Genomic DNA, 144,179 nt, shown 5'->3' with positions numbered 1-144,179 from the left:
ACTGGCACCAACAACCTGTTTCAAATACTTCAGCAGTACTTGATTTCCTCCTTTCTTTCAGTAAAAATACTAAACCTAAAGTTTCTAATAACATTAGTTTCATCTAGACATCTTTTTTTTCTTCATTACAATTTATCTACTTAAAACCACTTAAAATTAACCAAGCAAAAGCTTTTGGCAGTAGAATAATACCAACTCCTTCTATGCCAAGTGTTATTAAACTTATGGGTTATTTTATTTGGTTTTAAAAGCTTGGTTAGGTGGCAAGTTCATTTAACAGCATTTCAAATCAAAGCACTCTATTTTAGTTAGAATTAAGTACGCTCAAGACAACATACTTAACATTATAGAGGGAAAAAGCCCAGATACAGCAATTAAATGACATTTCTTCATTAAATCAAAATAATTCCATTCCGTTCTCTGTCAAAAGGAAAGATTTTCCCCATTTACATTAGGGTACTTTCATTTGGTATAGTTAAAGAAACAGGGCTCTTATCTTGCTGTTGCTACCTGAAGCAACATAATATTTGATGTCGTCTGGCTGTAAAGAGGCTGCGTAATTTTGTACAAGGTTCTTTTTTGAAAGGAAAGATATTTTTGGTAATGTTGCAAAATATCAAAAGATACATGCCCATTCTAATTTAATGATACGATTCTGTATTGTCACTGGCCAGGTGGAACAGCAATGCAAACTATTTCAGTGTTCTGCTTGAATTGCCTTATTTTGCCATTTCTTTTCTGAAGCACTTATCCTCAGCACAGTTAGGGTCTGAAAACACTGATGGTTACAGTGATTATAAACTTCCACTTGTTAAAACATCTGCTGTGTCTGAATCCACAGTATGGAATCCGGGAAGCTTTTCTTTGATTAAAAACTTTTGGCAAAGAGACCCATGTAGACCATTCTTGAGGTTCTCCAGCCGACACCATGGTCCCTCTCCCAGCACCAGACAAAACATGTATTTGTGGGCTGGCTGAACACAGATATCCCCCACTACACAGGCAGAGTATTCTTGTTTTGGATGGGGCAAAACAAACATAAACCAGAAAAATTTGGTATAGTTAAAGAATCTAAAAAATAATCTAGAAATTACCCATTCATTATTACCGCTTAATTAAATGGCCATGCACCCTGTGGGTCTATTTTCCTGCTCTCTATATGGTTTAGAAAGTTCCAAGAATTTCTGTAGCCAACTTCAAAACTCTAATGGGGGCAACAGTCTGTCAACATTGTGCAACACAAAGATTTTGGGACCTCAAAGGGTTCAGGATTCCAAAGCTGTTGAACAAAGCAGGTGCTCAAGCAGTAGGATGATATTTCAAGCCTGCTTACTGCCTTCTCCTACCACATCAGCTGTACTGAATAATCAGGCAATTCTCTGCTAATGGGACTTGTTTTCTGGCAAGTCTAATTGTGTGTGCAGGTAGCAGAAATCAGTAGCCTCCTGGCAGGAAGCGAGCTGGATGTGGGAATTTGTAGGAAGGTTTGATAACAACTATTCTAACTATCCCATTAATCAAGTAAATGAAGAAAAATCACTGTAGATTACCAAACTCCACACACTTTGGTGCAGAGAACAATCATAGAATAAATAAAATACACTTTTATATTTTATTTAAAATTCTTTCTGACTAGGGCATTGCCATTCTACCTGACATTAAAATGCACTTTGCAAAACTTTTCCATGGAGGTCACATTTTAATTAAAGCAATGCATTTGATACCCATAAAGGAAACCATATAATTGTGTTTTATTAGCTGACATGCAACATTAAATTCCACAGAAGAATCAGTTCTGTATAGAGACAGGGCATAATGACAAAATATCAAAGGTCTGACACATCTCATCATGCATATAACAATGTGGTCCTTATGCTGCACTGCAGCGATTTATTAATTAATGTACAGAAATGTTACATCTGCTACAATAATCTTTATTATCGTCCAGTTTCTGCTGGATGTCCTACATGAGATTGCAGAATCAACTACTCCCATATAATAATCATCATCATCATCATCATCATCGTTGTCGTCATCATCATAACTGATATTATATTGACGAAAAAATCTACACTTTTCAAGTCTTTTTTATTTCCTTTTACAGAGGAACAGAAATCTCACAAGAGATGACAATTGTGGCAAGCAATAAAATAAAAAGGCTTTTTCTCAACGTATTCACTTCAATTTTGCTGCTAAAATAAAAATTTCCAATTGAGAACTCTTGAGCACCCAGGCATAAAGATGTCACTTATTTAGTAGTATTCAGAAGAAACTTTATTTTCAGTTTTGAAAACACAGGCTTTTAAATATGAACACTGGATTTCAGTAGAAAGCTGATTTTTTCCTGACACTGTCTTGGGTTTTTGCCTGTGTAGGCTTTTTTTCTTTGAATTATCTCAATCTTTTTTATTTTATTTATTTTGAAGCAATTATCTGTTCATCTTCAAGACCACTGTCCTCCATGTGTGTCTCTGGGAAAAGCCATCTACTCTCATCAAACTCCACAGGAACTTTACCACAGTTCCATATCACTTAGAACTCTTCTTTTTGTTTTCTTCTCCCTTTTTTGTCTTGCATTATTTCCTTTTCTCTCCCCATGGTTTTTTTTTACTCTGTAGGTCAGTCTTCTCAACAGCTTGCCATTGTTCAGCAGATGCTATATTGGTGCACTTTATTTTTGACATTGTTGATTCTCTAGGTTTTGTTTCCCCCTGCAGTTGTGGGTAATTGTGAATCCGTAACAGAGGCTCTCTCTGATCCACTTGCTGAGGTGAGGGCTATACCACCCTAGTACAGCCCAGGGTTCACTTTTCAGAAAGAGAACAGAAAATACAGTTCACTCAAGAGAAAAGAAGTGGGGGATTTGTTTAAATTCCTCCTTCCTCAATTAGACTTATCTGCTAGGATCCAAAGTAAGCATTTGCATTTAGAAGCCCTACAGTCCAAGGCTTTACTTTAACAAAATAAAAGCTGCTTCTGCCATTTGTTTCAACACTAGAAAGAGTTTTACTCCTCAAAAAATGCAGGAGTATTAACCTGTGCCGTCCTGCAAGGGCAGCCTGCAGTCAATTTCCATTCATGGGTTAACACAGGTTCTGTCACTTACTGGGGAATGCACATTTCCAGCTTGCCATAGAAATGAGGCAGAGGTGAAAAGAAAATAGTGGAGAAAAAATAATGCCATAACAGAAAACAATGATGCATGACCTGAGGAGATAAAAAAATAGAGAATAAAATTGAAAAAACCTTTCAAAGTAGCTGCAATTAACTAAAGTTAATTGCTGCATGTGAACACCAGACATCAGCCTTGTGTTAATAATATTGGCTTTTAGTCACCATCAGTAAGGCCATTTTAGATTATTATTTTCATCAAATGGATAAATGGTGCAGATTAACGCTTTACATTTGTTTTATTGTATCAATATTCTATGAATATTAATATTAAAATAACATCTGCAATAACCTATTATAAAGCACCTAATCCTCTTCTTGAACACTGATAAACCTGGAGCATTATATGAATTCAAGGTGTTTCAGAGTGAGGAAAAAACCTTCATTTGTTCTCAGTTTCACCAGTCCACATGTCTCTCAGGAAAAAAAATTATTTAAATAATTTGGGTTAGCCCTGCATTTAAAAACTGTATGCCTAACATCTGGGTTTTTTACACCACTCTCAAGACCTACCCTATCAAGATGCCCTTGTACAACCCAATGACAATCCTCTCGTATGTGGTGGTTCTGCCAGTACGGAAGTGTTTTGAGTTAAAGGAGTAAGAAAGCAATTTGTATTTATAAGAAAGGCTTCGATTATGAACATAGGAAAAACAGTAACTTAAATGTCATGGATCAACACTCAATGAATATGTATACTGGAGTTAAAAACAGATTCAATGATGGCTTTTGAAGCTGTTCCTCTAGAGACTACTGCTAAGGTTGACACTCATCTTGTTTCTGACAGATGAGGCATATGAGAACCCTCTTGTGTTACTAGAAATCATTTTGATGGTGGCAGCTAAGACAGCTAACTTGGTGGAGAGTGCTCTGGTTGAACACTTTGGTTCCAGAAAAGAGAAAGAAAATGGAAACTGAACCCTAGGGTGATGACACTCTTGCACATTGAACAAATATACAATATGAAACAAACTGCTCAAATCACTTTTCAAGAAAGAAGGACTTATTTGGAAATGTTCTTCCACAATCTCAAGTTTTTAGGTATCCTTGAAGAAAAAAGAACGTTCACCAAAGCATTTTAGAAGCACCTTCAATAAAAAAACAGGCAACCAATAGTTAAATAATTGCAGACCACCCTGGAACATATTGAACTTCAGGAAAAAGTTTTCCTGATTGGCATATAAAAGATGTGAGAAAATGCTATATTTCAGGAATTCAAGCTTAAAATACTATCCTGTAAGGAAAAACACTTCAGCTCACAAAAAAACCCCAAACCTCTTACATGTTATCAATTACTATTTATTAACCTAATCATAGGTAAATATACCAACCATGTCTCTTTGTTGCAGCATATTATGTCTTAATATTGTGGCTGGTTTCTGGTAACTCCTGCTTCTGAAATCATGTGAATAACTAAAATCTCCATTTTATCGTCTAGCCTTCCTAGTTACAAAGAAAACCTGGAAAATCCCTAAGTGCTTATATTGCTAGGGAACAATTAGAAATTAATGCATTTATTATTTTTAAGCCCTCACTTTTAATACATCCTTAAAATGGTTGGGAGCCTCATCAATAAATTCTGAATATCTGTCTGAGTTAACCCCAGGGCTTCGATGTATCTTCACTTAGCAATAGACAGCAATGATTTAAAATGTTATCACTCCTCTCTGCCATATGTTTTATTCCAGCAGGACAGTAGGCAGTAGAAAAGATATATGATCACTCCTTTAGCAAAGTCAGACACCTCAGAGGACATCTCAGGCCGCCAGACTTTGCAGAGAAATGATTGACAAATGCTCGAATGGCCATAGACCATACTGCAGGCACAATAACTGCCATCAGAGGGACAGGAACAAGAGACTGCAGGGTACAAGTGTCAGAAGGCACCTCTTCCCTTTGCTGTGTTGATGTGGTCCAAAGCCCAAAGAGAAGCATGAAAGCATGCACAGAAATAAAAGCAGGGTACCAGAATTTGCATGAGGTTTCTTTATCCTGGTGCTGACCTGCTCATCATTAGCTTGCTTAAGTGTACAGAAAACAATACTCAGAAGGCAGATAATTTCTGAGAACAAGTGGTTATATATGCTCCTCCAGCTAATGAGATTCTTGTTTAATGCTATGTACTGTACCATCATAACATGGTGGTAAAGAAGTGTGCATCTCTGAATGCTGGTAAAGGAAACTGGAAATTTTAGCATCTGAACCTGTGCTGAGCAATTTCACTGCTCTAAGGTGCACTTCAGTGGTGGACAACAGAGCTGCTTCTGCTACCGGAAAGGCATCTTTCTCTTGTCTCAAAAAATCATTGACTGCATGATTTGAAAAAGTCTATTAAAAAACATTTAATACCTCCTTAGGTATTTATATTGTCCTTTTCAGTCAGCTTGGTAAGACTGATATCCCAGTGCAGCAGGATAAGAGACATTTTGCTTTAATAAGCGCTCTGTAGGAGCTGAAAATAAGTGACTGAAAGGTGTGAAGAGCTCATCAATACAGACAGATGGACATCCATGATAGGATCAAACAGTCGCATGCAGGGAGCAGGAGAAACTCTTTGCCAACATCTGTGTGTCTTCAGCATCACTGCTGTAAGCTGTCAGTGGCTGACTGCTTTGAAGTGTTTCCCATTAATGTAATTAATGGTAGTGATAGTTCATAAGGTTGGACACCTAACTATCACCATCTAAAAGTCAGACATCTGGCCTAAAGTCGGCATTTCTGCTGTTTAAATTCAATAAAATTACATGTGAAAGCAGGTCAATCCATTTCGCTCAGACTCTTTCTTTAGGGATGTCATGAATTGCCACCAGGAGGGATCTCTTTCTCCATAGCCTCTAAGGAAAGTCTTGGTAAGTGGGCTAGACATTACACTTTCTTTCTCATTCTTCTAGTATTATTTAATTCATGATTATGGATTGGTTTATTTGCTTGGTTGTAAATGCTCAAGCTTGCTGACTTGCTTTGGGTTTGTGGTTTTTTGGGTTTGGGTTTTTTTTTTTTGAAAGGAATATGTTTACAGTGGCCTTCGATTTGGTAATTCATGGTTAAATTTTGCTGAAATTGAATACAAAGATGTTCCTTCAGTAATGGGAAACACTTTCTCTAATAGATAGCAACGAAATGTAACTGAAGAGGCTTCAGAAAATACAGGGACTGAAAAATGGCTGTAACTAGTTGAACTTCATTGCTGTGTGAACACAATTTTTATCTATGTATTATTATTTTGATTTTATATCAAGGCTAAACAAAACTTACTAAGGGAATGAGGAAACAGGTGAAAGGAATGCTTGACTATAACAATCAGCTTAACAATGAGATGAAAAGTAGTACAAAAATTAGGGTTAGAAAGTCCAAAAATAAGAATTGAAAACTCTCATATTCTATCATACAGAATAGTTCTGCAACACTCGATGTTTCAAGAAGCATAACTCAGCCACGAGAAACCTGCCCAAGTCTGACACAGGTTTAAAATGCAGAGGCATTATTTCACAGCATGACTTGAAATCTGGTAAACTGCAGAAGCAGTCTGTCATATTCCTTCTTGTCATAGATGTTTTTGCTGGGACTTCATAAGGATGATGAATGCTTGACGAGTAATGAAGGGGAAGATTTACTTTGCAGCTACTCCAATTCAGACTTGACTTAGTACGTTCTCCAAACCAGTGCGTTTTCAGTAGGTTGCAAGTATAAACTGTACAAGAAACACCCACAACTCTCTCCTTACCTTCTCTTTAGCCCTCACAAATGCTTCTTTTCACCCTAGCAAACCCAGATAAATTGCTACAACTTATGTGCGTGTTTAGCAAAGCTGGCAAAAATGTCAGCAGCTGGATAAGTACAGAAGTACCAGTGAATATCTTTGTCTGTGCCCTCTTTATGATAAGAAGGAGGCTGCGAGAAGAGAGCCCTGCAGTCCCTAAGCAGAGAACAGCCCTCTGGCCAGGACAGTTGGCCAGCAGAGCAACCATCACAGTGACTATGGCTCTGCTTGCCCACATCTCATGGTGTCTTGGTTTCAGCTGGGATAGAGGTTTGGGTTTTCTTTTCCTAGTAGCTGGTATAGTGTTGTGCTTTGGATTTAGTATGAGAATAATGTTGGTAACACACTGATGCTTTTAGTTGTTGCGAGGTAGTGTTATACTAAGTCAAGGACTTTTCAGCTTCACATGCTCTGCCAGAGACAGGGCTGCAGGGGCACAAGAAGTTGGGAGGGGATGCGGCATGGACAGGTGACCCAAACTGACCAAAGAGATATTGCATACCATATGACATCATGCTGCTGCTGCTCAGGAATTGGCTGAACATTGGTCAGCGAGTGGTGATCAATTGTATAGTATATCACTTGTTTCCTATATTCTAATTATTTTATCATTATTATTATCATTATTATTATTATTATTATTATTATTTTACCATTTTCTTCCTTTTCCATCCCATTAAACTGTGTTTATTTCAACCCATGATTTTTCTCATGTTTACTCTTCTGATTCTCTTCCCCATCCTGCTGCAAAGGCGAGGAGCAAGGAGCTGTGTGGGGCTTAGCTGCTGGCTGGGGTTAGACCACAACATGTGGGTTCTCCATCCTACAAACCTTAGCCCAGACAGGCTGTGGCTTGGCTTCTCTTCATGCTGAAACAGCTCCCAGTTGTGGATAATGATACTTAGTTGAAAACTGGGCACATGGTTGGAATTTGGTGCAAGAGAACAAATTCTCCCAGTTGGATTTTCACTGGACAGATAACCTTTGTGGAAAAATAACTTCCTGAAATACAAATATATCCATTACATCTCCGTGTTCCCTAAATAGGGTAATCAAAATGTGTAGAAATCAGCTATGACCCTTCATATGGTTTGTGACCTCTCCAACAGTGGTCTCTGTGATATGTGCTTGGAAATCAATAGTTGCTGTCAGCTATAAAATTAAACATGTTGTGTTTTTCAGAAGTTAAAAATCATTCATTTTACTAAGTCTAGTTTTGCCCTTTTTGTTTTATAGTTATGATTCCATCTTGAAAGATACTAGCTTTGAAAAGTTCAGTTAGTATGTTTTCAACCAGAAAACCTGCTGATTTGTGACTTGCCAATGAAATAATGTGTGATACTCCTTCTCAACATAAAACTTTAACATGCCTTTTTTATCAATACAGTCTGTCTTCTACCTAATGGAACCCATATGAGAGAGGTCTCCCCATTTAAACATGAAAAAACTGAGGGGTTTCTGTGACTTTGCCTCTTTAAGTGGTCCCTATAGTCTTGCTGTGAAATTAGAAACTATAGACCTAGTAAGAAGTTCAATTTTAAGTCCAACTTCCTCTACTTGCAAAGAAATTCAAATAACATTAATTTATGCTTTCCTAAATCAAATGGCTACAGAAGTTATGCTGTTATCTAGGGTGTCCCAGTGCTGACATCTGGAAGATAGCGAAGCTGAGGACTCCTGGTGGTGCTCTTACAAGGTAGTAGCTCACCAAACTTTTGCAGATTTTTTGCAAGTTTGCATTTGACCTAGCACTAACTGGAATGTGCTTTTTTCCCACTGAATAAGTTTTCTTCATGACACCTCAAAGCAATTTACAAAGGCGACCAGGATCAATATCTCTATTTTTACAGATAGAGAAAATTAAGGCATAAGCTACCTGGGCTGTGTAACTGAGCAGCCCGAGGCTGACCCAAGCTTCCTGAGCATTCAAGATCTGGTTAGCTAAACCTGAAGAACAGAGTTAGCAATGTTACAAATTACCACCCCTTGCCTGGAAATCCACACCTCTCACCTGGTGCACTGTCTCTGTCCATACTCTGCCCACAGACCGCTGCCATACCTGATAAAACACCTTGACCAGCTGGCACTGAGGATGGCTGGGGCTGGGAGAATCATAAAGTCCAGGTGAGAAGGCAGAAGCTTGATTAAAATCAGTAACTCCATGACCTGAGACTCCTCGGTCTTCCTGTGTCCCAGATGCCCCATGGTTTCAGCATGCACCCAGCGTACCACCTACCCCCAGCCCTGCCCTGGTACAGATAGCACAGTGCACCTCCAGCTCCCTGGCATATTTTTCTATTAACACTGCAAGTTCTGGTGCATGTTTTAGGTTCTAGGCAACCCCCTGAGTAAGGACACATCCCCTCCCTTTCCTAGCCAGGCTTTTCTGGCAAGGTTCATCTCCAGCCGCATAAATGCAGGTATCTACAGTTAAGCTGGGTGCCTTAGCTCCCAATATAGCCAGCAAAGACAAGACAGTCAGTGGAGACTAGGCTACAGGACACCTTTTCAGATGGATTTGACTGCTTCAACTTAGCCTTCTGGTGCCATCTGAGATGCCCTCGGGTATCTGCCTTGCCTCCAGCAGCCACTACAGCTGACCTGAGGTCCCCTGTAGATCCTGTGACATATTTGACAGTCCAATGGAGATGTCTAGGCTCCTGAAAGGTATTGTAAATGACATCTGAATCATGCCCTCATGTTTTCTTTGGAGAGAACTGAATCATCCCCTAGGCTCTGCTAACTGTTGACTAACTCAATCAACTAATGTGGGAGTCCCAGCACCCTGCTCATATGCAAATGACACATGAAACACAGCTTTCTTCTACCTTGTCTGACTCTCACTGCTCTGTTATCTTTACTGAGCCAGGTACTTGGGTTTTGTTTAATTTATTCTTCCAAAGGTTAATCGGACCTGTTAGAAGTTATTAGAAGCTGTGCTGATAGCTTGCTAGAACTTCACTTACAAAGTCTCCAAGTTTTCTTCTCAGATAAAGGCTTTCTCTGATGGTTTCTTGGTTCAAGAGTTCTACATCTTCTGCTGAGCTATAGAAGTCTGCTTTCCAAACCTAATGCTTTTATGTCCCACCTTTTCTTTTCCAAATGAAAAAAAAAATAATAATAAAAATCTCTGTAGTGTCTATAGGAAGTTGGGTTTTTCCTGTTTCTCATTCAGTAAGTTTATGTGGCTTCTTTCCATTCCCTGTTCCCAGGTCAGGATGTTACACCTAAACCAGTGTCTAAGTCTTCTAAACATGGAAGGACAAGTGGCATGGGACCCATATCACCATTTTTGCCTATCCTGACATGAAGGCTTAACTCCATGTCAGATTAGTAAACACAGGAGCTGGGGCTGTTTCACTGCAGTTGGACAGCCAGGTCTGGTGCAGACCCAGGAGTTGCTGACGTTGGCCATCTCTCCCACCTCTAGGCTGAGCAGTTTTCTCCTGACAAACTGCAAAGGTTCATCAAGTTTTTTGTTTGGTTTTCAACTAAGTCATTTACTTTCCTTAATTTGGAAGCAATGTTTTCTTCCCTGATTGTCCTTACTGTCTGTTAGCAGTAGAAGACCTGGAAACAGATGAGCCTGTTATTGGCATAGGTGCTATGTCCCAGGCTCGCTAAGAATGTGTATACCTAAGCATATCTGTGAATCCAGGATTCATGATCAGTTCTTGATCTGATTCTGAATCCTGAGATTACATCAGGCTCATAGCTTTCATTACCGGGAAAAAAAAAAAAAAAAAGGCAAATACACAAAAAGAAAAAGTAGCTTAGCCAAGTCAGGTTCAAGGGAAAGAGTTTGGACACATAATCCTGGTGTAATCAATGCAGGAATCCAAGTGAGGGCAGAGGCCGTAGAACTTCCAGCTAGAGAGAGCACCAAAAGAAGAGGAGGAAGCATCATCCTGCCTCTCCTCCTGCATCCAGCTCCTGCATATGGGTAGCATTTCTGGAAACGAGAATTGACCCTGATACTTGGGAAAGCATCCTCTCTGCTCAACCTTTTCAGCTCTGCAGTGAAAGCCCCAGATGCAGATAGCCAGCAACACTAAGGCAGGGGGAAGTGCCTAAGAAAGAGGGGGCAAAATTCTTATAGTAGCAACAGCAGCAGCAGAGGAAGGGAAACCCGTAGCTGAATGAGGATGTCTTGTCTGAGGCTGGTGAAGCTCCTTGTGCTCAGTAATCCAAGGGACCCTTTGAGTGACAGGGAGCTGCCCTTCCCTTGGCTGTTGTTGTCTGCTCTAAATTTAGGGAAGTAGAAAGGCACTGAACTGTGGGCAGGCATCCCAGTCATTTCTAAAGACCCAAATCCACCAGCATGGTCCAGGCAGGAGGTATGAAAGAGATGTCCTGCCAGCATCAGGTATTCACACTTGGCAGAAGGGATGTTCAAGGCCAAACACCATCCTTGGGGGTCCCCAAGCACTCTCCCAGCAGGAAAGTCTATATGTGAAAAGAAAATGACCAGAGTTTGGGTTCACTTCTAAAAGGCACTGCAAAGCTGCTTCTGTTGCTTTGTAGGGAGAGAGGAGCTCTACTATATTTTTCACGAGGGAAACAGGCACATTTATCTCTGGAAGTTTTATCCCACATCTGGGTTCTTCACCTGGTATGCAAAAGCTGATCTAAGCACAGAGCTGAGGCATTTGTTTATTGCATGTCTTTGCAGAGATGGGTGCTAGGTGGTAAATCCACAAAGCAATTACCCCTCTTAACACAAGGTAAAACATTTTATATACTTTGAACAATCATTTACAATTACGATTAGTCACACAATTCTAATTGGTTCTTAGAAGCTTCATCTCCACCTAAAGGTACAGTGTTTTCTTTTCACCAAGCACATTCTGTGAGGAGAAGGCTTTGTTAGTAGGGGGCTTTCTTTGCTCGGGGGTGGATCTTTTAGTATGGTAATTACGATGGTTCATACATAGTTCAAGTAATTTTCTGTTTGGTCTCATTAACCATTTGGTTCTCCTCGAGCTTAGCTTGACATACTTATGGTGTCTATTCCTTCTCCCAAGGCCATGTCTTGTTAACTATTTGTAAGGGTTAATTAACATCCTTTGTTTTTCAAATTCTTTTGAGCTCTTGTTTTTCATTATGGATATCAACATATTTCTTTAAAGTAATTATATCAGAAAGCAGTTATATCAGAAGTGGCAACTCTGCTGCCCAGAGCCCCTAGGGCCACTTGGCTTGCTTCTGAGATGAATTACAGGGTCTGGGGAGGAACAAAGAGATTTTGTACTTAGAAGAAGATTTTAGTTAGCTAAGAAGCTAGCAGCGCTTGCCCTCCAGCATAAGCAAATCTTCCCTTTCCCTTCTGAGCACCAGATGTGATGTCCCCTCCTACCAATTCTCCTGTTTCCAGGGGAAAGACAGAGCACATTAAAACCACCTCTGTCACTGTAACAGGAAAGGGGTTGTATGTAGGGTTTTGGACAGAGGGAGACCTGAAGGGTCAGAGGGGATCATGGCAAGTGCTATTGTGACTATGCCCCTGCTCTGCTTCTTCCTGCCTTCTCATAGAGGAGGGAGTGATTTTGAGAAATCCCTCTGGACATGACTTGCAACCCATCAGCCTTAAGCTCACAAATGAGTATGTAGAGAGCTTCCGCTACTTCATGTATTTTTTACATGACTAGGATGGGTTTCTGGGAGCAATGTGACTTCAGTTAGAAGCCTTTGCAGCATCAAGAGATTTTCCTTTAAAATGATTGGACATACTCCTTGTGATTCTTGGACCTGTAACCTGCAGCATAATTTTTGTTCTTCCTTCACCAAAGGGATCAGTAAGATATGACTCTGGCCAGAGGTGGGAATGCAGAGTTTAACAGTAGGCTGACTTCCTGTGACATACCCTGTGTCAGCCCTGTCATTGTTCATAATTATTGCTCAACACAATTTACAAGAGAAATGAAAGTAATCTACTTTTCCTCTAAAACTATTATCATTTTGCTATGGCTGCCCTCAAGAAATGTTTCGGCAGAAACTTCCATATATAATACATGTGTTCAATTTATTATTAATGCACTTCAATCTGAATCGCAAATTCAACATGATGTCTGAATTTTTTCATACTCGTTCTATTCTGTGTCAGCTCTTATAACATGTTCATCACCACAGCATCTGAGCAACAGACCCACAGTGCATTAAGCAACAGACTTAAAAATCAGTCACACACTGTTTAGTTTCTCAGCTTTGCCCCAGAGGTAGAAGTCTGGACCATGTGGAAGATTCAGGTTTTTTAGGGTTTTTATTTAGTTTGGTCTGATGCATGTTTTCTTTTAACATATTTGTATTTGAGCCAGTCAAATCAATGGATCTTACCATCAGAGGGTGTGATGACCAGGTTACTGATGGTCCTTAGTTCCTGCAAAATTAGTTCCATGTTCTGGGCTCAGCCATCAAGAAAGGTCCATGCCCAAAACAGACAAGCTTCACTTCTGCAATGAAGTGCTAGTCGTCACTTGACAGGTATAAGCTTTGGTCTCGATCCTAGCATGTCAGGATGTTTTGTAGATATTCTGGGCCCAGGTTCAAAATAAAGATTAAAGTCTAGCAATCAGCTACAAGTCCTATGACCTAATCTCATCTGTATGCCGAGCTGTGGCAGTGGTACCCTGTGCCTGGCTGCGGTGCAAGACTGATGGAGCAGAGAGTCAACTGTGTGCTGTTCACTTGTTAGCATTTAGCCTTAGGTTACCCAGCAGCCAGGAGATACTGGGGCAAATCCACAGGTGAGGGATCCTGCAGTGATGACTGTGTCCTAAATCTGATCACTCCATATACGGCCCAGGAGAGATGCAGGGCTTTGTCAGCGCCTTGCATGCATCCCTCTTTCAAACAGCGGAGCACCATCTCACAGGGACACAACAACTGCTGAACTGAACCAGGCTAATAGCAGTCCTCAAGTGTCTGAGTGTCTGTCATCTGATCCGCCATCATCAGACAGTTTTGGCTGGAAAGTTAAGCTTTCTTACAGGCAAAACTGTTTCTAAAGCTCCTTGACACCCTTCCCAGCAAGAAACATTTGTTCCCAGGGAGAGGAGTTTTGATAGCCCTGTTACCACCTGGTGAGGATAAGGACTGTGCCACTGGGCAAGACCATTAAGCTCAGACCCACATGCTGATCACTGGGATTTCAACAAGCCTCTTTGGAAACCTGAGAAACAGGGGAAAATGAAGCCAGAAGCAACTAAAATGCCACAAACTGTCATTTCCCTTTGCAGAAATCTAAGGTGCTACAAGAAAGTATGGATTTTAGAAGTGGTTATCTCTTTCCAGCAGCACAAGATATTTTGCTGTCAATGTAAATATTCCATTTATGACTGTCATCTTGTTACCCAGTTCCTGTATGTTGTTCAGAAGGCACCCCTCAGAATATTTCCTCAGGCAGTCAGTAAAATACTAAAAATCCCACAAGTCAAGATATGATTTGCTACAAAAGCACAACACTATGTGCTATACACCAGCTGGAAGAAGTCCATAAGTACATCAAAGCATCCCTTTTGAAGTTCTTTGAGAACATGAATGGCAAGCTAGTAATGCAATGATACTACTGAACAACTTCGCATCCAACCATGGCAAATGTGAGATTGCTTTACTTGAAAGGAACAATCTAGCCAAATTATCTTTCAAACTGCTGAAAAGAAAAAAATATCTTTCATGTGAGTAAGCATTTCAGAAGAATGCAGCTCAGCCAAATAATCATCATTCTGACATTCATAAAACTCACTTTAATAAAGACGTCAGCACATATTAAAATATTAATGCAGTCATAAGAACTAGGGAACTGGCTGAGCCTAACGTCTCCTAGAAAGTCAGAAGCAAACCTAGGAAGACAATTCAAGTACTCTGGCTTGCAGACTTCCTGTACATCAGGCCACATCTCCCCTTCTAGCAGCCTGTGTTGCCATCTCCACGGTACATCCCCAGGTGTCCCAGGGCATGCTGCAAGCCCCAGAAACCAGAGAGGATCCAATGGCAGTTCGCACTATAAGGAGCCTGATCCTGCTTTGAGGCGCGTGTATCGCTGCCTGCGTAGGTGAGCTCACTGAAGGGCAGCCAGGTTGTATCTGCCCGCAGGACGGACACCTCCCAGGACCACGTCCCTGACTGCTTAACCTGAGCCAAGATCTCACCTGAGGCAAGGCATCAAGAAAAGATAGGAAGTCAAGCTGAGAAGGGAGGAAACAAGGAGAAAATGCCACCAGTAAGATGATGATATATTTACCGCAGTGGATTGAGAAGGCGTATGCAGGAAAGCTCGTCTTGGTCAACACATATTTGATAAATGCTAGAAAAAGAGTAAATTTTAGGAGACTGTATTCCACAAACAGGGTTTAATTCAGAAGTGTACTCTGTACAAGGTGGAGAAAGCACAGCAGCAGCATTTTAGCTGTTGTAAATATGAAGTTTATAAGGAAAGAGATGGATCAGTGATCACAGCAGCAAGCCTGAGACTGTATGAGTTTCCCTTATGCCTGTCTGCGAGTTCACAGGCTTTCCACACCTGTGAATCCCCTGTGCCAGCCAGCCAGCCATTCCCCAAAATAGGTCAGCCTTCTGATCACTTCTTTTCTTAGAACTGAATTTCGGTTCATGAAAGCCAGCTGTCACTCAGGTGTTCCTATTAAATTTGTAGTTCAGAGTGGTGTGAGTGTTTTAAAAATTTACCGATGCTCCATTTATGTGAAATAGCTCTATGGTATTCTTAAGAATTATACTGTGGTTTATAAATATTTGATTAATGTCGTTGCTAAAATATTACCTTATCAGCTTTTCGCTATGCTACACCCTTATCAAGGGCTTAAGATCAAAGTATATGGAGGTTGCAAGGCCCTGCTTTAGAGAGTGTAATCTGGGGACAAGGAAGCTGAGGGAAGGCTGAGGGGATGGGGGCTCAAGGACATGGGTGACCCACTTCCATGTGCACAGAAACATGTTATTGCCCTCGAGATCTGACAAACACACCTCCATCCCCAAATCTGAGCACATGGAGCCATTATTGCAAAACTGGGGAAGGGCTTCAACCTCCCAACAGCTGATCCACCCAAGACAGGGAAAGCAGCTGGCATGCCCGAGGCAGCTGTGCAGGCAGCTGTGAGGGTTCACTGCTGGCGCTGGAAAATCAGAGCCCTTTGGAGGTAGGCACCACTAAGCAGTGTCTTGGAGGCTCTGGGTGTTGGATGTAAGTGCTGATGGTGGAGGGGGCAAGTCAGGTGAGTACCCAAGTCCTTTTGTGTGCTGAGCTAAAGGCAAGACCAGAAAGGGGCATGGAATAACACCCCAGAGCAGTGGGGGTTATAATCCACGGATTAAGGTATGAGATTTCCCTAAGGAAACATGTTGTTGGACAAAACAGTACCTATAATTATGTTAATGAATAACCTAAAGATGTGCAGTCTCCAAAGCCATTAAACATTTAATGCTGCTATTTCCAGGTTAATTTATGCTTGGGTGTTTTTTGTTTTGGTTTTTTTTTTCTGCTGTCTGATTATTGGTAAGCAGAAGAGACAGTCACCCTTGAAAGAGAGATTCAGTTTGAAGCTGCCAGAACTCTCCTGAACTGTTTGAGCATTTCCAGCAGATTTTTGCAAATGATCAGAAGGTGCTGAGTCACCTTATTGAAGAATTAGAAAAGGAAGCAATCTTCAAGCAATAATTCACAGAAATACCTTACAAGATCTTTATATGCTCAAAGGGCATTATTTTGTACTCTAGGTTTTGATCATAACAGTGATTCACTAAGACACTTAAAGATGTGTTTTAAGCATCTAAAGTCAATGGGTCTTGCATAAGGGATGCATTCAAGTATACCTAATTACTCTGCTGGAAAGGAATAATTTCTCAGAATGAAGATTTTAGATACTAGCCCTGACATTCATCTGGGTGGTCTGCAATCATGACCAAGTGTTTCTGGCAGAAACAGGCACTGTGCAAAGGACATACACATTCAATCTCAGAAACAGTTTGCCTCAAGTCAGAGTTAGTTACATGATGGGCATGCCAAAATTTTAAGATTAGGGATGAAGCAGACAGCTTCCAGATGCTTTTGGTGTGAGTAACCGATGAAAAACATAGTGTCACGAGTGCCGTAGACAAAGACAAAATCCTTAGCAGAAAAAGGTAGAGGCTAAAATTGCCCTAAAAGATTAAAATCTCTGATGCCTTCACTAGAGTGGGTATTGCTCAGGTAAGGGAGGATGCCAAAGACTCTAAATAGAGAACTGAGTCTTTTGGGGGTGATTTTGCCCGGACCCCCAGCCTAAGAGCAATTTCTAGGCAGAGGCTTTCAGTGGACTTAAGATGAAAATCCAAGCAAGAGCTCAAGAAGCTGAAGGAGTCCTGAAGTTTTATGACAGCAGAAGACAATGATGATGGCACAAGAAATGATAGTAAGAGGCTTCAAAAATTCTATTGGGTGCTGGAGGAAGTGCAACTGTGTTATGCTAGTCCCCTGAATAAGCTAATGAGCCCATGCTGTCTGATTATATCAGATCTTGTGACTACCAGGCAAACCCTTTAACACTGGTATATGCTTTGTAAACGTACTCCATGGAGAACTGAGCCACTTTCATAACACTGTGAGTAAAATTGGAGATCGGCATCCTCCCGAGTACATAAATACACAAAGGCCTTCGCTGATCATATTAAAAATGTTGAGGCACTTTCTAGGAGACCAGTATTACCAGGGAATGACCAAAGCATTGCTGCTTCCAAAGGGTAGGAGCAACTCCTGCGCCTCCAGACAGGTGTGAGTAGGAAGCCCAAGAGGGGCTCAGTGGTCACAGACACCCACCCATATTTCAAGAGCAGCAAAACAAGGACCAGTACAAGACTCTGTCAGTGCTGTCCAATGAAAAGTGTGCAGAGCTCAGACAAAAAGTGAATGCAGCTAAGGACAAGGCATGGCAGAAGGAAATTAAAGCAATTACCACCTCCATTAAATGCTACCTTGGGCATGGTCCCAGCCCCTTGCATCAGTGAGAGACAGAGCTCTCAGTAGTGGAATTTTTTGTTGGTTTTTTTTTTCTAGAAACAGAATGATACATAATTCCTAAATGTTTACAGAAAAATACATTTAAAAGACTGTGTGAGGGTCACTCAAGGATTGAAAAATTTCAGAGGGGAACCAGAGACATTTTAGATTGACCTCAGATGAACTGTGGCATTATGGTTTGTCACATGTGCCGATATACAAGACAAGTCAAGTGAAATAGCCCATGTTGGTGGTACAGAAAATGGGAAAATTTTCTGCCTGCAGCAAAGTAAGCCTGGGTTTGTTTTAACCTGGTGTAAAAACCCCCAAACTTTCCTGTTTAGCTGTATTTTTTAAATATATATTTAAATATATATTTTTTAAAACTAGCAGAATCTCCTTTCTAGATCTGAATGTATGCTGTCAACTATTTTACATAAATCATGATTTATTTTTTAATGCATTTATTAGAGTCATTAGAGGTGGGGTTTTTATTTGCTTTAAACAAACACTTCTGTTATTTACTGGTGCCTCATTTAATTTGAGTGAAGCCCACCTTTGTGCAGACTATTTCAATTATCACAGTAAGAACAAGCAAGTTTTAGTATAGTGAATATTTAATGCACTGGCCTTTGAAGCAAAATGCAATGTTGTGAATGCACATGACTGTGAAAAACAATTAATTCACACATAGTAATGTTATTCCAGAAATGCTAGTCCACCGAGGGATGTAATAGAATGAATCACAGATAACTACAGGCAGGTGAAACGTGGAACACTCGTAGACCCCCTGGACTCCACACTCACAATAAGCGACAGGTAGATCTGTTCTCTTATGTTAGACAGTATTCCCAAATGCTATCAATATGAAGATTTTTTGGAGCAGGAGCAACCCTGAAATAAGAGAGGAATAAGAATTTGGTCCAGAATAATATGCCTAGGTTTTCATCCATAGACTTTAAATACATTAAAAAATCTATATCTATAATTTTGTCCCCAGATCCATTCCAGGAAATCATTTTTGATATCTGTTTATATTCTCAAAAGTGGAAGGAAAGGTAAACTTCCAAGCTGAATTTTTAGTCCCGAATTATTAGCTTTTAATTTACTCCTTTAATGTTTTTCACTTTCAGAATTGGATAAGCAACCTAGATTTTCTTTCATAGCTACATTTCTACAACATTAATCTCTGCAAGGGCAGACTTTTTGAGACTCAGCATGTTATTTTTCTCTGGTGTCTTTGCTGGTTTTTTTCTTGCTCTGCACAAAAGTTATGTTCATACTTCAAAGGTACCTACCTGCTCTTGGCACACCACGTGTTAACTGGTGGTTTCTGTTGTCTGCACATGACAGCATTTTCCTTCCCCTGCAATTCTATTTTTCTTAATCTTCAACTCCAGTCTTCTATTATGAGTAATAGGTAATTTACTTTGTCTTGTATTAGTGCTCTTCATGTCTTTGCAGTTTCAAAAGAAAATTTCACTGGGCCACTCTGGTTTGAATACATGAAAGCAGCTGCTTTCCTCAAACACTCCTAATTGACACAAATACCAAATGTCTCCTATGTTCTATTCACATCATAGCCCATCCTTTTTTTAGGGAAGACATTTCTTCCTGCCATGTGGGATTAGGAGCACACTTTCAAACTAAGTAACTGAACTTTGCTGATGAAAGCAGTATGAGCACTATGAGAGCACGTAGTGTTTGCCTGCTGCACAGTGGCAGGAGGGTTGAAAGGCGAGGGTGGCACTCGGCACCAAATGAAACAGAAACATGCTTGAGGCCAACCTTCAAGCTGGTGTGCACTTTCATGCAGATTTTCTGCAAAAGTCACATTTCTAAACTTACCTTGCTGCTGGTGAGGAATACATGAAACGTGGGCAGAAGCTCACAGGCTGACTATAAAGCAATATGCAGCAATTGCAGCCCCTCAGTCTGACTGATTCTATCAAAGTCATTTACATCCTTCTCCTGGTGCCCAGGAGAGTTATGTTTGTATAAGGTCTCCATAATGAGAGGCAGAGAGACACATAAAACCACATAAACTGAAGAAGTGTTATTGTGCTTGTACTTCTCTTCATTTCTTAGTTGTTTCTTATGCAATTCAACTTTGCTCTGACCATGAGTATGGTGGCACCAATCTGGATCTTCTCACATCTGCAGTTAGAAGCCAAAGAGGGAGCCAGCCATGGGCATCCCACATTAAAGGCGTGGATGCTGTCTGGGTAGACCTTGATCTGATGTATGTTATACTAGCCCTCAACTGGCCATGAACCACCAGCTTTTCTTTCATCAAGTTGTAAATTAACTTTTGATGTAGCAAATATGCATGATATATTTTTAATAAAGTTCTGAGAACAGGCTGCACTGAGGTTTGAGCAAGGTCAACAGAAAGGCAAATCTTTCTCATCTTTTTCATAGGTGAAGGGCTAGCATCTTTCTTTTTTGGTTTTTGGGTTCCCCTCCCCCCCCCCCCCCCCCCCCCCGCCCCAAGTACATTTGCAGTTTTGTTGATACTGCTTCATAATGACCTGACTGGGGAGCAGCACCATGTATGGCTCATTTGGGCTCTTTGTTCTGTCCTGCCAAGTGCCACACTCTCCTGTCAACCCTCCTGCCACTATACGGTGGGCAAACACCATGTGCTTTCATAGTGCTCACTGAACTGCTTTCATTAGCAAAGTTCAGTTCCTTAGTTTGAAAGTGTGCTCCTAATCCTACACGGCAAGAAGAAATGTCTTCCCTAAAAAAAGGATGGGCTATGATGTGAATAGAACATAGGAGACATTTGGTATTCGTGTCAATTAGAAGTGTTTGAACAGTGTTTATACCAGTTAGGGCTGTTTGAATATTTTAATGGCTACTGGGGCGGGGGGGGGGGGGGGGGGTGTGTGTGTTCAAAAATATTTGTGCATGTCACACATTTGCAGCAGAAGAGCTCACCTTTGCAGCAGTCATTGCCTGCTCGGTTTCAGCCCGTGCAGAGCCGGAGTGACAAGCAGGAGCATGTAACCTCTGCATGGTTACAGCAGGACCGATGCATGGGGGGCTGTGCTGTTCCTCTTCAGAACACAGGTACACATGTTCCAACTGATGAGTCAAGGCTACCATGTTGGAAACAGCTTATCCAGAAGCTAAAACAGATTTAGCAAATGTTTAGTGATTAATGTCAGCTGAATGCAGTCTCAATGGAAAGGGTTAATACATATGGCATCTGAAAATGACTTTGTTGAAATGGAAGTTTGATGAAGATCTTTTATGCAATGTACTGCTTTCAGTTTGCCATCATTACTTGTTAAAAACAGTTCATGTTAATATCACCTTATAATGGCTTTCACTAAGTGTTTGATACACGAGGGAGGAAACCAAAAAGGTTAAGAACCCTTAACTCTGAACACCACCCACACAACACGGTTGCTACCATAGCCTCTTTCATTATTGCCCAGTAATACACCATGTTCTCGTTTCCTTACATACTAGCAGTTAAACAGCCGTGTTGGGAACATCTGTATCTCTCCAGCATACAGCAGTCTCTGTACTCCACAAAAGACAGACATATATTTTGACAGTGTCAAATATTAAAAGAGAGTAAAACATAATTCTTTTTCCAGTGTTTATTTAGACAGGGAAAATATTAACTCTGTGTGATCAAGATGACAAAAATACAATGTCAGGCATTTGGGATGGTTACTGAAATGGCTTAGTTTTGTTATTATTGTGGTTTGATTCTTTATAAACATTAGATAGGAATCTATACCTATAGGAATCTATAAATAGGAAAGACTCAGGAGGCAAAAACCAAGGAAGTGCACTAATGGACATCCATTAGATCACATGAAATTTGCTTCCTTAACATATTTTTTCTGAGATTTCCTTGTCAACATAATTTTTGGACATTCACTGTATTAAACAGTGTTCCAAAACTATACAGTACTGCTTTGCAAGTATAGCTTTTCATCACCCTTGCTCCTTTTTCTCCAGAAAAAAATAAAGTGCTGGTAAATTCATTTGTAATCCAGGTTCACAGAGGAGGTCTTCCAAAGGCAGAAGAATAAATTTGTCCAAATTAAAGCTGGTGGCAGGTTGTGAAGTGCCCATATGCCAAGGGAATGGAGTCTGTGTGGACCTGCCCAAGGGCCAACACATTGAGAGAGCATGTCCTGAACTGCAAACACCTTTCCCCAGGGAGGGGGGATGTCTCCTCCCATGGCTTCTCTGGCCTAGGGCACCAAGCAGTCTAATCCAGTGGTGCCAGCTGCCAGGCAGAGTTGTGGCTTCCCTGTACTTGCCAGGCAGCTGTGTATGACGCAATGGAAAACTGGCACAACAAGCTAGCCAAGACAGTTCTAAAAATCTAGTGCTAAGCTCTGAAATGCACAGTCCATTGGCATACGTATTGCTCACTGCATTCACAGTCACAAGCACTACTTGCTGCATTGTTTGGTGAGAAGGATAAAATTCCCTTTTTGCAGGGGAGAGTTCTGTTTTATTGCATGCTAGCGCAGCATGACGGAAGAATTTGAGATCTCTGGAGCTCCCAAGCCCTGACAGTGCCTCAACGCTCATGGTCCCTCTGCAGCCTTCTCATCTGCAGCTTGGAGTGTGGCAACATTGGCGAGGTTATCAGCCACCCTCCCAAGTGACTGTGACCAAAGAGACCAACAGCTTCCCACACCAGTCGTGTTTGTCGTACATACATATGAGGGTGGGCTTCTCAAACTACGTCTTTCCCTCTTTTACCCCCAGTGTCAGTGCCAGGCAGAGCACCATTTACCTGAGTCCCAGCTTCCCCCTGCAGAATACCTTATACACAAAGCACCTTCCAGAAGTGGATAAGTAGTGTTTTCCCCATTTGTTTTGGTTTGGTTTTTTTTTTTCTTTTCTGTTTTTTTTTTTGTTTGTTTGTTTGGGTTTTTTTAAGAAGAAAACAGAAGCCCAGTCACCCAGCATTTAAGCTAAGACAATGCAATAATTTAATGATCAAGGTTGGACTAAGAGAGCTCATTCCCATGTCTGGAGCAGATACATTCAATCTTTCAGATCCAGAAGCATTTAGAGGCCTATAGCCCATTGAAGTCAGTGAACCCCGGGGTCCTAAATACTAGCCTCTTGGCTTTTACCCATTGGTCCCTGTTGTTTCTTTTTCCCTGGCTAAAGAACAGAATAGCCTGATATTTTTACCCAAGTGAGCTTGTGTGGCCCAGCAATGGGGCAGAAGCTTGTAGGACCAGAGCACCCATGCTCAAGACCACGTTATAGCCAGGAACCACCTTTCTCTGGGGAGCCAGGACTTCTGAGGCAGAGGAAACATGAAGTCAAACACTGGCAGGAGGGAGAGCTCCTGGGATCCTCTCTTGCACGTTTGACAATAACTCTGTTGTCCATAAATCCCATTACTGGAGATCCACAGTGCCAATGAAAGGACAGAATTTCTCCCTTATTTATTTTTTGTTTGAATCCTTTAAGGGGGTAGGTGGACACTTTTATTATTTTAGTATTGTAACCCATTTGAAGTTATGCAGGATTAATTCAGAAACACTGGTGGCCTTGTAATCCTGATGAGGTTAAAGACCACATGCAGCTGTGAAACTGTGAGCCAGCATTTGCATTTCAACGTCAGCTGCTATGCTTTTGATGTCTCCTTGAAAATGCCTCAAGTTGGTCTTGAAAGAGAAAATAGTGTTGCAAAAAAAAGGAAAAAAAGGAATTGCCTATGTAAAAGCTAAATTAAATATTTAAGCCTGAGTAATTTGAGGCAAAAACATCTAAGCAAACAAACAAGCCCTGTTATCACCTTAAACACAATCAAAAGCAGGTTGTGGGAGAATATTTAAAAGTGGAAAAACTCATGGTTTGAGATAACAACAGTTTAATAAGTAAAATAAAAATTAACAAAGTAGCAAAACAAACTCCCAAAAACAAAGTGGTGAAAAAAAATATCACCAAAATTTCTCACTACCGGCTGACCGATGCCTAGCCAGTCCCCAGGCAAGAGCAGTCCTGGCAAATTCTGCCAGCCCCCTGCAAACTTTTGCTGCTTAGTATGATGTCATATGGCAGTCTGGGACATCCCTTTGGTCAGCTGGGGTCAGCTGTCCCAGCTGTGTGCCCTCACAACTTCTTGTGTACCCCCAGCCTGCTCGCTGGTGGGGCAGCCTGAGGAAGCAGAAAAGGCACTGACCCTCCATAAGCATCATTCAGCAATAGCTAAAACACGGGGGTCTTATTCACAGGGTTGGAAGGGACCTCTGGAGATCATCTAGTCTGACCCCCTGCTACAGCAGGGTCATCTACATCAGGCTGCACAATCGTGTCCAGGCAGGGTTTGAATGTCTCCAGAGAAAGAGAGATCAACACTGTTTTTTTCACAGATGCAAAAAATAGCCCATATGAGCTGCTGTGAAGAAAATTAACTCTATCCCAGTCAAAAGCAGTACAATCCCCTGCGCAAAATGCATAACTGCATTGTAAGGGGTCTAGAGTCCACACCTAGGCTATTTAACAAACCTTGCCTTATGTTTGACCACATTATTTTGAGCTGCTTGTGGTGACAAATGTACTGGGTGACACCTTCATGGTAACACTGCGCTACATGCAGAAGCAGGGAAGGAAGAAAGAACCTCATTAGAACCAGAAGTGCACTGTGGTTTCTCATTTTCCAGCTGTTGGGGACAGACGGGGGGCAAGATGAGACAGGAAGGAGAGGAGCTGGTGGCTGCAGTGATGCCTGGGAGAGGAGGGTCTCCCCATAACCAGGGCAGCCAAGGAGCAAATGTTGCTCTGTGTCCCCACCCTGGGGCATGCTCTGTGCTTTCCCTTGGTCTGTAGGAGCCCAACCAAACCCTAAAAGAGAAAACAAGGGTACTGGGGAGGAGGGAAGTACAGCTTTGTGGCAAAGGGCCCAATGCCTCTGGCTGTGAGCAGGAGGGGACATGCAGTGGGCAATGACGCTACACCCTCCTGGGCCACCCCATACCTGTGCCCAGGTCCTGGCAGCAGCTCTCCACCCGACCTAGCTCCTTGTGCAGCACAGCTTGCTCACCTCCTGCCCACACCCAGAGCGCCGGTGGATGGGGACCACCAGGATTTGGTCACTGAGACTGATTTGGGATGTACTGTCTCTAGCCCTCACAGCCTAGTCCACATCCAACAGATTGCTTGGATCTTGATGCAGGCAGGCCAGCTTGTAGACACAGGGACCATTCATTGCATATCTGTTCCCCTCTCAGGCCCACCTACCCAATGGGAAAGAACACGAACTTCTTCTCCATCTCTGGAAAAAAAACCTTACCGCTGAATTCCCAAAGGTGTACTCCTGGCAGAAGAACCCCTGCCTCCTACTGCCTTGTGCCATGCGGTACAGTTTACAGTTTATACCAAGCGCATGATATTGTAAAACACCAAGATGTGGCATTATTCAAACATTTTTGTGATGATGTGACTAGTCTGTGAAACCGTGGAGGCAAAGGGGAAGAGGAAGAGGGCTGCAACGTGTTCCGCGCTCGCCACACAGCTCTGCTGCGCTGCCAGCAGCTCCGCAAATGAAGACCACTGCACAGGGGAAAACACCCTTGTTAAATCCTCAGGACAAGAGGACACAGACACACGCTGCAGCAGCATTGTCGCTGTCACAAAACACTGCTTCTTGGGCAGACAGCACATTTTAGCTGACTGGCCAAAACTTCTGCCAGGAGTTGCAGTTTAGTGTTACGGTTTGAATGCCATTACACCTACCCCACGCACCAACGTGATGGGTCCCAAACAAAGCAGACAGCTGCAGGGGTGCAATCAGATCCAGGACTCGAAGGGCTGTTGGCAATGCAGGTAACACCAGAGCTCTGCCCTGCAGAGGATGTCCATGCTGCCCAGTGGTTGGGACAGGCTTTTTAGGACAACAGGGAATTAAATCCCACTGCCAGTCATAGTCAGACCCTGGCACCGCTCAGCTCTGCATGTGAAACCTTTATGGGGAGTCAGACAGCTGCAGTCCCAGGCTCTTCCCTTAGCCTACACATGGTACCAAGAGCCCCACTGAGGCAAAGCCAGCCCCAAAAATCACCCCGAGGACCTCCTGTGAACTACAGACTATTAATCTGGAGCATCTCTGCTGCTAATCTTATGTCTGCCTGCCCTGCCAGTTGTTACAAAACATCTCACCTGAAAATTTGTGGAAGCACATGACACAGTCTGTCTAGTATTTTTAAATAGACGCAGGCAATGCAGGAATGACTGAATCAAAAACTTACCAGCTACTGCCTACAGATTCACAGATAAGTGAAACAGGCTTCCCAGTAATAAGGACAGTAGAAATCTAGAAATGATGCCCTACTTGAAGGGTACTGAGGACTATGAATAAAACTTAATGAACAGCTTTCGTCTAGGACTATAATATAAAAGCATTTCTTAAGGTAAAGTCTTAAAGTTACCTTTGAGGGATGTTTATTCCCTGACATTAATTTAGCTAATGCACTTATTTTCATTGTATTTATCTTTGGGTCTGAAAGAAATTCAGTATTACAGTAAGCCTTAAAAAAGGACGGAAAGAACCATGTCAGTATTTGTCATTATTTTTGATAAATTATGATATATTCAGCACTCCAATCATTCTGCTCAGTACTATTATATTGATTGGTAAATCAATAGTTCAGTGAATATGTGGTTGGAAAATCTAATTTCTGACTTTGGTTTCTAAGCAATCGTCTCTATGTTTTTTGGCATGTCCTTCTGCAGTGTCCCTGGCACTGGCCATATTCTAGTTGCAAACTTCTCTTCACTGACAGCTGTGGTTCCCAAATTTAATGTTCCCAACCGTGGTGGCCATACAAAAGGATCTGCCGAGAATTGCAAATCCATTCCAAGGTGGGCTGGACCAGACTGCATAAGGCGACATCTCCAACAAGTTTTAGTCATCTTCACAAGGAGACTCAGTCCTGTACTCCTCTACCCTTGTGATTAAGGTCCAAATTCACTTACCTTTTTCCTTTCCAGGAGCTCTCATTCAGGCTACAGCTGCGCTGTAATAAGCAGACAGGCAAAAGAGGCACGTGGTTAAGTCCTGAATGCAGGATGAGCAAAGTTAAAGCTAGGAAAGCTGCAGGAGGCAGAAAGCAGTGAAGGCATGTGCAAAGAAAACAAGGGAATAATCTACATAGTGGGTTCAGGAGACTGCAGAAGGGAAAAAACACAAACAAGTACCATGGACTCTGCTTAAAGCTGCTCAAATAGCCAGATGCTCTTCTAAGAAGTGTTTTGAAGTACACCTGGAGCTCACATGATAGGATGGTTTCAGCCAGAGACGTATTTCTTGCAACAGAAGAAAAGAGAAGAAAGCTTGGGAGTCGGCGTGGGGACATGTCAGTCCCATGCACGCCTGAGCATAAGCCACCTCCTGGACAGGCTCTGGTTGCACACTCCCTTCCTCTTCTGAGAAGAATGCAAGTGCTGAAGAAGAAACTATTTCTGCAGCAGTGGAGGGGAAATGTTCATGAAGTGGCCTTGGCACCGCACGTCTGCAAGAGTGGGCAAAGCACTGGAAGGGGCAGGCACTGGACGGAGCAGGAGCACATTGCCTCTGCACTGAGCCTCTGCACAGATCCCTGGGCACTCGCAGAGATCAATTTGACACATACTGAAAGAGGTACCTGAGGTATGGATAAAATCACTTTCTGGACATGCTTGATCCATCTTCTTTAGCTCTGGAGAAGCCAGGCAGCTTGTCTGGAGTAGGCACCAGGCATGCACAGGACAGAGGTATTGCCACACACCCTGTGGGTGAGTTAGGTGCAGAGGTGACAGTTGCCCTCTCCTCCTCACCCCTGCCCCAGCGGTGGGGAGACTGGACCTTCCAGCTGGAGTGTGAAGCCCTGGGCACTCGCACAGGGTGTTCCGCTGCTGCAGCTGCAGCTGGTGGAGGATGGAGAAAAGGGGAACGGGGCACAAATAAAAGCTGCAGCTGCATATCCTAGTGGCTGCTTGTACTCAAACCAGAATCGGTGACCACATTAAATCACACCATGATAAATAACATTTTGATTTATTATTATTGTTTATTATTATTGTTGTTGTTGTTATCATCACCATTATCATTTCAGCTGAAATATGCTTGAATACTAGGATGCTAGTGATAAATGTCTTGGAAATGTCCATGACATAAACCTGTTGCTTCCCAAGACTTTGGCTTAAGTAAACCAACAGCTTTCCCATTCATTTCAGTGAGGCCATTTCACACTCAGGACTTGTTCAGATAATGCCCTGAACTGAGGAAACTCTTCAATAACTACAGATGGACCTATTAAGTTTGTGCATAAGTTCTTCTCTGAGCTCAGTTCTAGTACCATGAATCATTAAGTACTATAATTGCTCCATTATTCACAGATTCAAAGCAAACTTGCCAAGGGTTAGGTAGAGGTTATGAACAGTATATGTAGTAAATAAATAAATTTTGTTGTGATTTCCAACCAAAACTAAAAGAAGGAGTTTCAGAACTGGAAAAGTTACAGTCAATGTCAAGACACTGACATAGGGAACGCTGCGTATTTTGACTTCTGTGTGGTCGCAGCTACATACAGCAGATTCCCTGATATTTCAAGAAAACCATGTCCTGCAGCACTCCCTCTACCCCCCTTTCCAGTGTTCCAGTTGAGAAGAAACCTGATTTTTCATGCTGGTAAAATGCAAAAAGTACTACTAAACAATGGCATCATTTTAAGACTTTCAGAGTGACAAACACTGCACTGTACCAAAAATATTCATAGGCATAAAGATAATAAGATTTTCATAAAACCTTGGTGCTGCATTTAATCACAAAGCAAGGAAATCCCTGTACAAAACTGAAAATCCATTCTATATTTAGCATCAGCCTAATAGGATAACGTGGCTACGGTTTACTATTCTTCAGATTGAGGGAGTTTTGCATTGTTTCACTGCAAAGCCCAAGCTTCTTAAATAAGTGTGATCTTGCTGCTTCTGCAAATAAGCTGTCTTAAGGTCAAGGGAAACAACTTCCACTTTATTCTTTTGGTAGTTCATTATCTTATACAGGTCTAATGCTGCTCTCAGGACACTGACACAAAATCATCTGCTTTCCGTGTTTTAAAGAAAGGGTGCCTGTACTATTCTGCAAGACAAAGATGGATTACAGCCATCTATTGCAGCCTCAGTATTTCCCAAGCAGTATCTTTTTCTTTGTATTACAGTTCATGTTGGCAGTCCTACACGAGTCACAACCATTCTTTAGAGAAAACATTTTACTTAAAATAGTACTAGCATCTTATCTCCAAATCCCATTTGGGGAGAAAACTGGGAGCTCCATATAACAGTAAAATGCAGCAATGCTCTAACCTGCAGCATATAAAATGAACACATTCTGAAAGTTTCAGTATGGCCTAACTGTGGCCCTGGTTTTAAACTGATCTCCAACCTTCCACCTGCAAATAATACAGGAGATGTTAAATAAAATGCATAACATTTTGGTGCCAAATTTTCAAAAAGTGTCCACCTCCAATGTCTTTTTTTTAAAATATGCTAGAATATCGCCATCTGTGAATATGAAGCTGTGAAAGTATGAATCTGAAATCTGTCAGCTGTGCATCAACATGCTTATGAGAAAAAAATGCAAGCAACAGAAGGCTGAGTTTTGGGGAGGAGGTTGCAGAGGGTGGGGGAAGCACGCATATTTTGCCAAAAGGGAATGCAAAGTTGCACGTGGACCATGGCTTGGGGTGCTCCCACAGGCTGTGCTACAGAGCAGGGAGCTCTGTGCTGCTCACACCTGGCTGGAGCGCGCCCCGGCGCTCCCACAGAGCCGGCGTGTAACTGGTCCCATCTCTGGGGACAGGAATCAAGACACCTCTGCAATTTCAACATGTCCCAGGGTTATTCAGTAAAGTAGGAAGAAAATGCTGGTAATGGCACGCTGGCTAGGTACCCAAGACCCAACGCTAACATCTCAGGATTTGCTCATGCGCCGACTCTCAACTTCAAAACCCACCATTTTTTAAATAACTTGTCTCTTTAGAAATTAAATAAAGAACAAGTATTTCCAAGGGGAAAATAATGTATTATAAAAATATTAATATTTCTGATAACTTTAGCCTTACAGAAACCTTTGCTTTTTTTGTAATTTCTTCTCACTTAGTATTCAAAGGTTCTATTATGGAATCGTTCAAACCACTGCTTGTAATACAGCATATTAATATATTAATTTTCTCTTTCTAGTAGGAGTTTTCCATTCCAATTTCCTTTATCTGACTTCTGCATGATTTATTCTGATGATAAAATGCCCTCCTCTTTCATATAGTTAATTCATTCATGATTTTTAAAATTCATATCTTCACATTAAATATGCTTGCAAGTTTGTTCATGCCAGATTAGTCCCTTCCCCCTCTAGTTTTCAGTAACCCATCTGAACAGAGGCTTCTTTAATTTTTTTTTCTCTTTTAACAGTTTTAATTTAATCTAGACCTTTTTGTATGAGAACTTTTAGGAACAGTAATTGGTTCACAGATTAAAAAGGCCCCTGACACAGAGCATTATATTCATTATCATTAGCTGCATACATCTTAGCAATTCTGGCACCAGTTTACAGCACACACCTACAACATTTGTAATAGTGTCTCAAAATCTGCTGGAACAGCAACATTTTTTCAGTGCTGAATGGGGCCCCATAAAGAAAATAACTGCGTTCTAAGTCTGAAGGTCTTATAATCTGCTCATCTCCACAGTACATCACAGCTTTTGATCTCTGCACCAACCTTGCTGTTGCACTAGTTTACCTTTCAGAAAGATGCGCATTTTTGGCATTTTGACTTTACAGCTTTGAAAGGCAAAGAAGGAACAGCGTTTGGTAAATTGTCTTAATGGATGCATTGCTTCTAAATTCATTGCTTGTTTATCTAGTTTTGAATTCTAACCCTCAAGTCTTATTTATACAAGGATTAAATAGGTTTTTTTGACTTTTAAAGCAGGCCCAGAAATGCCCACAACTGCCCCTTGGTGAGTAATTGATCCCCAGGATACCCACACTCACACAGCATCTTCCTGCTTCATCCAAACCTCCTTCCTCCAGGTGCAGTTTTCTTCTGCAGGGCTGAAGGCTTCTGGGGGGAGGTCAGAGAGATCTGTTTGGCGTAAGCACATCACACTGTGAGAACCCCCTTTACAAAAGATCATTGTACCCACTCATTTTTAAGGGATGGCCAAAAGAGGAAGTGAATGTACATGTGCTGCCCATCCTTTACACAGTATCTGAGACATAACAACTGCATTACCCTGAAGAGTGAAATCTAGGTTCGAAGGCTTCCTCAGTCTAGGAAAGTTAAACCTTGGTGGCCTGCCTCCCGTGAAAATGCACTTGCAGCCCTTCTTGGGCCAGAAGCAGAGGAAGAACAGGAGGGAGCTAGCCTTTGAGGCTGGTGGTTAAACCAACTCTTCCTCTTAGAACAGTCAGATTTGGGTTGTAGTCTCAAGACACTTGAATAGTTAATGGGCTCACCTGGAGCATAAGCTCCAGGTGTGTTTTAAAAGACAGCATTTAAACACGGGTTTGGTTCTCTACGGGAAAAATAAGTAGCTGCAATCAGGATATTCTGGACTCAAGGTCCTGTGTCGGTGGAGGTCCATCCAGGTTTACACTCCTTACCATCCAAAGACAGCAGGTGTCAGACATCATCTGTCCATCAGTGGTTTCTACAGTCTTGCCCAAAATGACACACCACCTTTTCTGCATCACATCTGGGGCTCTTCATTGTCCCCATGCAGCACTGAGGAAAGCCAGATACCTCTCTCTGGGTGCTTAGGGGCAGACATCAGACCTGTGTGACTGGAGCCAGCTGTGAGCCTTGTCCTGGCTAACCACTACCCCTCTTCTTCATGTGGGTACTCCTCACAGGTCACAGTAAAAGCAACTTTTAACCTTTGGGCAAACTGAGCACATAGAGCTTTTGTGGTATATCACTATAACACATATTCCAAAACTTGAACACTTCTTGATCATGTTTGCTGGAATCTTTCTTACAGTCCAGTACCTTTTCCAAAATACTGTGGTAACAGTCTCTCAGATCAGGTGTACAGCTGTACTAGCTCCCTCACCCCTCTAAGACACTCTGCTCATGTATACAGGGATTTCACTGGTTGCCCCAAATACAGTACTGGACTAGGAGTTTTAAGCAACCATTTGCCACCTCTTTTTAGGTTGCCTTCACACCAGGATACAATAAACCTGCCTTGAGTCTGACAGTATCTAGCCCAGCTACAACTTCCACAGGAGCCATGGGGTCATTAACAAGCAGAAAGATTTTAAATTGTTTTAGAAGCCAGATCATGCTAGCTTTTGAATAAGCTCCTTATGTACCCCAGGAAACTGGTTTGAGAATTGGCATGGCCAGTGGCAGGCAGGGGACTGATACAGCTAAAGAAAGCGCATGAGCCACTTCAGAAGATATGTTCCAAGTTCCTCCCCAGGTCTTTTGCCTTTTATTCTCCAATTCAGGTTATTACATTTCCACTGGTTTCCACCAGGGTTGTGCATGCACCTTGACATGTTCACAGAAGTTCCACAATACAGAGTTTCACAACTGGGACAGGTCCCTACAATCGGGACACCAGGGTGACAAAACAGATTCTGGAGAATTTCCCACTGAATAGGATGGAGAGAACATAATTACCACATCGTAGCACTACAATGCCTCATAAACATAGAATAGACTAGATCCATTTACCACAAAAATCACAGAAAGTAACTCATCAAAGAATATATCTTTTATGTAAAATATACATTTGTAGGATATAATTTTAATACATCTTTTATACTTACTGATATTGGGTTTGCAACACTTTGAGTTACAAAAAACAAACAAACAAACAAACCCAAAATAATCTTGCTGCCAGAATTTTTTTTCCCATAATACTTATAGTTTGAGGTAACAATGAAAGAAGACTGTGTGCTGTGAACAAAGTCAGTGATGTTTGCCTGCAGTCACATTTCTGTTATCAAAGTGAAAAGTAAACTTAAGACTTGGCATGTACACTAGAATTCATACAAATATAGGTCATGGCAAACTGAGAAAGCAAGGACGTATGCAAACCTACTCTGTTCATATTTGTGTTTGCAAAATATACCATTATTATGACAGAAGTCAAGACAGATGTAGTTTACACCACTATCATTATTAAGTGTGTGTCTGTTTATGATCCACAGCACAGCTTACTGCAGGAACCAGGAATACACACAGGGGTGAGGGTCTTTGCATGGAGCCTTAGCAGTGATGACTTGAATTCAGCTTTCCTTGCTATAGATAAAAACTGATATTCCATGCACACGTTTTATTTACAGCTGACTCATCAACAATGACTAGTCACCCCTTCCTCTGGCAGCAGTGATCATAAGCATTCTTTAATCTTCTTTAGCAAGCTCTACTTCGCATGTAAAGTCTCAGTGACCTCCTCAAGGCGTGAGTTGTTTATCAGGGCCCATTCAGCAGCAGCAGTCTTTTTCCAGTACAGTCCTTGGTATGGCTAAATTCCATTGTCCCTTTTTCAGCAGTCAAAAATCCATGATAAATTCTGTACAACACTGTAGTTAATATAACAGCAGCACCAGATATTATATTAATCCTTTTGCTAAAAGCTGTTTGCAATTATCTCTCTATTGACAACGTTTTACCAAAACTAAATTAATGTACATCTCTAAATATCAGAAATGTATACTTTGATAAATACATTATTGTACAAGAATTCTGACATGCAGATCATGCTGTTGGGCTAGGCTATATACAGAAGAACATGTTACATGGTCAACAATAAGTTGTATTTCTTTTCCTAACAAAAAATAAAACATGACAATTGGGTATTATTCAACAATCTCAAGGATCTCTTAAGATTTCAGTTGTTATGTTCTTCCCCATGTAGTTCTAAAACTCTATGGTTTAGGGAAATTTTTCCTCACCAGCCCAGAACATCAAATCTGCCATTGCATTTGTCCTGTCGCATAAACAGAGGTTAATATTGAATGAAAAAGCCACTAGAGGAAATACAGTTTCAGAACTGTAATGAAAGTTGGTTGCTAAGAAGATTGATGCAATAGGCAACAGGTCAGGACTGTAAAGCCACTACGAAAACCCACTTGAAAAATCTTCAGAGTGCTCACATGAGTTAGTCTAGATGATACTAACTTGCACTTGAAAAATATATGTACTTGTATCTATACACATAAGTATAGTCCATATGAAAAAAAGAGAAAAGGAGAAAAATATCCTTAGTTAAGCTTAAAAGAGGGGGCATTTTAACAGTATCTCTGTGCTTTATGGAGACAGATGGAGAATACAGTAGACAGGTTGCAAAACAGACAGACAAACAACATATAGGACAAAGCACCTCAAAAAACATTGAAGAAATTTTTGAAGCTCATGAGCCAGAGGTATAAGGCTGGTCAAAAACCCGACTTGAGAACTACTACCCTCTTACAGTGGTAAAAAAAGCCCCCAATAATCTTCTCAATTTTACTTGGTACTCAGCCTTTGAAAATGTGGAAGAACCCTGGAGTAGAGAAATTACTACAGTACCAAGCAGCACTTGCTAGCTTAAAATTGCAAGTCTGGATGGCGTTTACCTTTCTTGCATGTTTTGTGCCTTCCCCAAGCCATTAAGAAAGAGATCTGGCTTCTGCTTGCGTGTAACCAGTAATGACAACCTCTTTGCAGTTATCTGTGTGCAAACAACCGGAGACATTCAGAACTCTGATACAGCAATCCAGTACCAAAGTAAGTTAATCACAAAATAAAACCATTTATAAACAAGTAGATCATTAAAAATAAAGGAAAAGGTTAAACAAAGGAAAACAATCCCACATGCAGACCAGTTTATCAGTGCTTTCATTTCAGCAGGATGGTACAATGTGAAAACACACATCCAGAGCCCTCTGTGGTCTCCGTGATCAGCAACACTGCTTGTCAGGTGATGGAGACAGGATGGTCCATGCAAATGAGCAGACCCTTCAGAGCAGACATCTTCAGAATGGATTAGAGTCACAAGAAATGGAGGTTCAATGGAGTGACTGACAATTAGTTGGAAGCACTTTATTTTAAGTAAATCTCCCTGAAAATATGCTTATTTATTGAATATACTGGCCAACGGCATCCACTGTCCTTTTATTGCCACAGGAAAGTAGGACAATATAGTAGATAAAAGGAGAAGCACTACCTTAGGTAATCTTTAAAAGCTACCCAAGTGGCATTTCTTACTACTGACAGTTATATCATGCAAGAGTTATACCATATTTGTGGAGCCTATGGTTAATGCTACATTTATTTCCAGTATGTGGTAAACAATATTTGAATTAATACTATGTAGCCGATTGATGCCATCTGGTTTACAAGATGGAAGGGATGGGAGACCGAGAGCGCCTTAGAGGACAAGGTGAGCTGTAGGGTGATGTTACTGGAGACAGTCGCAGAGCATTGCCTGTCAAGCCAGCTATGTTGTTTAAGCTTCGAGATTTTTCATAGCCTTGTATGAGAAAATGCACAGACATCAGTTGAATTCAGCCAAAAAATAGACAAAGACAAACAGTACAATGTAATGTAATCCAGGGAGCTATCTGGGACTCAGAGGGAATCTGCCTGCAAAAGAACTCAATGCTGAGACATATTACTACCAAAAGATACTAATAAATAAAATTATTTAGAAATTAATGCAGCTATTCTTTCCCAGAAAATTAAATAGACCATCACAGAAGAGGTCTGACCTGCTCTTCCAGATCCCATCCTGTAGCCCATGCTGCTCTGCTGGCTTCAGCAGAGTTGCACAGATTGCAAGATAAAGGATCCCAACAAGCTTACTGGGTGAGCTACCTGGTTAAGCATAATCAAAATCTCATTAAGACAGACTATAAATACTTTTAGAATTATATAATCTCTGCTAAACCCAATTCCTAATAAAGAATGCTTTTTCTTTAAAAATAAATGAAGCCAAACCCAGATACATTGCATACAAAATATGTGCAAATCACTTCTGCAGAGGACTGAATGACAATATGGGAAAGAAGCTCCATCATCAGAAATATTAACCCTAAGACTTTGTGTCTAATATTAAAGTATAATAAGATAGCAGAGTCTGACATATTTGCAAATGTCTCCTGATTGGCAAATTTAAAACACCGTATTTGTGCTCTTTCTCCAGCTGACTCAAATGAAATAAATGGTACTAATCCACATAAGCAAGCAGCAAATAATCAATCATTAAACGAGGCAATCACATTATGCTTTACAATTTGGAGAGAACATTGCCCTTGCAGACATTTCTGTTCACACACACTGTAGGCTCTAGCTACCTACTTTTTGCTACATATAGGTTGTTCTCACCTTGTAGGGGCTATGGGGTAAAGCAACGGAAAAGCACTGCCATTCATTATACCACTATCTTCATACTCAAGTATTTTCAATAGCACCTGAATAAGACCACTTATGAGGAAAAGGATCAGCCCATCAGTCTAGAGGGAGATATCAGCAAGGAAATACAACAAAGATGAAGCCAGACAGGACCTCACTCCTCAAGTGCATGGATACACGCTTCACTGCAAGCATAAGAAGTCCCATTGACTTCACTGGCACTATCTATTTCCTTGAAGACAAGCATGCATGTAAGCATTTGTCAGGTTAAGACATTCAGGTACAAATCGCTTACAGTGAAATACTGAGTCTTTTCCCACAGAAACCGTAAAACGTCAGTGACAATACACCTAAACATTACATGGGATGTCAGCAGACATTTTTTGTTTTTCTTATTGAAATAGTTACTGGCTCAAATTCCAGATCTCCAGATAACAATCATTTGTTAGCATCTTCAGGAAAAATCGTATCTTAGGTTCTCTCCTAATGACAACTAACATACTTCTTACTTACTGAGAACTGCATACAGTAAAACTATACTTAAAGCAAATGTATAACCACATGTCTGCTAAAACATTGTGCAATGTTCTCTCCAGATTGCAAGGGCAGGCTAGACTGTGATGCTTCACAGACTTCTGATACATTTCATAAACAGCCTCCAGTTTCTGAGTTTTTATCGATATTTACACAGGTTAGAAAGAATCATGTTTGAAAGAAGAATTGAGGGGAAGCACAATGCTAGTGTCTATACTTCACCTCCCCTATAAACATAAAGCTTAGCCCAAAACACCCCCCCCCCACCCCCTACAAAGCAGGTAGCTTTTTTACACAGAAACTAGGAAAGTATTTTTTTAAAATATTTTTCCTGCTACTTTTCTAATGATAAAAGCAAAGAACTGTTAGAGGAAGATGATAAAGATGCTAAAGAAAACAGGAACTCCTAAAAAATGAAAACCAGATACACAAGATGAATAGATATAGAAGCACGATCCAAAATTGGTACCTTCCAGCTATTTTAGTGGGGTTTGGATCAGCGCTGAATCAATAACATCTTAGAGATAGAGATAAGGTGTTAATGCAAAAAAGCTCAGAATAAATGATCATTGAACACAACCAAAATAACCAATCCAGGAACCAACCAAACAAGAAGGATGTACCAAAAGAAAGGAAAAAAATAAAATGAAAAAGCAGTAGACTTGATGTGTGAATTAAGTTCAAGTATTCAAAACCATTTGGATGCTACTTGAAGATGTTTTCTGCTTATGAGCTAAATTCCCCACACTGTATAAAAAAAAATTGAAATCCAGTAGCTAAAACATTTTAGCCTAGACTAAGGTTATCACCACAGCCAGTCAAAGAGCACATTCCTCACTGAGAAACAGTCAGTTCTGCACTCTGAAGCCCCATTTCCCTAGTAAAAACTATGAAACAATTTTCTTTTGAATCTAGATTTTGAAATCAAAATGTTCACATGGTTCCAGTATAAAATGTGTGGTTTATTAACTAAATATATGTGATCTGCTCTAATTATGGTCATGGCCAAGCAAACAGCACTGAAATATTTATACTAACATTCCTAAAACAAGTCAAGAAGCTTATCTTACAAGATGCCACGGCAATCTGCCTTATTCAGGTGTTACTGACCTCCTCAAAAAGGAGGACTCTTACCATTAAAGATATTTTAAATGATCCTAGTTGTGGAGAAGGGAGCGTGAGATAGATGCTCAGTGGAAAGTGTCATAAATCTGTGCAAAAACAAGTTTGCAGTGAAGTCCCATTTAATCTAAACATTATATATGGGAATACAGGAGCATAGAGACAATAATATTTTTTACAAATACTATATACATTGAACTCTGGTTGTGTATTTGCATTCACAGGTTTTACCTACCGAGCTCATGCTCCTGAAATGTGGAAAAAAAAAAAAAAAAAAAAGGAGGGGGGGCGGGCAGGGGGCACAGAAAAATCTCAGCCAAAATTGTCCAGTTCCACATGGGTACTGCACATAAACTCCAAGATGAATGACTGCACATCAGCACTCGGGAATGTGAAACCTGTTGGAATGACACAATTTGCCAAGAAACCAAAGCAATTCTTATCTGAGGAAATCGCAAGACTACCACTGGCACTGCTATTTTGGGGCTATGCCCTGAGGTTAGTTTTGCAGCCACAGCCAGCTGTAGCCTGATGTGGTAGCCGCACTATCAGTCACATTGGTGATACGTATAGCGACAGAAGGTTTTGCAGACTTCGCCTGGGGAACCCAATCCTACTGAACAGTGAGTGAGTAATCAGATCTGAAGAGGCTGAATAACTAGAAAGGCATTTTTAGCGCCTCGCAAACATTGTTTACTGTGGCTGAATTCTGGTTGGGGTAGACAGGCACCTTTTAGCAGCAGTGGTGTATAACAATGAGGAAACAATTTGTGGCACTATAAACTCAAACTTTTCTTTGAATGAAATTAAATAGCTCCTCATATGATATGCTTTGTTGTGTTCAGAACAAAAACGTTGCTTACTTCTGACATTTCAACCTTTTCAGTGTAATTTATTCAGCTGTAATTTTTACTGTTAAGTGCAGACCAAAGTTATTAAATTATTTTGTTTTTATTTGTCTTTTAGACAAATTTGTCTTTTAGAATGACAAGTGGTATTGACTGATGAGTGGTTGAATGAGCAAGGTCTGAATTGCAGACTTTTCTGTTAAAGGCAACAGACAAATGAAGACACAAGTGAAATGAGGGTCCAACATCAAGCACATTTTGTGAAGACTAAAGGAGGTAGGTGTTTCTAAAAGGAAAGCAGGAAAAGAATGACTATGCATAAAGAGAAAAGATACATTGTGAGTACAGTCTTTCTCCTAAGAGCATTTTGCACATCATCTTGCTTTAAGATTGCTTTTCACAAGCACATTGCTGAGTAACCTTTTATGATCTAATGAAAGAAGTCCATACCTTTCCTGATCCCTCCATCAGTAGCACACGTGTAATCACCTGTTGTCAGTAGGAAACATGTTCCCCCTCTTCTGTTTTTGTCTCTTGTACTAGAGCGTCTGATGGGAGGGAGCCTTTCACCAGGTGAGAGTGGCTGCTCACTTCCTGCACTGTCTTCACCTGATAACACTGGTTAAAGCACCATGCCCATTTACAGACAATAATGAATGAGGAAATGAGACATCACAAAGAGCTTATGCTGAATGCCGGATATTCCCATCACTCAAAAAATAGTTATAAGGTAAATCATTAGAAGAAAACAAGATTGCAATGCACCATTAATCAGTACAAAATAGCAAAGAGTATATCTTTTATTCAAGAACAAATGATCTTTTGACTTTCCTCTTCTCCTTTTAAATCTCATATAAAGTTATACTAAACTAACACAAAATCAGAAATAATCAAATCAAGGCTCAGTTAGTAGCCTATTATGGACTGTAATTTTTCAGAGCACAGTCAGCCTTGGATATTTCAAACAAGTATTTACTTTTTTCACTACCCTTTTTGCTAAACAAGAGGTCATGTTAGTAATTTTTACTTAGAATATGTTTTTTAGCGTATTTTAAAGACAACCCCTCCCCCATGAGGGTTAAACTTTCAACATTTGGCACTAAAACCTGTTTAATAACACACTTAGCGTTCATTTCTATACTTAACACACACTGCTTGTCATCATAAGTATCCAACATTAAATGCTGTCTTTGGTCTCTGTAGCTCATTTTGTCAAACAGCAAAACTCTTACCTCTCCTGATTTGGCACTCCTAAAGGACTCTTTTAAAATTATGTACTATTTCAGATTCAGGCCACGCTTCAAGAAAAAAATCTCTGCTCGGTACAGCACATAACAGGTAATGGCATATTATTGACTACAGCTTTACCTTTGCATTTAAACCCGAGCATGTGTTTTTCTGAACTGGTAATGCAAGGAGCTATATACAGCCTTGAAGTTTTGCACAGAATTCCTAGTGGCTCTAAGAACATTCTCTACCAGAAATAAAGCTACAGTGCACGATATGAATGCAGTGGCATTACCGAAGAGAAAGTTAACACTTTAAATGGCTCCTTTTTGCATATCTGCTTTCTCCCTAACTTCAAGGATTATAACACCTTGTAAGTAAAGCTGCGGACACAGAAAAGTGTCTCTTTGGTCTGATCACACTGAGTCTCCTTGATTCTGGAATACCTTTAATAGAACCTGATGGCATGAAAAAGCTGTTATCATTAACACTTTAAAGATGTCTGAAAGTGTGTATCAGCCAAAGCACTATAAAACTAACTGTATTCCACCCTCAATGTGAGTCCTTTCAAGGGTTTCCATCCTCTTAAATATATTTAGGATGTTCAAAAAGCTGTGTCAACTTTGTCTGTGAACACTCACTCAGAGACTGAACCCGAGCTGCTTTGAACATAAATGCTATTCAGTAACAGAGCAACAGACCAAGATGGATAGAGTTCAGAGACTGATTTTCCAGAGTCTTCTTTTTACAAAAACAGATTTCAATTACTGAATGACACCAGTCATGGGTGGTTTTGCTCTTATTATTCTTTAGCAGCTTTCCAACAGGAGTCTAATGACTAGTATGGGCACTTTGTAATCAGATTGTGCTTGGCCTAAGAATAAATACATTCAAGGAACAAACAAAAAAAAATCCTTTCTGCTAAAAAATTTGTTTTAACTATACTAAGATAAAATTTACTCTTTAATGTGAAGATATATGGAATATGGGGCAGTGGCTTGGAGGGGCAGAGGCTGCTATTTGATATGCATTTTCACAGCGATTAGCACAAAATATTCCTTATCCATCATTTGGAACTCTAACAAATAAGTTAATATAAATCACAAAACCCAACACTAATAACGATGATATTGCTAGGGGCTGTCATTTTCATTTTTTGTGAGATATTTTACATCAGCTATGCTATTATCATTCAATTAATAGTAAATATCATGCAATGTCTCATCTAGCACAGATGAAGGAGGTTCTTCTAGCCAGGGAAGCAGAATGCCAAATGGAAAGCAAGCTAGAAAGATAATTTCTTCTTATTTCCTTTGAGTGCTGGGCTTTTGATGTAAAGCACCTGCTCCTTTTAAATGACTGCTTCTTTGGAGGATCTTGCTTAACAGGCCACGATGTGGCACAGGCAAAGCTGACACCAGAGACAGACACTGAGGCAAAACACCATGGAGTCCAACAGGGTGGGACACGGTGGCTACTCAAATAGTCACAGTCATGCAGAAAAACAAGAAACATCCATACAACGCAACAAACAACAGGCAAAAGAAAAGGTTGATATCATCAGCAGGAAAGCATTCTCAACGGAGCAAGCAAAACTGTATAGACCAGCTACATAGAGGTTTGGGAACATTGCTATACCTATTTTGTCCTCTATGAGACTGACACACGCAAACACTGGAGGGGAGAAGGGTGGGAGCTACGTCTCCTCCTGGCAGAAAGACTGACTGCTTTCTGACCCCTACCGAACATACTGGTCTATAAAGTGTTTTCAGAGGACATGCATTTCCAGTGGGGTCTTACCTGATGATCTGTTGTGCTCCATCAGCTGGTTGTCCTTGCCCAAGCAGATGTCACCCTGTGTGCTATTGCAGGCCATGTTCAAGTCTGTCTTGCAGAAGGTGGGCGAGCTGGCTTGAGGAGCAGGAGGGATGTGCTTCTTCCGCTTCCTCGGGAGCTTCTGCTTTGCCATGGCCAGGGAGTAGTACATCCCAAAATTGTTAACTATCACAGGCACGGGCATGGCTATGGTGAGCACCCCCGCCAGCGCGCACAGGGCTCCCACCAGCATGCCCGACCAAGTCCGTGGATACATATCCCCGTATCCCAGGGTGGTCATGGTGACCACAGCCCACCAGAAGCCGATAGGGATATTTTTGAACTGTGTGTGCTCACTCGCTGATGGGTCATTAGGCTGGGCTCCCACCCGCTCTGCGTAGTAAATCATGGTGGCAAATATCAAAACACCGAGTGCCAGGAATATTATCAGCAGCAAAAACTCATTGGTGCTGGCTCGCAGAGTGTGGCCCAGCACCCTGAGGCCCACAAAGTGCCGGGTGAGCTTGAAGATTCGTAGGATCCTCACGAACCTTACCACCCTGAGGAAACCAAGCACGTCCTTAGCAGCTTTAGAGGAGAGCCCGCTCAGGCCCACTTCTAGGTAAAAGGGCAGGATGGCCACAAAGTCAATGATATTCAAGAGGTTTTTGATAAATTCAAGTTTGTTGGGGGAAAAAACAACACGTACTAAAAATTCAAATGTAAACCATACCACACAGACTCCTTCCACATACGTCAGGGCAGGATCTGTCTCAATTTCATACTGTGGCCCAGTTTCTGTCCCGTTGACAACCTGCTCGGTTTTGTTTATAATAGTATTGAAAGCCTCATGTGTTTCCAGGCAAAAGGTCGTGATTGAAACTAGGATGAAGAATAAAGAGGCAAAGGCGATGAACTGAAACAAGAAGAGGGAAAAGAGACATCAGAACTGCACAGCTCTTCACATTAATACTAATAATGTCAGTGATCTTTACAAATCTTTTACTGATTCATCCCCAAATGATTCACAAATTTGTATGCATAAAACTTTGCATCTAGGCCAGAGGAGAGCAGCAGACAGCTCTGGCACGTGGGCCGGGAGTCCAGGAGCAGGGAAGGTCTTGGTGATGGACACCAGGACAGGCTACAACTTGTTAAGAAAGTGTCAACAAATTCTTTAATCTGTGCTGAATCATCTGAATTCCACTCAGCTGTCAAGATACCTTACACACAGCCGCCATACACACCCACTACAGCAAGATTTAAGGCTGCCTACTTCTCACATAGTGGTAAATAGGGTTGACCCCAATGGTCTTGAGATTACAGATCAGGAATGCACACCTGGCCTGAAGGGCACCTCAGAGGGTCCTAGGAACAGATCCAAACACTGGGTTTCCTTTGGATGTTCAATGACTCACAATTACAGGATATTTACTGATAGAACATGCCTTCTGTGTTACAGGTAGACTTGGTTGCACAGCCTGTTATCTTCAGAGTCATCCATCACTCACACTCTCAGGCAGGACTAAGAGTAAACCTGGCAGAACCTCTCTCACTGTGGTGGCAGAGCTTTGCCAGTGTGTTGGAATCCACAATCCTGCTATGAAATTACAAATCCAGGACAATCTGAACAAATAGGGAAATACAAATTTAGTTCTAGTGAAGGCACATGAATAGATAAAATACAGTTAAATAACCTGGAGGCAGCCCTCACAGAGGATTGTTAAGGACTTAAAACACATTTACAGCCCGATCTTCAACTCAGTCACCACAGTCAAGCACTGAAGAAAAGAGAATGTCCAGGACAGGATCTCAAAAACACTAACACTAAGCCAAACAGCTGGAGTGGGAGATAAATTTTCTTCCACCCAGTAAAACACACCAAATGGAAAGGTGTTTTGAGGGCAGTTGTTCCTTTGGTGCAAAGGTTAACTTCTTTTAAGGGACAATACATTACCACCATATTAGCACTCCAGCAGCAATAGTGTGGTACATGAATACATGATGGTTTAAATTGCTCCCTGAGCCAGGACTTATAACATGTTATCAATGTGTTTGCTATTCTGGATTTTCAGCTTAATAGACATTTTATAGCCAGTATTATCCTGAAAAAAACCTCTCTAAAGACTTGAAGATTTTCGAAGGTGTTAGGGGCCCAAAGAGACAAAAAGATACCTAAACAAGTTTTTGAAAATACCTAGTGCTTATGTGCTTCCTCACATACCTAGCAGCTTGAAAGTTGATCATTGTGTAGTATCAAGAAAGAAATACCTTTCTTTCAAAATGGCAGCAAATGACTAACCCTTTTGGCTTTGGATTTTTATAATTTTAAACTGTTACTTGCTAGTAAAACAAAAATATATGATAGGGATCTCAGAACTTGAGGCAGGCTCTTCATCCTTTTTAGTATTATTTATTTTAGTAAATAAATGATGTATTTTATGTTTCCCTTAATACTACTTACAGACCACACAGTGTATCACTCTTTCAATCCATTAATTCCCAGCCTGAAATTGAGCATCTTAAAGAAGCCCAGCAAGTAGAAACAAATATCATATCCGCTGCTACCACCCCACTGGAAAAGGCAGCTCACAGTCCGGGTTTGAGTGGTACAGGCAAGAGAAAATACGGCAGCAGGATGCTGCTATGTTACCACACCAAAATCTTGAATCTCATTGAAAAAATCTAGTTGCAGGGAAGACAGAACAGCACTCATATGCAAGAATGCCTCTGTTATGTCACTTTAATCCAGGCTGCAACATTGCAGCAAAAGTGATTTTGTGTACTTCGGGTATCTTGGTACTAAATCACCAAATTCAGTATTAGCACTCAGATTTAGTATTATGTGGAGTTCATTTAGGCTGGTACAATACTGAATGGTTGTGTTTTTCTAACAGACCATTTGTGAGACAACAAAATGTTTTCTCCGCAACAGTTAGACAGAATTGCTTTTATTCTGAGAAACAAGTTTAAATTTGCAATGCGGGTCTGGAAAATTTATTATATTCAGAGTCACAGGATATATCTATCTATCAATCAAAAACCCCCATATGTCTACCTATATCAGAGATTTGCAGCTTGTTTATGGCTTTCTTTCCTCCATGAAACAAAGTTATTACCCCAAGCCCCTCAATTACAAACACCCTAAATCTGCTATCTTTCAGAAAAGACTGACTCAGGGACCAAGCTGAACACTCATCATCCAGTGTGAACTTCTAGTCACAAGCTAAGCAAACAATCCTACGCTGCCTGGCTTATTTTTACCGAAAAGGCTTTTCTGCCTTTGCCTTAACAACAAAACTGCACGTTCATAGCTCATTGAGTCCAAACAACAGACACCAACATATATAAAAAAACCACAATCTTGTGTGAGACAACTAGAGTCAGCAAATACAACCAGATTTATATAACCTAAGTGATTTAATCTCAGCAGATCTTTGCAAAACTTCTCCATAAAATGGATATTTATCACACTAAGCTACTGGTGGGCTAAGAACGACCCTTGGGAGGCTCCTAGAGCATCCTCCAGCATCCTTCTACACAGTGAAGGAGGGAAAAAGCAAACAAATCTCTGAAGACTGAGGATCACTGAAGCAAAGTCAGCACTGTAGTTTGCAATGTGGGTGGGAACTTGTAATAGATAAAATATTGGGCAACCTCTTCAACAGCAACACTTTGGGGATTTCAGACAACTGTGAACATTTTTTTGTCTGAAAAGAACAGGAAATTACATTCAACCTGGCCAAACTAAAATTTACCAACAATTCTGCTATAATAAGGATTGAGCGTGTATTCAATAATGCCCTTAATCTAACAGTAGGTAAATAATTAGCACCTGTTTCTGGGCTGTGTTTCAGAAAGAGAGTCCATTCTGGTTCAGATCCTTTCTGAAAAAATGCCAAATACCAAGGGATTAACTACAGGTAGAACTGCCTGACAAGCTATTTATTACTATTTTGCTCAACACTGACATTGTGAAAGGCCACACTGCACTTGGCATGCAGCAGCTGGCAAAGATGAAAGTTTTTAACTGTGCTCCTACATTCAACGGTGCTTTGTTATCCCCTAAAGGAGAAAGCCATTCAATCATTTCCAAAAGCCGCTGAGTATCCTACTCTGTTATCCTAAAGGCAATCATTTCTCAAAGGTTAAAGCAAAGGCAAGAAAAAACTATTAATCTGGTGACAGATTTCTTGATAATCCTGTAATTTCCTTTCAGAGCAATGTAAAACAATGAAATGTATATCTTACCATGCACGTGATAGCATATACATCACTGATTTTGAGCAAAGACCCTCATTCCTTTATGTCTTGTTGCATTTTTAAACTGTAAATTCCTTGGATCAGGACATTCTGGACAGAGCTTACACAGCACCTAGGCATGATGAAACCTCATACACAAGAAGACCTACGAAGTTACTGCAACAGTCAGAGGGTTCAGAGAACATGCAAGAAGAAAATGAATGGCCAATGCAAGAAGGAACATGTTATCAGTCAAAGAAAAATGCTTAGGGATTTACATTAACACAGATACTTCTTTAGTTTTACACTACATAATACTAGGCAATGAGTTGAAAAGAGAGCAGTTGTAATGATAAAAATGAAATTAAGTCATGTGCTATCGTCACTCAGTGCTTTCTGCTTCATCCTAATTCCGTCTCTCTCATTTTGAAGGTAATGAGCCTCTGAAAACACATCCATTTCTGTTCATGTGGGCAAGCACTACATTTCAGACAGTCGTTACAGATCCAAACTCCCACATTCTCTGGTGGATGGGACCAACCAAGTTCTATTCCTCAGTCCTGCTAATGTCGACAATAACTGGGGTACCACAAGCAACTTTATGGTTTCATTTTCTTTTTTCTTTTTCTGAAGCACACAAATATAAAAGGAGTTAGCTTGATCAGCATTTCAGAAAGGTCACAGCAAGGGACAATTTTTCATTTGAATCATTAGCAATCTTTCTTTCACTGTGAAGTTCTGCAAACTCAGGGTTTGATTAGTTACAAGACAAATTCAGCCTTGGTATACAGCGAAACAGCTTAATTGAATCCCTTTTTTCACACAAAGATTGTGGCCCAAGCACACGGCTTCAAACTCTTTGGAAAAAAAGTTGAAGAAAAATTTTCAAGTAAGATACAAATAATCACAATCCCTTTCTCATTTCTTAAAATTCTTTAAAACTAGTTGTTTCTTGTTTGCTTCAATGGAAGAGATACAATTATCTTTCTTCATTTAGGTTTTCTTTTTTCCCCTCAGGGACAACAATTTTGTAAGTGTGAGAATGGTTGTTCAGACACTTCAGGGCCACCAGGCCAGCCTTTTTCAAAATGGGAATTAATACAAATTGAATTAAAATGTTCTGCCCATTTTTGCCAGAACAGAGCAGTTAAAAGTTACAAAAAGTTCAGTATGTAATAGGCAGCATGCAGAATGTTCCTCATTAAGTAGTTAAAGCTCTCAGTAGGCTGCTGATTCCCTCTGCTCACATTTTGAAGACAGTGTGCACCCAATTTTGTTCATGTGTGTCAGCATCACATTTCAGTCAATTTCGGTACAGATTCTAGCTCCCTAGTTGATGGGATCACCAGCCAAGCTCTGTTGCTGAGTCCTGCTAATGTTCACGGTAACTGGATTAATCATCTACAACCTCAGTTTTAATGAAGCACATAAATCTAAAGCAAGTGTCAGATGCCTGCATATAACTCACTGGAAGTAGGAAACATTATGGTTCCTATTTTGAATTCAGTGTCCCATGGGGAACTGAGTTGCTCAGAGTTTAAAGCAATTTCAAAAATTACAACCAATTCTAGGACTGTAAATCGAACAGTCTGTGGATGATCAGAACTTCTGTGTGTCCAATGTTATGTTTTAACTTGCACATAGCTCCTATAGTGCCTTGAAGAAATTGTCCCTTTAAAAATTGTGGCTGTAAATGACCTGACAACAGTCTTGTAGGCCATGTCTGGATTTCACGGTACGAAAAGGCACCTGGTCAGAAGATGCTGTGGCTCACCTCTAACCAACCTGCCCAAATTTCCTTTCCAACACAGACCAAGACATAGGACTGATTGCATGACTTGCTGTCCTGTGATGGAGTCAATTCTAAGTTTATCAGTTTAGACACAGCCCAAATAAAAGAGCATCAGAGCTAGAAATCAATCCTCATGCTCAGGTGTATTACTCATATTCACAAAATCAGACTCTTACTACTCTGCATTCAAGATATGCTCTATCTGTTGATCCCGCACCCTTAAAACAGGCTATTTCTACACATTATTTAGTATTCCAAGATGGATGAGTCATAGTGAGGAAGTTAATACACAGTTAACTGTTGGTAGCCACAGTCACCCTTACTTCTTGTTTCATAGTTAAGTTTTGAATAAAATCTCTCACAATATTTCAGTATTTTCCCAGAAAGAATCTGTATCCCGTCTGGATACAACTTGTTCTGGGGCTGGATCTCAACACCTCCTCCTTCAACTCCCCTCACTGTGCAATGCATATTTTTTAACATGAGTATTCGATAGCAGCTTTTAAGGTTCAGTTAGTTCATTTGACTCTCGTTCCAGTACTTAGAAGGTTTGCCCTTGACACACTTGACTACAGAAAAAGAAAACTACTGAATATTTAATAAGCCCTTGGAAATACAACATTTAATATTCTTTAATGCAGGTACAGAATCGCCTTTAAAGAAAAAAAGATTACAATGTTACTTTAAATAAATATCTTCACAGGCACATTATGAGACTTGATACATGCATGTGGCTGGAATTTAAAACAATTTAAAACACCCAGTAATCTTCCCCACCACACTTTGTAGACTAAAAATACAACTATAGGGAGATGGTCACAGAAAAGAGATTGTGTTTTATTTTTTAAACAAATCAGCTTTGGAAGCTTGCTCAGTATTGAAACCAAAATACTTCTTTCATTACGAAAGATGAGGTTACTGAATGACTTAACTCTTCCTGACCAAAACAGCAGTAGGGGAGTTTCCACAGTCATCAGCTCTTTGCTTGCCCAACAGATCATTCATGCTGAACACAACCCTCAAAACAGAGCAACTTTTCTGTTGGATAACAACATACTTAAAAGGAAAGATGTATTTTTTTTAATACTATACTTATTTTGAAAAATCAAAAATAAATTTCCATATTTTCAAGATTTAAAAATTATTTCCAGTAATGTCGGTCCACATCTGTTAGCTTAAGCCTCATCTTTTCATAGTTCAGAATATGGTACAAATTATTTGAAAAAATTATTGATTCAGTTTCTTCCTCTTACTAGCCCTCTCACCACTAGAGGCAAGCTGATCTATGCATTAAACACATCTAATCTCACTGACTACAAATATTTAGTCAGATATATTCATCAGAAGACTCTATTTTACAGTTTTTCTTCATATGTACTCTAAAGACTCAGTGATCAATGCTATTTTTTAGAATAAGACAGTTATAAGGGGTTATACCAAATTAAATATTCCCACCATAAACGTTATACTCTGACTTTTTTTTTCTCTCAAGGTTCAGCAAAGAAAAGTCTTTGTTCCTGTAAATCTTCCATATATTTGTTCCATAATACTCTCCACAAGCCTTTTTTATTCTTCCAGAAAGTCAAACCCCCGTTACTTTGTGGAAAGCCCTAGTCTTCTCGGAGTGAGATGCAGCCAAACAGGGAACAAAGCCAATGTCACGTCCAGTTTCCAGTCATAACTAACTTGCGATGCTGATCTTTAAATCTAGTTTTATAGTTGCTTAGTCATATAAAACAAAAAACCCTAAAAATTCAATGTAAAAGATTTGGGTGTTCAATGGAAATATGATTCAACTATGGATGTTACTTAAGCAGAAAAAGAAACTGCATTTTTAAACTACACGGCATACTTCACTCTAATGAGCGTCAACTAACATTGGAATGAAATCACAGATTTGGGCATCACTTCCAGCTTTAAGGAGAGTTGTGTCTGGGTTTAGATTTGACAATTGTCCTCTTTTCTGATTTTAACACAATAGATTTTTTTCCCTTTGCTTAATTTCATCTAGCTATCAGAAGATTACCAACATCATCATGTGATTTCAGACTGAGCTCTTGTGATGACCCTAACTCTCTATATGGTTTAACGTTCTGTGCGGTGAAATTTAAATTATCTCACCAAACAGATCATCTGTTTCTTCACGACTCAAAGTTGCTATTCTTCCTTAGCTATAAGCTCCCCTTGGAACATTTCATTTCACAAAGAAAAAAACCCAAAAAAACGTCACATATGTTTTTTTGGTGGGAAGCATTTTCAGTGCATTGCATCTGGGTATACTGAGTAAGGAAACCAAATACTGCCAGTAGCTACTAACCAAACTACTGGCATTTAAAATGTAAACTCAAGGCAAATATGCTATCAGTTTGCTTCATCACTCATAAATCATAATCTCTCACATTATCACTCTCCAAAGATTAAGGGATGGATACAGACACAGCATTTTACATAAATCTTCAAAGGAAAAACAAATACATGAGGTATCAGGCATTGAGACCAATTTAATGACTCTCAAAATCTGTCACTCATTCTCTTTCGGGGGGATAAGGCGGAATGTCAGCATTAAGCTGTTTTTTAAATGTCTACATAAAGATTTAACAGCCCAGCCTTAGCATCCTAATTGGGAAGCTCTGGAAATTATAATTTCTCGACCAACATCAAGCCATAGTTGGTAGAATGTGTTTTTGTTTTCATCCTGTGAAAGTTGTCTACTTTTTTCAAAACCCCAGTACAGTTCTTCCTCATTTGTACTCTCTCCTGCTAACATTACTTGGCATTCAATTTAACAGTTAACATTCTGCTGCTACAATTCTACACATAATCATAGTTGAATGAAAAAAATCTATATATCAATACAATTTTATTGATATATTGTTTAAGAACAGCCTATAAGTAATATACTATGCATAGATTTATAGTGGGAAAGTATTTACAGCTCAGACTGGCTACCATCTGTACGTAGTAGTGGGAACACAAATGTTCTCTTGCTTGCTCATTCTTTTCCCATTTGTTACAGTTTTACAAAGCAGTTGTCTTTCATTACCAGCTGGAGCACAAATAAAAAGGTTATGAATGCTTCTTTTCATATTCAGAAATCCAGGTCTACAATTAAGTCACTCTAATTCAGCTGTCAGGTAAATCAGCAGCCTGACACCAGCCTGACCCAGATACATACTCAACCCAACAAATCTTAGGCATGTCTACATTTAAAGCAGATCATAAAAAAAAAAAAGTTAAAAATTATGCTGCATTTTAATTGCATTTAAGTGACATATATCTTCTCAAAGGACTCAAAACTGATTTACAAACCTACCCTGATATAGACACATGTTCTGCTGTTTAGCAGGGAAAACTTTTTCACTGCTGAGGAACTGGAAAGAAGATGTGACAATGTGTTCCAGTGGCAGGGCCACACTTCATGCACTGGGAGTCCCCAGGACAGGATTGACCTGCTGCCCAGGACATTCCCTGATACTCTATCCCTGGTTGCCTCACATCCAAGGAAACTACTAATTTCCTAAATGACCAGTGCCATTTCCCACTAGACAAATCATAATCATCTGACTTTGTTATCCCATTGAGCTGCTAAGTCAAACCATCATACCGACACACAATATATATCCCACTGTCTTTTTTTTTCCTCCTGAAGACTCAGCAGAACTGCTTGAAAAGCAATTATGCTGCCTCCAGAAGCTTCCTTTTCCCATCCCCTTGAATTTATCAAGCTTGTTTCACTTGTGATCTTTCTGAGCAGTGACTATCGCAGCAATATTTTAGGTTTTACCGCCAGTTGTGCTGATTTTTTTTAACCATACTTGGCATTTATATTCTAGCAATCATTTTTTTAAAAAGGCATCAGCAAGGCTTGCTTTGACCTTGCCTTATTGAAAAGGTCTGCATGGTTACACAGCCTGATAAGCAAACCACTGACACTCATTCATTAAAAACTGCTATAAATCAAACAGGCAAAATATTTCCAGCGGCTGAAAAAATGCAATGAATGTTCTTCTTGGCATCAAGGCAAAGGGGAGAAAAAGAATTCCCAGTCCATATTCTGGGTCTGCTATCAGACATTCAGAGGCTTCTTATAACTAAAAGAGCATCTTCCAAAAAGAAGCCTCTGAAAGGCTGAAGAAAAGCATATTCTGAATGACCTATTTAAGCCAATCCCAAATTTACATGCTGTGCCAAATTAGCCCCTCTGTGTGCTTTGTTTTCTTTCCCTAGACTACCCACTGTTCACACCATTACAGCAGAGATTAAGCTCTGGGACCTGGCAACTTGAAATACTACACAGGCAGCAACTGTCTTTCTGCACTTCATTTATCATGAGAAGGTTTCATTTGGCTCAACGGGTCAAAACCGGTAAAAAAAACCCCTTCAGTATAATACTATTTACTATTAATAGACTTTCACACCCATGCAGACAAATGGAGAAAAGAGAGGAATTCTTAAGACAAATTCATGAAAATTCTATTATAATGTAGTTTGCCTAGTACATAAATCTCATGTCCATTAAAATTACAGAAACATTTTCAGCCCTATCATCTCTGTCTCACTTAAGCACTCAGGCTCATTTATGTCTACTTTTTCTCTCACTCAAAACAAGTCTGATGGCCTAATTTAAAATTACACTTGGGTGATTTAGAAAACTAAGATTTTGAGGCTTGATAACCATTAAGATTTCTAATAGAGCCCATCTTAGCTTTCATCAGAGAAGCCTTATAACCAAACCATATAAATTTTTTTGGGCCATTCCAAACCTAATCAAAACATGCTGGAATTATTTATGAGTTTTCCAGACCTGTGACTTCCCACTGCTTCTCAAAAATGGAAGGGACAGAGCCATTTCCAGGATACTCCAAAAACATGCGTATGCAGAGCCTTCAAATAGCTGACTACCAGGTCTCTTTTGACTGGAAGCTCTTTCTTTCTTACACTAATAAAGCAGCATTGGTTTAATTTTTCATACCTACACCACAGTAACACAATACAGTTGATATTAACTGGTAACCTTGTTTCATGATTGCAAATCAGTTGGGGGAAAGCAAAAACATAATGAATAGGCTACCTAGACTATGGCATTACCTAAATCATAGTTGCTTGGTATGGTAGTCTTGATGACGAGCTTCCACAGCAGCAGGTTTTGTGGAGTAATCTAAATTCAATAAAAGCAAATGATGAACACAGAAACTTCATCCTATGGATTCTTACAGGAATTGTCACAGTTACAATCCAGTAGATGAAACTCCTCTGCCATTTGCACTAGCAGGGTTGCCAGCAACAAGAAGTTTAACTGACACGTGGTAGAGCACACAGTGCTGAGATTCAGCAGTCTCAAGCTCTTTGGTTCTGACAGGAACATCCTCTAGGGAGTACAGATTTTATTCCCCATGTGTCCATAGCTTGCTCCTTACTGCATTTCAGACTCCAGTGTGCTCCTGCCCTGGTACTGTCTCTTCCCTGTCCTTCATTCCCTTTCTCAACTCCAGCTCTATTCCTCAGGTTTACAACTGGATCCCAAACTTTCCTCTTCTCCTGAGCAACTTGTTCTTATGGTTTTTTTGTAATCCGGGTCCTATACCTCCAGTCATTCCTTATTTTCATACACAGCTCTCTCTCCTGAGCTGATGCACTTCCCCTCTTTCAGTGGACCTCCTCCTGCCTCAGCCTTCACTTCACATGCTACCCTGGCTCTTTGTCCAGGCTGTTTGCTCAGACAACCCTGTTTTCTTCCTAGTCTCAATCTCTGTATCTTTCTACCTTCTCTCCACAATTGTGGAGGATCTTCAAGGCCTTCTTCTCTGACATACATCACAACCACCTTCCTGATTCCCATCTCCAAAAGCAACTTCATTTTCCTTCTGCTCCAGCACTGATACCACCCCATGGTCTCCTGGTCCAGCCACTCTCAGGTATCTTTTCTGCTTCTGCTGACAACCTCATCAGGATTTTTATGCCAGTATACTCTCCCTGTGTGGTTTCTGTGACTTTTTAATACATAAATCTGAAGGGCACATGTGCCTGCAAATTCATCTGCTTTTTCCAACCAAATTACTGGTTTAATGAAAGGTATTACTTCTTCCTCCAAACCTGGCCTCACTTTGAGGCTGAAGGCTTCCTCCCCCCCATCAGCTACATGCCAGGAAAGCAGAAGGGAGCATAGGATAAACGCTGACCTTAAACAGATCTACTATCTGACAAAATTAAAATAGTTCCTCTTCAGAGGAAGATTTATGCTTTTCTAGTTAAATCACTGGACAGTCTATAAAATAAAACAGTATCTCAGCTTTAACCTTTTCCTAGGCCAGACAAGACAGTGTCCTTGGAACTCCTCCATGATCTCAGAGGAGCCTCTGAAAAGATTTTTTTAAAAATCTTTGAGATAACTGAATTGATGAACTGTGCACCCTAACATTCTGGTACAGCTGAGAGAGTGATGGACTTTGAGAAGAGTTTGAGGTCAGAAGGGCATTTTTATGAGAGGGGGAAGGTTAAAGCTCCTATGCATGGTGTATATGAATATGTTTCAAGCTCACAACACAATCACATAGATCAAAGCTAAATTTAGAGACAGTGAATTATTCATTGCAACAGTAGTCAGCTAGGCTTATCCAGACCCTCAGGAATTGAGCACATCACTCCAGACAACACTAGTTCATATATACACATTGTTTTTTCAGATCTATCTTTTAGCTCCATGGTGCTAAAAAACACATTGGTCAACCAGTTGTCCAGACTCTTGTTGGTTTTCATAAAAATAATTAAAAATATATGCAGCTTACTTGCAGTTTTAAACACATTGCAATTCTATTTACCCTTGTCTCCAGGAATGCAGAAGTGACAGTTCAATTGGATTGAGAAAGGAAAGAAAGAGAAAAGCCACTAGTAAAACAGTTATTAGGCTACTCAGACAGCTGTGACGTTCAGGTTTCATTCCTGCCTTATTCAAAGCAGACACTTGAACTGAGATGAAAGATAGTTCAAGTCCCTCCTCTAGATCCTGGGAGAAGCATGTTTAAGCATATGAAAATATTACACAAGTTTATGAGAGGGATTATATGACACTGGGCCTGATAGCAGAGAATTGGACTTAGACCCAAGAGGCTCCTCCAACCCTCTGTCCCCATGAATATTTCCAAATCCAATTTACACATTTATTTAATACATAGATTATGTTCTGAGCTATTGCCATTGCAAGCATTAGCATTGAAGCCACGTACCGCACCATTTCAAATGTATTCTTATTATTTGATAGCATCCGCATGGCCAGCGTTATTTAGCTTAAACATTCTCTTAGAGCTTTATCACCAGTTTGCCCTGGGGACTGACACTAATCCGTATACTCAGAGCTGGACTAATTAGAACAATGACAAATACCAGTGATGTTGCACACGGACTATCATCCTGCTGAAGACTTCTTTATCCAAGACCTTGTTATTGATGAGTGGGAGCTTGCTAGTGCCAAAGAGGAGAACCATATGGGACTTACCTTGGGACCTCAGGAAAACTGAGGAAGGAATTCCTGTGTCAAACCTGCCAATCCACATAGTATATATTACCTCAGAGCCAGGTGCTGAGATGGACAAGAGCATTCATCCTAATCCAGCAGCTTCAGAAGCAGCCTTCCCAACTTGCCAGGGAAAGCAAATGTCTGCTGCACTGTTCTTTTTATGACCACTCATCTCTTTCAGAGGTATAACAGTTATTCAGAAAATAAACATCTTTATCTTTTTTCTTGTGATTCTAAGCCCCATTTATTTAACTTACTTTAATAGCTTACTTATGAAAAATCAATAGTAGAATATACACAATGGACTCATTCCAGGATCTTTTTTACTACATTCTCCAAACAAAGTGATGTGGGAAGAAATATAAACTTAGTATAAACATTTGGATGTCCTGGATGGCTAAACTTCATCTGCAGTAAAGCAGGCAGCACTATCAATATTTATGCACTGGAGTCAACATGCCATTCAGTTGGCTGGGGCAGTTCTTTCTCCATTCAACCAGGATTTCAGGCTATCTGAAGGAAAATAACTCTTTACTGTTTATACTTTGGGCTGGTATCTTTACACAGCAATGAAAGGCAATGTTTGCAGCATGCAGTGGAAACTTTGCATTAAGGGAACACAATTCTCTAGAGAGAGTTTCTGTGGTGAAGACCAGAGTCAGAAAATCATGCAGTAAAAGGGGTCCTTGACAAAAGTTGACATCTTGCTGCTGATTACGCAGAGTGGGATCACTGGGAAAATGATTTGCCACCGCTGCCACTACCAGGCAGACTATGCTTCCTAGAGACAGCGAATGTAATCTGCAAAAGGAGCAGTACACAATGCTGCACGGAGGCGCAATTCGCAGTTTCCATTTCCAGTTTAAGGTCTACATGTATATTAACTGCTGGCACATTCAAGACTGGTATGTCTGTCTGCATACTTCTCTTAAGGAGCAGGTTACTTGTACATGGGATTACATGTATTGTCACTGCTGAAATATGCATGTGACATAGCAGCAGAGGTCGGTCACTGGTGGTGCTTATGAAGTAGCAAACTGGGCTTTGGGGAACTCTGTGGTTTTTATTTAGGGCTTTCCAGTCCTGATTTGAAGGGTAATAAATTCCCTTTGTTTACATATCACTGACAGTCATACAACATCTTGACAAAACGATGCATGCCAAGAAAAACAACTTTATTTAACAGCATACAAGCAGAGGAGTCTAGTGGCAGGCTCAGCCTTCATTTTCACTTTGTTTCTTCAGTTCCTTCCCATCAGTTCACCTACACACTCTTCTCTTACCATTCTGCAGTTCAAGATGTAGAATATGAAGATAAGCCATTTCATAACGAATTTTCCAGATGGTTTGCCTCTTCAGGATTTGAATTAAAGCCCATTTCCCTGGTGTCTAATGAAATTTGCCCTGGTAACTCTTGGGGAAACTGAAAACAAAACCAAAAAATTAGCAGGATGCTAGTGGCAACTGTGTTCTTTACAGCCTACTAATTCCTAACAAAAACAGTTACTCACAAGTGATTCTTAACCGTTAAGACTCTCTGTACCTTAGGATGTCAAGAATTATGACGACTGCATTAAAATATCAACCTTTATTCAAACAGGGGTTGGTGGGGTGTTGTTTCAGTGTTGGGGATATTTTTTTTTTTGAGGGGGTGGGTTTTGGACTGAAGCTACTAGGAGACATTATGCTTACTAAAACAGTCTAATATAAAGTTATCACTTGCAGTGTGCAGGACTACTTTGCCAAGCAAGAGCAGAGACACATTAAGAGACTGTATGTGACAAACCTGGAAGACTGGGGAAACAGAAGCAGATTTAAATGTATCAGAGGGTTCCTTATGATTTGCAGCACACAGCAGAGAAAGAACATCTTTCTGCTCTATTTTAGGAATAAAAGTCTGCTTCTTCCTTTAGTAAAGGATATGGTGTAATGTAAATGTTATCCCAGCCAGTCAAGTATTTCCCCTGCCCTCAACACATGAACAGCTAAAAAAAAAATAAATCATTCCTTTACCACGTATGCTATGTTTATAAATATGTTTAAATTGTATGCTGTTTCCAGTTCAAATACAGGCTGCTTAAACATCATAATGTTTGACCTGCAGTTTTAGAACAGTCACTTTTTGGTGCATGTCTCTCAGTGTAATTGTGAGTTTGGTCCCTGGGGAGAGACAAAGAGTGAGTGCTGTCAGGTGAGTGTGATTTAGGACTCGCACAAGGTACCAAGGTTGAGAGCAGCGTGTCCATTCAACAAATGGAATATTGTTGCTACATTGCAAAAAGCTACAGTCATCTCACAACAGCGGTAGTGACTACTGTCTGCAAATCCAGTCCCCCTCTTCTCTAGAGGAAAACAATGAAAATAGATGTTACTTGCTAAATTAAAATTAATAATAAAGGTAAACTCACCTGTACAGAATATTTTTCTTCCACCCAGCTCAAGCACTCCAGAATGATCTGTGATACCATCTGTACTGTGTGGGCTGGGATTTTGGATCCCAGGTGCCTCTAGGGCTTCCTGATCCTGAGCTCAGTTCCATCTCACCATGGGAAGGGCAGGCAGCTCCCAGGCCACAACACTGCTCCAGTTGTCCCAGTGCCAAAAAAGGACTGGCTTCCTTGTACACAACAGAGATGAAAATTGTTGACGTTCAGATAGAAGTAACATGTCTCCCACGAGTCACAGGGAGTCTGGTTGCTTCCCACACCTTCTGACCTCTCATTTCTCTGTCACTGCTAGATGAAATGAAAAATTCCTATTCAGTGAATGACATCCAACTATAAGTTAGGGTGTTTGGGTAAGTCTGTTGTGCTTTGGTTTATTTTTTTCTCTTGGTCCAAATATGCCCACTTGCACCTGCTCCGCTCATGCGAAGCTGAACCCTCGATGCCAGGGCACGCTTTCTGCACTGGTACCACACACAGCAGTACACAAAAGCAACGCCCAATAACAGCCATTAGCAACTCCAGCACATTTGCACATTACTGAGAGCATTTGGAAGGATGGCACAGTGCATGGCATGCAGGGTCTTCCCCTGACAAATTCTTGCATGGAGACAAAGCTCCTGTCTCAGGCCACATGACAGATGCCCTCCAAACCTACACACTTGTATATGTATAACACATTTCTAATAGTATCTTCCTTTATGCTGAACGTGGACATTGATATGTTGCCCTGCTTATCCAAGATAGTCTTAATACCGGAATAAGACACTTAGGTCTTTTACAACTTTCTGTAGTGGTGGATCTTCCCTGAAAATTGTCAAACTTCTTCCTCCCATAAGTCTCAATATATTTTTGGGTGGGAGGACATAACGAGGTGTTATACAACCCCTGGAAATGTGCCAGTTTAAAAAATCACAATGTCTGGTCAACTCTTTTAGTTTTAGCACATCATTTACATGCTGCTACTTTAATTTCTAAAATAATGCAATCCAAAAGGTGAAAAGCTGCAGTTACTCACAGAAAAACTGTTTGTGGATTTTCCATTGGGAATTCCAGTCTCTCCACCAGAGAATTTAATTTCTGCTCTCCCCTTGTCCCTCCCACAAAAGAGGATTCTCATCAAAACAGCCTTGGGGTTAGGATGCTCACAGGGGAGGTGAAAGACCATGTTAAAGTCTAAGGAGTCAATCCATGCCCCAAACTACAGCCTTGGACTGATGGGGAGTCCACCCTTCCTTGCCTTCCAAAGGGCTACACAACAGACTTCAAACCTACAAAATTTATTAAACAAAATTTTTGTTTTCCAGTCAGCCATAACCAGGATTTTATCCCAGTTCCTAGTGGGTAAAGAGTTTCTAACTGTAACATCCCAACATGCTCGCTCTCTCTCTCTCCTTTCCTCTCCATCTCTTCTCTTTGCATCAAGCACCATCTGAACTGACAGACAGGCAGACAATGCACCAGCCTTTTCAAATCCTACTGTGAAACGCACTGGAAAGAAAAGTATCAAAACCATCCAAAACCACACACAAAATATAAAGGCATGCAATTAATTAACCTGTCAAGAGAGAAGCAGACATTATTGTTCTGATGAGCTCTTTAGATTGTGGGTTGCTTCCTCTTGCCAGGTGCAGCTGCAGTGATAGCAGGGGGGAAGCTCACAGAAATACCATACTGCCAACCCAGAACAAAAACTGGCCTTCAAACAAATGGCCTGGCCACACACTTACTGAATACAACAGCTTCTCTCCAGAAGAAATCAGACATAGATTGAGACAAAGCAACGGCGGGGTGTCCATTTTGTACAGCTGGCACCAATACTACTTCTATTATTAAAAAAAAAAAAAAAAAAAAAAAAAAAAAAAAAAAAGAGTGGCTGGAGCTCAACCAAAGCCAAATATATGAAGCTTTTCAGGCTCAGTCCTGTGAAATACTGAGCACCTCCTGCGGTGGGAGCTGAGGATACTTGATAGAGGGAGCGGTAAGTAGAACATAGGACTGGTCCAGTGAGGGCTGTTTGCCCAGGCTCCCTGTAGGAAACATATGAATGTGGGAATCTGACAAAGCTCTTCAGCTTCACGGAAAATAAAATCAGTAGAAATCTCAGTTTGTACACACAGTTTCATCCAACACTCCTGGGCTTTTATCTCCATTTCTGTACGGGATTTATAGCAAACTATGTTAGTTCTTCCAGAGCTCACACCTCGCTGTCACAGCTTTCTGGAATTTTTTTTCACTTGATTAACATTTTTTCATCTACTGTTTCTTGATATATATAATGTCCTAGTGTGGCCCTTACAGTTACCCACACTGCCAGTTACAGCTTTCTGTTTTGGCCCAATCTTTAAAAATTTTCTGGGATTCAGAAAATTCTCTATGTTACATAGGGTTAAATTACTACCAAGATTAAGAAGGCTTGTTGAACAGTTGCATTACACAAGTCTCCTTATTCTGGGGCCTTTCTTGTTTGTAAGCTCATTGTAGTTTATTCATAAGGTAAAAGAGTAGGAAACAGATAATTAATCCTTCATGTACAGATAACTGCAGTGCCATGATGGGAGGTTCTCTGAAATAAAAAGTAGTTATTTATGTATTATTCACCTTTTTTTTTCAGATTTCAGCCATGAAATCTCAGCTGAATCTCAACAGGCATCCTGGGGAACAGATAAACGTTATAGCCTGGGAACATGTTTTAATAGCTAGGTTCAGAAATTATGGATAGAAAGAAGTTGGGAAGCAAGAAGTATTGTTTCTCTTAGAAGACTACCTCTATGGAACAGGTTTTGAGAGTACTTTTGTAAAAAACAGGGTTATGGCCACTTATGTCCCCACCTGAAGTATGCACCAGGCCTACTGAGATGAATTTTGCTCACTGACTGTAGGTCTATGTTTAAAAGATAAAGGAAGTTTTATGCCCCATGTCACTTGCATGGATTCAATTAAACATTTCAACTACTAGCACACTATCAAGTGATACAATGCTTCAGCTATGAAGTGATGAGCAACAGTGTGAAAATCTAAGTTTCACAGCTTCATATTCATTAACAGTTTATTTCAAATGTATGAAAAATTGCGCTCTATATGACCAGGAAAAAGTACTAAAAAGTCTGTTAATAAAATCTCTTTTTATCTACCACTGGCTAACGATCCAAATGCTTAGATATTAAAAACTGAGGATGAAGAAAGGGTTGGAAGGGTTTTGTGGATTTTTAGATAGACCTGTGCCCACCCTAGAAGGACTGCCTGCTGGTATATTACATTACTCATCACCACAAATCCATGACAGCATTGGATAACCACAACAGGAAAACAGAAAGTCACTACCTGTACTTGTTGAGTTGAAGTATATTTATTTTTTTATTTAACTTATCTGATAATAGTGCTATGTGAAAACATCACTATATTTGTTTTCTGCAGTTCTGTGTCATTGAAATATGCACACTGCAAGAGGCTACAGAGGCTAAAAAGGCCACAATGTGATATTGCCATAACTGGTTTGACATGAGGTTCTTATACCTTCAAAGGAAACAACATAGAGTAGGTGGAAAACTTCCCTTATGAAAGCAAAGTGAGCCAAAATTCTGTGTAAATAGAGCCAGATATTAAGACGTTTTGGGGGTTTTTTTTGCTGTAGAAATGACAATGTATAAAATTGGCTCACGCAAGATATGGCCATTTAAGATTTACATATTTCAATGGATGCACATGGAGACCAGAAGCAGCCCATTTGAAAATTTAGGTCCATGAAAGATAATAGAAGGAAATAAGGCAAATCACATGCAAGAGCAAAAGAAGAACATTTATCAGTTGAATGTGCATTTACAAGGTGCACTAGGGAGGCAGCAGACCATTAGATAAGACTTAGTGTGGTACACATGCATCCATCTACGTGACAGAGCAGCAACAGCCTGCACAGATCCCTCATTTCGTTCAGATCCAGGCTGCCTGCAATGCTAGCTAGTATCAATGCTAGTATCAATGCTAGTATCAATGACACTCTTCAAAACCATAAGCTGATTCAGGCTTGTTTCCTCCAGTGGCTCATCATCACCATACAAGACCTGATTATGAATGCAGCTGCACTGGTATAGTAACAGAATAACTGAGCACAATGCAATAGTTTATGCCATTAGAATTGAGACCAGAAACACTCAGTGTCATAGAACTGGGGAAAGGAGAGAGCAAGCCAAAAAGAGTAACCTAGCCTGGCAATGACAGACCATCTAAGATGGTGATTGTGCAATACTTTTGCAGTCAATGCAACAACACAGAGGTTTCAATGGGGCACATGCTTAAGAATCTTGCTGACCCAGGAATAAACACATCGATTTTGGTAATGTGATGCTGACTCTGTGTCCCCTGCATGTGTGTAAGCTCATTCAATGGGCACAGACTGCTGCTGTATTGTTCTGCAGCTACTAGGTGTAGTAATTTATAAAGTAATAAAACAAACTCTGAAATCCATTGTTACACAGTCCAAGATTCGGCTCTTAACAGGGACCTTAAGATCCTTCTTTTATTCAAAGTAAATCTGGCAAGGTTGTCGAAATTTAAAAGTGCCCAACAAATATATTCAGTGCAGGCTTGCAAGACACGCAGACATGCAGCAAGATGCTGGTCTATGACTCGTTAATTAATATTCTCTCACATGCTTACTTCAGAAGTATGCTTCAAATGAAGCTCAAAATGGTGACAATGTATGAAAGTTCCATTTCTCCCACGTCCCCGATAAATTTCTCCACAAAGTTATTTGCATGAAAAAAGTGTTTATTAAACTAAATCTGGATGACATATATGCATCAAGTCACTGGAAACTCTTCATATACCAAACCAGACAAACTGAAAGTACTCAGTTGTCACTGTAAGCCAGACATGTGTGGACAGGCTGGAGTAACAGAGAAGGCTAGTAAAATAAAATTTACCCAGCTCTTCCCAAGTCACTTTTAGGACAATGACACTGCCAATTTTAAGATTACCAGCTGGAATGAGTTACAGGAAACTGCAAACAGTTGTTGCTATTTCCAAACTTAAGTTTCATAAAGAGACTCCTAATTTCTAAGAATAGTACTAATAATTACACCAAATAATGTGGCTGAGTACAAAAGAAGAAGTAAACATGGCCTTATTCAACCTCTGGTAATAGTCTTATCTTAGATGCAGCCCAAGTCAATGGCATTTGCCAGCAGAAATGGTTTAAATTTGTGGCATTCATCTGATTAGAAGCTTCATTTTGATCTTCAGCATGAAATTACTCTAAACCTCAGGCTAGATTTGAGAGCTGCTTATCATATGTGTGCTAACTAGCTGACGGAGGACACAGGAGGAATTCCCAAGTTAAGAAGGAAAGGGAGGCTTACATACTTGATAAGGAAAAAAGAATCTTCAGTTCAGTGTTGTATTAATTTATTTTTTAAAGTTACCTGCAAATAGGGCAGTTTGATTTAGTTCAGAGGCTTGCTGCCACCATGCAGTATTGAAGGAGCACTTCTTCAGAATTTCCTGTTTCTCTGACACATGTAATTGGGACAGTTGGTCTAAGGCATCAATAAAAACATTGTGAGGCAGAGGTTTAACTTTTCTGAAGTACTTCCTGTCCTGGGTGTGTAAGTGTTCTTGTTTGTGTTTGTACCTTCCGTGCAGTTTTTGCATTTTCAGCCCACATTGTTAACAAGGAGAAAACTCAAGAGAAAATACAATAACCCATTCCATGTTTCGACTACCATAACAGACATTTCTCTGCAATCATTGATAGAGAAAATAAATTCCAGGCTTCAAAACTTTACTTATTTTCTCAACTTGGTAGACTGAGAAAGAACTAAAGAACAACCCATCAAGGCCTTCAAAAGCAACACTAGATACTGGAATGAAACAGAAGAAAAGGATTCAGTCTACCTGAGGGAACATGTCTACAAGTGGGAGTCACTTTAAATGAGCTGTTCTTAGCCCAGCAGTGTAGAAACACACCACAAATAACTGTAATTCATTTTCTTAGAGCTGACCTTCAGTCAGATGGTTATTTCTGGTGTTTCTGCTGGGAAGAGCATCCTGATTCCTCAAGCAGACAGCCTAGCTGGGGAAAAATGGGGCATGGACAGAATTTTTACTCTGATCATCAGTACCTATTTAACATAATAGCCATTCACACATGCTTTGACAGCCACTTGTGCCACAGTCAAAAGTAAGTTTTCCATAAACATCTACCACTTCCCACAGAAAGACCAGGATGGGACACATAGTTTAGATTCAGACCACCAACCATATATACATCAGATCAGAGGCTTGTACCACTGCACAGGCATGTCCACAGGTGGTGAGCCAATACTGAAAATTTGTGAGGAAGACGCTTATCACTATTACTATAGCTGGAAAACAAGAAATGAAACAAGTGCCTCCTTCTGTTAGCACAACAGCTTTGGGAATTTCTCTTGTACACTCAGCAACAAAGGACAGAGAGAAAGAGCTGCTGTTTAGAAGACTGGATCCCTCCCTGCCAAATATATATAGCTGAAAATATGCCACTGCTGCTGGCTACCCTGCAGCTTCCACTGCATGCTAGCTCCTCTTTTTAGGATGTCTTCAGTGTACATCTAGAGAGGACCATATTTTCAGTAGGAACAATAAAAACATACATCATCTTATCTTTAACCTGACCATGCCATAGGCAATTAATTTGTTTGCTTTACTAATGAAAAGGTAAATAAACACACCATAAATATTTAATCTGTAATGTTTCCCTCTTGCCAATATGTGGCTGGTTTCTCATAGCAACAACAGCCGTGTTATTGTCAACAACAGGCCACTTGAGTTACTGCAAGCCTGGACTAATTCCACTGAATGTAGCAGTCCTACATCTGTCCTTCATCATAGCTGTTCCCCTGCCGCCAGCTGGAAAGGCTTGCTCATGGTGGTTCTGCAAGCCAAGGGTCAGCAAACAGTCCTAGTCACAATCCCTCCCACCTCCCCCGGCTCATCTCCCTTGGATGCTTCTCCTACAGGGATGCAGGGACAAGTGGCAATAAACACAGATAGCTATGTGCCTTCCAGAAACCGCTGAGCAGAAATAGCTCCGCGACAGTGAAAAAAAGGGGGAACAAAAACACAAGCTGGTTCAGCAATTTCAGAGTTAGTCCAGATTCCAAGTGGCGTGTCAGAAGCAGCATCTGACCCATAATCATCTCACTGTGATGATATTAAAACTGTTCGCTTCTAGCCCCTACTGCATTCTCCCTTTTGGCAATCAGTCATGCAAAGTCCCTGATTTCATTCTGCAGACGATCATGCCATTTATCAGTGAACCAATTTTCCGCACGTGACCTTCTCCTTAATATCTAGTTAGCCTTGGTCAAACTCCCAATTAAAGACTCTTCCTTCATTAGTACACTGTTTATATACCACTTTTTTAGTATAATAGCACATCAGTCAAGACACCAGCAGTCACTAAAAGCAGGTTTCACGCTCCATGCTAGGTAGCTGCTTGTCTCTCAAGCTGAGTTTCATAGCTCAACTAATAATGCATGAAAGCAGCTAAATGTGAGGAAAATTATAACAAGCTGAACTATAATAGCTTTTTATTGCAGTTTATGTTGCCGGTGTCTGGAATCCTGGAAAGATTACTGATCAAATCACTATTATTCCAAATAATTGCACATAAACCAGTTAATTACTCCCTCTTAATATCTGACTGCAAAAGAAATCATCTTGATAAATTATCTGGAGCATTCCAGAAGACAAGGATTTAATCAGAAATCAATCAGCATATATGCACTTTGAATTTAGTAATAAGGAACTGTCAATGCAGGTAGAAAATCTCTCAAGTTAGATTTCACCATAGTTACTAGACTGTTAGAAGAATATGAAATATGATCTTAAATATTCCTGTAACCTATTGACTACATGTGTCAACTTGCCTTGAAAGATTAACTTAATTATGTAGAAAGGGGAAAACAGAGCTAGTAGGATTGGCAGGATTTAAAACTCTTTGATGTATGTTTCCTAAGTGCTGAGATAAGGCAGTTGAAACCACATATAATACTATGGAAATGTGCTTTGAAATGCTTTGAAAATATACAGTGCTACATAGCTGCTATTACAATTGCTGTATCTAAAATGTGCATGCACACATCATCTTTGAATGGGAAGTGTTATGAAATCCTTGACCAGGCTGAAAGTTATCTCAAAGAGGTCTTATTAAAGGGTGTTTTCTTGCATCTTGTAAGTTCCTGTTATTGTAGGTCTAATAAATCTCATCAGAGTTAGTGTGAAATAAGCTTGTGTTGAAAATCTAGCCCTTGCTTATTTTCCTGAATTGGCATCTCTGTGTTTTCTATTTCTTATCAGCTAATAAACACCACTTTTCTTGGGTTCCTAGGTTCACAAGGCCAAATTAAGAGGTCTAAGACACCACATGTGACTTACAGTCCCAAAATGCACCAAAACTGTGATCCGAAAGAGCCTCCTCATCTGTCACCAGAGCTTGGATATGCCCAAAATTACCAGCTGTCTTCTCACTGTGTCTTTTGTAGTTTCCTGGGCATCAGGAGATGTGCATAACCTCCTTACCAAGAAGAGCCCCATCTGGGGAATTTTAAGGGCTCTGTTCTGGAGCTGACAGGAGCTCCAGAAAATATTCTCTCACATTATAGCATATCCTTACAGAATTCCTACCTTCTAGCCTCCTTTCATACTCCACAGAGACAGTCAGGCAATTTTAAGCTACCACTCATCTGAGCCATAAAGATGTTTGCTTTAAAACTGAACCACAGGACATGAAAGTGGGCATTTGCCTCTGCTGATTATAAAAGGAGACCAGCATGACTCAACGATCTGTGTGGACAGCAACATTCGAGCAGATGCCTCCCATCTTCGTACCTAATGCACTCAGAATACTAATACCATTGAAACAACTTGTAGATACTTCACACACAGAGAGTAGACTTCTTAACACAGTATATTTGACAGTGACAGAAATTCTGGTTAAATCTGTTCAGCTTCAGTTAACCTAATTTTGAGGAGAGGGAGAGAGGAAGTACAGATGTAAAATTCACATAATGTGAGGAAAGTCTGAAATGCTGAATATGAGATTTTACATTTGAGAGAAAATGCAAAAATTTTGATTGTTCATGGCATTCTACAATTTCACTCAAAAAAAAAAAATAAAGAAGAAAGAAAATTGAAGTGAAAAGATTATTTTCCCCCTCTGAAACATTTCATTATGGCTAGACTGCACCACATTCTTTAGGTGTCCTTCAATGTGCATTATTTTTTTTTACTTTCAAATCAAAATGTTTGTCTCAGACCCTGACACACAACAGAACAGTTTGTTGCATGTCAGTCCTTGTGTAGCTGTAAAACCAAAAATTCAAAAAAGAGAATTCTTCTAAGTCAGGCATTAAAGGGAATTGTAATATAAGGGCAGGTTTTAAAATATTTTTTCCAATTTATGGTTAAAGCCAGAAGAAATTTTTATCAAAAGAATAACACTGCAATTTTATCAGGTCATGAAACAAATGTTCCATCGTAATTTGACCTTGAGATACACTCTATCTGGTTGAATGAATGGCTGCTTACTTCTTTCTATTTAAAACGCAGATATACAACCTGGGATAGAAGAGCAACCAGCTGACAGAAAGCCTACAAATGTATTTCTATACTGGAGTGACGAAGCACTATAATGAACAAAACCTCTTATTTTAAATACAAATTCAGAAATATTTTGCTCTAGAGAAACAGTGGAAAGAAAAGTTTAAGAGAAAAACATCTTTGATATAGCATGATTTAGAGAGTGCCTATAACCCCAAGGGCCAGTGGTACTTCCCTGTTACACTACTACAATTGTATTTAATGGAGGCAAACCTGGATTTGCTTGCTACTGTTTAAGCTATACGTCATGATTCAGAGAACATGAGTTTTGAAGGTCTCCCCAGAGACTTACCGAGACCGGCTTTTCAGGGAACGATCACTTCATTGGAAACTCAGAAGGTGTCTTAATGCGCCCCCTCACATGTGAAGCCTTTCAGAAGACCTTGGGGCTGCCTGGGATCCTTCAGAGGTACAACACGCTGCCAAGAGTGAGTGACTGCAACATAACAAAGTTTCTTCTTGGGCCACACTATGTTTTTTAGATTACATCAGCAAATCATCACAGCACACCTCTCCATCTTTTCACGTTTTAAAAATTAAGAAAATTACATGTAATGCCATCAAATGAGTTTACTTAGAGGAGGTCAGAGTAATAGTTTCCCTCCATACCCAAGCCTGTGGCTCCACAGCTAAGTGCAGTATCCTCACTAGTCATGTATGTTACTTTTCAGCAGAACGCCTCTAACTTACTAATACTGCCATCGCATTTTCGGGTTTACCCAAATACAGTTTAATCTGGTTACTTCCCACTTGGACTACTGGACTACTAACAAAGCCTAATCCTCCCCTGTTTTCCCCAGATAAAATGCTACTGAATTCAAAGATAAGAAAAGGAGCTACAGATCATGCAATTACTCTTGGGGGCGGGGAGCTAAAACCACTCTCTTTTTCAAAAAGCTTCTTTATGTTTTCTCCATCATACCAATGCTTCGAAAATATACAGTGCTACACAGCTGCTATTACCATCACAGTATCTAAAAACAAGCTATTCACATTATCATAGAAAAATTCATCCAGAAAAAACATAAATCACAATACTCTAGTCCTACAAAAAACACATTCTTGAATGTTTTTATGAACTGGTTTTACAAAATAAATACACATAACTGTGATGTACAGAGGCCAACTACGGCAGCACATTAATATTCCCCTTCATAATATTTGATGTGTCAATAATAATATTGACAAACCTCTTATTTCCTAGATGTGCTACCATCGCTATATTTTTCTAAGCTAGATGTATTTTGCTGTGATATATTTTGCACCTTTTGTTTCAGTTAAGTAGGACTCTATATGGATCTAACAATGGCAAAAAAAACCCAGATCAGTGGAAAAACGTCACCTCTTTAATACATCCACAGCAATTAGATGATTATTTTGTTGCTTGGTGAACTCTTCCTATGTAAGAAATAGCAGACCAGTATAACTTAACATGAGCAGATTTATAACCACTGGATATAGGCATTAGGTGAAATATCACCCCTATGGAGTGAAAAATTAATTTTTCAAACTGCTGACCTTCATAATTGCTGATACTAACATCTATTTATACCTCTAGGTTTACAGCACATGAAAGAGAACTTTGACTTGTTGCCTGACACATGCAACTTTAGACTATATTCTCATTTTCATCCTGGAACAAATGAAAGAAAATTTTAATAATGAAAGTTCAAAAAAAGCAAATATTGCATTGAGATAGGTCTTTAAGTCTTCAAAGCCAAAATATTATTAGGCATTAAAAGCATTTAAATAATGAAGTTCAAGTTCAAATCATGTATTTTTGCCAGCCTTTAAAGGCATTAGTTAACTTAGTTCTCTAATATTTAAATATGTTTTTCATATAATTATAAAGGATCTGTGATACTTTCCATTTTATTTTTACATACTCAGTCTACACATACATAGACTGCATTTCCCTGTGGAGTTACCAATGAAAGACAAAGCAAAGCAAAGAAAAACAAAAATACAATAAATACTGCCTGCCTTGAAAGAGGAAAACCAAAGCAAAATTCAGTGCCTGATTAACTCCCTTCTCTATTCCTCTAAAAGTAAGAGCACACCGTGGAAGACAGCAGTCTTTTTTCTCATTTAATTCAGTCGGTAAGCCTCCCAAGGGGAAAGGAGGTCTGACTTACGAACTAGCGCCTTGGGAGTTCTCAGAATTCTTAACGTATTTAGTTGCTTTATTCTGCTTGTCCTTCAGCCCTGAACGTCACGTAATAAGGTTAAAAAACAGCCCGAGTCTTGACAGGTAGGTTTATCTGCATGTTAAACTGCTGTGGCTTTCATTTTTTGCTTTTCACATGGCAAAAGGGGATTAATTATCTATGTCTTTAATGGTGCTAAAATGTGCTTAGAAAAAATATCTAAAAAAGTCAGGCAGAAGATAACAGGAAGAATGCTTCTGTTCAGTGTTTTCCTTTTGCAGTGTAAGAATGTTTGCTGTAGAGACCTAGAAGCGACTTCATTTGCGAGGGGGATATTTTTATAGTGCAGTAGTGCGACATTGGTTTGACTTTAAAATTTCCTTTCAGATACTGAAAAGGTCTCAAGTTCAGTGGCATTACTTTTCATTTTAACTCTAAAGTAAAATTCCCATATGTTTATCATAATTCCATGAAATTTCTTTCTCTTTCTAGGGAGGCATTTCTTTACCTCCCTTGTATAGATCGTCTACACCTGCTTCCAAATATTTAACAGCAATCAATAGACATTAGAAGGCCAGGTGCCTTCCTTTCTGCTGAACAGAAAATATGCAAAACATGTTCTTGCCCTTTGAGACACTATACACCAAAAAAGGCTTTTTGAGCATGCTAAATGAAGTAAGAAGACCAGAAACGTTCAGCTCATATTTCCCATGAAGAACTACTACATTTGCAACAACCTTTATTATCCCAGTCTCATCTTTTTCAGGGTTTGTGGGGTTGAAGGTGGCATTCCTGACTGACCGCAGAAACCAGGAGGGAGCCAATGGAAAGGAATCCATCAAGCCACTTATATACATCATACAATGCTAAACCAGCATTCCTTCCTTTGTTTCATCTGCCACCACTCAATAAGAGGGCTGAGAAGTCTCTGTACTTCATTGTTCAAAGTTATGATGATGAAAGCCCTCCCTGAACCTTCTCAGTCCTTTTCACCTCTGCAAGTCAAAAAGGAAAATTTATTTGTTGTCAGACAGGCTATTTCTCCTCACCTTCAGGTGCCATCTCCTTAAAATAAGGGGGTGGGGGGTGGGGGGGTGGGGAGCGGTGCGGGGAGGTCACTGTTTTCCTGACATTCAGCAAATCCCTGGTTTTTACATGGTCCTCTCCAGAACCGTGTTCTCCTTGCAGGTCTTCTCAATGAAACAGAGATGGCTGGTAGGTTGGGGAGCTGCAAAGAGTGAAAGAAGGTCACTGAAACCAGGAACAAGGAAAACCTTCTTGGTCACAGAGCAGGAGGCTCTAACTAACAGTACAAGCTGTCCATGAGTGACTGTCATTTAGAAAGTTCATGCAATGAGCACTCTGCAGGCATGGGGAGTGAAAAGCACATCCCATGAAATAAGTACACCAGATACGGGGCACACTTCAGCCTGTATAACATCTACATGAATGCCCATGACGTGTTAGCAACTGGCCCTCAGAGTACATTAATACAGTTGAATCAGATAATTCAGTATTAAGGTTTATACCCACAGTGGGTACTTCACAGCATAGACATGACATGAGCATGACACCGTGTCACCAACCGGAATCCCTTACACAGGAGAACACAGAGGCAAGGAGATTGCCATTCTGGGAGCATACACTTCAGTAAGGGGCTGAAACTGAAGATGTTAGATGGACAACATAAATACGAGAAAAATGTAAAAGGAGGCAGGGAAACGTTTCTGCCATTGGCTATGAAGGTTACATACAAGATACCATTTAGGGAGAGCTTAAAATGACAACAGATGGTGTTTACACAATTTCAATTCAACTTGACTCTTTTATGGATGTTTCACTTATCTATTGCTCCATTTGCTATGTAAACAAAGAATAAAGGAAAAAGTTTAAATACGTGCTTTGATTGTGCATTTTCTTTTTGGCATTGAAATGGTTGCTTTTCATAATTTCACACTTCAGTTGACTCACTATGATACCCATTATGAAACAACAGAACTATGAAATAATGAGTTATACAAAACATACATTTTTGCAATGGTCCATTAAGACACATGCTTGGGACTTGACATAAAATAAAACCACCTTTCTGTTTAGAAGATTTTGGCAGAATTACATTTAAAGTTGAATAACTTCTTCTAAATTATTAATGCATTGTTACACACAAAACCACAAGGGTTAAGAGGGTCTATCTCTATTCTTTTCCCATACTCTCTCTGCAGAAAATTCTATAACATGTATATGAAGTGACAGTATGTATACCATCATATACTAAACAATTCCAAATTACCACCTGTATATAGACACGTATACATGTATATTTCACACTTCCAAGAAAAATTGTTATATATGTTCTGGTATAATAATATTTGTAATCCTAAAATAGTTTCCTTTTCTAAATGAAACAATTTTCTCTCTGTCTCTACTCTATTAGGAGAGATCCCATGGTTAAAAGAAGAGAAAGAAAAGACAGAAGAAATGCTGCTGGCTGATTTGAAGTTACTGAAGAACATTGACTAGGATAGACCTACACTTCCACCTACTAGGGAGTTCCTATGTACCTGCTACAATGCATACAGACAAAAGCAGTCTTCCTTCCTAGCAACTGCTATCATAACATGTCAAAAAGTCTGATAATTGATTATGAGGAAGAAAAGGGACAGGAAACTGCACAGCTTTCTTCACCTGCTTCTGACAATGTGGGAAGAGCTGAATCCGTTGGCTCTCCAGCAGGGAAGGACATATTCGTCATCCCCTCACCTTGGACAGTGTCTCAAAGCCACAGTTTATTTTTAAACACCTTAAAAATAGAAGTCTGAAATAACCTTCTGAGGTCTGAATGGGTCAGATCCAGCATACACATGTGACAGCATGATAACTAACAGTCCCTGTGCAGCTAGTAACATCAGAGATACTTTGAAGTAAACTTGATTGAAGTACACCAAGCCAAGGGCTAGGTGCATTTTGAAGGTAACCCCTCACACTGTGGGTTCTCACTCCTCTTCTGCCCAAAGCACCAGCTCAGTGAGCAGCCTCTGGAGCAGCTGCAGCAGAAGCATGATGACTATTAATTGTGGATAGAATAAGCCATTACAAGTGCCAGGGGAAGAGAAAAATCTCTGAAGACTAAGGCATGGGCAGCTGCTAAAGGAGAAACACAAATTAGCTGTAAGTCAAATTATTTCCTCTTGTAAAGCACAAAGAGAGCAGGCACTGCTGAATGTAAAATGAGTAACTACAAGGAAAAAAAAAATCCAGTCTGTGCTCATGCCATTGATGACAACTTGGTTTGCCCAAAGTACATGACCCTACATATTCTGTAAGCATAGGAAGGCTTGCTAAAACAAAATCCATATTTAAATCTACAAAGAAGGGCAATTCAGACTTAGGGCTCCTCTGAAAATGTCATTTTCAAACCAGCCTGCTTCCAGCCAGTTCCCTTTGTAGTGAAAGGAGCACTATCAAGGCATCCCTCTTTCTCTCCAGTTACTACATAAAGTTCCTCAGAAGACTACCCTCCAAATGTGGCTGTGCTTTCATGAGAAGCACTGTCGTTATGACTTAAAAATTTCCCAGCTCATATGCTTTTTAATTCATCCACTTCCAAATCCAATTCACAACACAGCTGCACAAAGCTTTGTGGCAAAACTGCAAAGACAGCAATGCAGGAGGGAAAATAATGAGTTGGTGACAAAGCAGGACTACCAGAGGCCAGTATCACACATATAGCTGTCGGATAAAATCTTGGCTGTGGCTGGCTAATGCCTGAATTTGGGTGATGAAATGTCTTTTCTCCCTCCACCCCACACCTTAGTGGTTAGGGGTGGCAAATAACACAGCAGCCTCAGGAGCTGCTGCATTAGGAACCAGTCCCTCTCTCACTTCAGCCAACCTATACAATCGCTATGGCTTTCCACAGCAACACACATCCCGAAATACCCAGTGAAAAAAAAAAACCCACAAAAAAACAACTAAACACCCCAGTCATATTTCTGCAATCTTTACTGGAATGATCAATCCACCACAGAACGGTTAGTACTCCTTGTGCAAAACATAGAGCAAGTTACGTTCCCTATTCTGACAGGGATGCTAAACACTGTGTTTGCCCCTACAACAAGCACCTACGGCCAGTGAGAAATAATAATTGTCAAATGGAATATGATAGAAGAGGGTTCATGAAAAAACAAATGTAACAAGACTCTTCTTCCCTCCAGGACAAACCAGATATGATCGTGATTAGGAGTCACAGAGGTCTCGGTCCTGATTTAACACAGTGAAAGCACCGTCATATTGCCAGCCTCTAAGGAGAAGAGATAGAAGGACATAAAGCCACAAAAAAAAAAAAAAAATCTCTGAAAACCACAGAGGGAGTCACACCATTATTTAGAAAAGACAATTATCTTTCCCACTGTTTCATCCAAGGTATCTTTCCTCTAGGTCTAGATGTGGCAAGATAATGAACACTCACACAGCTCCTTCGGGTTTCATTGCTAGCTGCCAACACTCAACACATTCAAATTGGAGGCCTTCAAATCAGAAATGGACAGATAAAGCTGCACGTTTTTCATTTTACATCACATCACTTCCAGCATCTAAGGTATCACCTTAGAGGTTTTTGGGTACCCTTAGCTGTACAACTGGAGATGGGACAGAGGAAAGATTATATTTTTTCCTTGATAACCAAATTTATTAAGGCCTTATTTTGCATCAAAACAACTTTTCATTGATGAATAAAGAGGGACTATTTAAACACAGAAACAATCCAGCTCAAACTGCTTATTCCAGCAATGGAAGTGACAGCATATGCACACATATTATCACGTGGGAAATAATATTAGTATGTCCCAGTGCACTGCGTAGCATAAGAAAGCCAACTGCCCAAGGGATATGTCAAGAATGATTTATTTGTGTACAGGGTTTTCTTTTCATGTGTCACCGCCCGATTTCTACAATGGAATCTCCAAAACCTCAGTTGAAAAATAGCTATAGATTTTTTCCCTCACCTTACCTTTTGTCATTTGAAAATAACTTAAATAGTCCTTTAAAAGAAATATAGGATCTTTCTCAGTAGTTGAAAAATTGGAAGAAGCTGTTAAAAATACTTTGCTTCTAACTTACATTCACACACACATAAGCAGATGAAATGTTTAGATTCTACTGCAAATATCAGTATTTTGAATTGAAAAACACATTGCTAATTCACAAACCGATTGATGGCTTTTCTTGTCACTTCCTATGTTATCTCATATAACCTTCTGTCTCAGTATTGTCAAATGTTTGCAGTGTGATTGTTTTGTTTCTGTATATTCATTGTATTATTTCAAACTAGCCAGATGTACAGGCAATAGCCATAGATAGTAGCTACAAAGCTATTGTCTACTTCTCACAAAGCTACTCTCTTCTATCTTCTTTTACTTGTTTCCCACATCCTCCACTGCAACGTCCCTGGAAAGTTTACAGGAATCAGTATCTACTGGATAAAGAACAGAAAACCAGACAATATAAATGACCAGTGGTATCATCTGGCTTTCCCTGCAAAAATTGCTTCTGGAAAAGGATGGTTAGTCTGAACTTTGCCAAATATTTAGCAACACTATCTGCAGTATGAGCTTTATCCAATGCACAGGAGCAAGCTGAGTATGAAACAACGCTGCCTCATGCAGTAGTCTGCAGATGAGCGGACACCATGTTTTCAAATCTCCAGCAGCATAAACAGTTCAGAAATCAGAATTCCTTTAAAGGCAAAGGCAGTGCTTCTGAAAAGGTCCCTAACCATTCCCATTACTGCTGGACTTTAACAGTTAGACCATCCTCCCCTTTATCTTCCTGTGTTCTACCTGCTACCAAAGTCCTTAATGACACAATCCTTTTTCTTATGCTATTCCTAGAATTACTGAAATTTTGAAAAAATATAAGTTCTTACAAGATTTCCAGGTGACTTTTGAAGATTGGTGAGCTTAAACTTTGGCCGAGCAAGGTTTTGGAAAAATTAACAAAAAAATTATGAAGCATGACCACCTATTATATAAGGGTTATGAGATGGTACACTATTATGGTGAAACAGAACAGTTTGTAAGAAGATGAAGTCAATCTTAATACACTCAATTAAAGTGGGTCTGTATGAAACGCATCTATCAGTAGCATTGAATAGCACAGATGACATACATTAAACAGCTTTGTTTTCACAGATTTTTCTTGTTACTGGCAAGGGAAATGAGGACAGAAATCATACACAGACTCACAGAATGACATAACATTGACCACATTTTGACCTAGTCAAATAATCTAGATGAATAGAAATGTTCAATACTTGATACAACACAGCATTTTTAAACAGGATGCATTTGTATTCCTGTTGATGATCTGCTTAGATTGTGTCAGAGATAAAAGCAAACTATTGCTATTGTTTCCTTGACAGCATCAAAATTGTGCCATCAAAGGAGTCCTTAGTCAACAGGCAACAACGAATCTGGTGAGAGAAGCTGCACGTTAAGCATGTGTACAAGCCAAAGGGAAGGAGCAATAGTGATCCTCTACGAAGTGAGACAGGTAGACACACGAGAAGCTACAGTCCAAGTGTGACATGGTGAGTGCACAAGGTACATGCCACAGCACATGGCATAGCTTCGCCACGTGGGAGCTGGAGAGGTTTCTGATTCCCACCACAGAATTCAAAGGCTTGTTGATCAAGGGAGGAGGTAGAATGTACCCAGAAATCTAAAGGCAGAAGAAACACAGCAGAGGGAGACGCTGTCATGGCATTATTCAGAGAGGCAGTGCAGAGACAGTTCCTTGGATGCGAAACATACTGAAAGGTTGAGGTAGGAATTTCCTACATAAGCACCCACAGCCAAAGTACCTCCAACATTACTTTAACAGCATATTTGACACAGTATGATTAAGTAGTAACAGATTTATTTCAGCAGTAACAATTACTGCCATTCTCCGTGCTAAACCACCGAAAAGAAACCAAAGATATAAACACTCAGTCAGGTTTACTGATGAGCTAGAGTTCTGCAGGGTACAGGAATTCATGTCTTAGATGTTTTCCGTTTGCCTACACAAAAAATACTGCATTCATTTATCATTAGCCAATTTGCATAAAGGAGAACAGAAGCATAAACAACCATCAAGCATTTTTATTTTCAAAATGTTGCGGCCACAAGCCTCTCTTGCAAATTTCATAACCTGAGTTATTTTCCACCCATATTAGATAAGCGAGACAGGGATGATTATGCATTATACAAACTGCATTAGGCAAACCCCTAGAACAAACTATATGTTCTGAGCTAATGCCTTTTAATCACAGGCCTGCATCAGCAACTAGGAAAAGTCACCCAGCTGGAGAGAATTACAGGGGTATGTGTCAGGAAACTCAGTCCCCAGAAGTCATCTTGCTTCCTGGACCACAGGGGCTGACCTGAAGAGGGTAGGAAAACCTTCCCTGAGCCCCTTAAAAATGTGTAAGCCACTGAGGCAGGCAGCAATTCATTTTTGCAAGGTGCTCTGCAACCCCACAACAACCAGCCTGGAGTCAGTTTTGCTTCCTCTCTTAATATCCCCACTTCACTTGAAAAGGTTACCTAGAAACCTGAAAATAAGAGATGCATGCAGCTCTCCAAAACATGTATACACCACAGTGATTATGCCAAAGGCTAGCACTGTAAATGTGCCACCATCACAATGACCAGGCACAGGTTTGCTTTATTCCTAACAAGAACCACATCACCTCACCATGCAAATGTTAATCTATGCTGAAGAGAGGTAGTCTGTGTAGCATTAGTTATGCTTAATAAGTCATTTCCCCCTTTTTTTGAGCTCTTTTTCAGAAGTCTGGGAGAGACTTCTGTTAATTTTGTTATTTGACTGCTGCTAAGCAAACAACAAGGACTTATAGTTAATATAGTTATGAATTGCCACCTATCTAAACGTCGAGTTCCTCCTCTCTGTAACTACAAGGACTCATTCAAATACAAAGACATGTAAACCTAGATCATTACCTAAATGATTTCTAGGCTTTAATTCACTTTGCTTGGTTGGGTTTTTTTAATATATACTGTACTTGCATTTAAAAAGGCTTTTTATTTCCCTGATATGAGAAAAATAAGACTGTATATAAAGGTGACATTTCTTCAGAAACAAGCAAATGTATGAAAATCTTGGTTTTACATTTCTATCTATTACAAATTCTTCTATTACACAGGAAAATGCAAATTAACGTGTCATGCTAGTGAAGTACATATGGAAGCAAAAAGAGGAAATGGCCAATTTTTAAGAAAGCACTGATAGCATTTGTAATAGTCAGAAGAAACGAAGCAAAACCCTTCATAAATTACATAACACACATCCTAAATATATGAAATTAAAAGATTCCTATCTTCTGCTATTAACTCAATTGTTATAGTACCAAAACCTTCAATTGCAATGAAAGCAAAATTCTGCAAACGCTGAAGTGACAAATCTGTGCCCCAAAGAGTTTTTAACATAATTTGTATCCATGAAATCAGTAATATCTTAATTCCTTCAAAATTTTAGATGAAAAATATACTACCTACTTGATGAGTGCATGGAAGAAATTTCTGAATATGCTTTGTGAAAATGCTATTTAATTAATTCATTATAAGAATATAGCTTTCTGTATAGTTATTTCTACTTCCTTCAACTTGGATAGCCAACAAGCCTTAATTAGTTGCAATTTTGACAGAGCATGATCTTCCGGGGCAGTGAAGTCATTGTACATTACAGCAATTAATCTGTTAAACCCTGTAGCTGTATACTTAAAAGGTATGTAATATTTATTACTCATGCAGAATGGAAGTAGATTGCATGGATTATGTGAAAATAAAAGTTACACTGTAGTTGATTCTTTCTCTCTAAAACTGATGCATACATTAAAATTACATATGTAAGTATATATACATTTTAATTTATGTGTTCTAAATATAAATATATGCATTATATATAATTTTTATATATACACACACACAACCATTCACTCATTGATAAAGACAACGTTCCTTGCAGTTTCCATCAGCTAACACATACAAAAATGAGAATTTGAGATCTCTGTGCTAATTCTGAAAACAGATTCCTAGAACTTGTTTCCATGAATGCTGGCACTATGGACACTCACATTCCTCCCAGCTACAGAGAAGTCAGCTTTCTCTGCAGTCAGGTAAAGCAAGACTGCATAGTGCTCTCACACAAGGTTTAACCAACAGGTCCTGCCAATCAATTGCTTCCTTTTCATCCTTAGACCTCACAAATAATACTAGAATAGTGAATCTGGAAAAATTACGCTGTCCTTTATTCTTATGGCTGATTCCAAATTTCTCTGGATCACAGGGCTATTTTATATGGAATGCAAAAAGATGACAACTAGCATGTGCAGCATTAGGCAAGCACTAACGATAAAATGTAGATGCCCATATCGTAGACATCTAAATCTAGGTTCCCTTTACAGACAGTGGAGAGAAATAATTTCTTAAGAGGCACAGCATCTCAGTGCAAAGTAAAGGTTTTCTTTTGCGATTGCAGCCCTAATGGGCATGAGATAATGGTTCTGGAACACGTAAACTGCTTGACGTACTCAATTCTATAGAGAAAAGCTGGGAGATGTGGGAAGTTTTGCTGGGGATGTCCTCTTCTGTGCATGAAAGGTATGTAAAAACAAGTGCAAAAAAAGAGCAGACATGAAGGAACAAACTGAAGTGGCTCCAGGGGAAAAATCTCACAGATAAACTCACACCCACAGAAATACAGGAAAGGACGGCCTCTCTGTCTCCTCAAAGGAAAACGCAATACAAAAACCAGCAACCACCAAGCAGCGTTCCCACTAGAAGGAACTGACGATTATATGGATGATAAAGAAACCTCATGCATTAGCATTTCCTTTCATTTTCTAGTACATAGACCTTCTGGGGCTTGCTGTGTTCCAGACAGGACCAGACAAATGCTACAAGGAGGGTAATTCCACAACTCTCCTGCCACCAAGTAATAAAGACAGGAACTATTTTGCCTTTTAATTTACTCCAGGGACTACTCATGACATCTGAGTGATAGGCAGATTGGCTGCGGATATTAATGTTATCTTCCTTACTTTTACAGGCTGTGTTGCTAAGAGATGCTCATGTGCAAGTTTTACTCTCTAAGGTTAAACCTTTTTTTCTTTCACTTTTTTTGTGAGTTTTCTGTGAGTTCCCACTTGCCATTGGACCCATGCTACAAACTTCAGTGCTGATCTTGATCTTCTCCAAAGCCTATGAAGTAACCAGTTTTTGGAAGTTTCTCCGCTTCATGTGGCTTTAAAGAAAAAAAATCAATAGACATTTTAATAAAGCACCGGTTTTAAGAATTAATTTACCAAAACTTTGAACTTTATTCATTTAGTGTGACCAATGCAGACAGGAACACATGCAGACAATGTGCATTACAATTCTGGGTGAAATGCCCAAAATCAATAGGTAAGTATGGAATGGTTTCCACATTCATTTATTAGTCTGCAGGTAAATGACAGAAGGTCAATTATTGTTTTCTTATGCCATACTGAAGAGGGGAAGTACACATGGGAGCTCAGAGACCCGATGTAGTTTCTTGTTGGATACACTGCATGGCTGTTTCAGAAAGAAACACAGTTCTTGGGTTTAACGCATGGAAATGCTCATGGTCCCATCTTTTTCCACAGTGCATGTTTTAGACCAGGGCAAGAGGAGGAAAGTATTCACTAATTCCTGTGGGATTCTGCCTAGGGAATAGAAAAAATGTCACTAAACTCAGCTCAGATTACTTGGACCATCTGTATTTTCTTAGCGATTTTTCTCCCTGGCCAATGAATAGTTGGACCCATGGAAACCTAGACATTGCTAATGTCTCCTACCAGGAACATCAACAAAGCTAAAGCAGACATTTTCATGGGCTCGGAGTAAAACTATCATTGAACTATTTTCCCAAATTGATTGTATATACTTCTGCTGCATCAATTCCTACATCTTTTCAGGCTGTCCGATTGGCACTTGGTTTTGCACCAGCAGCCCACTCTGAAATGCCAACTGTTTTACAAAAGGCCTGATATGGGATGAGCCTGCAGAGGGAAGGCCATAAATGCTAATAAATACTTAATGAAATAATTCCTAGAAATTTGTCTTTAAAGTGTTTTCTCAGGAACAAATGTAGCTGAAATGGAAATTATAATGCCTGCATTCATACATTTTAAACAGGCCTTCTCAATTCAGTATCAATGTTTAGAAATTAGATGTGATAAATCTGTGTTGTGGAATTTACACAGTCTATAGGCTTGTCTGAGGGTGAACTAAATATCTGGCATGGCAGACAGCCTTAGAAACATGACAATGTTTATTCAAACATAAAATTTACAGCTCAATAAAATAAAATCTACAGATGAGACAAAGTCACAGCTTCCATGTAGAGCCCGAGCCTTGGAGCAGAATCCCTGCTAAAAGTAGCATCCTGCCAGCCCTTGTTTTCCTATGAGAAAGATTTTCTAGCTAACAGAAAACCCCAACCATTGTGTGGTTTTGCTTTATGCTCAGATTTTCACAGGCAACATCTCACTTTGAGTCTAACTTTAGCCGAGGGTTACCTTCCTTGTGTTCTAGTTAATCATACGCTTGTAACCACAAGGGTTGCAGGCAGCATCTCCCCTGCAGCACTTATTGTCCTTATCAAGTGTAGACAATTAACTTTGCTTCAGGGACTTCAAGAGAGCAGTCAGTTGTCCCCTTTCTTAGCAGACTGTGGTTCAGCTAAATATCAGCCCTCAGAAAAGTTTCATAAAAGTAAATCCTAATTAAAACTTTTTTCAGAAGAAAAAATAATCATTTGGTTTATAGGTTCAAATGATTTATTAAGAAGAATTCTTCTCCATCTGATTAAAAGGCTCCTGCACATTAAAGCTATGGCTGAACTTGGAGCTGGGAGTTTTTCTGAGTGCACGAGTCCAGGAATTTGTTTTGACTTGTCCTGAAACTCTGCTGTGGTCAAGACCCAAATACGTGACAGTTCCTTCTCTTCTCTCCTCCAGAAGAGGCATTCCCCAGTTCTTGGGCATGTAAAGGTAGGAGTCCTGGGATGATCTAGAAGATCCAGGATCTCTTCAGACAAAAATTGTTCAGCCTAAACATAGCCTGGGGCACCCGCACAGCTTGCCAGGAAGAATTATTTAAATCTTGCCCACAGCTGTAATTGCCATACTCCCAGCATTTTCCTCTGCATTTTCCTCTGCAGCAGTAACTCCAGTTACTCTAGAATCCTCATATTCATACATTTAAAAAAGGGGGGTGGGGGTGTTTTTGGTTTTTTTTTTGTTGTTGATGAAAACAAGAAAGTAAACCTGCTGAAAGACTCTTGCTACAGGAAAAGGCACTAAAAACAAATTAAAAGAAAATCAAGGGTTTTGGTAGGTTTTTTGCAAAAAAAAGCAGTAGCCCTACAATTACTTTAGAAGCACCCCTGATCTGTAAAATGTTTGTAATGTTGTATGTTACATGAACAATGCAGTTACAAGATGAGAAGAGACAGCAAAAAAATAGTGTTACAGAAAGATGAAGGGAAGTTCCTGAAGAGAGGTTTAGCAGAAGCTGGAATGACTAGCAGACAACTAAGGATCTACCAGGTAACTAGCATGAAGAACAGGGAGCTGAGGAGCAACTAGAAAAAGCTTACTGCTGTAGATAGGCTTCATTTTGGAAGAACAGGGTCTATACCTCAGGCGGAAAACATGTTGAGTTCTTCCGGGTGAGGAGTCATGCACACACCAGAGTGACTGACCTTCCATCATTAATAGGTTTGCAGGTAGGGGTATGCTGGGGGACAGGATGGGTATGGGTCAAAGAGCCTGAAGCACCGCAACAACCATGCTCAAAACAGAACAAAAGTAGGAAAGCAGATCACAAGGTTTGTATTTTTCCACAGTATAAATCCAGGTAGTGCCAATATATCCCCTTGGATGCTTGAATATAGATCTGGTTGTGCATAACGCAGAAAAAAATCCGAGAATTTGAGACAAACACAAATACTTTTGCCAAACATCATTCTTAACCAGGGATGCCTCCAGGAAAGCAATAAACTGGATGAGGAACCGTAAGTAGAATTACCCTTCTATAGTCTATGGGGAGAGATTAGTGTCTCAGAAGAGTGATCCATTTTCTCCTATGGCAACGCCTTCCACTGATTACAGTGAGAGTGCAAACACTAGCTAAATGCAAACAATTAATGTTTAGATGAATTAGGTTAGGCATAAAGAATGGTATACTCATTGACCACCTCCACCACCAGTTATTCTAAATCTGTACTACCCTGTCTGTCACTTACATATTGCTGGCTGGGAACTGCATTTCGACAGGCTAAGGACAAAGAGTAACATGTATCAGCATGCTAATATGATACCAATTATACAATTTATACCATTCTAGGAAGTAATTTTGCATGGTCCCCAACCACAAGTCACGTAAAATGAGAAATTAGGAATTAAAAATCTACAAAAGAAATTTCAGCTTTTCTTAATTAAGTTTCTAACCTGTGTGTTGTGCATCACCATCATTAGAACACACTAACACTAACATGAAGGGATTTACAAGAAGTTCATGCACGTGATATTCTAACGAACATAACTGCCTCTGCCAAATAAACAAGTGTAGAGCTTCACGGGTAGCTCCTGGAAGTTGCCATAAGGGTAGAACATGAACTACCAAAAGTTCTTAAGGACAAGCATCAGCTTATTTTGTTTTCTGGGAAGCATGATTAAAATCAGTCAGGTTCTTCAGACTTTCATCCACCCGATTAAACATCTTCCACTCAAGTACAGACTCTAATATTAAGCCTGTTCATGCTTGGCCTGCTGGTTAAGCACAATTAAACCAGGTCCTGTACGAGACTCCACTAGGACCCTACTCAATGTGAGCAGCAGACTTTCTCAGGGAGTTCTTTCTGAAAGGTTTTATGGGTTTCAGAGCTACCATAAACAATTCAGCATGCATTTCAGTTTAGTTCCTAAAATATTCACCCCGGTGAATTCAGGAGACCTGGTAACTCCTGCTAGAAGCCAGGTTCCTGGAACTTTAAAGAGCCAGACAAATCCTGTTTCCCCATGAAGTTAATAGAAACATGGTGAAATCACCAGTTCTCCAGCACAGGCAATTACCCTGTTTATTGAGCTAGGATCACGGTGTGGTTCAATCCATTAGGAACAAAAAGGCAGAAAGATAATTGAAAGTCCAGTTGTCTTTCATCCTCAGTGTGAATCTGTTGTTATAGTTCTGGATGAGTAGGCAAAAGATGTTTTACAAGCCTGACAAATTGCTAACAATCCCACTCCCATTCATAAAAAAATCTTGCATTCTATTTCCAACAGCTGTCACCCAGATATTTGCTTCTCAATTTTTCTGTTTAAACAGTGGGGAAAAAAGCAAAAAAAAATCTTTATGAGAAGGTTGGAAATCTTCCCCTGATGGATTTCTTCTGAATTTCTCTAGAGATACAGAAAAAAATTTGGCTATAGGCAACTGCCTAGGAGTTTAGATCCTCATTCAGCTAACTTTCTGTACATATTCATACTAGATGGTGCATGTGGTGTTTCAAATCTTTCCGCTTGGATAGTCCTCTACAGTTTTATGCAGCACGCTGTAAAATCAGTGTGGTTTCACCTACACTTCAGAACTACCATTTTTAAGTACAGGGTCCCTACAAAGCATTTTACCTTGAACAATCTTCCCCTTAAGTCATTATTCTCAAAAGAAATTTCAAAAGAAAATAAGAAAACATATATTACTAGCTAATAGAAACTGTTCTACTTCTACTGTCAGACAAAGACCTTTATGTGCAAATAATCCTTGCTTTTCTTTCAGGAACTACAGTGTTTCAAATTCCGATTTTGAAAAGCCAACTTGAAGTTCACTTGTTTTGATTATTCTCCAAATTAAATATTCATGATTTTCAAGTCACTACTAAACAGGACAGAAATAAACTTTTTTTAAAGCTAGGGTTTAGGTAATTAAAATTCTTCTAGTATGAATTTTTAAAAATTTCCTTGTTTTGCAGTTAAACCTGTAAGAAGAAAGTAAAACATTTAGTCCAACTAATAGTTGGACTATATGTCCACAGTTCTAAGAGCTGAAGGAACAGAAACAATGAGATATTGCACATTTATTAAACCAGAGACCTAGACAAGCCATCTTTAGCCTATTACTCACACTGTGAATCTTTATTTGATTCTGCCTGAGTTGCAGTGAGCAAGTTTGCTCCGGTAAGACAGCTTTTTGCATCTATTAAGCAATTTCTTTATCTGGTCAGTACACTAAAATAGCTTTTGAAGTTGCAATGCAAAAACTGCAATAACCAATAAGCAAAGCACGTAAGATATTAATAAAACAAATGGCTAGGGAAAAGCCTCAGATGCACTTGATCATTTTTTCCTTTAAGAGTTGACAACGTTGAGATGTTTAGGAATGCCTTATGAAGGACTGAGATTACCGGCTCAAAACCCTAGATCTGACATTCAAAATCACATCGTCTTTTCTCGTATAAAACTAAAAAGATTAGCACAATTCACCTTTCTTATCAATCATGAGGCTGGGCCAGTTCACTGTACTAATTCATTCCTATTCTATACATTGTAAGGGATGTGGATCACATAACCAAAAACTCACTGAAAGTTACTGCCAGGGATGAGGGAAGTTTCCTTTTTCATATAAAGGCAGGTTATCAAAAGGTGGAACCAATTTGGTTACTACCTCTTCTTGAAATCTACACAGGGATTTTGTATTCAGGAGGCCTGCACTTTGAAAGGTTGCTCATTCCTCTGTCTTATATATTACCTTGCAACCAAGTGTCTCAGGTTCTTGCAGGCTTGAAAAGAAATGTTAAAAGAGTTTCCTTCTGGATTTCAAATAACTTCCCCCTTTCTTACATATCTGTATTACTTAGCATAGCAAAATTAGTAATGATAATAAACCATGTGTTAGGAATAAATTTTCAAATGCACAGTATTTGCCTAACTCAATAAAAGCTTATCATTTAATTAGAAGGTTAATCCTTGTACTTTCAGTATTTTTTTCTAGATGAAGAACCAATTGGCTTTGAATTTTTCGCCTTTGTATTTGTTCCCTTGAAGGTTACTCATGGCAAAGACAGTAATCTTCCTACTGGCCGATTTTCCACCAGGAAAATAAAAACATCCTTTCATTTTCTTTTCACTAAGGCAATAAACCCTTAAAGACACTTTAATAAGTAACATGCATCTCATTAAGTCATTATTCACTTATTATTAGCTGGATTTTTAATTTGCAGACTGGCTCTTAAATATTTCACCATGGAACAATAAATGTTCTAATCCAGAGTAAATAAAAAAATAGTTTGTTCAATCTTAATGGACTGATATTTTAAAATATAAAGTTATTTTTCAATAGAAAAATGAAGACAGTTCTATTGAAGGATATTTATTTTCCACTTCACACACTAATGTGAAATTAAACCAGATTCAAAATGCAAAGCCAAATACTTTATTTCGACCATCCCAACCAAAGTACCTCCAAAGAACTTCAGCTCTCTACTCCCCTAAATAACAGGACCTCTGGAGAACTCTAAAAGCATTTCCAAAATCAAATAGGCAGGACAGCCAGGAAGGGACAGACTATCCATCGAAAACCTGTGCAAGCTAGTTGAAGTCAGGGGTTTCCCAATAAGCTTTTTGAGGTCAAGTAACCAAGACTTCCAGATTTTGCTTTATTTGAAAATCTATGATCATTTCTTTTCTTTGGATAATGGCTGAGAATTATTGTGGTTGCATATTCCTGGTAGAAATTACAAATTATTTCAGAGTTGGAATAAACTAAACACAGACTATGAAAGTGGTCTCTCTCGTATGACATGAAACTGAGAATAATTTCTAGCTCTTTCACCATTTTTTCAGTTATTACTCTGATAAACATAAGCTACTCAGTAGTGTTTTATACTCTAGATAACAAATTAATTAGCATGATAATCAAGTTAATTTAAATAAGGCAAATTCTCATATTGAAATAAGTTGCAGCTTTTTCCATCTGACACTTCCACAGCTCTCTAAACACTTTGCAGCCTTGAATTAGCTTAGCTTACCTGTATACCATTATCATGCCATTTTTCAGACATGGAAACAAAGACATGCAAAAAGGTTAAATGATTTCCTAAAGCTTCTACCAGAGCTGGAAATAAAGACAATGCCTGACTCATTTCTTTGCTTTATTTAAGAGCCATTTCCTTTTTCCTCTAAATTAATTTTTTAAAAATATAAATTCCAGCATTTTCAAAATGTTCTGCCTTATCACTCATTCACTGTTAACATCCCAGTTCACTACTAGCTTTAGCATTTTTCTGTCTTGGGAAAACAGGAAAAAAATAACACTACTATTCAACGAAAAAAGATGAGCCTGAAAGTGGTCTCATCAAAACCTGAAAATTCAGTGATAAAGGCATGGGAAATAAATTGGCTTAGTGTCCAGGGGAAAAGAATAGTTCATGAATGTAAATGCAAGTATTTTAATATAACTTGTATTCACAGATTTGACATCACTGTGTCTTTACTAACTGGTTAGTCAGCAATAGCTAGTGCTGGAGGCAATTAGTACATGTCAGATCTATCAAATTTCACCTGCCACTTATGCCTAAAACCTATTCAGTCACTATAAATGTATTTAGACTATTTCACTTTACCATAAAAATTCTTTACAGTATTATTTTTAACCAGTTTATTGCTTCTCACTTTACATAAAGTACTCTGCAAGTAACATAAAGGTCCAAAACCACCTGTTTGAAGCCATTATATTGAAACTAGCTGACCTTTTTTCATATGGGGAAAAAAAAACCAGTGCAGTACATTCCCTCTTTTTGAGATCACATTTAATAATGGATTAATTTCATTTTGTTAGAGAAAAGAGCCCTCATTCTTCAAATCCAGAACACTTCCATATGTGGATTGACACCACTGAAACCAAAGGCAAAGATTGGTCTGTGTATTAAATAAGACTGGGTGTTTTCACTGAAAACACAGAAACCAGATGATTATTATTTAATAATAAAAACAATGATGACAATAATAATTCAAACAAAAATGAAAAAAAAAATAATTGCAGCCTTGCTAGAGCCTTAGACAAGACAAAGGGCATAGTGCATAAGTCATTGCAGGGCAGAGGTGCTCTAACTGCTGTGTGTACCCCAGCCTCCATAACATGCACAAAAAAAGCTGATACTCATGAACTTGAATAGTCCCGATTAGTATATTTTCACCTTGCATAATATGCTCCAGAGAGGGCTTAAACTAGCTGGTTTTAAACCTGTATGTGTCTGCATTGTGCCAGTCCTTTTGTTGGATGGGAGGACCATGCCACATGGAGTTAAGACCCTATCCCTACAGCTTAGACCTATGTTTTTAAAGAAAAACGTTTCTTTCCTGTATAGAAACAAATTAGGTTTAATAGGTTATATTTAAATATTAGCAGACAGGGTACTGTCCACATGTGATTTTTCTTCCAGCTGCAGCAGTATGTAAAAATGCTATCCACAGACCAAAACACCAGTAAATTATATACCACATAGGCATTTGAGAACAGAGGTTTGCTTTGACAGACAAGAGAGATCTGTAATAGACAAGATGGTCAAAGAGACAGGTGACAAAGGCAAAACAGCAGCAATAAAACAGAAAGCTTGCCTTTCTATTTGGCTAAAAAGCTCAATACCAATAAACATTATTTAAGAACTTCATTCATACTTACATCCATCAAATCTCTTAACTGACAAAGGAAACACCTTAAAGAAATGAAACTGATTGAGCAGTTATCTGCACTGTAATGAACAAGCAGAAGGAGGGAGGTGAATTTGTGTGGGCTGCTTGGAACTTTTGCATGCCCTGACTTTTGAAGTGTGCAAGCCTCATGACTTTCTCCTGCAATCACACACAGCAGGAAGTCTAAGCATCACCCCTAGGCTTTGTGCATCCCTTTGAAGCATTACAGACCTTCTTTGTGCATGGTACTATTAACAGTTATCTCTGAACAATCTTAGAAATCTCAGTGCATCTCCAACACTGAAAATTTAAAAGAAGTTATCTGCTGCTATGCATAGGCTTTTTTAGAATAACCTGTTGAACTGCAAAAAATTTCGTCTTACAGATCATGATGATGACAAGAGCTCACCCTTTTCCTAATCTAAGCTTATTAAAGTTGCCAGTCAGGTACGTGGTCAGCTTTCCTCTTCAGCTCAGCACCCGTACTGGGGAAGCTTGCCTTGAAAAGCATCTGTGAAAATACTCTTGCAAGGGGAAGTGTTAGGACAGTGTTCCTCACAGTTGATACCTTTAGCTGTATAGCATTTTGTTGGTAGTTGCCATGTTTTCCTGCTGCTAACAGAAATACATTTTTTAAAAAATAAAAGTTTGCCACAGGGGAAAAAAGGCTGTTTCCCTATTTTACCTATACTGCTTGACAATATACCACAAATCTTTATAGTCAGAAGCTCACAGTTAAACTCTCTGTATGGATTCAGGAGACAGGGCATAAAGTCACCCCTCTCCTCACCTGAAAGGATTTTAGTTCAGCCTACATGGCTTGTATCAAAGGTTTTCAAAAGAGGTATCCCTTACCTGCTTAGGCACCTTTTACAAGCCACTTTGAAGAGGGTTTCATACCACTAGTTAAATGCCTTCGATGGCTCAGAACCCTGACCCTACATCAACAAATAGCATTTTGTCCAATAAAGACACCAAAAATAGCATTCATTACTTTTCCTGTCTAAAAAAACCCAACCTCTTACTTACCATCACAAAATTCACGCTTCTTAAACTAAAGCTAGATTCTTCAAAGATTTATATTTGCATCTTCACAAATATTGTTTATTTTTTGTGTGTATACATGAAATTACTCATGTTTCATTCATGTAACATGCTTCTCATTTAAGCATAAACCTTTTAAAATACAGTTTCCCTTTGCTAGGGAAAGGTATGTGCTTGGTGAACTTCCCTTTCTGTGCACTGTATATTAGTTTAGTACATACTGGTATGGAGCGATTTTAACAAAAATATAAGCTTTATATAAGAAAAGACTAAAAAAATACATATAGAAGGAAAATATAAAAAAATACAACTGAAAAAAAGGGATTTCTAATGAAAAATAACAGGCAAGATAACTGCAGGTTACAGCTACGGGTTTCTTTGATTCTCACTGTGTTCAGAGAACTGAACTGATTCTCCTGTTAGAAAAGCTATCACCTTTGCTGGTAAATGAAAAGAAGGCATTAAAAAAGGCTGCATTAAGAAAAGACTAAAAAAAGCTGAGGCACTGTTGACCAGAACAAGAGGAAGAGCTAATTATGGAACATGTCTGGGTCAATATTCGAATCATCTATTCTATATTTTGACTGTCTATTCTATTTTTTTTTAATTGCAAACCACATTTTGCTGTTTTATAAGAGAGGGATGGAGGTGCTGTGAGAATAAGAACTGACATGTAATTGGCAAATTGCAAAGGAAAGAAAGACAACAGCAACTCTTCTCTCCAAGTATTTCCATGCTGGCAAACTAAACAAGAATGCCTTTTGACTTTTCCAGCTCAATAGTACATGTAATGGCTGAGATAGGAGGAAATAGGAACAAGTATTGTCATATTTACTCATATTCTTCTTCCTTCTTTTCTTTTCCCCCCCTTCAAATTCCCAAACCTGGAAGGTCTGCAGACAGTAGTCACAGATGCACTGCAAGAACTTGAAACCTAGTCAATTGTATCCTTTTTTTTTTTCTTCCTGTTTGTTACCTTTCCACTTCTACTCTTGCAAAAATAAATCATTAATCATTACATAACATCAAAACTATTAATGTCAAAATCTAAACTTCAATTTTCTGCCTCTTGAGAGGAAAAGACAGAATAACACCTTGTAGGAACATTCATGGAAATAGTATACATGGAGTTTGACACAGAACAGAAGTTTAAAGCCAGTTTCCAAGTTACTTTTTGAAAAAGTTCACAGAAATTTGAATATATGAGACAGAAATTTTATTTTCTCTCTCAGAATTAAGTACAAACTCTCTCCACAAACTGTCCATTAAAGAGTTTAAATATGATAAATTATCGCAACATTATTTTCAATATGCTATGCACAGCTGAAGAGAAGGGATTTAAATAAAATGTCTGTCTCAGCTTTAATTACACTGTCATTTCCTCAAAGCTGTAATAAGGTTCATTTCCGCAAAGCAGCTTTCCATTTTGCCACTTGCTTATTTTATCTCAGCAGCAAATGCATGATTAAAAATTTCTTAGAATCAGACCAAATGTGCCATGTTACAGAAGGGTTAACAAATCCTATGAATCAGTTCACAGGTGAAAATTAAGAGGGAAAAGAGTAAGAAGCAAACAAACTCAACACAGAAGAAGAAGCTGGTCCACTGTCAGTGCTGAAACACAATAAACACTATTAGTTAATTTTAAATACTGGAAAAGTACTAGAAATACAATTTTTTCCTAACTGTAAATGTGACAAAAATTACTTGGAATGAAGGTGTTTGCGTATTTGGCACACGATAATTACATTAGCAGATCACAAATGGCTCACATGTCTATTTCAGCTGTTTCTTCCACTTTTTTATCCTAAACCCCTTGTGAACAGCAAGTGAAAAGAGCTTTGAACAGACTAGAAATACTCTGGACACTCTACAAAGATCTTACAAAGACTGAATCACCGTGCTTATGCTTTGGTTGAAGGTTCTCCATCAAGCAGACAAACAGTGCCAACCAGGGAAAACCACTATGAGTTTGGGTCTTCTATAATGCCAAGGTAAGAGGACTACATCCCTTGAAACAAACCCAATGAGCAAAGAAAATACAGAATTTGAGGCTGAGCATGAACTTAAGCCCCCAGCTAGCATGACTAAAGAGACTGCAAAACATAGGCACTACAGTATAGGCATGATAGCCACAGACTACTTAAAAATGCATCACACACAATTTGATGGTGTAGATCAGTTAGTGTCAGAGTCAAGCCACCAACAGCAAAAAATACAGGTCGCCTTTATGCCTGAAGCTGATTTCTTGAGTTCGGAAAGGAGCAAAAGAGGTTTGCAGAAAGTACTGAGAAAGAAAACATAGCTCGCTAACCTCTAGCCTTCTGCCTCCCAGCAAAGGCAAAAGATGGGAAAAGTAGATTTTCTAGGTGCATTAAGAAGAACCAGAAGAAAGACTTGGCAGCAAAACATAAAGAATGCAGGAGTGAACAGGGGAGAATTCGTGTCACTGTTAAAAACAGAAAGAAGGTTAAGGAGTAGTCCAGGCTTGGGGAAAAATCTGTAGCAGTTTCCTGGTGTATGGTACAGAACTGGTTATGGGGCACAGACTGTGTGTTGGTACTGGGAACTACCAGACTGTAGACACCGTAACGAAACATTCAGTTCTGCTCCAGAGAGCCAACTCCACAGACCCCGCACTGCTGCCCCTGTGCCTCCAAACCCCTTCATGCAAAATCCGCGGTCTCACGTAACTGAGACCAAGCCTACACTGCAATGAAAAACATTTTTCATTCTGATCTGTTGAGTATTTGATGAAGTAAGTCTAAAAACACATTAAAAATTAAAATTACTGTTTCCTGTACCTGTCATCTGGGATGTCTGGCCAGAAACTGTTCAAATAAAGGTTCTTCTACTGCTTCATAAAACTGAAGAGAGTTAATTATTTTCCAAAGTATAGTGTGGCACAGTAGCTAATAAATATCAAAACTGCATGAAACCTCTTACTGGCTAATTTATTACTCCATGGGAAAAAATCACACACAACAAATATTTTTATATGGATGGTTATTCTCTATTTATATTTAAATTTAGACTAAATGCACTAATCACATTTTAAATGCCCTGTGATCAAGAGCAGGATGTATCCTATTGCGTCACTGTCAACACGGAGAGGTAAACCTCCAGAGTACGCAGAATGTAGCCCTTCTTTGTCTCCTGCCCTGTTCACACGCTGTGCATCAGCACCACTGAGGCATCATCATCATCCTGCAATGACTCTCTAATTTAGAGAACATGAGGAATTTTATTTTTTTTAATTGAAGTTTTAAGATATCTTTTTAAATCAAGACCCACAGTCTCCCAACAATTCTGACTGAAAATTTTGAACATTATAGTGACATAAAGCCTGTGAAGAAAACAAATTCTTTTGCTGTAGGAGAGCTGTCCCAGCTGGTGATTGCTACAGTATTAGCGTATACTGGCCAATGCAGAATATTACCCTGCTGGGTTTAGGCTAGTGCTAACCTAGCTGTAACATAAACATAAGCAGATAAACTTGGAAAAAGCACCTGAACTTCAGAAAGGTTAGACTTATAGAAACATTGAATCGTTTAAGTTCAAAAAGAGACCTTCAAAATCATCAAGTCCAACCATTAACCTTGAAGTGCCAAGTCCACCACTAAACCATGTCCCCAGGTGCCACAACTACATGCCTTATAAATATCTTCAGGGATGGGGACTCAATCACTTGCCTGGGCAGCCTGTTCCAGTGCTTGACCACCCTTTCAGGGAAGAAATTTTTCCTGACATCCAATCTAAACCTCCCTTGGCGTAACTTGAGGCCATTTTCTTTTATCCTACCACTTGGTACTCGGGAGAAGAGACCGACCCCCACCTGCCTACAGCCTCCTGTCAGGCAGCTGTAGAGAGCGGTAAGGTCTCCCCTGAGCCGCCTTTTCTCCAGGCTAAACCACCCCAGTTCCCTCAGCTGCTCCTCATCAGACTTGTGCTCTGGACCCCTCACCAGCCTGGTTGCCCGGCTCTGGACACGCTCCAGCACCTCAACATCTGTCTTGTGGTGAAGGGCCCAAAACTGAACCCAGTATTCCAGGTGCAGCCTCACCATTTCCAAGTACAGGGGGACAAAGGCTTTCCTTGTCCTGCTGGCCACACTGTTTCTGGCACAAATCAGGATGGTATTGTCCTTCTTGGCCACCTGGGCACACTGCTGGCTCACATTCACCTACTGTCAACCAACCCCCAGGTCCGTTCCTGCCAGGCAGCTTTCCAGCTGCTCTTCCCCAAGCCTGTAGGGTTGCGTGGGGTTGTTGTGACCCACATGCAGGACCCGGCACTGCTCCTTGTTGAACCTCATACAATTGGCCTCAGCCCATCGGTCCAGCCTGTTCAGACCCCTCTGCAGAGCCTTCCTGCCCTCTGGCAGATCAATACTGCCACCCGGCTTGGTGTCGTCTGTAAACTTACTGAGGGTGCACTGGATGCCCTTGTCCAGGTTGTTGATAAAGTTATTAAACAGAGCTGGCCCCAGTCCTGAGCCCTGGGGAACACCACTTCCGACTGGCCACCAGCTGGTTGTGACTCCATTCACCACCACTCTTTAGGCTCGACTGCCCGGACAGGTTTTCACCCAGTAAAGGATATACTCATCCAAGCCACAAGCAGCCAGTTTCTCCAGGAGAATGCTGTGCGAAAAGGTGTCAAAAGCTTTACTAAAGTCGAGGTAGACACATCCACAGCTTTTCCCTCATCCACTAGGTGGGTCACCTTGTCATAGAAGACCAGGTTTCTCAGTCAGGGCTGCCTTTCATAAACCCACACTGGCTGGGCCTGATCCCCCAGTTGTCCTGCACATGCTGCATGATGGCGCTCAGGACGATCAGCTGGCACAGGCTGACAGGCCTGTAGCTCCCTCGACCCTCCTTCTTGCTCTTTTTGTAGATGGGCATCACATTTACCAACTTTTACTGGTTGTACAACAATTTGTAGCTATCATTAGGTTTTTAAAATATATTTAACTGTAATTTTCTCTAACATAATCACTTACTAACTGGAGAAAACTACTGTATCTTCAAAGAAATGTTTCCAGACCATGCTGTATTGCCAGCAGAAAACAGTTCTGTCATCCTGTTTCAGATCAGTTTTTTCTCTTTTCCCTCCATTCTGGCCACAATGGTCTTTCTTTACTTATTTCCAAGCCTGTCAGTTGCAGAATTTGAGAGCTATATTGTTGGAAAAGCAATAACCAGGCAGCCCAAGTTTTCTCCCAAATATAGCACTGCCGTTCACAGTGAATAGGAAATAAAAGCCACCACGGCTAGTGGCAATGTTTGAAACCATTTACATCATTAGCTTAGTTCTTCACTGCTGAATGTTGATTTGGGAGCACAGTACCAGAAGCAAAGCATGCATGTCACCCAGCCAAGGCACAATGATTTCATCTGAAAGCCAATCACTGCAACAACTGCAAAAGGAAGAAACTGAGTCTATGACCAGACAACCATTCCAGCCCTGCCCTAGCTCAGCCCAGCCTAGTGGTTGCTGTACAGCAGAGCTCTTCTGCTTTTTATTCGGACGGTGCCCATTTCTGACAGACGGCAGTTTATATAATGATGACAAATGTGAGTGAGCAGCTGTCATCAGTGCTCATCATTTATGCATCGTGCAGTATAGGCAGTCAAACGCTCCCCTTTGGAAGGCGGGGGGTGGGGGATACATTTTCAAACCACCAAAATCAACACCTAAAATCACTCTCCCTGGCATAAAAATAGCAAGAGGAAACAGTAATCACCACCAAGTAGTGATTGAAGAGTTAGGGAAGAGACTATTGACTATTTTGGAAGTTACCAGAGTGTTTCAGTGTTACCACTCTGCCCCAAGCTGCTTGCTACTTGGCCTCTTCTACAGATTCCCAGTCCCATAGGAAAAAAAAAAAATAATGCACAAGTGTCCTCACTTCATTTCAGAGCAAAGCTATTCACCTTAGATCTGAACACCTCCCTAAAGCATTTTGGAAGACCTGAATGACAGAGGGATAAATAATTCTTCCTTGCAGCTAGTATCCTCTGGTCCTAATAACCTCCACCCTGGTGACAACACACAGGTAGCTGTAAAATCAGCTTTATGTCTGGAGGAAAGGGGATCTGCTTTTGCCCTTAGCAGACGAGGAAACTGTCATTCAGGCTCCCTCTTAACAGCCACATTCCAGCATTTGTTACAGCTCTGCAATCACGCGGAGGTCAATGCACTGGCAGTAGTGTGTATGAAGGCATACTTTGGCCCATCTTTTTCGTTTGTGACTCTCCCAAACCAAGAAGAGGAGCTAAAAAATTAATTAACCACTAAACATTAATTTGCTAATACATACTATTCCTAGTTCTCTTTACATAATTATTCTTTTTAGTTAGTCACCTACATGGCCACAAACTCTTCGTGCTTATAAAGTAATTTAAAAAATTAATCCTCCCACCTTAACTATTGCCCTTTGCTACACTACCAGATATTCTATTGTAGAATATAGTTTTGTGTGCTTTTGGGCTAGATTATGAAACTGGGTTGTTGCAGTGTCTTGCGAAACCAAAATGGATGACTTTTTAAAGAATATTCCATCAAATTCTGTCCAGCTATAAAAAAAATTAAGATGAGAAGTCCACCTCCTGTCTGTGAATACTATAAATTAAGTTAGGGAATGGCCAAATAACACACCTGTCATCTGCTGCTCCCTATCTTTTCCAGTTCATTCCCTTTAAATCAAAAAGAGTCACTGGAGCTTTATAGTCTGTCTCACAGAACATAAAAAATGGAATTTCAACAAACAGCCATTTCAAGCCAAATTAGGTTCTGACTAAATGCAATCTGCAAAATTTAAAGTGGTGCCAATACACTTCATGTATTTCCCTCATTTTCAGCTTTCATCATCCATTAGCATGCAATAGGAAACTTTCTACTTTCTAATTATCCTTATATTTCTCCATAAATAGTAGTTTCTGTTATCAAGTTCCATGAAAAAGTGCATTCTTTTAGACGAGAAAAAAGTGTCTTGACCTAAATTTATAGCCATTCATCTTTTTTTGGTTCAAAACCTGATCTGATTCCAGATGGCAGATTTTCCAAGTGAAAACCACAATGGAGAACAGGTGTACTTGAAAGCATAGTTAGCGAATTGAAGCAATTGCAGTCCATCTACAAAGCTACACACTGTGTAGTACCCAGCCCACCCACATAGCCATTAGCTCATCTGCCCATTAAAATGCAGGAACTTAATAAACTATAATTTTGCATAATTCATAAGCAAACAAATGCCATCTGTTTTACCTTTCGAGTCAGTGTTGATTAGGGGACATGAATGTAATGAAGTAATACTCGGTGGTACTCTACTAGTATAAACATATGCTGAGAGAAAAGCCTAAAGGCTTCAAAGATTTGTAATAGTTTCAGTGTACATGCAAAAAGAAAAGCGATCAAGACTTGAAAAACTGAAGAAGGACTCAAGGAGCACCAGCACATCATACAATGTTATGCCACAGCATTTAATCCTTACAACCACCCTTGTGAGAAAGATACACATACAAAAAAGCAAGAGTGCAAATGGGAATATGTAGTAACTTTACATCTTCCTAAGTGCAATGCTCATCTTTACTGCTAGATCTATGAAGCAAAAGTACCCTCAAGGGAGGAAAGCCCAGATCCACTTGTACAGTCTTCTTTTTAGACCATGTGAATTGGAAGAAAGGCAGCAAAGTCAATATGTTTCCTGCTCCCAATACAGTTCACCAATATATTATCTCTTCAACAGGCTGGAAAAAAACCTTTCTTCTCTCCTTCAACTGCTGCATGTGTAAACATACGCATTTTATTACACACAAGTCAAACTATCCTGCACTTTCCTTAAGCATACAGTAAATAGTGTTTTGAATCCTCAGTTTCAGATGAGGAGCTATGGCTATTGCATGTTTTGGCTTAGCCCTTCTTACAGAGATAACAGAATACTATTGTATATTTTAGGATTTACAGCAATAAAACACAGATTTACAACAAATCTTCAGCTGGTGTAAATGGTCTCTTTTCCACTGCTTTCTGTCCCCTTCTGCCAGCCATGAGAATTGCTCAGGTGCTGTTGGCTGTCCTCCTGCATCTGTGTTCTGCTCCAAGGAACCATTCTGGAATTTGATTACCAGTTACTAGAATTTCCATTTTTTAAAAAAGACAGTTATTCAGTTGCTTGCCCTTTACAGAAGATCTCCTGGTCACCTCAGAACTACAGCTGCAGAATTCCTGCCTTGTTTCGGCATCCGTACTAAATAAATGTTGGCAGCTGCTGAAGGCTTTCCTTTACGCTGCCTCCAACTACAGTGCACACAGATAATTTCTTTACTTCTGTTCTAGATACCATGCATGTTATATGACATCTGGGGAACTTGTACTGGCATGTTCAGTTAACTTTCCCGACATCTTGCCACAGAAAAGAGAACTCTGATTAGCACACAAAAATGAGAGTGAGATGTAAGCTAACCACATTTATAATAGGAAGGAAGGAAGGAAGGAAAAAAAAAAAAATTAGGGCAGAGGGCAAAATAAGTTCAAGAGTTCTTGGGGGAAAAAAAGCCATAAAACAGTGTTTAAAAACTGCATTATAATAAACTGAACAGATGCCTGTCGACAAGCAGTAAAAAAATTTCAGCATGGTGACAAAATAATTGTCCAGACAAAAACGATCATACATTCCCCCTAACATACCTGTAGACTTGAAGGAAAATCTGTATGTCAGCAATTTTTACCAGCCTAAGGCTTGCCTACTCCAGATCAAACAATGTGATGCTTCACAACAGCATGCGCCGCACCACATGTAGAAAGAATCCTTTCTGAGTTGCCTAGATGATCTACATAATTAAATCCACAGCAACTGTCTTCAACCTGCACTGTTTTTTCCGTTTCTCATCTGAACAAGGGCTTACCCAGCCAAAGCCTTGCCTGTTTCTTCCATCTAAGCCATCTGACCTAAGAAGAGGTATTATTCCCACCTGTAAATCATACTTCTCTTCGATCCTTATTTAGCAGAACTACAACAGTCTGACCACCAGAACTAGGACAAACTTCTCATATAGGATGGCCAGTTTCTCTTCAGCTAGTCACTCTGTCAAAAAGCCCATTTGCCAACATTCCAGGTTTCTGCTTCTGTCCTTAGTTCAGGTTACAGAACACTACAGTTAGCAGCAGCAGAAACGGTTCAAACTATATTTTAACGTTGACATTCAGCATTATTGCTTCAGAATACCCTTTTTTTCTTCTTCTCCTTTTTTATTTTTTTTTCCTCCCCTTTCCCTAACTGCCACAAGACTAAAGAAACAAGTCACTATCTGCTGCTTAACTCAGTTCTTCAGTAAAGGAACCTCCAGCTGATGAGGTCTGCCATCATCAGTGAGTACTACCAAGTTGATGGGAATAATTTTAGAAGGTTTGTGGGAGATGAAAGGCTGATTCACCCATATGAAAACAAAAACCAAAAGAGGAATAAACAAAATAAAAAATGTAGGTCTTGTATGTTTGCTACATGGTTACTTTCATCTCACAGAATAAAATATTCATGAACTTTCCAACACTAGCTGCCTACTGCTCAGGAAAAACTGTTAAATATGTAGTAGAATGATATGCTTTGTGAGCTTTATACATTTAGACGTTCAATTTTTTATATGATGCTTTTAGGATTTTCATGTATTTCACAGTTTTCTGCACCTCAGCTCCTTGCCAATGCCTCTCACAAAAGGCATTACATCACATGGAAAACAGACAAAGAGTGTTGGAGAATTTTCTCTTTTTTTCCCTATACAGGCAGAAATACTGCTAAAAAAGGCAGAATTCCTGTTAGACAGCAGAGCAAAATGCAACTAAAGAAAGCATGTCTTTAAAAGATAATAAATATTGTACAGTAAAAAATAAAAACCATGGGTGAAATTTAAGCTGAGAAGAAAAGTTTAGCAACCCTTTAGCTTGCAAAACTTACAGAATTAAATATCCTCATCTTACTTCTGATGAGAATTTCAATTGTAGAAGGAATACGGGAGAAACTGTACTTTACCATCTATATTTATCCATACCTAAAAGCCCATTAAGTAGAAGTACTTAAGTACGTACCCAGCAAGTACTTTCAATAAACTGGTCATCTTATCAAGGTCCAGACTGACCTATGTCCCAAGGGAGGCACAGCTTCGAGAACTTTCCCAAGAAATTTGCATGTACGACCCATGCAAATTCAGGTCAGATGACAGCACACTTATTTTTCAGCCCAAGAGCTACTGTGATGCTGCCTCCTATACCTCTGACAGTGTAAAAGATGTTGGCTTCCAGGAGTTTTATAGTTGGAAGTTAGGCAATAAAGTAGATAATTAGATGATATTCCAAACTTTCTGAAGGCAGCAGCAGCAGCTTTATTTCCAAACACAGCCTGGACAGTGCTCCATCCAGATTTTCAAGCAGTTTTTGATGTCTTTTGAAGACAGAAACTGTGTTTATATGATAAACACCCCCCTAGTTCACAGACAATTGATAAATACAATTTGGGTAAACGATTCCTTCACTGATGTACATGAAAAAGCAATTAGTCTGCTCTTCATAACAGCTGCAGCCTATGTAGTGGCAACAGAAACACAGAAACATTAAACACAGAAATCTGTTAACGTGTGAATAAAAGACCTATTGAGTGAGAAGGTGCAACATTTGTGAACTAACTTGGCACAAAATAAATCTGCAGATGTTTAAAAAGGATTGAATATTAAATCAATTTAATTTATAGAGCTTTACCTTTTCTGAGAGAGATCCACCTCAGGTCTAAAAACATTTTTTGAGGGACAAGACCAACTGTCAAAGCAGATGCCTGTTGCTTTTATACTTTGTTTTCTTTAAGTGTAAGACCTAGGGTTAATGCTTCATCTTTCAAAGTTATTACTGTCTGATAAATACATTGATATAAAAAGGTAAAATCCAAAAGGAAAAATACAGTTATTCCACACTGATGGAAAAAATACTGTTTATACCATCTTTGTAGGTATTTCCTACAGATGAAAATAGCTTTTTCTATAACTGAAAAGAATGAGATATTTTTCTATTCAGTATTTTTCAAAAACCTATTTCCATAAACTGACATTCTGTATTACATACTCCACTGATAAGGAGGTACATTAAAGATGTTAATTAGGTCATAAAAATCAAACACTCAGAAGCTGGAAATGCCAGGCTCACTTGCTCAGCCTCCATTCACAGGAACACAGGAACAGAATATGTTAACAGCATCATCAAGCCTAATCCCTCACAGGCCAAGTAGGCATGTACTACTATTGCGGGCAAGTAGAAAATAGGTATTTTTTTTAATTATTTTTTAGAAGTGACACCATGTTGCTGCTAACAAGCACTTTACATTTAAAACAAAAATAAAACCCTTCCCAAACAAAAAATCTTTACATCTCTGTCACCGAAGAGACCTAAAGCTCCAAGGAAGTGGCCCAGACCCTATTCTGCAATGGAATTAAAACCATAACAAACCAATGAACTAACCCCATCCTGATTTCCAAACCTGGGTGAAAATCCTCCCCTAGCTGTAAAAGTGGTGACAGATCTGAGCATGTGAACATGACAAACCCTCCAGGAATCGATGACACACCGGTACTTCTCATAGCGTCAGCAGATCCCACCAGTTTCTCCTATCTACCTACTTGCAGCCACTCCTGTATGCTTCAAAAAGGAAAAGGAAAAAATAAAAGAAAAAGAAAGCCAAACCAACAAACAAACAGAAACCTCAAAACAAAACAAACAAAAAAAAAACCCAAACAAAAAGCCCCCAAAACAACAACAACAAAACCAAAACAAAACACAAAAAAAACCCCACAAAGCAAAACAAATAAAAAAAAAACCCGAACAACTGAGAAGACAGGATATACAATGGAAGGTCGGGGACAATCCCAGGAAGCTGTGGGCTGTGCTTCTTGCAGTGAACTCTGTCAACACCAATCATACCGCTCTTGGGGGTATCACCAAGCTGGACACCCACGGACTCATACCATTTGGTTCAATTTCCAGCAACTTTATCATCCAATTCCATCCATAAATTTACCAAGCTCTACCTTAAAGAAGTTTTTTATCTTTGTTGTTGGATTGTATGAGTTCTAGTTCCAGCAAAGCCTAAGCTAGCCTACACCAACATCGATTTTACGCTTAGAGTCCATGAAAAAACTGAAATGCATAAAACAGCTGTCAAACAAAGGAAGACAAGGATATACAGTTCCTCCTTGCACCCACCCTTCCTGAGCATTACTCCCTGTAGCACTCCTACCCAAGGCTGTCCTCATCATGAAAGATCCCCAACTACTCCTGGATGAGCAGATATTCAAGGAATGCCTGGTTTTACTTGCATTTCTCTGTAAACACAAAATGTTCATTCTCCATCAGCACATACACACGTGCATATACAGTCCTAGCCAGCCACAACGGAGTATATCTTGAAGCATAAGAGCAGCTTTCAGTCTGCTTCTGATACCTCTGCCTTTAGGAGCCATCTGCAGTAATCCCAAATCCTGACAGAGAGGCATAATCAAACAGCACGTAGTTTACAGAACCAGATTTTCAGGCTCAGCAATCAGACCAGTTATAATCCAAGGCAATGCACCATGATACCTAATCATATATTCTGCAGCTGCTGAAGAGAGGGGATTTTTACTTCCCAAAAGAACTGTAATTATCCTCCAGAGGCAACGTCTGCAGACTTCTTGCAGGACAACTGCAGAAGCTAAGGTCCTGTTGCCTCTACTCTTGGACAGTCTGAGTGTACATGCTTTTCTCAAGGAGTATATCCTCAAGGCATGCATGTCCCATTAAGGCAGCAGCAAAATTATTTATAGAAAGGCTCATGCACCTACACAAATCTGCAGGCTTAAAATGAGTAGACATGATCTGCTACCTAATTCTCCCTTTTCCTCTTTAAGTAATAATTAAGCCATGACCTCTAATTAATGAAAAATAAGTGCATTAATTTTATTCATAATGCTGTTGGAGCTATAGAACAGCCATTTCATGAAGAAGTATTTGTCTTTTAGCAGAAAACTTGAACTGGCCAAATCAGCAAACCTGTGCTTAAATGTCTTAATAACAGAACTGTTTATTTTCCACAAAACTGGATTCAAATTTGACATTTAGTATGGAAGAAACTCTGGCCGTTGCTGTCAACCTAAGCACTCAGAGGAAAGCTCTCACAGCTGCCTTTTATCCTTTCACTGTAACGCAAAGCCTTCCAGAGGAGACGATGCTGGGAAGGCTGGGGCTGCTGGCTGGGATGGGATGAAGCAACACAACAACCTGTGGGAAGCAGCGGGCTTTGAACCCAAGCCACAGCCAATCTCTCTCACTCTCAAGAGTGTTTTGTTAAAACAAATTAATTACAATCAAATCTTGTTGCTAACATATCTTGTCATGATATTTCAGAGCAGAAAGAATGTATTTAGCATAGTTACATCCTGAAAACCGTGACCTAACAAAGGAAGCGCTGACACACCCTGAACTGTTTGAGGCGACAAGCAGCACCGCGACAGCTAAATGAGCTTTCAAGCGCTGTTGTAGCAGTTCAGGAACAACAGTGGAGAGTTAGCGGTAGACTTAATGCCACACAAAAAAGGCTTTCCAGACAATATGATTTTCTGAAGGTCACTGAGGACACCAAATACAAGCTTTCAAGAGACATGAGCTTTGGTAACAGCCACTTGCAGTCTCTGAGTCCAGTCTGTTTCAAACTGTTAAAATTTTCTACATAATGGGGAAATAGCTCTGAAGAAAACACAAACACTTCTTACTAATCCAAGCTGGGTTTCTGCCGCTAGTGTGCTGTGTTCATCGTTCACAGAGATTTATTGAAACGTTTGCCGCTGCAAAACAGGAGATTTCACATGCACCGCTCAGAGAGCAGGCAATTACGAACCCATGAAGGCGACCCAAGTTTTAGCAGAGAAAATGGTCTCACCCTTCGGCATGGCAGGTGAGGTTAAGAAGATTCTTCCCCATGCTGTCAAGTAAATATCTGGACTTTTTCTTTTCTGTGCTGTATTCTTCCTTGCTGAAACTAAAATACCCCACTCTCCCACTGGCTGAAAACTAAAGCCAGCTGCTTGGGTTGTACATTTTTAACAGTAAATTCACCTGTAAATTACAACGCAATCATTTAGACCCTCAATAATGAGGGCCCATTCTGTGCTATCAATTTTTTTTGCCAACAAAATTAACACTGTGAAGCACATTGGTTTATAAATACATTTTAATTTACTGAGCTAAAGACTACTTCCAACAGACAGCAGAAAAGAATATGTGCAATAAGAAGGTGCCGTTTCCTCTGAAACAGAAATTTACCTTTCTCCCAGTATGTGTTTCTTTTTTTTAATCTAATGAGCCATAATTTATTTTAAATACTGAAAACTCATCAAAATGCAACACTAATAATCCACACCAAATGGAATATTAAGAATACTGTTTTCCCATATGGTTTTACAAAAATCTGGAAGATCTGTATCTTAATGTTTTAAACTGCTCAAACAATTCGATGCAGGTACCTCATGGTGATACAAGCCAAGTTGAGGGCTGACCCAGCTCAGCCATGCACTAGTGAAAATGAAAGACAGAAGCCAGACTCTTCTCAGATGTGCCCAGGGACACGAGGAAGGGGCACAAATCAGACTACAGAAAATGACATTTAAAGCAAGAAAAACACTTTTTACTGCAGGGATGGTCAAGCACTGGCACAGGTTGCCCAGCCAGATTGTGGAGTCTCCACCCTTGGAGATACTCAAAACCCAACCGGACACAGTGCTGAGCAACCAGCTCTAAGTCTTCATACCCCAACCATTCTGTGATTCCACCAGTAATTCTTGGGATCACTGATGACCTAATATTTATTATCTTTCATACGTGTGTCATTACCTCATTTCTTCTAGCCTAAATAATGAGCCAATAAACAAGCCTTTTGGCTTGACTCTAACTTAAATACACCTTCTTGCTCTTGACTGGGCCAGAACTGTCAGTACAGCTGTTAAGTGAGGGAGATGAAATGTGGCTTAGACGTCTAACTATAAGCTAGGCAAAAAAAAAAAAAAAAATATGGAAAAAGACTAAAAGGACTTACTGTATCATCAAATTATACAAAGAACTATTAAGATAAGAAAGCATGAAATCAAAATCTTAATCAGGTCTAGGAAATACTTCCATCAGTTATGACAGTGACATTTAATATAACAGGAAGTTAATACTAAACTGAAAATTGTTGTCTATGTCACTGTCCCATAAACAGGACTACAGTTTGGCTTCCATCCCAAATTAAATTAATGTCTAAAGCTTTCCAGATATGCCCAGCAGATTATCATGCCAAACTCAAGCAACTCTCTCTCATGCACTTTATTTTGGTGTAAAATAAAACAATAATTTCCTTTTCCCTCACAAAATTAAAATATCCTCCCAAACCAATTTTCTACCGAACAGTCAAAAGAAGCAAATCCTTTTCAATGTCTGATCTGCAAGCAGAAAACTACGGATGTGAATATTTATTAAAAGTAAAGCCATGGGATTCTTGCATACAAAACTAAGGCTTTTTTCCCTACTTAACAAAGGATAGTGATATTGAGGAACAAAAACCCTGAAATAAATTGAAGAAATAGTAGTAAAGGCTTTCTGATGCAGCCAGTAAAGAAAAAAGTGACCTTCTGTTGTTGTATAAATGAAAGTTGCTCCACTGAACTACCCCAGTATTCATTAAACCCTGTTTACAGCAATTTACAGGATGGGTGATATATTTGACTATTGACATCTGTCAACCAGGAATCACAAAGCCACTTAATGAATTGAAACATTACTGGCGTGCAATACCGTTTGGCACATAGTTTTCCTCCTTTGAAAACTGCCCCTCTGAGCCATGGAGAACTTCAGCAACAAGCCAAAGTATCATTTAATTCTGTGTTTGGAATAAGGGAAGTCTTACATGATAGCAGTTTTATTTACTGCATGTAGGATAAAGCAAATCAGTCAATACTTCTCTTAACTCCAGAACTGTGGAAGCAGCTAGATCCAGAATTTCACTCATCAAATGTGTCCTTCTCAAACATTTCAGTGTTGAAAAAAGCCAAATATATACACCTGATCCAGAGCTAAAAAATACAACTACCACAAATCAGAAAGTCATGCTTGCATTCAGAACACAAGCAACATGTGAATCATAATGTGACCCTTCCTGCAATTTCACTGGGGGAGATATTCTTTTGACACATTTTACAGGCCTAAAACTAATTTTAAAACAAGTATCAGGAAGACAGATCATTCAGCTCTGCATCAACAGGAGGCACATTTAGTACTCCTGTGTTGGGAGCTAATCACATTACTTGCCTGCTCATGGAAACTTAACATGCTCTGGGCTTGAAGACACTCCACATTTAACGCTTCCACAAGGAAAAAAGGCTCTGTGTGATTGATAAAATGTTATCATGTCACATCAACTTGCGTTTCTACCTCTTTCTGTTCCAGTGGAACCTCATCTGCTATTTAAAAAAAAAAAAAAATCATAATTTGGAAAACCCCAAATGCCTGATCTGTTATGGTGGAAGTTTAATTAGACCTAAAACTAATTTGAAAGTGTCAGCAATATCTTTTCTGTAGAGCATTTAGGTGTACTCCATTTAATAATAACATGACATGAAGTAAGTAATGGAATTATTACCATAGGAATGAAAAAGTGTTTAAAAGAAAGACTATTATTCATACTGAACACCACATGTTTAAGTGACTGGCATTGCATTAATAATTATAGTAGTTATCACTCTCCACTGAGGAGAAAATATATTCAGATTACTAGCTCTATTATAGCAAAAAGAAAGAGAAGACAGCTTTAACAAATGTTATTGCCAAGTTGAGGTAGTCATTTGCCAAATTCTATTCCCATTATTAGTAGCCTATTTGTTTTGAAGTCACTGAAAATCTGGGTATGAAAACTGTTATTCATACAAACATTTTATTGATAGAAAGCCAAACAGGTCCAAACACAGAGTAAACTTAAAAAAAATGGATTTTTGCATTTCTTTTTTCTTCACCTTTTTCTATCAGTGCCAAATATAATAGATGTTAAGAAAAATTTAAAGCTTATTCTAGTTTCCATTGTTTTATGCCAAGTTTCTGTGTAGGAGAGATGGACTTCAAAAAATGCTTTTTCAAGTTCTGTTTTCTATTAGAAATAGTCAGATAAGCTAGAAGCACCTTTACCTTGGCAGACTTCTTCAAATAACCATTTCCCATGATAGCCCATCTTGGTTCCCCTGGGATTGGAAGATGTCTCTAGTGGTTCTCCCACTCGTCCATTAGACTGCTTGGTATTGCCAGTAGGTCACAATCAAAAGAATGGCTCCCTTGGATACATGCTGAAATTACATATAGAGCAAAACACCACCTCTACTACAAAAGGGGGGGGGGGGGGAAGGTCTAAGAGCTGTTGGTTGCACCCATATTCACTGATGCACAATCAGACTCTTCCAAAAAGAGCTAGATAATCATCACACTAGAAATGCTATGAAGTAGGTTGAGTCTATCACTCCTAACAAACCTGTCTGGAACTGCTTGTTATTCCTGGGACGGACAGAGAGAGCAGAGGTGCCCTGTTTTACCCTTTCAACCACACATACACATTTTATAACTACTCTTCATGCCTCTCTCCTCACCACAGGTACTATAGCCCTTCCTCCACTGAAGAACTAAGTCTCCTTAACATAGAACACAACCACGAGGTTCATTTTGCCCTAAAAAGCCCCTCATGACACGTATCCTGGAGAGTCAGTTCAAAAGGTCCTTGTGTGGGTCATTCCTCACCTCCCTCACTATTGTACATTCAAATGGATTCAGTGTCCAGATTTACCTGGCCAATTATTAACTTCTAAGGAAGAAGAATCGGTGAAGAAAAGAGGACTTAAAGATCACGTTTCAAAGCCCCAAGGCAGAAGACGACAAGCTGAACGAACACACTGAAGCCAAGGTGCCCATTTCTGCATAGCTGCCCAAATAATCCCAGCACTGCTCAAACTCTGGGCTGATTTGAGAAATCAGTGTATCTGGTGTCACAGTTACTAGGGCGGATTTGGTATTTTCAGGGGTTCATCCATTGTGTCCCCCCCCTGCTTTTTTGACCAAATTATTTGCTGCTTTAATCATTCAAAGAACTTTTAAACCTGAAATATTCAATAGAAATGCTTTCATTATTTTAGCATTTCTTTCTCCCTTTGGCAGGATTGCTCTGTAAGGAAATGTTCTATGACATTGTGCATGCCAGAGAAACACACCGCTGCATCCCTCAGACTAAAACCTTCCAGCAGCATCAGGAACTTAGCACTCCTGGTAAAACATCTGCTGGAGACAGTTAACCTTGACAGTCCTGTGAGCAAAAATATTAATAAGAAAACCAGCCTACGCTGTGGGCATATGTATCTGCTGATGTTCCTGTACAAAAAGGCCTTCACCTCACGCTCTGTCCATCTTCATTACCATGTCAAACAGATCGCTGAACTGAGTTAACTCATGTATCAGCTCATACTACAGTGACTGGGAAACAGCAGTGACCATGGTGCACATAAGGACTGCAAAAACATTGCTGGTAATACTAGAACAAAATTTTAATATCATTAAGGATTTTTTTTGGCAGCTATTCCTTCACCCAACACAATCTTTGTGCCATAATTATGCAAAAAGGCTCCTTGCACATCTGCAGGGACCATGCACAGCAGCAGTACACTCTTCTTGTATAAGGCTGCCAGCACGTTGTACACATTTTTTTCTCCTCAAAAACTTATTTTCCTGCAACTCTTGCAAAGTACAGTTCTGGTCTAAATTTCTGACTATATAATAGTTTCATATAGTTTTTCTGAAACTTTTTGATCTTGGTGAGCAATTGCCACTTAATTGAAATAGCATTTCTCCTGCTTTGAGTTTTCAAAGTGAAACAGTCATTTAAACCTTGCAAATGGTATTGGGACTGATTAGCTTCATCCATGGAGCCAAGTCAAAACTGAGCACTGTGCAAAAGATTTCATATTACACGCAGAGGGCACACAGGACATAGTTTCCAGTTCTCTCACGTATGGGAAAGTCCCTCTCGATACACACATAGGTCTACAACATTCTCTACATGAGGAGAAGGACTCGTACAGGTTTGCAAGTTGACATCACACCAGCTAGGAGAGACTCGGGAGCAGATTCTCACACTGCTGACACTGGGTAACTTTGCCCCTGCAGGATGGCTGACATTCACAGGGCCAGGGGCAAAGTGTATGCACTCATACAACAGCTCAGCAACACCTGGACAACAATATTTACACGCACATCTTACCCGCAGTGTAAAGAAGGTGCATCATGGCACAAATTACAGGAGTGTATTTTGAGCAGAAATTTTGAATAGGCATTCCAAATATCAGAGCAAAAGCAACTAATTTCCCTTGCAGAGATGCCTTTTAAAGCATTTTTTGGTTTTTTTCCAGTGGTGCATCTAAGGATGATACTTCTTTCTTCCTTTAAAAGTCCTTCCCTTGCCTGCATGCAGTCATACAGCATTAATCCAGAACAGCTGTGGGTACAGAGGAGTTACTCTTGTGATTTCTTATGTTGAATATTATTGCTCCTCCACATGCTTTTTTGTTTCAATAACATTTAAAAGTAATCTAAATAGATAATATTTATTTATACCTTCTCTACAAAGAAATTCTGTTCCCTTTCTGCTGGTAATTGGGCCATTTCTGTTACAATTCACTTATTAATTCAGCAGAACAAAGCTCACCTTAGTAAGTTATGCACATTAATAACAGCCTATTACCCATGTCGCCTTCTTATGAATCAATTAAGCCTAATGTCCAAACTTTAAAATGAGCAGAAGAGACATATTTCTCTATAATGAACTCTGTTTAAAAGCCAACAAATGTTTATAAAGACTCACTACCTCTATCTATACAGGCTTTTAACAGAAGATATTCATGTTTGTGTAAGAAATCTCATCTACTACATCTTCCTAGAATTCGCCTCTGCTTGAGCCTGAGATTTAATGAGCTCATGAAGACCACCAAGCATACCAGGTTTTGGCTTCCTTTTTTAACTCCTTGCACATCTCTTACTTCTGCTGAAAAGCTGAGCCATGACTTCCAATTTTCCTTTCACAGACTTCAATGTCGAACCAGGGACAGTCACTTGACGGATGAAAAGAATGGACTTCTCAGTTTGAGGAACACACTGAAATACTAAATGTTAATATAGATCGGTTCATAATGGACATTTTTCTGTTTTTTCAGGGGAGTTTTGGGGGGTTCTTTTTGGTCAACAGAAATATTTAAATGTATCTTTTAAAATTATTTTAATATCTATTTTATCTTTTTTTTATTATTTTAAATTAGATTTCTACTGAAAATGACATTTTTTAATTTAACACCTTAAAGATGTTGCCCCTTCCCATTATTTCTCCATCCCCATATCGAAATTATCCAACAACAACAACGAATAGTTTCTATCTCCTTTAAGTTGCAGTTTGGACAAATTTATTAGTGGCCATGTAAGAAATACTGCCCAGAATTTCAGCTGCTTTTCATATATTTGAATGGACTTCCATGTTTGAAACGCACTCACTGCAGGAGAATATTACAGCCCTGACTCAGAAAAGCATGTAAGCACATTAAACAGGCACTTATCTGCAGAAGCACAAACATGAAAAGGCACAACATCAGAAGGCATGACAAATTCAAAAGGAGGAACAGTTAAATGAATATAAAATATATGGAAGATAAAATCTGGTTGAGTTCAAGGCTTTGGAGGGCATTGCAGAAGTCTTTTAGTATTATTTTCAAGCTCTTCAAAACCTATTTTCAGATCTTATTTCAGGTAAAAAACTTGCTACCATTTCCCATGAGGAAAAGATAGGTCTCTCAATAAAGATGAAGTATTTTTGGCACAAGCACACACTATAAATGTTTCTATTTTCCCTGTGCTTATTTAGATACCTCACTGTATTATTTATAAACTAGTATGTATTTTGCATGAAGTATAGATATAGAGGTACAAAGGGCTGGCATCTTTTTTTACGTAGAAGAGGCTTGTAAATCTCGATTTGTGTGACAGAAATCATAAATGATTACTCTGGATTTGACGTGGCCAAAACAGCAGGATCTGGCACCTCCTTAACCACCTTTCAGAGTCTACTTGTAAAAAAACCAAAACACTAAAGCTTGCTACATGACTAGAAACTGTGGATCAGAAATTCATGATTGCAGAGGCTGTAGAACAAAACTGCTCCAACTTCCCAGCCAGCTCTTCTTGGACTACTGATCTCTATCATCATTATTGTTACAGTGATTTAAATATGAACACAAAATAGCTTCAGTCTACATTGCCTGACTTCACAATTCTCTTAGCTCCCAACACTCCTGCCACAGGGAACTACTTTTGTCACTTAGTGCTCATAGCAGCAACACACAATGACAACACAGAGTAAGAATGCCTGCAAAAAATAATTAATCACAACACAAAACCTATACTCTGAGACCACTCTCTTGTTCTACAAGTATATGTTCACCATCCACTGGCAAATACACATTTCCAAAACTTCTGTGACTAGAAATATATACTCTCTTAAATATTAACAGTTTTTACCACTTCTAAAAAGTCTTACAAAGTAGTACTGCAATTAAGAACATAACATAAAACAAGCATGGATGGGAATAAAGTATGGATGACTTCATCCAAGACAATTGCTTGCTAATCTATAACTCTCCAGCTACAGAAGTGCAATCTGAACTTCAAATCCTGAAGACTTTGCAACACCATAGAATTTGGAAAGATGCAAGGAGACAGGAGTCTTGATGTTTCACGCTTATAGCTTCAGCTCAGTCTCATCAAAATCTGTTCTGGCCAAACTAAAGCACTGAACTGAACTAAATCTATACTAAAACTTTCCACCTCCAATTCAATCCTATTACGTTTGGGTGTCTTTGGACACTGGAAAAGCCTACTCTTTTCTTTGTAGCAGCCTATTTGAAGTCCTCTATGTCTTTCTACATTATCCTGTTCCCCAACACAACCAACCTTAGGTCCTTTATTCTTTCCCATAGACCATCATTTCTAAATTTCTGACTACTTTGGTGATCTGCACTGTCTCCGCTACTTCGTATCTTTCTCTTTGTTCCACAATAAAACCAAACTCACACTTAACAAGAAGTGAGTTATGAGGAAAAAGCTACACCAGCATACCTAGGAGACTTGATCACAGCAAGTCATTACCTTCTTCCTTGTTTTTCCATCCTTCTCCAAACATGTTGCTATCAGTCAGTTCAGAGCAGTTTAGGGACACAAGAACTTAGACCAGGACATCCAATGAAAAGATAATACTCCACAGGAATTCATGCGGCAAATGGAAGGTGCCATGACCCTGGTCCATCTATTCATGCGGACACCCCAGGAAGAAAAGCAGCATCACCTATTCCTGCTCCTAGATGACAGCCACTAACTCACTCTGAGGCGGGACTTTGCTGCTGGCCCCTCCAGAGAGCCTCTCAGAAGGGGTGCACCAGGAGGAGGAGGGCAGAAGTGCACTCATAAAGCTCAAGGGGCAGAGGTTCAGGTAAGCACAGGAGGGAAGAACACTGCAGTGTTTTGGGCACAGGCTAATATGAATAGGTATTTTTTTATTTTCCATTTTTTTTCTGTTTGCATCAGGTATTGTTGAAAGGGAGTAATTTGAAATATTATACAGCTGTTCAACTGCAGTTGAATATACAGCTTTTGTGCCTAAGAATAAGAATGTTTTACAGAAAAATTCCAACCTTACAAACCACAACACGAAAGCTATATACACTGTTTGTCCTCCTAATGTTAGAATTTCACAGTTCTAATTGCTGAAAACACTACCTTTTATGATATGTCCATCTGAATATTTACTTTTAGTCTTAGTCCTTCAGCTACGATCTTTTCAAGTTAATGGACTTCACATTTTCCTTACAAAATTACTGATTATCAATAATCAGAAAAATACAGTGTTTTTAAAATGTGTTCATTGGTTAAAAGGTTAATGACGCTGGCACTCATATGCACAGAACCCGGCTTCGGCATCCACTGAGGTAAATGAGAAAGTTCATGCCTCTTCACATTATTGTTTGCTTTACCTGGCTCCAGACTAACCAAACCATTGCTTTGGATCCAGAATCAAACATAAGCTCTGCAACAGCCAAACCCTGGAAGTTTGTATGTCCTCAGAGGTCAAAATCATGAATATTAATTTCTCTGCTATACTGAATAGAAACATTTGAAAATGTAATAAATCCTACTACATTTGGAACAAATTTAACTAAAGAAATCCAGCAGTAAGAGGTAACACACCACATTAAGCATCACCAGCCAGTAAAGAAGCAAAATGTCTGGTTCTCAAAAATCTTCTACTTTGCTGGGAAGTGTAATACAAGTATGAAACAAAGTATGTTGAAGTGATACTGAGCAGCCACTCACTGCGTGACCACGTTCGAGTCCCACCGGCAAGATCTGTAGCTTTGAAATTTAAAGCAAGGGGTTTTTTTCATATTTATGACATTTCCAATGACATTTAGTCAAACAATAAGTCTCTTTCTAGTGCACTACAAGACAGTTTCCTCTGAAATGAGTGAAGCCATTCACCACAGTTGAGCAAATGGGAGTTGGCTTCCAGGTTCTGGAAAAACAAAATAGCAATGGGCAGCTGTCCTGCAGAAGCAGTTTTCCCGTACTGCTTTGTTTATTCTGGCAGTATTGGGAGGGCAGTTCTTAGCCTTTGACATAAAGTCTGTATTTGTTCTCCAGCCTTCTTGCCACTGCTGAACACTACCACATCGCAGTACACTGTCCATTCAGACCAGTGGATACATTAGTCATCCTGAACAGTCAGCTTGGATGGACACAAATCACAGCAATGCCCACATCAGTGTTGAGAAGGTATTTTAAGCATGCAATGAGGAAGCCAAGGTGGTCTTTACAGCATCACCATGGCATCCTCCATCTAATCTCTGAATCTGTTTCTTTCAAACACAGCCTATAAGAATAACATCCTCCTCAGTGACTTTCAAAGTTACATGAATATTTTCATTTTCCACAGAGGTAGACCAAAGAAAAAGAAGTCTTCTTTAACACAAAAGAAAACACAGTGGTCCCAAATGAAAGCAATTCACAGTGCACAGTGGGATCCTTGCTTTTGATTACACCAGATTGCCTGATCTATAGATTCTGAATTCACTACAAGGTTTTCAAGGAAATATAAGGACATGACAAACTAATAGCTACCTACCAGCACATCTATAACATGCAATGGAGTTTGGTGAACAAATTATGGAGGCAGCAACAGCCTTCATTGACTAGGCAAACACTATCACCCAGGACTATGATCCTGCACCTCAAATATAAACATAAGGATGATGTTACTGCTAAATGCTGAATTTTAGTATTCCCTAATTCAGGGGGCTAATCGTACAGTTTTAGTAGATGCCTTTTGCTGTAATTTCTGCATTTAAAGGTTATATATCATGTATGAAAGTATTTCCCATAGAAGAAAGCATGGGTCTATTACCTACAATGACAAAAAGATCTTGAGAAGGTTTGGGGTTTCAGTTCCCCAGGCAGACAGTGACTGATTGAATTATGTAAAGGCTGCAACTGCATAACCTCCTACCCCACCCAACACAGAAGGCTGCATTCGTTTCCTCAAAACGCACAGGGGTGTATAGCAGCAGAAAGGAGATGTTTAATGAAGAAGAGGACTACAGTTTCTTCTCCTGTCAAAAAGTAAACCAGCAAAACTAGAATTCACAGTTATTGAATTTGTCCAGCTTCGTAAAGTAAAAAGAAACTAACCAGAGCTATGGTGATGCTTCATAGGCACATCTAATGCTTTCCACTTGAACATCATCACTTCAGCACCGCTGAGCAGGCGTGGTGCCTACTGCAGCCTGGGCTGAGGCTTCCAGCTGAGCCCCTGCTTCACTTTCCCTTTGAACAGAGACTATTTACATACCTTTTAAAATGAAAACGTGCTGGGCTCCATTTTTAATTGTGATTGCCTTCTATTGTTTCATGTAGAAAAACAGCTTTTAAGGTTGCTGATGCTCTGGTGTGTCTCTTATTCTATCATCAAAAAAGGCCTGAAAGATAAAAACAAGGCTGCATCCGCATGGACCTCCACAGGTTCATCCTGGCAGCTGTCCATGCCAGGTCCTTCAGTCCTGCTCTCACTGCCTCACACGGCACAGGACAAACAGACCTCACCCTCTGATCTTTCTGCATGCCACCCACCGCAAAAACATAAGCCCGCTATTTACTACAAGAATTTCTCAGCTGATTCTGAACACATCCCAGCCTCACATCAATCTTCCCGTGCGGTGCAGCCATCCCAGCCTCTGCTCCCCAGCCTGGGAGGGCAGAAGCTGGGGTGTGCTTGGGGGAATAGAAATCACTAATGTTGAAGTAAAAGATTTAAAGGTCTGCCTCAACAGGCTTCATATAGCCACAGCATGTCCCAAAGAGCATGCAATAGCTCTGTTGTGTGTTTGAGGGGCATGGCAACCAAGGAAGGAATTCTGCACAAATGTAAAGAATGAAAAAATCACTTGGTGGTGGTTAGATGATTTTATAAATTGCAATATGGTATGCTGGCAGCTGTCACAGTTCTTCTCCATTAATGTTAATAAGACATGCCAGAACGGAATTAGGATGATTTTACCGACTCCTTAAAAAAAAAAAACAAACCAAAAAAAACCCCCACACACTCAAGCTCTCTAAAACTATGCTTGACTTTGATGAGGTCACACACTTGACAGTAACAACCAGTGAAGCCCTTAACTGACAGTAGGGTTCCTGCTGTGCAACCCAAAACATGCACAAGTCAAATAGGTGTGTACAGACAGAAACAACAGTCTGCTTACATGGTATTCACAGCTGAAGGAGACCAAGACAGGCAGTAGGAGTAGAAAAGTACTAAACACAAGCAGTCAGTGGCTCAGAAGCAGGTATCCAAGGAACCGAGTCTCGGTTCAATCTGATTTCACTCAAATACTTCAGCTTCAAGAAAAGCCTTGCATACTGAAAGCAAGCGTACTTCAGACATACCAAGCATTCAGGAGCAAGACCGATAGCCCTAGGCATACAACAGTGGTTTCCCATAATATCTCATTGCAGTCTGAACACCTTAATACCACAAGTGGCCTATGCAGAAATCACACAGAAATTGCACCAATTTAGCTAAACTGGTTTGCAAATTGACTTATTTACATCACAGCTAGCCTCTGGTGCATTCTGTTAAGTGTAGGAAAATTGGTTTGGAAGACAAACTAAGCTAAATGAGTACTGGGCATTCTTAATCTGATTGAATCATGGTCACAGAAGCTTGCTACACTGATTTAGGTAAATCAGCTTTAGCAAACAATTTAGTTAAAATCAGTGCCAATTCTGTATTTAGGCCACAAATATGATTCACTATTCTTTCACTTTTCACATTACTTATTTCTCAGTAGTAAAGCTTATGTGAAAACAAATGTATCACAATGAAGTAGAGAGCACAAATGCGTATTTCAGTCGCATATATAGCCGAATCATACTTGAAACACGCAAAAGGGGATTTACTCTGTCCAAATGTATGCATCTCAGCTAGCTGTTAATCATCCAAGCCTGCATCTCTAACTGTTAAGAGGATAGGGAACCTAGATTCCTAATTTTAGGTGCTCTGCATTGCACCTACTGGCTGCCTAGCTGAAAAATTACGTACCACAAAATCTGAGAACTTTTCAAGCAGAAATTGAGTAGAGGATTCTGTATATATATACATAGGGATATAATGTATCTGTAGATAGGATAAAAAAGTAGAGGCAGTTCTCCCTGAAGTTTTATGTTTTTAAGTCTAACCGTGTTCAAAAAGAAATTAATATTGTTAATTATATTTAAAAGTGCTGAGCTGTGAGTCTAGAGAGATATTTTTTGTTGTTGTTCTACATTACCCACTAAAAGGGGGGGAAAAAGGGCATGGATTCTGCCCACGTATTCTGTGTTGCAGGATCAGATATCCAAGCTCGTGAGATGTACCACTAGCTCTACAGATGTAAAGACCCATACTTATGGAATGGAACCTTGCCAATGAATCTTTCTACAGAGGAGCAATGGGTTACTTAAATTTAGAAAACCCTCAAGTGATAACAAAAACTAAACAGGAAAAACATGAACAAGAAAAACAAATGAATTAGAAAAATTGGAAATACCCAAAAGAAAATTAGTTTGTTCCAAAAATTAACAAATTTATGAAATAAGGATGATTATGATTCATATACTTGATTAAAAAAAGTTAAGAAAAATTTAAATTCAGTACTGAACTAGAAGTGTCTTTGTGCATATCTAGGCAGAGTTTTCTTTTCTACACAATTATCAATAAAGCATGTCAAAGTGAACCTTTGATGAAAGGTGTCATAAAATCATCATTCACACATACCAATTTTCATATGTTTGGTTATTTCATTTCTTCCTGTTTGTTTCAAATTAATTCCAATTTTCATAAAGTGGCCTGATTATGAACACAGACAAAGCAGTTTATCAAGACTGTCTGACACTTTAATTTCCATCGTTTATAATTCAGGAAAGGGGGGTACCACAAATCAAGCTTCATTTTCAGTTTTTACTGTCTTCCTCTCACTTTCTGAGTCTTCATCTTAATAGAATGGATATATAGTAAGTCTTCTAAACCCAGTAGTACAAACGTATCCTAGAGGTCAAGCAACATAGAGGTTTATGTTATTTCAAGCCACTTATTCTTCTGCTCGTTTTTATGTCTCATTCTTCATACCAAACTAACAATAGCTAATATCATTAACAGTGCTATCTTTAAAGACAGAAAACTGATGTCAGTCAACAATAAGAAAGTATCCTAGTAAGGCTTTGAGGAACCTCATATATCAGCTGATTCTTCTACTTTTTAAAACAAAGGGAGTATTTTGAAGTTATTGAAAGATAAGTAAACCAGGTGAGCTCTAGTCCCTTGGGGGCTAGTCTTCTGCAGAAGTTCCATCTATGTGGTATCAGCTAACAGCGGGTTTTATTTTTTGGGGAAGAACCACAAAACATAGTGTCAAGAATGGCTAATGTCTTGTTCTGCAGAGGAAAGGTAAAGATAAAGTGACAGGTTGGAACTTTTAAAAGACAATGTCAATTTTTTTCTACATGTCCTGGTGCAGAGATTCCCCCTCTTTTAATAAGGGAAAATATGAATGAATTAGAAACTTTATAAACCTGTTTCCTAAGCCCATATTCCTCCTTTGACCTTATGTTATGCTTTTCTTTGGTCAAAGGTAATGTCAAGAAGAAACTGTTCAACATCCCTGCACCCTCTTTTTTAATTATTTTCTCAGTAGAATGAAAAGGACTAAATTTTCTCTCAGCTGTTGTCTAGAATACAGGAATGTGATGGTCTTTAGAGTCCCAGGCTCAGACTAATACAAATTCCTGGGGTTTAGTGTCGTAAAAGCTATCTGAAGCTTTGTAGTAGAGGTCTTTTTTATAGATATTTTATTTTTGTAGTAAATTTATATTATGGCAATAAAAAAGTTTTTGAGATATGTAGTCTTTATGATTTAAAATATATTTAAGAGGTGGTTTGCTTCATCATTCTTAACCAATTCTGATACCGGTTAAAGTCATGCTTGTAAATAATCTAGAACAGAAATCCTTTGCTTGGCTGTGGGAGTCTTACATTATTTTCAAGAGGAATTTTACAGTGAACTGGTTCTGCTATGGTTTAATACCATAAAAAAGTGGAATCATTGTCCTTAGTACCAGTGTTCTTCCAACAACCGCCCTAAAAAATGTTTTGAGATAGAGAAAAAACCAAAACAAAAAACACCAACACCAAAAAAAACTTAACACTACTTAGTGGTTTTCCCGAATTTCAAGTATTAAACATTTAACTTATTAGCCTTTTCTCTTTAATATGACCTATTTTTCACTTTCCTATGAACTGAAAATAAAAGTGTTCAGTTTTCTTGAAAATCACCATACTATAACATTCATAATATTGGTACATACAGGTACATACTTAACTCTGTGTGGTTTAATCTAACACAGCCACACCTTAATGCCATAAACGTTACATATTTCCAGGCATCTAACTTCAAAATCTCCTATCTAAAATGCTACAAATAATGCAGAACAAACACCACGTTTGATAGAGAGGTTACACTCAAGCACAGTGTCAAGACTTTTGAGTCAAGAGCTACTGACTCCAGAAAAATAAGTGAATGTATATATAGGATCATATTTTGAAGCTTACAAAGGTACTCTGAATTTTTGCTATTCAGATACAGCTTCAGAGATTCACGGTGAACTGAAACTTTTCATATATTGCTTTTCAGAACTAAAGGACCAAGTGTATAATTAAGCCTAAGAGGACTGTGTAGCTCAGTACAGATGGGCATTGAGGCTTCTCCTGATCCTTCTCCTTTCCCTTACTCCCACCAATACTTTTTTCTAATAATCTGAAGAATTCCCAAGGACTGCGATAAATGCAAATATTTCACCCTGCAAAACTGTTAATATGTATTTTGGTTTCCCTAGGCAGCAGAATAAGACAAATCCAGAAGCAACTATAACCAACACAACCTGTATTTCAGGCAAACACCAGTCCCTAATTTCCTGAGCCTTACTTACTTTGTGGTCTTCAAACAAAAAACCCTTCCCAACAGGCCTTTTCTTTTCTCTCCCCTGGCCTTCCTTTTTATTTAACTTGCCATTTCAAATGTACCATTATTGGTCAGTGTCTCTTGATTAGGTTTCTCCTTTAAAATCCTCTCTCCTCAAGATCTTAATGTATTTTTTTTTTCGGATTGGTTTCCTATTTATAGGAGTACTCAAATACTCTAGCACACCTAGCTTATCAATTCCACAATGCTCAGTTTTCCCCGGATTCCCTGCATATTCCAGGAAATCCTTTGCTGATTCAGAGATTGCCAGACTAATGCAGAAAGCACAGTGTCCTTTTAAACACAAACACCCTTGATCCAGAACTGTACTATGAACTCCAATTTTCACAAAAAGTAAGGTATTTAGCTTGGTAAGTCTCAAAAATATTTTAAGATATTAGGGTTTTCACTCTAATAAATATCACATCAGTGAAAAGAGGACCTTCTTAACATCTAGTGCCAAATGCAGTTTTAAAAGCACTGCAGCTCATTATCACGGCTACCAGCTTGTAGCTTTTTCACAGCCAAACTACTCACCCATGCCAACAATTCTGAACTATCACTAGGAATACATGGAACTATTTTTTCACGTTAAACTCCTGTAATAGAAGGTTTGTTTTTTAAAGTTACATGGTGAATGTGAAACAAGATCTGTCCTACACTCCTGGTTCAGAACTGGCTTTGCCAAATTCAGAACCATGCACATCAGCGTGGTGTATGTGCAGAAGAGAAAGGATATGTGGCAGACTTATAAAGCTGTAATTCCATAAATCTTCTCTTGCTAAATACTTTACAGTTGGTTTATTGCTTGGGAGCGTGCATTCAATTCTAAATAGTGTCTTGTATATTGTTTCAAGATCAGACATTACTCTGTTTAAGGAATCAGGCTGAAATCCAGCCCTGCCTTATGCAACTATTAACAACTCACTAGAGAAGAATTTTTCAAACCTCAAAAGCCTCAGAAGAAATCCCAAAACCACAGTCTTCTCCTGTCAAGACTATAGGCAATTATTTTTTAAGGCAGAAAAATAAACTGAGCTCCCTTTTATCCTGCATCTTGTTCCAAAGCAATTAACTGAATGGAGAAATCACTTGCGGGTCCATGATCACAGTAGACTTTAACACTTGTCAACAGCCGCCTTTTGGAATTAATCAGCCAGTATCAGCACATCCACAAATCTTGGCCAGATACAGCTAGATATTTTTTTTCCAGAAACATAGCAGTTAAACTATTAATGCATTTCCTGTAATAATTCAGTATAGCTTCCCTGATATGTAAAAGTAATGTAATGCTAAACTAGGAAGGGGTGTTTGTGAGGAAAGAGGGTAAAACTGAACTAACATCAGTGGTGCCCCCAGGGATCTGTAAAGGCAGATCCTCAACACGCTTCAATGATTTTGATGGCAATGCTGTTGCTCTCCACGGCTTCCGCCTTACAGAACAGTTCAGGCTTCTGATCAAGTTAGCAAAATGTTTCGCTTTTTTTCACAATAAACTGTTAAACAACATCTTACTCAAAATGCATTCACCTATATAGGAAGAAGTCACTCGCGCGTATTGGGAGAAATCACAGCTAGAGTTCTCGTACATAAGCAGCAGACACAGAGATGGGTGTTACTTCAGAATTAAGGACTGGGTATTACCTATTCCTTTGGAAAAATCTCTTACCAAAATTTACAGTAACTCCATTACAACACTGCCATGTGCTTAGCCAATATGATGGACTATATAGCTGAGCACAACTAATTAACATATTAAAAAGCAGAAGATATTAGTAACTAGCTTTCACTGAACAACGCAAATGCTCCTGAAACACAAAATTAAGTGCTACCGTAAGTATTGCTCACACTGGGCATTCCTTTGGGATCTTGCCCTTTTTTAATTTTTCTTAAAAGTCTAAGAAAATGTATCCCTTAGAAGTACAGCCTGCACGCTCAACCACTGCCCCCGTATCTGGCGGCTAAGGCTCACCATCAATCCACACTTCAAAAGCAGCTACAGCACACAACCAAGAATCAACATGAGATCACTGAAAATATTTAACAATCTTTCTAATATACTGCAGATCGAATCAGTAGCAGAGCCAACCGTAAAGATTGACCAATATTTCTCATTTTAAGAGACTCTACTCTGTTGTGCCAGAATTTCACTACGCGAGCCAAATACCAAATGTCTTTGCAAACATTCAGCATTCTGTGAGAACAATGGCAAATTATGTTGTTTTCCAGTGTATTGAATTCCGGAAACCTTTTATTTCAGAAATGCTAACATTAAGTTTTGGAGGAAAACCTTTGACAAACTGTATCTGTGCCAGACCTCACCTTAATTCGATCTCCTGTTCAGTCCTACAAAGCAATATTCACTAATGTGAGTTTAAAGTCTTCTGCCATGGAGACCCTGCCTCAGTCAGTTCACAAAATGGACAACATTTTCTTACTGAATTCAAAGTTCTCTCTTTTCCATATCGTTCAGGTGTGGGATGTATGCCGCCTTCTCTGAGTAACTCTTCCAACTCTGCTATGCAAACAAAATTATCAATATATTATGAGAATTTCCTCCCATACCCATTACTGCATATATCCAAATGACTACACAGTCCCAGTTTACTCCCACCATATATCCACTGGGGGGAAAATAAAAGGCGGCGGGGAAGAAAGGACCATGAGATGATTACGTATGCTTAAATCTTTGGGCACAGAAACCAGCAAACAATTCCCAACCTCCATTAAAAAGTACCTAAGCTTTCCTTTGCACTATATTTGACAGTTACCAACTAAAATACAATCCCCCCTTATTTTTATTGCATTATTTGAACACTGAATAGGTTTTTTAAGTTACTTTTTTATTTTCTAAGGTAAGAAAACATTTGTACCATCCCAGTTTGCAGATAAGGTGATCCACACAAGACATTACAGCCCAGCAAAGATATAAACCTGGCCTCCAGAACTCCCTGCCAGAACTCTAGTCACTAAGCCCTCTTCACTCTTCATGTCCCACCTAGCCTGACCAAATGAGTTCATCATAACACAATCCCTACACCATTCACAGCTTTCACCATACTATGACTTTTTGCATCTTCTGCTTAAATGTTGCTTTTGTGGGTTTGTGCTTCTCTTTATTAAGTACTCCTCACAAGCAGAGATGTATGAACTTGACTTGAACTGATCCTCTCTTCCTTCTAAAAAGAAGTAAGTAGATTAAAAAATACAGATAAATTAATAATAAAACAGGCTGCAATACTTCAAAGATGAAAAATCATTGTGTTATCAACATTTCAACCTGTTGAAAATGATGGCCAAATCTGATTGTGTTTAATGAACCCCCTTACCTCTGCTGAAGAAGGGAAAGCTGCATCCCTGGGAGACATGATTTTCTTAAAATGCTTTATAAGATAACATAAAGAATGTATAGGTTTTACAACAAAAATCAGTAGGGTTCTAGCACAGTTCTAGATAATTTACCAGAAGAACTTGACCTTTTTATAGGTTTTCTTTAGCCATTCTGTGTAACTCTATAAAAGCAATATAATTATATAATTACTTATATTAAAAACTATAAAAATATAAAAGCAATACAATTACTTGTAGTAGGATGTCTGAAATAAAGACATAGAAAGACTAGTCTCATTTACATTTTATGGGTGCTTTCCATAAAATGGACACCATAAAATATGGGTTTGCTTTGGAATAATTAAGTATTTTTTTAAATGAGATAACGCATGTCATAATGCAGTAGGGACTACACAAAACACTAAAACATTTTATACCTTGAGTGAATATTCATTGGACAAAAGGCAGAGCTCTCAAGTGTGGGAGGATTTCCCCACATCAGTCAAACCTCCTCCCAGTCACAAGAGTCCTTCAGCCTCTGCTTCCTCTTTTAACCTGTTCCTGAGCTCACGTAACTTCAGCAGTTCTGCCTCCTGATGTAACAAGTGTAAACCTAAGTGCTTTCTTGAGAAAAGCTGTCCTAAGTTGTCAGGACCTCCAAGTGAAAAGCAACTTCAGCTTGTTTTGTTTCGGGGTTTTTTTGTTGTTGTCTTAAAAAAACAAACAAACAAACCAACACACCAACTCTAACAACCAAGACTTACTGATCCCTCACCTAAGAACTCTGAACCAACTGGCCATTTATAACTATATATAGAGTTACACCAAAGGATGCATATTTTGAAAACAATTAAATCTGTACAAGACTGTGAAAAGAAAGGGCCCTATATAAACAGAGATCAAAACCTTCAGTGAGAAAAAGCTGTAAAGTGAGTTCAGAATCTTCTGACAGCAACAAATCTGCACTCAAAGGAGACTTTATAATATGCCATGTGCAGGAAGCCCCGAGAGCCACCCATAAGATACACGTTCACAGAAAGCAAGATTTCTTTAGTTACATCACTGCTTCAGGTTTTCCCCATTATTAAGTGAGAGAAAAATGTATAAAAAATGGAACACTACTATCATCAAATATGATTAACAAAATACTGTGAGCCAATATATGGGTATATACGTATATCCAGTAAGATAGATCTATCATATCCTAATAAAGCAAGATATTCAGACAGTCCACAAAGCTCTACTTGAGCTTCTAGCTGGCAGCTGAATTAAACAAGTAAAAGCAAGAACACTGAATTAAGTTATAAGATTTGGGATGCAGCCTTCTTCATTAAAATCTTCAAGGACAAAGGGGGGGGGGGAAGAAAAAAATTATCTTCTTGACCATCAGAATTAGAAGTCAGGAACAATAATATAGGCATTTGTTTAGAAATGTATATATGTGTGTGCGTGTGTCTGTGCATACACACGCATACACACACACAAATATGTGCATCCATTTTTGGATAAAAACACCACCTGAAGTTTGAAAGTACTAGGACCAGAACTGTTCTCCTTGTCTCAGACTCACATTTCACCCCTGTTTCTGCCGTGCACACAGTTGTCACACTGTACATGTCTGAACAGTAGAACTGCAATGAAAAACAGGTCATGGATTTTCCTTTGGCCTCCACCATTGCCATTTTCCCACCCAGAGACAAGGCTTGCCTTTCTGGAGCCAACATTTTTTCTTACAGTATGGTTAGGAAACTGTAACAATTACCTTGTTATTTTTAAATTGCATTTCCAGTAAACAAACAAAATAAGATTTGCAAAATTTGTTCATTAGAATTACTAATACACACCTCCTGATCTATACTTTCCAGGACTACACAAACAGTAGCAGCACAAGACAGGAGTTTAATAAATTTCCTCATGCTATTTTAGAAAGTCAACTATTAATATTTGACCAAAAGCAGGCATTATTTCAGAGAGGATTGCCTTCATCTCACGAATCTGTCAGGATTTTAGTGCAAGGTAGGCTGCCCGAACAAAACACAAACCCAACGTGAACTACATCTGCACTTCTCTAGAGACTAATGGGTACATTTCTGCTACCAAATACTGAATTTAAATATCTCTAAGTTGTTGAGAATACATAATAATTCACATTTTGCTGAGTCTTCATTTCACTAAGTGATGCATGCCACCACACTTTCAAAGAAAAGCTGCTAACCTGGCTACTAAAGATAGTATTAATAGTAGAGAGGTACCTATAGCTATCGTACTTCAAACCATAGCAGAATGGTTAGTTTTACTACCAAGGCATTGATTCACAAGTATTAGAATTGTGAAAGAAACTGAATGTGACATGGTAGGGCTGAAAAGTAAACAGGTAACCAAGAATCAGCTCTGAGAGCCTCCAGAGATAGTTTTGGGAGACACTTGCTGCTGTCACAGCTCCTGGATTGAGGTGAAGACCAGCTGCAAGACTGCACCTACCTACAGTAGCTGCTTCCAAAATGTGATAAACTTAATCATTAGGGAAGTAATTTTGAAAAGATCAAAGCTCCCTTCTCCTTTTAAGATTAAGGAAGCAGCAATTGCAAGAAATACAAGTAGATAAACCTGCAGTTTAAAGAAAACCCAAGATCTTCCATCCTTAAAAGTGATGAACGTCACTAAAAAAAACCCCACACATGAAACATAAAATGCCTTTTCAAGTTTTAAGGTTTGGCCGGCTATATTGTGATATACCAAAATAATGAAAATGCATTCTTTGCTGCAGTCCATTGTGGCTCATTTTTCACCAAGATGCAATTTTCCCTTTTACGAAGTCTTTCCTCCTTTTTATTTCCCCCAGCTCATTTGTTCTACTATTGAGGCACCAACTTTAAACATGCAATGACTAACCAAGGAGACCCTGTAGCTGCAATGCATCAAACCAATTCTGTTGACCATTCACGGGTCACTGCAACATCAGCTTCACATGCCTGTTTTGGAGACAACAAACGTGACCATTTCTTTCTCCAAGCTGCACAGGTACATCACCTAGGCAAGCAGCAAAATAACTCCAGCCTGCTGTCAAAAGTCTCAGTCCTCGAATTTAAAACGATACTCAAATAGCCTCAAATATAGCCAGTAATAAAATTTACTGGCCAAATGCTGAAGATTTACTGGCCTAAGGTGTATAAATCTATTTTTTTAACATAAAGTATTACCAGATAATGAACGGCTAGTGAGTTACACAGCAGAGCTGATGTTCCAATACCTGTGCCAAAATCCTAGCCTATTTGATTTCTATCCCAAAAAAATGCTGTTCTCATTTATTATATGCCATTTATTATATGCCCTTTATTATATACACTTTATTTTTGAAATCATGAAAATATGAATCAATAATTATAAGTAAAGGACTTGATTTTCCATTGTAAGGGAAAAAAGGTTGGAAGACTAGAACGTATTTATTTAGAATGGAATAGAATAGACTATTTCAGTTGGAAGGGACCGACAACAATCATTTAGTCCAACTGCCTGACCAGTTCAGGGCTGACCAACAGTTAAAGCACATTTTTAAGGACACTGCTCAAATGCCTCCTAAACGCTGACAGGCTTGGGGCATTGACCACCTCTGCAGGAAGCCTGTTCCAGTTTTTCACCACCCTTTCTGTAAATGAATGCTTCCTAACATCCAGTCTAAACCTCCCCAGGCCGCAGCTTTGAGCCATGCCCGCACGTCCTGTCGCTGAGTTCCAGGAAGAAGACGTCAGCACCTCCCTCTCCACTTCCCCTCCTCAGGAAGCTGTAGAGCCAAAACCTGGTTCCCACTGAGTTTTTAATAATCTGTTTAAATAAATCCCCAGGCTAATGCAAGAATATTCAAGATGAAATTCAGATGTACTTGCACATCAATTACATCCTAAAATTCAAATAGAAAACTGAAGGTAGCTATCAGACCTAGAATTTAAAGAGCAGGAAAACTCCGTTCCCAAATGTGAACAGAAACCAGGAAGACAAATAAGGTTCTTCTCCAAAGCGTATCTGAATTAAATTTAGACTACTTCAAAGTTCCTGTCAGAAAAAAAACTGTGTAACACTTTGAATGATATAAAAAAAAAGTCTTAACTTTTTCAGCTCCTCACAATCATTATCCTGTGAAAATAAAGACACTCCTGAAATCAGTTATTAAAAATAATTGCCATTCATATGGCTAAAGGATTACTAAGTGACAATGAAGATGATGAAACAGAAAAATCACTTGAGAAGTCCAGAGGATTTTTTAATACCTATGTAAAAATAAGGACTAATGAGGACATCTCCTTTGGTATTGTTTAAGAACTAAATAAAGTTTATACCCACACATTTGTATACTTTAAAAGCTTCCTTTACATTGTCCTGTAATCATTTTTACCACGACTTTAAAAAAAATATTTAAAAATTCTGTTATTTCACTGGCTTTATACAAAATACTAATTACTGCGTACTTGATTACCCTCAATCTTATAGTAGACAGAATATAAAAGCCCAATACATTTTGTGAACGTTTATGAGCTGAGAAATTAAGTAGGCCAACACACATATAATTAGAAGACATCATTCTTCCCTCTATTTAAAAGCACCCGCCAGCAGGATGCCATCGGGATGGTTAAGCGCTCTCACTCAGTGCTGCAGCAGGCACCAATGCAGTCCCCTTACAAAAACACCAGGAACTCTGATTGTGCTCCTCGTTATTGCAACAACGTGTACGCAGCATTTCACAGCACTGTTCTGCAGCCCCCCTCTTCACTCTCTGAACTTCATCTTCTCCAATGCAATTCACTAAAAAAGAATTTTCTCAGCCATTAATTGAGTTTCAACATTTGATTTCTGTTGCTGTAAAATCCCACGTCCTATCAGACACCTAGTATCGGAGCAGCCTTGTGCTTTTACCAAAGCAAGCATTTTAGTGTAGTGGAAGTCACTCCCAAAGAATTATTTCTCTTAGGATAAGGATGAAACATTTAGAAAGAAGATTACTGCTATACAGCAAGTACTTTACAAATTACAAAAACCAAACCCACAAACTCCAAGGGATACGTCCCCTTTTTCAAAGACTAGGTACAGGAAAAATAAATAAATAGAAATTATTTTGTATGCTATACACTCATGAAAATGTAAACACTTAAACTAGACTTATTACAGAAATAAGACTAGATGATACTGTGTGGTAGATTTAACGCATATTAATGAACTTTACCACATTATTCAGCACTGGGGTAAGAGGCTGTTCTCTGTTCACAGAAGTTTGCAGGGGTATGTCAGAGACCTGATACCTAAGGTTCACCTTCTCACATTAAGAAACTACAAAAGGCTGTCTGTAATAAGAAAGGACTGAATTATTACACAACCATAATAATTAACCTACTGGTAAAAAGACCAAAACCACAGCAATATCTTAGAATTTTCGACTTAAAGGCAAGGGGGTAAAAAACAACACGTGGTTATAATACATCATTGGATAATTTGGGTTTTAAGCTTCAAGCCACCACTTCAGTCAAAAATTCTGTAAAGTACATCACAAATCACAAGAAATTGTATTTCATGTGATTAGATGGCATCCTATTTTTAACACTACTGATTAACAGATGGAAGTGGAGTCTTTCCTTCAAAAGTGCTTTAGTCATCATAAAGTACCAACCAAGATGTTGATTAAACACATTTAGAACCACAAAAAAAAAGAAGTGTGATTTCATGTTTGTTCTCTACAGCTATTTCTACAGTGCTCTCTGACAAAACTACCATTTAGTTACATCAACACACATGTGTACGTCAGGATAGGGAAGAAAACGTACTAGGTCATTCCTACAGCCAGATTCCCTTTTAGCATATTTGATAAATACTGCCAATGTCCATACACGCTTCCACAACTGTACTTTGTGTTCACCACTTTAAATTATTTCTGATGTGTGAAATACCCTCATGTTTCAGCCCTTGCACCAGGAGAAAGGCTCTTTGGAAATAACAGGACACTTAAGAGTGGATGTAGCTTCCCTATTTGCTTTCCACATAAAATTCTTGAACGGCCTTGCCTAACATTGCTTTTAAAATAGTTTTTTATTCCTATTCAATTACTAATTTCTACTGGAAAGGGTGTGTGCTTGTGAAAAAATGAGTGTGTATAAAGGAATTGTATCACTATAAGAAATGTACTAAGCAGAATGGTAACTGATACATTGCTATTCCAAATATTACCGTATCTATATTTTATTTGCCTCACTACTTTACTCACAGTTAAAAACACAAAGAAACAAACAAGAAACTGCAGAAATCCCCACAAGTTTCTACACTGAATCAATAAGCTTACGTAAATCATGTCACTAGAAGCGAGGTCTAAGGAAGTGTTTAGTAAAGAGAATTAAAAGGGAACATGCTATCCCGATCAGGTGCTAAATATAGAGAGCATAAACCCTTTCATTCCAGTTGGGGCAGAAAGAAATCATGTTTCCCCATGATGAGCCAAGAGTCTGAAGTGCAGGACGAGCAGTTGTCGTCTCTGGAGATATGTACAACGCTGAAACAGCACTTGATAATGAGAAGAACTTGTTTCTTCCATCTTAAAACTACTGGACAGCACTTTGTAAGAGATTATTAAAATATTAAAAATTTATATAGGGATGCCTTTCCTCTTCTCTGATCCTTCTACCCCAATTGCAAGGTAACTTCGTAGGAAGAGAACTTTCACTTTCTGCCCATGATCACTGAAGGAGAAAAGGACAAGCAAGTTTTACACAAACTTTCCTTAAAATATCTTTGAATTCCTACAGTGAAGAAAACTAATCAAGGATTTGGGAGATTTGGGACTAGTCTGAACTCTGAACTTATCTGATTATAACTCAACACAAATTCATCAAAACAAGCAAAAATGCTAACCATTTCAAAACTTATTGACTGATATATTTACCTTGGACTAAGTACCAGACACTTTAAGAATACAGGGACTTCAAAGATACCAGTTTTATTACCTCATTTTTTTTCATATCCTGACTGCATCATGTAACAATGGCAGGTTAACATGATACCTCATCTGACAGTAGCGTGGAAACCTACACAATATTTACCAGAAGTTGCGAGCTATTCCTCCCACCACCATCTTCATCAGTTTGAAGATAAGATCTCATCCCCAAAGTAAACCATTTAAGAATTTTGCCGCTGTAAACAAACGTGACAGACAGCACAATGCGTATCAACTACATACGGGAAGGGAACGTGGTCTTCCAACTTTCTCAGCCAAAAATACTTCTCACAACGTTATTATTTGGCTTGTGTATGTTAAGCCGATTTCCATTTCCAGTTACACCAAAGCAAATGCAGCCTAAGTCCATTAACTGAATTATTTCAGAGTCGGTGGTGGATGAATCTGGCTGTGTATGCACGTGCACATACGTAACAGCATCTATTTCTGAAACGACAGGACAGATCATCTCTGTGGCATTTATGTCAGAACAGTGACAAAATGCTTTTCCCAGATGAGTAAGTGACAGTGAGAAGGCTGTTTTCAATGGGAAGAGGAAGCCAAGAGCTGGCTTGTTTCCATGGAAACACTAGCAGCATCAGGCAGAACAGCTGTAGAGGAAAAGGCAGAAGTTCGGAAGGCAGAAATCTTGCTGATTTTACCTCACCGATGTGTCAGTACCATCAGATACCATCTACATTTAAGGTAGATCAAGCTATTTTATGTTGAATACGTCATGCATTAAGCCACAATTTCCAGTTAAGACTTCTAAAAGCTGAGCATGCCAGAAGCAAATTAACAAAAATTACTTACAATGTGATTCAGTCATACACAGACCTACAGAACATATGAGTATCTGCAATAGTGATGCATTATAATTTTGGTCATTAGAAACAAATCTCACTGTTTCTTTAAAAATGACAGCTCCTATAGGCTAAATGCTTCAAGCAGAATGACTGGTTTTCACCGATTTAATCTAACAGGCTCTTTTCCCACTTAAAAATAAATTCAGCGCTTTGATTACCAACATGGCAAAAGGAATACCCTCTGCAGTTTCTTTAACAGCCTTTACTGTTTTCTTTGTACCATTTTAAGATAGATGTCTGCATAACTAAAAATTTATTAAATGGTAAAATCTCAAATATACTTGCTTTCTTTGTTGAATAAAAGACAGAAAATATTTCCACTTATAAATTAAAGGGACTTTCTATTTGTTAAGAAAGGAAACAAACTTTGCTATTCACTAGCAATCTACAAACATATATTCTGAGATTAACCTATCTTCACCACTCCATTCACAGTATCTCAGGCTACTCCAGCAGCATTGCTTCCACCAAAAATAAAAACTGTCTTGCATCACAAACGGCTAAAGCCCTAAAAATATAACCCCCTCCAGTCATTCCCCACAGTACATGACAGGTATCTAGGTACCTGGAGAGAACGTAAGCAAGCCACCAAATAAAGACTTAAATTAAGAATGCTTTCTAGTATGATAACTGCAGCTTTAGCCTTTCAAAGGGATCTACAAAAATTTTCTCACTCTCCCATCTCACTCATTTCACCTGATTCTTCCTATAACCAACCCCACCAAATGTTCAAGGCTGGTGTCGATGTTACGAGACACTGAAAGGAGTCTCTTGACAATGTAACTTCATGTAAAGCAGTAGATAGGAACTTCATGTTTCCATCCAACAATTACTGCTCAAGTCCAGTTCCTCATCTCACGATGAAGCAGCCTAAGATCAGTGTTTTTAAGAACTCCTGCAAGGTGTAAGTATCTTGATGCCTAAGCTGCAAGGCTTTTGTAGTTTTATTTGCATTTCAGTGGATACTTAGAGCAAAGTTTACAAATACTCGCTTATTTGTTTTTGTCCTGCCCTTGCCAACCAAGTAATTATGATCTTTCCTAGAGATAAAGACCATACAGCAAATGGGTTGTGTAACTTGCCTTTCGCTGCTGAAAAAAGCAGGGTGTTGCAGGGAGCGCAGGCTTGGATGCCTGGGCCACACTGACTCCCGCACTGCTGAGCTACCAAACTTCCCAGGCACTGTCCCCTGACCCATGAACAGATTTACAGTCTTAGTGAAAGATACATAGCTGTGAACTTTGTGAGCCCCAGGGCCATTTCTGAGCTCCTGCACCAAGTACGTGAGTAATTCATAATCCTGGGGGGGGGGGGGGGGGCGAGGAAATCAATGACAAATAGTATTTACTCCTTTAAACAGCATCACATTTCAACTACAATTCAAAAGTAAAAAGCCTTAAAAGCTGAATTAATTTGACATATGATATCTGAGACTAGCGCTGGCTGACACTCTAGGTCCTGCTGGGCATCTGCAGACACTCTTTTAAAAATTCAGTGCTTAATTACATCTCTTGTACTATCTTACAAACTATTGGGATGTCTTTCTGCACTTTACTGAAGTGTAATGAGTTTTTTGCACTTATAAGCCATCAAAGGATACCAAAATCATTTACAGGTATTAACCAGCAAAACTCACAATATACACGTTTGATTCAGATAATAATCAGTGTCTGTTTCAGAGATGCTTAAACCAACACACAGAAAAATCTAGTTGCCCAGCGCTTCTCCTCTGACAGCATCTTATGCCAGTAGCTTTCCACACTGACATGATAGCATTCTGTCAAATACCAGTTCGTGAATGATTGCTCTATTAAGCCTGGAGTGAAAGCAGTAGCGCTGTACTCTTTTAATTTCTTCTCACAGCCTATGAAATCCAAAATGATAAAATGAAAGCAGAAATAATATTCAGACGGAACTCCTGAACTTGGTAAACAAAGAAAAGTGTTGCAGGTTTCAAAGCAATTGTAGGTACGCAGATTACATTTTGCATTTACAAAACCCATCATGTTTGGTAGATGTTGCTATCCAAACATCAAACTACATACACTAGAAGTTCAAAATTTTTTTAGAATCTCAAATAAAGTAAACCTTCTTGCCAACAAACTAGTCCCACTATTTATGTAACATCACTGGATGGTCTTTCTAGAATAATCTTGTGTGTGCACTATCCCCCAATAGGTTTCCATGGCAACTTATATTTGAATTTCTATAAATTTCTATATTTAGAGATCACAGTTTAGGATAAAGCAAATCACAAATATTAAGTACCATTTCATTAATAGAAAATAACCCATTTTTATCATCATCATACTTCCCAGAAAAAGACACTGCTAAAGTTAAATCAGGCAGTAATGCTAAAAAAATAATTATCACAGATATTAAGAAAGTTTACCACTGAGCAGCCTCACCATAACTAAGTGCTGCATGAGTCAGTAGCTAACACTATGAGGCAAAGATTGATGTTCGCAGTTTTGTCTTGATTTCAGTAAGGCCAGGATTTCACTCAAACGTTTTTAGTTAGTCATCATTTCAGCTGACACAAAACAAAAGTGTATTTGCCAGAATACTCAGAAAATAATGTCTTTGTTTCAAGTGTGGGAAAATGTTGAATTGACAGTAATGTCTCAGTTCCAAGCTAAGATTACTACCATCACCTTAAATTACTGTGTTCAAGAGCACTTACTAAATGCATCCTAGTCCTCAAATACAAATTTACTTTAATGCTTTAAAACTTGCCCGCAGTTATCAAAGTTGTCTCCCTACCTGAAAGATCAAGCACAGAGTACCAGCCTTGAAGAAAATGAAAACACTGATTTAGACACTGCTGTTACAACTCGGATGCTGCCTGGGGTTGAAATCAGAATGTAATGCTTAAAAACAGTTTTTAAGTTAGAAAAAGATACGTATCTTACCTTCTAAGAAATCACTATGGCCATGTCACAATTTTCTGTTATAGCATGAATTACAACATTCATTTTGCAAACTTAAAATATCTTTACCCAAGCCACTGACAGTTTGGGATGGTCTAGTACAGACGGAAAATTTGGAAAGCAAGTGCTCACAGACTGTCTCAAGGAGTGGACCGAAGAGGACTGAAAACCCTAATGACAGTTTTCAGCTCCAGGGCGCAATTGCGATCAGCACACCTACTTTGCTTTTTCTCGTGGTATCTTCTATTTAACATTTCCTCTGCACTCCTCGGTTCTCCAGCAAAGTTGAGTGGAAAGGTCCCCTACCATGAAAGCTGCAGGTTTGACGCCATCAGCGACCTTCCACGAAACAGCAAGCGAAAGACAACCTGCGGGGCAATCACCATGCACGCTACTGTTCTGAAAGGTAACCAAGGGCTAAATTTTCTTTATGATCCAGACAGCTAAGGTGCGAGCAATGCGAGTATGTCATTGATGAGCGAAGAGAGACACTTCTGGCACTTTTTCTTCAGAACCGATCCTTTATTAAAACCGTATTTCAAGTATCAGCTGGAACCAGCTGTCAAGGGAAAATGCATTTGGTGGGCAACCCTCTAAAACATAAACAACGCTGGCACTCAGCCAGTGACAGTAATAACTAAGAGGACTTTTACTTTCTGTTTAACTTACCTCACTAAGCTCACAGGAGTTATTAACTTTCACAGAAACAGCATCAGGCCATGGGGTACAATTCAAGAAGTCATTTAACCACAGGCTTATGGTCGCATCCATGAGACTGCCAGTGAAATCAATGGAACCGATCAGGAGATGACACCCATCATAACTGCACTTTCTGCAGGATAAGGCTTAGCTCTGAATACTTCAGGGGGATCCTAGTAAATATGCTGCAAAATATTTACTGCCATTTTACAATCAAATGTTTCCTTTCCAAGAACTTTCCAAATTCTTTTCCTTCTATTGCAGGGAGAATACGCTGGTGGTTTCTTTTCTTGTCATTAAATTTGAGGCACCGCTGTATATTTCCCTCAAAGGAATTACAACCATTTGTTTGTTCCTAAGCCCTGGGTTAGAAAGCAAACCCTCCTCACCACTGACAACAGCAACTAAAAGATGGAACTAACATCCAAAACGAAGCAGAAAGCAGTCAGCATCAAAATCCAAAATCTCTATCTAAAGAACGGAAATTTAGTACGATCGTTTACTGCCTTGTACGCGTACCCTCAGTCACAGAGCCAGCAAGGGTCACCCTGAGAAATCAATGGAGGAAGAGCCAGGGTGACCCCCTGTCACACTTGCTTTGTTGAACTCAGATCACCTCCCAGCGCCGGCCGAGCACAGCTGGGAAAGGGCTGAGGTCACTCTCCCGCATCGCCATCACCAAACTCACCCCAAACCCGAGTACTCTGACGGCTGGGGAGGGATGATGGCCTCCTGGCAGGGCCAGCTGCCCTGGCCCCACACACACCTCCACGCAGGTGCCCAGGAAGGACAAAGGCACCTTGGGGCTGTTCCTGTCCACCCACACACACACACATAAACGGGTCCCCCAGGGAACGCACCTCCACCTGCCACCCCGGCCGGATCTGTGTGTGTGCGCGAGAGTGTGTGTGGGAGTGTGGCTCCCTCACAGGTTCCTCAGGGCACAGCTCCCACCTCGCCCCACGTACACTCCCATGGGGGGGGGATGCCAGGACAGCAGGATCCCCTCACTGCCTGACATTGCCTGAAGATGCAGAGGGGACAGCCACCGCCCCACGGGGGCCGACATCACCCCCACGCAGCAGCCCACTGAAGCATCGCCTCTGTCTGCCCACCCCAAGCGGGGCGAGCTTCCCCTTGATGCCCCACACGCCTGCCTCCCACGCAGGGGACCATGGCGCAGGGGACCATGGCGCAGGGGACCATGGCGCAGGGGACCATGGCAGCCCCTCAGCCTCCTTGGGCGGCAGCGCCGTCCGGCGGCGCTTACCCTGGCAGCCCGCGAGGAGTAGGGGTCCTCGAAGAGCGCCCAGACGCGGGGCTGCAGCCGCCGCCAGCGCCCGCCCTTGCCCTCGGCGGCCGCCCCCACGTCCTCGATGCCCAGCCTTTTGGCGGCCAGGTCGTCGTCGTCGCCGTCGGGGGGCGGCTCGCCCGTCAGCAGGTCGGGTGCCTCGAAGATGTCGAGGGCCTCCTCGGCGTCGCGGTGCTGGCGGTAGGTCATCCAGCAGCAGGGCTCCACGTCGGTCTCGTCGATGCCCCAGAAGGCCAGCTCCTCCTCGAAGAGCGGCCCGCAGACGTCGGCGGGGCAGTGCAGCTTGCCGGTGCGGTAGTAGTTGAGCACATAGGCGAAGACCCCCGGGTGCCGGTCGAAGAAGAACTCGCTGGTGCCGCCGCTGCCCCGGGGGCTGCAGCCGCTGCCGGGCTCCGGGCAGCCGCCCGCCGGCGGCGGCGGGTTGGGGGGCGGCGGCGGTGGCTCCTCGCCGCCCGGGGACTCGCTCTGGGACTCGCAGGCGAGCAGGGCCAGGCGGGTCCCCGGCAGGGTCTTCAGGGTGCTGCGGTAGGTCTCGTGCCGCGTGCCCCCCACGTTGAGGATCACCCTCTCGTTGTCCTCGAGCTTCCCCATCGCTCCGGGTCGGACATGACTGGGGCGGGCGCGGGAGGCGGCAGCGGGGACGGCGGGGGGGCAGCCGGTGGCGGGCAGGTCCGCGGGGGGCGAGCTTCTCCCTTAAACGCAAACAGAAGAAATCGAGGGGAAGCCCCCCGGGCACCGCCGGGCGGCAGGGGTGCTCTGCTCCCCGCCGTGACACGACCCGCCCCCCTCCGCGATCTCCCGCCGCCCCGCACCGCCGGCAGCGCCCACCGCCGGCCCGCTCCCCCCGCGGGGGCTCTGCCGCCCGCCCCGGGCAGGGCTCCGGGCTCTCCCCCCGCTCGCCCTGAAAGCACCGGCTCCCGGAACGGCACCGCCGCCTCTCCCGCGTACGGATCCGCCACCGCCCCCACCCCCTGCTCCCTCGCGGGGCTGCGTGAACCGAGCTGATGAAATAGAAAGTGTGCGGTTAATTATTTAACGGGCATCTCTCTTTTATTACCCTAACAGCTTAACGAGGAGGAGGAAGGGGGAAGAAAAAAAGGGGGGGATTAGAGATTTGCCTCCTTCCGCCCCCCCCCCCCTCCATTTTGGGAGGGAGGGCTTGCTGTTGGGGAAGAAATACCAAGCCCCCGCCAGCTCGGCAGCACGCACACCCTCGGCAAAGCTGCAGCTCGGCTCGCTACTTTCCCAGCCACACGGCGCAGAGGAGCGCGCATCTCGGGGAAGCGCCGGCGGCACCAGCGCCGCGCTGCCGCGGGCTCTTCGCGCCCCCTCCCACCACCCCCCGCCGCCAGCCCTCCCCCCGCCGCTACCTTCGCCAGGGGAGAGAACGCGGCTCCTCTGCTCAGGCGGGCTCCGGCGGTGCGCGGCGGCGGACGCCCATCCCCAGCCGCTCTCCGTGCCTCCCCGCCCGGCGAGAACTACTTGTTGTTGGGTTTCCGATTCGGGGATGTTTGGTTTGTTCCGCCCTCAGGTAGCTGTTTTGCCTCCCTCCACGCTCAACTCCGAAAGGCGCAAAAGCGGCTCCCGCCGCCCGCTCGGAGACCCCGCTCCCATCGTTTCACGGGGCAGACGCAGCCCTTCCCCGCCGGGGCTGCGAGCCGGCACCGCGGGCGGCAGGCGGAGCCATGGGCGGCGGGTCGGAGCACCCCGGGGACGGGGCGGCCGCGCTCCCAGCGCCTCTCCGGGAAAGCGGACCGGCGGGTGGACACGCACCTCATTTGGGGCTGAGGCTCCTCCCCGGGGCGGGGGTAGAGGAGACGGCCCCCCGCGCCCCTTCCAGCCCCCCACTCGCAGCCCTCCGGGGCGGAGGGAGGCGACGGCGAAAACAAATGTCACATCCCTCCGGAACAAGGCGGCGCCGCCTCCTCCCCGCTGCGCGCAGCTTTGGTTCACTTCGGGGGACCACGCGGGCAGGGAGCGGGGCTGAGGACAGGCGTGTGCCGGAGGAACGCAGGGATGGCAGCGCCCCGCTACAGGTGACGGCGGAGGGGAGCTGCCCAGCCCCGGGAGCGGGGTCCGTCCCCCGGCAGGTCGGTGCCTGCAGCGCCCGCCCCGCTCGGCCTGCGGGGCGGGGGGCGGCCGGGGAGCCCCCGGGGCCAGCTCCAGCGCGGGGCAGCAGCCCGAGGAGCCCCGGCCTCGGGGGTCGGGGAGGGAGGGCTCAAGAGGAGGACATCCAACTCTTGTATCAGCTGGAAAAAAACAGATACGGGGTGGGGGGGTACACTTCGCCCTCGGTATGCTTCATACGGCGGAGGCTGGGGCGGCGGGGGAGGGATGGAAGTTGGGAGGTCCCCAGCGATCGATGAGGGAGCCCAGTGCCTGTGCCAAGGTCTCTGCCCCCAAGCCAGCTGTTTTCGACAGACTGCTGTACTGATGCCTGGTTTCAGCTGGGTTGGTCAAAGAGAAAGAAGCTTCCAGCCCCAGAGAGGAGATACACGAGGGAGAGGTGATCCCTCTTGCCACTTCCTCAAAAGAAAAATCTTCCTCCACACCGAGGTATTCCCTGGCATGAAGCAGGGTAATGAGTGGAATAATGGGTATCTGAAATGTCTACCTTCTGCGTCAGAGCCTTCGGCTGGGCACTTGCTGGTGCTGGGAGGGCAAAGCTCAGCTGGAAGCGATGCTGGGAGGATGCTGTGCATCGACCAGACTGCTTTAACCCAGATCTGTCTATATGTGGCATCCATAATGTGAATCGACTCCCCAAGCAGCAGCAACTTTAAGAAACGGGTTTCAAAAGCTTTCTCCAGATGTACATTCTAAGTTCCTTAAAAAAAAAAAAAAAAAAAGTCAAAATATATCCTGCCAAACCAGATATAATCAGTTAGTGAAAACTCCTGGGAGCCAAAATTAATATTTAATTACATAGCTGTAAATCCAGTGGAAAGGACAAACCCATCCTAAACCAAAGCAACGCTCCTCATGCCATACTCGCTGTTCTTTGCGGAGGGGCTTTTTCTGAAAAGGGGACATAGAGAAAGAGGGAGTGAGACAATGAATATTCATTGTCTTCTTTCTGACCTACGAGAGGTTTCTGGAGAAATGCAATGTATTAGAGTTCTGCAGCATTCATCCATTATGGAAAACCATGGGGTGGCAGTAGCTGCCAAAACACTAGACAAACTGTATCATCACAGAATACCAGAACTTCTCTCTGAACTGTCACTGTCTGCTCAAGTCCCACCATCTGTGCTCAAGTTGCAAGGCAAGCACTCCCCTCCACACAAAAAAACACCCCAGACCACCACGAACAAAAAACCCAAACCAGAACAACAACAAAACCCATCACGAAAGCCCCCAAACCTTTCCTCCCCCCAAAAACCACCCCAAACCACAGCCCACCCAAATATCCAAGAAACCTAAGACTAACAAGAATAGCATCTCAACAAAAACTTTCGTTACGCTCTGTAATGCCAATGCCATGAAAAAGGCATGTATTATGAGCAATTCGTTTATGGTTCAGACTTCTTAAGCACACGGGTTTTTGTTGCATGGGGAAGAATAAGCCACAGAAATAATTTTTCCAATTGATAAGAAAAGGAATGGTCTATTCCAGAATATAATAGTCCTTCAGTCACATCAAAACGTCCACATTCTACAGCATATCCATTACTATATAATAATGCTATTAATTTACCTGTGTGTCACACTTCATTGTATTTTCAGCATGTGGCAGACTACTCAATAGAGGATGAAATTATATTAGACATTGACTTTCCAGAGCCAACATTTTCTCGAGTGACAATATTTCATTGCAGTTGCCTACATAACATAGATGAATTAATTTTGCCACACAAGAGACTGACTTGAATTTTTGCACGAGACATATATGAGAAATGCACCTCCTGAGTGAGTCTTACCATGAAATATATCTGCAAAATGAAAAAAAAAAACCACCAACCAAAAACTATTTACACATACTTTTAAAAACATATTAATGTAAAAGTTAAGTGGAAATATTTCTATAGCTCAGGATTTAGAACTTTCTTTGAAAAAGTGTGTGATGCCAAGCAATACACAACAAATTTCCCCTGCTGGATAGGTATTAGGAAAGGAAAGGTCCTATGTTGTTTTAACCAACAAAGCAATAAAATTAGACGCTAAGACCGCTATCAGAAACCCAAGCCAAATGAGCAGTTCACTTACTAGGAGCAATCGTTCTTCCTGCAAGCTTCAGTACTGCAATGCAAAGTCATTGGGTTACCACCTGTCTAACAATAAAAGAATAAACAGAAAAAAGGACTCGTGGATAAGAAAAACAAATATGAGGACAAATGCAGTGTATCCCAGTTACAGTCATGCTCTGAATCACCTTATGGAGGATCTCTGTCCCTGTTGTCTAGGGGGGTCCCTGGGAAGGTTAACCTGCCCAGCTACCATCTGTCTTCCTGAGAAGGACGTGAGAAGCAGAAGCCACCGAGTTTTTCTAGTGCAGCTCACCATTTCATATTTTTCACATGATGTTGTAATTGAGAAACAAGGAAAAAAGTTAATCAATTTTATAATGGAAAATTATAATTGAAGACAGCGCATGACAGCCAAAATATCAATTTATACCAGTTTAGTCAGTGACTAAGTAAATGAACTAATTATTTTAAATATCCACGGTCAGTAACATTTTATTAAGCTTCTACTTGTTTCTTTCACGTATTTTCTGTTCTTTTTTACTATTTATAATCATCTCTACTATTTACAATTACATATACTAATTCATTACAGATCTTGCAGAACACGACAGCCACATTATACTGAAGTACACTGATGATAAGTCAGAACCCTACTCTGAAATTGCAAAAAAAAGAATTAATAGATTAAGTAAATGTCTGTGAAATACAACTCTAAGGAGCCATGGTGTAGTTAAATTGCATGGGGCTGGAAACAAAGACAGCAGAAAGTTGTCATTATTTTTAAATTCCAAAGCACGATTGCACTTTTAGATAACACAGTTGAATTATAAGCTTGGTTTGATCAATAACAGAAGCGGTGAAAAAGGGTCTTACTGTAGGAGAATAGAAATAAAACTAAGACTGGACAAAGCAGATGGACAAAATGCGAACGCTGTCATGAAATCAGTCTCCTGTTAGTCCCACAGTAGCAGGCAGGAGTCCCCTCAGCGAGGCACTGCATACACCCAGGTATGCTTCATCTGCCTTCCCCCACCCCAGATCTTCAATTCTTTGTGAAATTCTGGGGAATGTCGTTCTCTCATCAAAAAAATGAAAAATTAAAAAGTTTCCTTGTATGTTATATTTATCAAGGAAAATAAAACTAGAGAACCCAAGACTGGGCTCTCCTGAGAAGGCACATGACACAGTAGGAAAAAACAGGTGAGCACTAATTGCATTGCTTAATTACTAATCCACAGCACAACCAATGCTACATGGTTAAGTCATTGCCTTCTCTGGCAGTGAGGAGGGGATGGTAAAGCGTAAAATTTTATGTACGTGAAAATAGGCTTCAGGTTTCTCTTTTCAAAAGAAAAGGGTGTTGGGAAGGGCAGTATGAAGCAGCATCGCTGTAGAACTGGGACTGGCCCATTTCACCTTGTGAAATTTCACTCCAGCTGCAGCCCTGTGTCACACACAGCTCCTGTCTCAGCTCCGAGCTGAACAGTTGCACTTTCCCTTGGAAATCCTCGTGCCTCCCTCTGCTGTAAGTTAAGACCCTGCCTGAAGCACACCAACCTGTATGTTCTCATCGTCTTCTCAGTTTTCCAGTCCTCCCACAGGTGCTCAAAAGATTTCAGAGTACATCCCTCTTCACAAGCTTCTTCAAGCTTCACAAGCCACTTCAGAAGGTAAGCGGCCGAAGTCTCCCTCGAAGTCTCAGTGACTGGGGCAGGCAGATTTTAAATCAGATGCCTTCGCCATGCAGGAAGCAAAGAGATTTCTTCGTAGCATCTGCAGTCTCATATAGCAGACCCAATCTCACTGTATGCAAGCTTGATTAATTTTGACTGCCTCCATTCAGCTGCAGTCAAGTTTTTCTCTCCTAATTTTTTTCATGCTACTTTGCAGACAAGATTGCCCAAATCTGGACTGAGCTGTCTACTGCCATGGAAACAGAACAGTATTCTCAAGAGATAAACACTGCATCTCCTCTGCTTCAGCTTCAGTCCTGCTTGCAAAAGTTAGAGGTGCTGACACGGATTTCTGCTATAACCTGTAAACTGGACCATTACCCTTCATGATGGGGGAGAGACAGATGGAAAATATCAGATCCGTCGTGGGTAGCTTCGTCAGCACATCCTCCACAGAGGCAAGGTGCCGGTGAGCCTCAAAGAGCCACGCAAGGTCATGCCGAGGTACAGAAGTCTTGGCAGAGGCAGCCTCACTCAGTTAGTAGCCCAGCATAAGGAAAACAAGATCAGGTTGTTAAAACTCCAGGTCGCCTTCTCGAGTCTCTGCATGTCTTTGAACAAGTCAGCTTATATACTTAAGTGCAGTGTAAAACCGCATGGGTCACATTGACTGTTAAACTTGGTTGTCAAAAAATGTGCCATGTCCACACTGATCTTGTAAACATTTCTGCAACATTTCATAACGCTTGAGATCTTTTCCCTATTTGTTTTGAATGGCAGTGTTTTAGTTGTTCTACACCTTATAGGAAAAAGGAAAAAAAAAGGGAGGGGGGGGGGGGGCAGCGGAAAAAAGGCTAGTTTGGAGCAACAGGAAAGGTGTGGGCTCAGAGGCTGCTGTTGCTGCAGATGACACCACTTGGGCTGGGGAACACAGGTACAGCACAGCCAACTGTACAACACCAGCCCCTGGCCACGTACCTGTCCTGTGCTCACGGGGTGTAAATGGAGCTGTGGAGGGATGTGTCTGGGCTGGAGGAAGCGGGGCTGTTGGGGCATCAGCAGTCTTGTCTAAGGCCTTGGGTACCTCTTGCAGTAGGAACCTAGAACAGAGACAGTTGTTTAGGTCCTGGACTTCTCTGATCTGGCAAACCACAGAAACTACAGCAGGGGTTGATCTGTAACATCTGTGTCCCATAGGAAGGGTGGATACCCTCCTAACTTCTGCCAGCTAGTTATGGTAATTTCCCTAAGCTTTTACATACTCAAAATGAGAAAGACACGTGCCTTTAAAGGTCTGGAACACCCTGGTTTTTTCTGCAGAATAAGCAGACAGCCTGAAGATTGTAACGGCACAACAGAGGTGCCTAAAACCTCTGCCTCCAGGTAAACAGCATGTTCCTGCCAGTGACCAACAGAGACCTTGCCACAGCCGCCCATGGCCCTGGTTTTTGGACATCGGGTTGCTGTAACACCTTCTTCATCCCCCAGCTTTGAAAGCTGAAGTGACCCGAGAGTTTCATACCCCTCTTCAGAAGGTATTTTCAAGATCAGAGCGCACGTGCCGCGGCATGGCTACAAGCCCGCTGCCGGACTCTCGTGGGAATTCAGGCTCTGGGTTTTGTAACCCCCACCCTTATGCTTAGCTTGCGGCTTGGCAGGTAGCAGGACTGGCAGAGAGACAGAAGTCAATCTGCCATTGCCGTAGTGAGGAACGTCATTTAAGTCTGCAAGACAGCTACTGGCAAGGCATGCACGAGGTCCCTTACTGCCACTTTGCTCCACTCAGGTTCTCATTTGCTTTTTCTCAAGATGGAGGATCACAACAACAAAATCTTTCCGATGGTATTTTTTAGTAAATGTTGACTGTCAAAATGGAAGAAGCATTCCCATATAATGTAATAATTATTTTTTATAAAACTGTATGCAGCCAAGAAGTATCACATGGGAGATTCAAAGGACCTCTCTAAAAAAAGAATGGATTCTATAGATCTTCTCTTCAGGAGCTGCCTAGACAAAGAAAATCCTCATATTTTAAACCCCTACCCAGCTAGAGCTCTACCTTAGTGTTCCTGCTAACCTATGCAGAGATGAGGATTTGCTGTGACTTTTCAATAATATTTTCATTCTACAAACCATTATCATCGGTATTTGTTAGGGTAGTGGCAGCCTGAAATGTTTGTGGTTACATCAAATGTTAGTTGCTTGTATCATTAACATAATATTCCCTGCCTCCCATCCTCATCCTCTCTCTCTCATACCTTTTCCAGATCAGATTTTACATTTTCTGAGGAGGGATTATATTCCAGTGTAATAGTTTGCATAGTGCCCAGCTCAGCCCAAGACTCAGTTTTTAGATGCTTCCAAGCTAGAAAGCACATTAATGAAGCAGTAACTGACATATGTCCCAACTCAAAAAGTTTCAGCATTAAAAGGAGAGGCACAGTGGAAGACAAAATGCAAAAAGAAATGCTCTGAGAGCAGAGCTGCCATCTTAAGTGTACCCTTAAGCTTCTCCCACTACTGTGACCGAAAGACTGGTACTCCTCCAGAAAAGGAAGCTGTAGTTGCAAATCTAGCAGTATCTTGATGTGAATATTACAGTAACCTGGGGGGGGGAGGGGGGAAGACTGCTACTTACCGGGTTCGTTTACATTTTTAATAACTCTTTGGCTTAATCTTCTTAGTCTTATTAATTTTGAAAATTGCTTAGGAGGTTCCATGTGTAAGCTCCTATCCTATAGCCACTCGGCCCTTCCTTAGGCAAAACACATTCAGGAATACAGACGGACCAAAAGGCCCACGGTCAGTCATCTCTCCTAAAGAAAGAACATCACTGTGTCTTGTTTTGGCAACAGGACGTTCAGCTTCACAGCACAGAATTGACATAGGGCACTTCCAGTAGCACAGATACGCCACCAGCCTCCACGTATTTTACACATCACTAAACGGACATCTGCCATGCCAATTTTTGTTTGATGCTTCTGAACATTTTCTATCAGCATAGGTATTTGGAACTGGCAATTAAAACAGTCTAAACTGAGCATTGCTATGTTGT

At 40.2% G+C, this 144,179-nt stretch overlaps 1 protein-coding gene across 8 annotated transcripts; it reads right to left on the bottom strand.

Moving 5' to 3' along the window:
* Positions 1-32,356: 32,356 nt before the first annotated feature.
* On the bottom strand, positions 32,357-141,509 carry KCNC2 (potassium voltage-gated channel subfamily C member 2). 8 transcript variants are annotated; one of them, XM_056341272.1, is made up of 8 exons: positions 139,637-141,508; positions 139,471-139,535; positions 136,635-138,091; positions 135,223-135,956; positions 41,833-42,763; positions 39,256-39,423; positions 34,525-34,619; positions 32,357-33,489 (listed from the first exon to the last, which is right to left on the bottom strand). In XM_056341272.1, the coding sequence occupies exons 4-7, from the start codon at positions 135,853-135,855 to the stop codon at positions 34,558-34,560; spliced, it is 1,794 nt and encodes a 597-aa protein (XP_056197247.1). In that variant the 5' UTR covers positions 135,856-135,956; positions 136,635-138,091; positions 139,471-139,535; positions 139,637-141,508; the 3' UTR covers positions 32,357-33,489; positions 34,525-34,557. The 8 variants fall into 8 exon arrangements, 7 of the variants coding, with proteins under 7 accessions (XP_056197247.1, XP_056197244.1, XP_056197250.1 ...); XM_056341273.1 differs by having other exon boundaries at positions 33,367-33,479; positions 139,637-141,509; XR_008822214.1 differs by having other exon boundaries at positions 33,454-33,479; positions 34,525-35,420; positions 139,637-141,509.
* Between the last annotated feature and the right edge of the window lie 2,670 nt (positions 141,510-144,179).

The sequence above is a fragment of the Falco biarmicus genome, chromosome 5, assembly GCF_023638135.1.
Source record: "Falco biarmicus isolate bFalBia1 chromosome 5, bFalBia1.pri, whole genome shotgun sequence".
Classification (NCBI taxonomy): Eukaryota; Metazoa; Chordata; class Aves; order Falconiformes; family Falconidae; genus Falco; species Falco biarmicus.
This window is presented reverse-complemented; position numbering and strand designations above follow the sequence as displayed.

What these genes read in the sequence shown, in the direction of transcription:
- KCNC2 (XM_056341269.1), bottom strand. Translation starts at nt 135,855, where the DNA reads ATGGGGAAGCTCGAGGACAACGAGAGGGTGATCCTCAACGTGGGGGGC. An exon ending in ACTCCTCGCGGGCTGCCAGG is followed by an intron (nt 42,764 to 135,222) that starts GTAAGCGCCGCC and finishes TTCTTGTTTCAG; the next exon opens with TTCATCGCCTTTGCCTCTTT. An exon ending in GGAGCACAACAGATCATCAG is followed by an intron (nt 39,424 to 41,832) that starts GTAAGACCCCAC and finishes TGCTTTAACCAG; the next exon opens with TGTTATCAGGTGAAGACAGT.